Source organism: Macaca fascicularis, chromosome 6, assembly GCF_037993035.2.
Source record: "Macaca fascicularis isolate 582-1 chromosome 6, T2T-MFA8v1.1".
NCBI classification, from domain to species: domain Eukaryota; kingdom Metazoa; phylum Chordata; class Mammalia; order Primates; family Cercopithecidae; genus Macaca; species Macaca fascicularis.
In genome coordinates, this window is record NC_088380.1 from 105,382,411 (window position 1) to 105,526,589 (window position 144,179).

Consider the following 144,179-nt stretch of genomic DNA (forward strand, 5'->3'; position numbering starts at 1 on the left):
TATATCCGTGTAACAAATTGGCACTTGTGCTGGGCCAGTGGCTCACACCTGTAGTCCCAGCACTTTGGGAGGCCAAGGTGTGAGGATCCCTTGAGCCCAGGGGTTCAAGACCTGCTGGGCAACATAGGGAGACCCAGTCTCTCGAAATTTTTTTTTTTTTTTAAACAATTAGCTGTGTGTGGTGATCCCACCTACTCAAGAGGTCCCACCTTGTGGTCTCACCTACTCAAGAGGCCAAGGTGAGAAGATTGCTTGAACCTGGGAGCTCGAAGTTACTGTGAGCTGTGCACTCCAGCACTGCACTCCAGCCTGGCAACAGGCAAGATCCTGTCTCAAAAAAACCAACCAACCAAAGAAACGAACAAAAATTCACTTGTACTCTAAGTCTATAAAAATTTAAAATAATAATAATAGTAAAAGGAAAATTGATCTGTGAAAAACCAATCTTATAAGTATTAAATTAATAAAAGTCATTTGATAGCATTAATGTAAACCTTAAGTTGAATACCAAATTTAATATTGCTCCTCATCTTTTGATTTCTAAGCTGTGTTGAGATATTAGAGAGACAAATGAATAATTACTATCTCAGCTCTACAGGTTTCCTAGTAGAATTGGAGTCTGCTGAAGTCATCTGCATTGCACATTCATTAGATATTTTATATATTTGATTTTTTAAAAAATTATTTTTATTTGGAGGCAGGGTCTCTCTATGTTGCCCAGGTTGGACTTGAATTTCTGGGCTCAAAGAATTCTACCACCTCAGCCTCCCAAGTAGCTGGGACTACTGATACATGCCACCTGAGTAGCTGGGATTACAGGCATGCGCCACCATGCCCGGCTAATTTTTGTATTTTCAGTAGAAACAGGGTTTCACCATATTGGCCAGGCTGGTCTCAGACTCCTGGCCTCAAGTGATCTGCCTGGGTGTGGAGATATATTAGTATATTGAGTATTAAATAAAATTGTACAGTTCTTAGCAGAAGAAACTTTGCACACTTTCCTAATTTCTACCTATCATTCTGTTTTGTTTGTTTTTCTTGAGACAGAGTCTTGCTCTGTTGCAGAGGCTGGAGTACAGTGGCACGATCTTGGCTCACTGCAACCTCCATCTCCTGGGTTCAAGTGATTCTCCTGCCTCAGCCTCCCGAGTAGCTGGGATTACAGGCACACACCACCACACCTGGCTAATTTTTGTATTCTTAGTAGAGATGGGATTTCACCATGTTGGCCAGGCTGGTCTTAAACTCTTGACCTCGTGATCTGCCCACCTCGGTCTCCCAAAGTGCTGGAATTACAGGCGTGAGCCACCGTGCCCGGCCCTCCACCTGTCATTCTTGACCATTTTCTCATAAACCCAGACACTAGTTTGGGCTCTTAATGACTTAGAGATGGTAAAAGATTGGCATTGTGGAAGACAGTGTGGTGATTCCTCAAAGACAGAAATACCATTAGACCTAGCAATCCCATTATTGGGTATATACCCAAAGGAATATAAATCGTTCTGTTATAAAGACACATGCATGTGTATGTTCATTGCAGCACTGTTCACAGTAGCAAAGAAGTGGACTCAACCTAAATTCCCATCAATGATAGACTGGATAAAGAAAGTGTGGTACATATATGCCATGGAAAACTAGGCAGCCATACAAATGAATGAGGTCATGTCCTTTGCAGGGACATGTTTGGAGGTGGAAGCCATTATCCTTAGCAAACTAACTCAGGAACAGAAAATTCATACTGCACATTCTCACTTATAAGTGGGAGCTAAATTATGAGAACATGTGTACACACATAGGGGACCAACACACATTGGGGCCTGAGAGGGTGGAGGGTGGGAGGAGGCACAGGATCAGGAAAAATAACTAATGGGTACTAGGCTTAGTTCCTGAGTGATAAAATAATCTGTTCAACAAATCTCTGTGACATGAGTTTAGCTGTGTAACAAACCTGCACATGTACCCCCAAACTTAAAATAAAAGTTTTAAGAAAAAAGAGAACTGGGGGACAAGGGGAGGGAGTGCATTAGGACAAATACCTAATGCATGTGGGGCTTAAAACCAGGTGATGGGTTGATGGGTTCAGCAAACCACTATGGCACACGTATACCTATGTAACAAACCTGCACATTCTGCACATGTATCCCAGAACTTAAAACAAACAAACAAACAAAAAACAAAGAACTGTCACAAGCAAAAGTATATCACAAGCGAAAATATGTTTTTCTTGAAGACCAACAAGTTCAAATAGATCTCTTTGAATTCTTTCTGAAGTGAACTTTTAAAAAGGGAAGGTTTAGGAATGGAAGAGAAAAAAGAAAAGGAGACACCACTTTCTCAATTAGGAGGAACCCTAAGGCCATCTACTACTTACCCATAAAGAAAGCAAGGTTTATAGAAAAAAAACTGAGTGAGGAAAAGCCAGGTGCAATACCACATGCATTCAAGGAACTTTAAAGAGTGCTTCTCAAAGAAAAGGGTCAGAGTGTGCCTTTGGGGCAGGTAGGAGGATGAAAGAATTTCATCCCAGTCACTGCAGGCTGTGGCATAAACTGAAAAAGGTTGAGAAAGTACTGCTTTAACCTTTTCACTAGTGACATAAAAAACTCCAGCCCCCAGCATTGTTGCTTACTTCTGTTATCAGTAGGTATCCTCTTTTGGAGGCAAAGTGAGGCAAGAAACACCTTGAGTTCCCTCAAGTGTACAGCCAGTAGCTTTTATTTTGTCCTCCTGTTAACCCACATGAATTTAATACTCCAACCATGGGATGTTGCTGTTTCATTCAAATGAGATCAGAGTATTAGAAATACCCTAACTGGGCCAGGCACAGTGGCTCATGCCTGTAATCCCCAGCACTTTGAGGGGCCAAGACAGGTAGATTGCCTGATCTCACGGGTTCAAGACCAAACTGGGCAAAGTGGGGAAACTCTGTCACTAGAAAATATATAAGAATTAGCCAGACATGGTGGTGCACACCTATAATCTCAGCTACTTAGGGGGCTGAGGTGTGAGGATCACTTGAGCCCAGGAGGTGGAGGTTGCAGTCATCCATTCAGTTCACACCATTCAGTTCACACCATTGAAGTCCAGCCTGGGCGACAAAGCGAGACCCTGTCTCAAAGAAAAAAAAAAATTTCCTAACTGTTTATAATCCTTACCACAGCTCCTTTGCATCATCCAGAGATGGGCTATATAGCCCACTCAAGGCCTGGTGTTTCCCCTAGACACATCAGAAACAGGATAGGACAATATTTTAACTGAAATGACATATGACAACTCAAAACTATGTATGTGGCCAACTGGGAGCTAGCCTCTTAGAATGATCCAAAAACTGTTTAATTTGGTTAGCACTTTTGATAATTAAATACTGAATGTGAATGCCCTGAGGCAATAGACATGCTTACTCTGATTTGCAAAAGCCAAATACCTCTTCTAGATTCTACGTTTCGCTACTTTATTTTCCTGTCTCTAAACTCCCCAATACACCTTGTAATGTTTACTTTTAGGTGTCAACTTGACTGGATTACTGAATACATAGAAACCTGGTAAAGCATGATTTTGGGGTGTGTCTGTGAGGGTGTTTACAGAAGAGATTAGCATGTGAGTGTGAGTGGACTAGGTGAGGAAGACCCTCCCTCAACATGGGCAGGCACCATCCAATTTGCCAGGGCTGGAGAACAAAAACAGAGGAAAGACAAATATGTCCATCTATTTCCTAGAGCTGGGCTTCATTCTTCCTCTCCTATCCTTGGATATCAGAACTCCAGGACCTCTCCTATCCTTGGATATCAGAACTCCAGGCTCCGGCCTTTGGACTCCAGGACTTAACACCAGCAGCTCCCAGATTCTCAGGCATTCAGCCTCCAACTGAGAGTTACACCATTGGCTTTCCTGATTTTGATGCCTTCAGACTTGGTTTAAGCCATGCTACCAGCATCCCAGAGCCTCCAGTTTGCAGATGGCCCGTTGGGAGACTTCCCACCCTCCATAATTATGTGAGCCAATTCCCTTAATAAATCCCTTCATATGTCTATGTACATATCCTATTATATCTGTCTTTCTGATGACTCTGACTAATACACATTGTCTACATATATTTGTGCAAGTTACCTGTCCCCTACAAGTATGTGGGCTTGCTATTTCCTTTGTAGCCTGCATTAGGCAAAGCAGTCTCCTTCTATTCCTATCCTTGTTTTATTTTGCTTTTTCTTTTTTTAAATTTTTTACTCTTTCTGGCATGTGCCTCTAGATGTGATTCTTTCCATATTTTAAAGTATGCTCAGGCCAGGCACAGTGGCACACACCTGTAATCCCAGCACTTTGGGAGGCCGAGGTGGGTGGATCACCTGAGGTCAGGAGTTCAAAACCAGCCTGACCAACATAGTGAAACATCATCTGTACTAAAAGTACAAAACTAACTGGACGTGGTGGCACATGCCTGTAATCCCAGCTACTTGGGAGGCTGAGGCAGGAGAATCGCTTGAACCCAGGAGGCAGAGATTGTAGTGAGCCAAGATCATGCCATTTCAGTCCAGCCTGGGTGACAAGAGTGAAACTCCATCTCAAAAATAAATAAATAAATAAATAAAAATAAAGTATGCTCAGCTATTAATTGCCCAACAAACTTACCACACTATAATACAGTGATTATAGCTAACATTTTTACAGCTAGTATGTGCTAAACACAATTCTATGTTTTCTACATATGTCAGTGCATGTAATCCTCACAACTAATTTATGGGTAGGTATAATTATTTTTTCTACTTTTTTTTTTTTTTTTTTTTTTTTGAGACGGAGTCTCGCTCTGTCACCCAGGCTGGAGTGCAGTGGCCGGATCTCAGCTCACTGCAAGCTCCGCCTCCCGGGTTCACGCCATTCTCCTGCCTCAGCCTCCCGAGTAGCTGGGACTACAGGCGCCCGCCACCTCGCCCGGCTAGTTTTTTTGTAGTTTTAGTAGAGACGGGGTTTCACTGTGTTCACCAGGATGGTCTCGATCTCCTGACCTCGTGATCCACCCGTCTCGGCCTCCCAAAGTGCTGGGATTACAGGCTTGAGCCACCGCGCCCGGCTATTTTTTCTACTTTTAAGAGAAGAAAAGAGGTTAAGAGACTTGCCCATAGAGAAAGTAGTATTAAAACCCAGATGGTCTGACTCCAAAATCCACCTCTCAATCACTATAGTATATACTGAGCCCTTGATGTCTGCACCACATAATGTCAGTTATTTTCTGTATATACCTTATACATTTTAACAGTACAAATCTTTTCCCAATATCAAGCCAATTCTCTGTTCCCACAGATAAATCAAAGCTCTAATATCAGATTCAGTGTCTCAGGCCCTCTTGCATATCTCCCTCCTGTTTGCCTGCAACCATGCACATTTTCTTTTAAATCCATGCAGTCCCACTGTTGGGACTAACCCAGGGCATGTTTCAGCCTAAGTCTTTTCCTCTTAGGTATATTCTAGGCCATCTTCCACTAAATATGAGTTCAGTAACATGTGAACGGAGGCCACTATGAGCTACTTTAATCCCAGCAGAACCCTAGCTTTCTTTGCTCCAAGTTCTTCCAGCACTGTGCATACAGGGGCTCGTTGAGAAGGATGTTATCTCTGCGGAGTCTCATTCCCTAAATCTCACCTTTCTTCAGTGTTGAAATCACTAAACCTTGGTTAAAGTTGTTCTTCTCAGGCTGATGCAGGCATTCTTTTCTGCAACCCATTTTCCTGTTCCAGGAGGAATTTGCCTATTTTCTCTAGCATTGAATATTACTCCTTCAACCCTGGCTGAGGAATAGGATGAAGAAGAAAATTGACCTTGGAGTGGAGAACACAGAGCAATCCAGCAGTACTTGGTATTTTTAAGTCAGAAGTTTACATGCTGAGGCTCTGTCTTGAGGTCAGCCAGACACCCTAGAACTGAATCCTCGTCTTCACCAAGACAATGGTCTACTTACTGGATCCCATACTTGTGCATTAGCCTTTCTCTTCTTGTGGGGATTTATCCATAAATAGGACAACAGTCCTTAAAGTTTAAGATTCTTTAGTGATCTTACCTCCTAAACCTTAGCTGTGTATGCACTTTGATCAGTTTAACTACACGAGATGTTGGTGATCAGAATTCCAAATTCGGCTTCTTAAAAATTTTTTAAATTTTTTGAGACAAGGTTTTGCTCTGTTGTCCACGCTGGAGTGCAGTGGTGCAATGATCTGGGCTCAAGTGATCCTCCCATCTCTGCCTCCCAAGTAGCTGGGGCTATAGGCACATACCAGCACACTGGACTAATTTTTTATTTTTGTAGAGACAGGGTCTCACTATGTTGCTCAAGCTGGTCTTGAACTCCTGGACTCAACAATCCCACTTCAGCCTCTCAAAACTGCTGGGATTCCAGGCATGAGCCACCGCACCTGGCTAGAATTCCAACTTCTGAGTCATACACTACTAGGTTGGGCTTTGGACTCCAATCCCAATGTACTCTACTCGTGATTCAATCAGGACTTTGTGGGCCCCCAAGGATTTCTCTTATTTATGTCAGAGGCAGACTGAAAGAGTGTTCACCAAGAACTACACCCTAAATTGAGATCTGGAAATCCTATGACTTGAATGGAGTGAGGGGAAAGTAAAGATGAATACAAAGAAAAATGAATCATAGGCATGAAAGGCATTTCTTAAAGAGGCCTAAATCTGAACTCATGTAAAACATAATCTCCTACACTTTCCTAGGGCTGTAGTTGTGTTTTTGGAGTTAGTTTGGGGCACGAAAGCTGTATCAGAAGGATACACAGCATCCAAGCACTATGTCCATCTTACAACATTAGACATATTGGAGACTGGCACTCTAAAAATGCAGACTTGACTGGGTGCGGTGGCTTACGCCTGTAATCCCAGAACTTTTGGAAGCTGGGGCAGGTGTATCACCCGAGGTCAGGAGTTTGAGACTAGCCTGACCAACATGGTGAAACCCCGTCTCTATTAAAAATACAAAAATTAGCTGGGCATGGTGGTATGTGCCTATAGTCCCAGCTAATCAGGAGGCTGAGGCAGGAGAATTGCCTGAACCCGGGAGGCAGAGGTTGCAGTGAGCTGAGATTGCGCCACTGCACTTCAGCATGGGTGACAGAGTGAGATTCCATCTCAAAAAAAAAAAGAAAAGAAAAAAGAAAGAAAGAAAAATGCAGACTTAAGGGATGCTAGGCCACTGCTGACGCTTTAAAGTTGGTCAGACACCCCAAAAGTGTCGCAGTGTCTCCTAGCAAAGAAAAAATTAGGAAGAAGTCCAGGATAACTTCTGAATGCCTTGTAAGATGGGGGTACCAAAACCCCAGACAAACAATATAAGAGAGAAAGTGATGATTTCAGTTTTGGATTGTAGCTGTCTGTAATATTCAGGAATAGATGTCTCGCAGGCGGTTGGATATACTGGTCTGAAATCAAATTACAGAGAGTTCTGGATAGGGATAAAGATTTGTGAGGCAGAAGCAAAAAAGGTAGTAACTGAAAGCTTGAGCTGATCTTTAGATCTTCTGCAACCCTATTACTCTATAATTATTGCTTTTCATGTTGATGACAAATTTTTGCCTACCAGTTTAGTGCATGATGTTTTAAATGCAGAAAAAAGTGCCACTGTTCCTTTGTATCTTCTGTGACATAATGCATTGATTCTGTATTTAACTGTTCTATGTAAGGACACTCTTTTAAAGAATGTTGGCCGGGCGCGGTGGCTCAAGCCTGTAATCCCAGCACTTTGAGAGGCCGAGGCCGGTGGATCACGAGGTCAGGAGATCGAGACCATCCTGGCTAACATGGTGAAACCCCGTCTCTACTAAAAATACAAAAAACTAGCCGGGCGTGGTGGCGGGCGCCTGTAGTCCCAGCTACTCGGAGGCTGAGGCAGGAGAATGGCGTGAACCTGGGAGGCGGAGCTTGCAGTGAGCCGAGATCGCGCCACTGCACTCCAGCCTGGGTGACACAGCGCGAGACTCCATCTCAAAAAAAAAAAAAAAGAATGTTAATTGGTGCAGAAAAGGAAAAGGAGTGGAGTACTGTTATGAAGATTCTGATGTGAAGCTGCTCAGCAGCACCTCTCATTTTCAGGCAGATTTTTTACTTGGACTTTTAATGTCTTTGGTTAGGAATATTTTTCCTAATGGAATTGAGAATATATTCCTCGTAATATTTGAAGTGCCTGTTGAAAAATTAAAATTTCTTAATCCCTTTCAGAGCTACTGTCTTATAATATCTCAAACTAACATTTGAGACTCTCTGGCTTGATAACTATGATTCCACTGAAGATGACTATTGAGGTAATCAACTTTGTAGCAATTCTCAAACTTTAGTATATAAGTCAGTCAGCTGGGTACTTACTAAAAATAGGGATTCACAGCTATTCTCCAGCCCTAGTTTTGATTTAGTAAGTCTAGGAAAAGGCCAACATACTTGCATTTTAATAAACACTTGTATCTGTGATTACCTGATTACACATTGAGAAATATTTATTTCTTAGTATTACCCTAGAAATTCTAGGATAAGTATAGAATAGGGTTTCTTGTAACCTGAGATCCAAATATCCCAAAAGAACCTATGAATAAAATCTAAAGGGTTCACGAACTTGGGTGGGGTAAAATACATCTTTATTTTCAGTAACTCCTAATTAAACCTAACATTAGAAAAATTGTAAATGTAGACAACGTAGCACAGTATTAAGAATAATTCCCCTAACTTTGTCATCAGTAGAAAACACAGAATTTTTTATATTGCATTGGAGTTGCTGCAAATATCTCAAAGTGTTGTTTATAATCATCACTCCTTTAAAATTATGGTAGTTACCAGACTGAGATTTCATTTAATTTAATAAAGAAGCATACATATTACTCTAAAATTACATTTGAAAACATTTTGAAAACTGTGTCTTGATAAAATTGGTTTCTTTCGTAATCCTGCATATTTCTAAAACCATTTACAAATGATTACAAGAATAGTCCATAGGCTTTGCTAAAATATTTAAAGGCTCCATGGCACTAAAAGGTTAAGAATCTTAGTGTAGGAAAGACTAGTTCCTATTGAGACATTAGGGAGGTATATTACTTAATTCCATGGGAAAAAATCATAAATACTTATAGATCAGTTGAGATTTTTGACTCAGTCTCCATTTCCGCTTTCCTGACTAATTTTTCACTCTTCAATATCTCTTCTCATGGACTACACATCTTCTCCGATTTGTTTACTCCTCCTCAACAGTTGAATGGCTCTGTTTTCCATCAATGATGACAGCTTTTAATCATAGATCTCAAGCCCATTATGCACATTAATTAATGTCTGACATCGCTTAATGAGGTAGGTAAAAACTATTACTGTTTCATAGATGGGAAAATCAGGTTGAGGCAAGTTTGGTGACTTGTTCTTAGGTCACCCAAGAAATTGTGGCTTATTTCCAAAATCAATGCTTATTCTCCTTACAGACAAATGATGTGGGTTTTTTGTTTGTTTGTTTATTTGTTTGTTTGTTTTTCACAGTATACCAATCTGTTGCAAAGACAACCTATTTTCCAAAAAAAAAAGATTATTGATACAGGCATGGAAATAATCTTTCTTAAGGCAGAAACATTTGATGGTATCAGTATTTATACTGCTTCAACCTAACAATGTATTGGTTGGGTTTTCTCTGAAAAATAATAGATGTCTTGGTTGGAGGGAAAAAGCCTCAGCTCAAATAAACCATTTAAACCACTATCCATTGTTTTGAATACAATAAAAGTTGATTAAAAAAAAAAGAGAAAAAAACCCACTACCCATTTTGAAATAAAGCAGTTAATTTCTTCTTGTATATAGAAACTCTACCCAGTAAGGGTCGGAGAGGAACAAAGTGAACATTAGTTATCAAAATGCATTGACTTACCTTTTGATCTTAAGACACCACACACAGTCAGTAAGCACTTTTGTCTTTTTGTGGTAACTTTGTTTTCTATGGACTCATGTTGCTTTGATCAATGGTATTTGTGTGCCTCATCTTAATCTAACTTTTTTGTTGTTTGACCAGTTCATCCGGTTTGACAGGCTAATGTGAAAAATTTGAAAATTCTTTGTGATTTGTCTTTTTAAACGGTATTTGCTCTTCTTTTGTTGTTTTGCTAAATCCTCACTTGCCTGGCAAATAAGGCGAACAGAAGGAATATGATTTGGAATAGTTGAATAAATATTTGAGAGAGAAAGGAAAGTTTATTTTTTATAGAAAAATCCAATTAATATATGAGAAAAGAATGAGGAAACTTTAAAATTTCCATTAGACAAACACGATTGTTGCAGGTAAAATATGTGGAAGGATTCCAAAATCAGTGGACAAAAGTTTGAGGAAAAATAAGATATTTGTATAGTCTCAAATTATTTCCCCTAACGTACTTATTAATAATGGGAAAAGAGGGATAATTACATGGAGAAATTTGGCAGATACCACCATGTCTCCCGGTATTTAAAATTAGTAGGCCTTAAATAAATGTATTAACTTTTTTCTCAAGCCATCTCTTCCTGCCTATATTCGATTTTCATTTAAATTATTAACAATTAGCCAATTTCTTGAGCTAAAATTCTCAGAATAACCTTTGACCTTTCCTTCAAGACCTACTGTCCCTTCCTCCTTCCCATAACTATTTGCCAGATTCTCTGTTAGTCACTGAGAGTACTATTGTGAAACAGCAGACACGGCCACTTAATACTCATGGAGTTTACAACTCCGTGGGGAATATACATAAGAAACATAATACATGAATAAAATAATTACAACGTGTAAGAGGTGCCATAAAGAAAATATAGAGGGTAGCATGGTAGACATTTAGTGAGATAAAAATATTGAAGAAGGCTAATTCAGCTAAGCCTTCTGAAGCTGAGACCTGAAAGGTGAGTATGTCAAATGCTGCTGAAAAGTCCAACAATTAACATTAAAATCTTTTGCTCTGAAAAAGACACTGGTGGAAAATGAAGACAAACCTACAGACTGGGAGAAAACATTTAAAGTCACATTTCTGACCAAAAAAACCACCACCACCACCACCAACAAAAACTTGTGTTCAGAATATATAAAGAATGCTCAAAATTCAACAATTAAAAAAGCAAAAAATATACACAAATCAACTCAAAAAGATATGTTGATGGTAAATAAACATATGAAAAGATATGGCACTCATTATGGAAATGCAAAGTATGATCACAGTGAAATGCCCAAAATACCTATGAGAATAGGGAAAAATTCCTGATATTACCAAATGTTGGTGAGGATGTAGATCAACTGGAATCCTAATATTTTGCTGTCACAGCCACTTTGAAAAACAGTTTGACAACCTTGTTGACTTAAGCAGGTTTAATCATTTAAACATTTATGATTTGCCATCATATATTCTATCATATAAGAACATGCTTTTCATAATGCAGCAGTCTGACTCTCAGATATTTACCCAAGATTTATGCAAGGTTATGTTCACATAGAAATCTGTACATGAATGTTCATTGCAGCTTTATTAGTAATTGTCAAAACCTGGAAACAACTCAAACTTGAATAAATGAATTAGCAATTTGTGGTGTATCTATACATTGGAATTCTTAGCAATAAAAGTTGGGAAATATGGATTCATGTAGCAACATGAATGAATCTCAAATATATTTTGTGAAAGTGAAAGAAGATAGAAGCAAAACATTTATATTGTATGATTTCACTTATTTAACATTCTAGAGAAGGCAAAAATATTAAGATGGGAGACAAATCAGTGGTTGCCAGGAGTAGGGTAGAGATGGAGGCTCACCATAAAGAGGCAGCAGGAAGGAATTTGGGGAGTGATGAAACTTTTTTTTTTTTTTTTGAGATGGAGTCTTGCTCTGTTTCCTAGGCTGGAGTACAGCAGCATGATCTCAGTTCGCTGCAACCTCTGCCCTCCTGGATTCAAGCGATTCTCCTGTCTCAGCCTCCTGAGCAGCTGGGATTACAGGTGCAGGCCACCACTCCCAGCTAATTTTTGTAGACATGGGGTTTCACCAAGTTGGCCAGGCTGGTCTTGAACTTCAGACCTTAGGTGATCTGCCCGTCTTGGCCTCCTAAAGTGCTGGGATTACAGGTGAGAGCCACTGTGCCTAGCCTGATGAAACTGTTTTGTATATGACTGTGATGATGTTCTATGAATGTGTCAAAATACATAGAAATATAAATTATAATAAGTGAATTTATGAAAATTTTAAATCTGTAAATTTTTTTTAAAGTTAAGCAAAATAAGAATTGAGAAAAGATTTTTTGAGTTTTTCGTTATGCATTTCATTGGTGACTGAGCAGTTTTGATGAAGTGGGGCTCATTGAATCCAAATTGCATTATGTTTAAGAGGAAGTTAAGTGAGTAAATGGAAACATGTAGTGTGGACTTTTCTAGAAGTTTGACTATAAAGGGGAGAAGGGAGTAGATGGATGAGAATGTGAGCTTATAATAAACCTTAATTTTTGGGGATGAGACCAATTAGAAATAAAACTAATAAAAATGTGCAAGACCTCTACTGAGAACATTACAAAATTTAATAGAAGATATAAAATTTCCAAATAAGTAGGTGCATCATGTTCACTGATGAGATGACTTAGTGCTACAAAAATCTAAGTGTTCCCTTAATTAATTTATAAATCCAAACAAACAATCTCAATAAAAATGCTAATAGGATTTGTGTGTGTGTATGTGTGTGTGTGTGTACTTTGCCAAATGGAGTCCAAAATTCATTAGGACAAGCAAATGTATAAGAATGGCCAAAATAATCTTTGACAATATTAGCAATTACTTCATCAGTTTTGAAGACACATTATAAAGCTATATTAATAGAAACACTGTGGAACTGGTGCAGGAATAGACATCCGATTTTGAGATATGAGCAAGGTCGTCTCCTTGAGGAGCAATTCTACAGTTCTACCAGTAGAGTATACTGTTAATTTTCCACTTTGCCTTCCTGAAAGTCACTAGAGGCTGTTTGATAGGTTATCTGTGTACTGGAAAGAGGGCAACATCCAGATTTTTCTGGGATTACTGGGACAGACTTAGAGTTGATGCTAATTCCTGGATAACTCAAATGCTCTTTGGCCAAATAGAGTGGAAATTTATAGACATTAGATGTTATATGGAGCTTTGGTCTAATTTCTTCTCACAGTGGGCCAAGTGGGTCCACACAAAGAACCCTATGGTAATTCTCTTTATTTCTGAATTTGTAGTTCCCAAGAAAACACTTGAAAACTAACAGACTCTTCAAACTGGCTCCATTGCCTGTAGAATGATGGCTAATGTGAAAAGGGCCAAGTAGAAACCACTAGAATTACTCTGACCAACCGAAATGTTAAATCAAAAGCAATAGTGCATCTGTGAGGTCTGTGGAGATTAATGTCACCATGAAAGTCTTGAGGGATGCAAGAGTGTAGATTTAGCTTGTGATGATGGTAGTAGGCTTTTGGAGAGTGATAGAGGGTTTTCATAAAGTTTTTTTTTTTTTTTTTAGATGGAGCCTTGCCCTGTTGCCCAGGCTGGAGTGCCATGGCTTGATATTGGCTGTCTGCAACCTCCGCCTCCCGGGTTCAAGTGATTCTCCTGCCTCAGCCTCCCAAGTAGCTTGGATTACAGGTGAGTGCCACCACACCTGGCTAATTTTTGTATTTTTAGTAGAGATGGGATTTCACCATGTTGGCCAGGCTGGTCTTGAACTCCTGACCTCAAGTGACCCACCTGCCTTGGCCTCCCAAAGTGCTGGGTTTACAGGCATGAGCCACCGTGCCCAGCCAATTTTCATAAACTTAATCAGGTGGTGACAGGAAATGCTGCTGCTTTTATATATGTAGTCTCTTTACTGGATCAAAACAACAAAATCTCTGATACCTAGTATGCAGCTATTGCTCTGGCAAATGCTTTATTCTCTCTATTCCAACCAAGAAGCAATTTGCTGTTGCATTATTAAGACAAAAAAAAAAAAAAAAAATTCACTGTTGCTTTCAGCTCTGTGGCTGTCTGTCATAATCTAGGCTACATAATATATGAAATCATGCTTATAGATCTATTGCAAAACTTTATTAAGACACATTTGTGCTGGGGGAGGAGATAAATCCCATGAAAATGTATTGGGTTCCCAAGGTCCTGGGGTTCGGGATATACTGAGATCTCTCCTCCAAAGTAAAAGTTAACTTGATGTATCTTCCACCCACTAGCATTAAACAAGTGGTTATTTTGTGGACCTCCTTTGGATTTGGAGCCAACATATATCTAATTTGTGTGATTTGCTTTGCCCATTTACTGAGTTTTGAATGGAGCTCAGAGCAAAAGAAGACTCTGAAGCTGGTCCAGGTTACAGTACAAGTTATTTTACCATTTAGGCCATATGAATCAGCAGGTCTGTGACTTTTAGGGCTGTTCCATGGAGCTTCTGGCAAATCCCCATACAAGAATGATAATACATGCTTGTAAGATTTTAAAACAAAGCTATGTAGATATTCATTCACCTTTTTAGAAATGGCATCTTTCTTGCCACTCAGTGCTGGTAGAGATTAAATATCTGACCATGGGACATCAAATGACCAGGCAATCTGAGATGAGTATCATGAACTGGATGTATCTGATCCCAAAAGCTCTAAAGTTGGACATCAACAGCGAAACCCCATTATAAAGTGATAGTGGTAGGAGACTGAGCTCAAAGAGATACTGAATATGTGATTTGCATGAATTGAGGTTTAGGCTCTCATGAAATGTACTGTTATTGCGTTGCTGCCTGTCCTTCAACTCATACTTCTGACCTCATCAGGCGTTCCCCCTGACTGAGGAAGAAAAAAATTCAGGCCTGGTTTACATACGATTCTGAGTGATATGCTGACACAGATGGAAGTGAATTGATGCATAATTATGGCCCAACTCAGAGGTGGTCTGAGATGACAGTAAGGAAATGAAATACTTCTACTGAGCAGGACTTCAAGCAGTATATTGGTCTGCTTGCCCACTCTGCCTGGAAGGAGAGATGGCCAAAAATATGGATCATATTGACAGTCACTAGTGATTGTCACTGGAAATTCAATGACTTGAAAGATACACAATTGGAGGAATGAAGATAAGGAGATCTGGGCAAAAGGTATTTGTGTGTACCTCCAGAATAAGAACAGAATATGAGGATTTGTCTCATGTGAATTCCTACCAAAAGTCACTGACTGAAGAGTCTTGCAGTTACCAGCTAGACAAGAAGACCCATTGTATGCATAACATCCAGCTTCTAGCTTCATCAACAAGTGCTTCATCAAGGGCTTATGAACAAAGTGGCCTTGACAACAGGAATGGAGATTACACATGGGTTCAACAACATGAACTCTCATCAAGGCTAATCAGATTAATGTCACTGCTGAGTGCTTGCCTGGCCAGTAGCCTAGCTGAGCCTCTGAAAGAGCAGGATTCTCCTGGGAGACCAGTTACCAATCTGGTGGCAGGTTGATTTTCTTGACTATACTGTCACTTTGGATAAATTTGGCTTTAAAATTTGTGTTACTTGTCTGAAATGTCTGTCAGCATCACCATCAATTAACCTACGAATATTTCACTCACTATCATGGTATCACACATAATAGTGTTTCTCCAAGTATGACCCATGAAACCATAGGGATCTCCAAGACCCTTTCAGGGGATCTATAAGGCCAGAACAATTTTTAAAACAGAACTAAGACATTACTTGCCATTTTTTGTGTTTACATTTATACTGATAATGCAAAAGCAATGCTGGGTCAAACCTCTGTCTCCTTAGCACAAATCAAGGCAGGGGCACCAAACTGTACTGAGTTCTAAGATTCTTTGCCACTGGGGACTCAGAAAAAAATGTAGTTTCACATCAAGAATATACTGACGAGGTAGTAAAAATGATTACTTACTAATTTTTTTTTTGAGATGGAATCTTGCTGTGTTACCCGGGCTGGACCCGAATTCCTGGGCTCAAGGAATCCTCCTGTCTCAGCTTCCCAAGTAGCTGGGACTACAAGTAAATGCTGCCATGCCCAACTAATTTGATTAAATATTAACTCTTTAGTACATGGCTTCTAAATATGCTGTGTGGCAAATAAGTCATTCATATAGCACTTTTGCTGCATACAAAAATACAGTATTTGTCTTGTGTGATGAAGTTGTGAGCCAAACTAGCTGATTTTTTTCATGGGGCACTATTTTTACTTGAAAGAACAATTGACAGACAAATTAGGATTATTCAGACTTGGATATTTGGCAGACATTTTCTCAAAAATGAATGAAGTAAGCCTGTCATCTCAAGGAAAACAACTGACAGTATTTTGTTATCAATTAAAAAAAAAAATTAAGCTTTCAACTAAAAGTTAGTGTTTTGGAAAACTATCCAGTACTCTGAGCATGAAAACTTCAGAATTAAGATGCTAAAAATATTGTTAGTGTGATATTAGTGATTGTCATTTTATTTTATCGTATCATGAAATGTGTCACTACTTGGAAGGTTTGAATAATTCAGTAATGCAGTATTTTCCAAATGTTCAAAGCATGATGTTACAAAATCATGAATGGTAAAAGGTTCATTTAAAGTGCAAGTTAGGCTAATAGTTTTAATGTAACACAGTATATTGAATAACAAATTTAAATAAAAGGCAAAAGACAAATTGAGAAAACTATTTCAACACATATTAACACTGTCAGAAATAGCACTTTAAATTATTTTAATAAGTATAATAGATCATTAAGTTATTTCTACTTGTTTGGGTATAGAAATGAAATCTTTTTTTTTTAACTATTGTTTGAAAATGTACTGTGTCAAAATTTCTTTTTCATCCCTTAGCACACTCTTGGGCAGATTCCAAAATCTTCTGGTTTTTTATTTTATTTTATTTTATTTTTTGAGTTGGAGTTTCACTCTTGTTTCCCAGGCTGGAGTACAGTGGCAAGATCTGGGCTCACTACAACCTCCACCTTCCAGTTTCAAGCAATTCTCCTGCCTCAGCCTCCTGAGTAGCTAGGATTACAGGCACCTGCCACCATGCCCAGCTAATTTTTGTATTTTTAGTAGAGACGGGGTTTCACCATGTTGGCCAGGCTGGTCTTGAACTCTTGTCCTTGTAATCCCCCCGCCTCGGCCTCCCAAAGTGCTGGGATTACAGGCGTGAGCCACTGCGCCCGGGCTGGTTATTTTTTTAATTAATTGTGCCCTGCATAGTTTCAAACCACCAGGTCATGTCTCCATTCCTAGTACCACCAAAAGCTGAGTTTCTGGCTACTAGGAGTGACTTCAAGAAATGGGTATAGGGATTAGAAAAATGCTACAAAAATAGTTCCTGAATTGCCAAAATAACTAGTCTCTGAATTGTATTATTCTTACTTCTTAACCCTGTACTTTGTATGGAGTGGCAGATGGGGGTGGGAAGAGGCTATAGGGCTATTTTTGTAAACCTTGAGGGTAAGGAAAACTCTCTGTTCACAAATTTGATGGTATTTTTATGTCTTTCTTTAGCATGTAGGTTACTTGGAACCTCTGGACTTCAGCTTTAAGTCTAAACCTAGATTGAAGAGAGTAGAAAAGTCTACCTAACACCCTATTCTGTAAGAAAAATACTAATACAACAATGGAAAAATGACAAAAGATCCTAAGCAGAAAATCCACAAAAATACAAATCACTAATAAACATTTGCCATCTTAGGAAATCCAAAATATTGTTGGACCAGTTGATATGGTTTGACTGTGTCCCCACCCAAATCTCATCTTGAATTCCCACATGTTGTGGGAGGGACCTGGTGGGAGGTAACTGAATCAAGAGTGCAGGTCTTTCCTGTGCTATTCTTGTGATAGTGAGTAAGTCTCATGAGATCTGATGGTTATTATAAGGGGGGGCAGGGTTCCTGCACAAGCTTTCTTTGCCTGCTTCCATCCATGTAAGACGTGACTTGCTACCCCTTGCCTTCCACCATGATTTTGAGGCCTCCCCAGCCACATGGAACTGTGAGCCCAATAAACTTCTTTCTTTTGTAAATTGAGCAGTATTTGGTATGCCTTTATCAGCAGCACGAAAACAGACAAATACACCAGTATAACAATTTTATATGTCATACTGCCATTAAAATTTATAATACCAAGGCCAGGTGTTGTGGCTGACACCTGTAATCCCAGCACTTTGGGAGGCCAAGGTGGCAGATCAACTGAGGTCAGGAGTTCAAGATCAGCCTGGCCAACATGGTGAAATCCCATCTCTACTAAAAATACAAAAATTAGCTGGGTGTGGTGGTGTGCGCCTGTAGTTTCAGTTACCTGGGAGGCTGAGGTGGGAGAATAATTTGAACCTAGGAGGTGGAGGTTGCAGTGAGCTGAGATCATGCATTGCATTCCAGCCTGGGTGACAGAGCAAGAGCCTGTCTCAAAAAAAAAAAAAAAAAGAAAAAAAAAAGAAAGAAAATGTAATATCAAAATGTTTCAAGCTTATGAGTGATAGGTACTTTTCATACACTGCTGATGGATTTCAAATAAGAATAACCAGTTGTGAGGAACAATTTGGGGACCCATATCAAGAACCTGTGTCAATATAAATATATTCATGCTCTTTGACCTACTAATTCCTTTCCCAAAAATTGACTGAAGAAAATAATCTTAGATACTGTATTAGTCAGTTTTGCATTGCTATTAAAAAACCCTGAGATTGGGTAATTTATAAAGAGAAGAGGTTTAATTGATTCACAGTTCTTCAGACCATACAAGAAGCATGATACAAGCATCTGCTTTTGGTGAGCCTCAGGTAGCTTACAATCATGACTGAAGGTGAAGGGGTGGCCACCATCTCACATGGTGACAGTGGGAGCAAGAAAGTAGGAGAGGTACCACATGCTTTTAAACAACCAAATATAAAATTAACTGAACATGGTGGCACATGCCTGTAGTCCCATCTACTTGGGAGGCTGAAACACAAGAATCGCTTGAACCGGAGAGGTGGAGGCTGCAGTGAGTCAAGATTGTGCTACTGCACTCCAGCCTGGGTGACTCCATCTCAGAAACAAACAAACAAAAAACCAGCAATAGTCAAATCTCACGAGAACTCATTCACTATTGTGAGGACAGCACAAAGCTATAAAAGATTAACAACCATGACCCAAACAACTCCATCCAGGCCTGATCTCCAACACTGGGGATTAAATTTTAACCCTCTCGGTGGTGCAAGCCATAAGTCTTGGCAGCCTCCATGTGGTGGACCGAGCTGTATTTGGGGCCCTTTGAGCAGAGATTGGAGCTGGAGTTGCCTAGATGCAGGGAGCAGTGTCCCCAGGCTGCACAGTGTCCCTGTGGCCTGTGGTGGGAGAAGCTGCCTTGAAGGTCTCTGAAATGCCTTCAAGGCCTTTTTTCCATTGTCTTGCAGATTAGCACTTGACTCCCTTTCAGTCTTAGTAATCTCTCTAACAAGTGGTTGCTCGCAGCCACTTGGATTCTTGCCCTGAAAATGGGTTTTTTTTTTTTTCCTACTACATGGTTAGGCTACAAATTTTCCAAACTTTTATGCTCTGCTTCCCCTTCATATTAATATAATTCCCAACTTTAATCCATTTCTTTGCTCCTGCATCTGAACATAGGTTGGTAGAAGCAGTCAGGCCACACTGTGAATGCTTTGTTACTTAGAAATTTTATCTCATGCGTCCATGTGAAGAGACCTCCAAACAGGTTTTGTGTGAACAACAAGGCTGTTTATTTTACCTGGGTGCAGGCAGGCTGAGTCCAAAAAGAGAGTCAGCGAAGGGTGGTGGATTATCATTAGTTCTTGTAAGTTTTGGGATAGGCAGTGGAGTTAGGAGCAATGTTTTGCGGGCTGGGGGTGGATCTCACAAAGTACATTCTCAAGGGTGGAGAGAATTACAAAGAACCTTCTTAAGGGTGGGGGAGATGACAAAGTACATTGATCAGTTAGGGTGGGGAAGAAACCAATCACAATGGTGGAATGTCATCAATTAAGGCTATTTTCACTTCTTTTGTGTATCTTCAGTTGCTTCAGGCCATCTGGATATATGCATGCAGGTCACAAGGGATATGATGGCTTAGCTTGGGCTCAGAGGCATGACATTCCTGTCTTCTTATATTAATAAGAAAAATAAAACAAAATAGTGGTAAAGCATTGGGATGGTGAAAATTGTGGGGGGTTGTATGGAGAGGTAACAGGCAATGTTTCTCAGCGCTGCTTTAAGAGGGATTAGGGGCGATGTGGGAACCTAGAGTGGAAGAGATTAAGCTGAAGGAAGATTTTGGGTTAAGGGGTGATATTGTGAGGTTGTCAGTGTTATGCCCAGACCGTTTATTCCCCGAAGAAGACCACCAGAGTCCAGAGTCAAAGCTAAGCAGCAAGGATCTTTATTACAAGTTCGAACCTGGAACTCTCCCTCGCTCGTGAAACGAGACGGGCAGGAGAGCTCCCCCACTCAGCTCCGAACAATGTTATATAGTCTAAGAAAAGTGGGCATAGAGTTATTATACAAATCAGATATATGATTGGCTAGTGTTTGAACAAGGCGATTTGGCTAACTATGATTGGTTCCTGCCATTTCTGATATTTTGGTTCAAACTTTGAGGCGGGAGAGCAGGTTTATGGCAGCAAGAGTTTATCTTACTTAAACACGTCTTGTGACCTTGCCTCAGAACTTACAAAATCTCTGGTATGTGCAAAACAAAATCTCTGGTACGTGCAGAAAACCAGGTACTCACAGAACTTACGAAATCTCTGGTATGTGCAAAGATTAGAGAGCAGAACAAGGGTGTAGCGGGTGGGGGGTGGGTACACATCTATCTTTGTGTCCTTTCATTTCCCCCTTCTCATAAGCAACTGGATGTCCAATCTTGGATTTCCAGAGTCTTATAATATAGCCTAACTTTCTGGGTGCAGGAGAGGCTGGTGATGGCTACGGAGGACCATTAGTTGGATGGTATCAAACCTTTCTCTGACAAATTGTAAAATTTTATTTACCACACAGGGGCCTATAGTGAATAGAAGTAGTAAAGACATTAGGGGGCCTAAAAGGGGTGCCAGAAGGGAAAACATTGAAGAGCTCCACCAATTGTTAGCGGCTGTAGTGAATTGTTGCTTTTTCATTTCTAAGCTTAGTTCGTGTAGGCGTTGGACTCTTTCCTCAACTAACCCTGACTCATTTATATAGAAACAGCATTCTTCTTTGAGGAACATACAGGTACCTCCTTTCTCAGCCGTGAGTAAGTCTAAGGCTCTGCGGTTTTGAAGGGTGACCTGTGCTAGGGAGGTGAGCTGCCGCTGAAGGGAGGCTAGGGAATAGGCGGAGTCTTCCATAGCAACAGAGAATTGTTGTAACAGCTTGTCGTTTTCTATCATGGAGTGTTGTAGGGCCCCTCCTGCTAACCCCGCTGCGACGACAGAGGTGGTTAAGGATATTCCGGCAATTAGTGGTAGAAAAACTGCTCGTCTATGTCGCGCAGTTTTAGTTGGGGCGGTCCCTGCCCAGCCTATGAACTCTGCCGGGGTTAGCAGTGTCAGTCGGGGAACTAGGGTAACAGGGATACACAACTGTCCGTCAGAGATGCTTTTGGACAGAGTTTTTAACAGAGTCATATTACACCAGAAGAACACACCAGGGGGAGCATATATGGGACTATTAGGGTATGTAGCCGATTGGTTACAGAGGCTGTTGCTAAATGCCGAATAACAATAGGGGTATTTCTCTTGGTATGGGTCACGGTACAGGGCCACATCGGGTATCGTGACTATCGATGAATTAAAACCTGTATAGTTTGTGGGAGGGGAGGATAGAGGAACAGCCGTTAATGGTGGTCTTCCTAGGGTTGCACACATAAAGCAAGAGGACAGGTCGCCTAAACCAGTGAGGTTGGCGAATGCTAGCCCTTCCCGTAATAGAGTTAGCCAGGAGAAGGGCTGCAAGTCTTGTGATAGCTTGGTTTCCTGCCTGTGGATTTGTGTGTGGATTAAGGGTTGAATCTGGACTAGACTTCTCCACAGATATAAATGGCTACTGGGCCAGGTACTAGTTGATGAGTAATATACTCCCCCATGTTGTGGGGTTGTCCACCGAGAGTCCCATGGGTCTCTAATTATCCAAGTGTAAGTGACGGGAGACTCAGTTTTGTAAAAATACCACCCTTGTCGTTCTCTCCAGTATCGGACAGAGTGCGTCTTACAGTAGCTATATGGGCAACCTGCACTCTGGTGCCACCAATAATTTTTACAATTATATTCAGTTTGATCATATTCAAAACAGATCATGGGTATTGCTGGTTGGGCAATCTGGAACCTAGTGAAATTGAGGTAAACTATAGTATTACACCCTGAGGGGGGGCAGTCTGTGCTAGCTAGCAGTTTACCCGCTTGGGGGGTTTCCCCGGGATGAGTTTTGTTCTCATAGAGCCAGAACCTCCAGACATAGGGATTAGATGGCGCAGCAGTGAGGAGAGTCAGATGCATAAGGCATAAAAGCATAGGTAAGCTAGACATGGTTACGGCTATGGGGATGACGGCGCAGGGTTAGCTTTAAGGGATTGTTCTTAGCTTTGTCTATAGTCCATGTAACCGGTGCTCCAGACGGCTCGAGAAGGTCGGATGTTGGGTCCACTGGTTTGACGTGTGTGTAGTGGATCCACGAAGCGATGCCTTCTACTTTGAGAGCGGTGGGAGTAGTCAGGAGTACTTGCAGTGGTCCTTTCCACCTGGGTTGAAGAGTTTCTTGCCGGTGGCGCTTGACTAGGACCCAGTCTCCCGGCTGGAACGGATGAGGCGTCGGCGGAGGTCCTGCCTCGTACAGTTCTCGTAGTCTGGGCCAAATTTCCTGGTGAATTTTCTGTAAGGCTTGTAAGGAGAACAGGAGCTCAGAGACATTTTCAGTTTCAGGTTTGAGTAAGTCATCTTTTAGACTGGGGACCAGGGGTGGGGGTCTGCCATACATGATTTCATATGGTGTGAGGCCTAGTCTGTAAGGGGTATTTCGGGCCCGGAATAGGGGAGCGTAGGGGAGAAGTACTACCCAATTAGCGCCAGTCTCCATGGTCAATTTAGTTAAGGTCTCCTTCAGAGTCCGATTCATCCTTTCTACCTGTCCTGAGCTTTGGGGCCTATAAGCACAATGTAATTTCCAATTTGCCCCCAGAATGGAAGCCAAATCCTGACTTACCTTAGCAACGAAGGCTGGTCCATTGTCTGACCCTATTTGGACGGGAAAGCCATACCTGGGGAGGATTTCTTCCAAAATTTTCTTTGCTACAACCTGAGCAGTTTCTCTCTTAGTTGGGAATGCTTCTGTCCATCCTGAAAAAGTATCTACAAAGACAAGTAAGTACTGATACCCATATTTTCCAGGCTTTATCTCAGTAAAGTCTATTTCCCAATAGATACCAGGCCTAGTTCCTCTACACCTAATTCCTGCGGTGGTCTGGGTTTGGGGGCAAGCGTTGTTTAGTTGGCAGGCTTTGCAATTTGTTGTGACATCGCTGGCCAGTTCAGCTATGCGCCTGATTCTAAACTTGGCGTGCCTGATTAAGTCCATCATTCGCCGGGCACCCAGGTGGGTTGTCCGGTGGATGTGTTCCAACACCTGCCGTCCTAATTTTTCTGGTAGGATGGTTTGGTCATTTATATCAGTCCACCACCCATTTTTAACCTGTTTTAGGGGAAGCGTGTTCATCCATTCACGATCCTGTTCGGTATAGTCGGGAAAACATGGCAAATTTCGCGGGCCAGGATGGGGGAGCTGGAGCGCGAGGAGGTGACTGGGAGCTTTTGCTATGCTCCTTGCGGTTTGGTCGGCTAAGAAGTTGCCTCGAGCAATTGGCGTAGTTGGTTTCTGATGCCCAGGGCAATGTACGATAGCCAATTTCTTTGGTTTCCACAAAGCAGTTAATAGAGCTAGGATCTCTTGCTTGTTTTTTATTTCTTTGCCTTCGGCTGTTAATAGTCCCCTTTCTCTGTAGATGGCCCCATGTATGTGCGCAGTAGCGAAAGCATAGCGGCTATCCGTGTATACTGTTAGTTTTTTCTCTGCCCCTAGGGTGAGGGCCTGTGTAAGGGCTATCAGTTCGGCTCTTTGGGCCGATGTCCCTGGAGGCAAGGGTTCCGCCCAGATTACCTCAGTCTCTGACGTTACAGCCGCTCCTGCATACCGCTGGCCTTGGTGGACGTAGCTGCTGCCATCAGTGAACCAGGTGAGTTCTGTGTCGGGGAGCGGACGATCTTGCAGGTCCTCCCGCACCCCATGCACCTGAGCCAGTATCTCAGTGCACTCATGGGACGGGGCGTCCAAGTCTGGATTTGGCAGCAGTGAAGCAGGGTTTAAAGAGGTTGGGGGCAGAAAAGTTATTCTGAGGGGGTTTAACAGCAGTCCTTGATAGTGGGTGAGCCGGGCATTACTCATCCATCGGTCCGGCGGCTGCCGGAGGACGCCTTCAATGGCATGCGGGGTTATAACGCGCAACTCTTGCCCCATGATAAGTTTATCAGCGTCTCGGACCATTAGGGCGGTCGCCGCGATTATCCGGAGGCAGGGTGGCCAGCCAGCAGCCACTGAATCTAATTTTTTTGACAAATAAGCAACTGGCCTCTGCCAGGGGCCTAGGTACTGTGTTAACACGGCTTTTGCAACACCCTTACTTTTATCCACGTATAAGTGGAAGGGCTTGGAGACATCAGGGAGCCCCAGCGCGGGGGCTGATAACAAGGCAGTTTTGATTTGCTGAAAGGCCAGCTCAGCCTCTTCCGTCCAATTGAAGGGCTGCCGTTCCTTTGTTGCCTGGTATAGGGGCTTGGCTAACTCAGCAAATCCGGGTATCCATAACCTACAGAACCCTGACGACCCCAGGAATTCTCTCACTTGCCGTGTTGACTGGGGTCTAGGGATGCGTAGGACTGTTTCCTTTCGGGCTTTGGTTAGCCAGCGTTGCCCCCCTTTTAATAGGTACCCCAGATAAGTTACCTCCGACTTGCAGATCTGAGCCTTTGTTGCTGAGGCTCGGTAGCCTAGCTCCCCCAGAGTCTTCAGGAGGTCCTCAGTCCCTTGAACACAAGTTTCCGGGGACCTGGCCGCTATTAAGAGATCATCAACATATTGCAAAAGAGTTATTTCAGGGTGTTGCCGCCGGTACTCACCCAGATGTTCATGAAGGGCTTCATCGAACAGGGTTGGCGAGTTCTTGAACCCTTGTGGCAGTCTGGTCCATGTTAGCTGACCGTTGATGCCCCTCTCAGGATCCTTCCATTGAAACGCAAAGAGTTCTTGACTTTTGGGAGCCAGAGGAAGGCTGAAGAAAGCGTCTTTTAGATCAAGAACGGTATACCACTGTTTTTTGGGATGTAAGGCACTCAGAAGGGTGTATGGATTGGGCACAGTGGGATGTATGTCCATGACCCTTTTATTAACTTCTCTTAAATCCTGTACTGGCCTGTAGTCCGTACTGTTGGGTTTACGAACAGGTAACAGTGGAGTATTCCAGGATGAGTGGCAAGCCCGTAGGACTCCCTGGTCTAGGAGTCGGCGGATATGGGGCGTAATTCCTTCTCTTGCCTCCAGGGGCATAGGATATTGCCGAACCCGAACCGGGTCCGTCCCTGGCTTAACTTCCACAAATATGGCAGGTCGATGTTTAGCTAGACCCAAGCCCCCAGTTTCTGCCCATGCTTCAGGGAAACGCTGGAGCCAAGAGTCAATTCCCTGATCGGGGGGCTTTTGCTCTTGATGGAGTCGGTACTCGTCTTCTAAGGTGACAGTCAGGATAGATATTGGCCTGTTTTGGGAATCAGTTATCTTGGGACCTTCTGGCTCAAAGTGGATTTGGGCCCCCATCTTTGTCAGCAAGTCCCTCCCTAGTAGAGGGCAGGGGCTCTCTGGGATGACTAGGAAGGAATGGGAGACTTTTCCCGTTCCTAAGTCTACAGTCCTCTGGGTTGTCCAGGGGTATTTTTTGATGCCTGTGGCCCCGTGCACCCAGGATGTTTTCTTAGACATTTTTCCAATTGGTTTGGTTAGGACTGAGCGTTCCGCCCCAGTATCGACCAAGAAGCGAACTGGGGACCCCTCCACTTGCAAAGTTACCCTGGGTTTGGGGAGGGGGTCCGAACCCCGTCCTCCCTAGTCAGAGTCCTGGGTAACGAGTACGGAGGTAGGGTTAGCTGGTCTCCGTTTCTTTGGGCAGTCCTTAATCCAGTGGCCACGTTCCTTGCAATAAGCACACTGATCTTTTTCTAATCCTTGCCTAGGGCCTTGCTTTTTCTGCTTTCTGTTTTGGCCATTTCCTGCCTGGGGGAAAGCTGCTACTAAGACTTTGGTCATTTCTTTGGTTGCCTTGAACTGTTTTTCTTCTGGAGTATCCCTATTATTATAAACTCGCTGGGCCATCTGAAGGAGGTCCTGAATCTGCTTTCCCTCTAAACCTTCTAATTTCTGGAGTTTTCTTTTAATATCTGGTGTTGCCTGGTTTACAAAGGACATTACTACCGCTGCCTGATTTTCCAGTGCTTCCGGGTCCATAGGGGTAAACTGTCTGAAGGCTTCCATTAATCTCTCTAAATACACAGCGGGGCTTTCTGTCTTACCTTGTAACACAGAATATACTTTAGCCAAATTGGTGGGCTTGCGAGCTGCAGCCCGGAGACCCGCCATTAGAGTCTGGCGATAAATGAGCAGTCGTCCCCTACCTTCTGCCGTGTTGTAGTCCCATCTGGGCCGGGTCAAAGGGAAAGCCGCATTAATGAGGTCAGGATTTGCAGTTGGCTGGCCGTCATCTCCTGGAACCAGTTTTCTTGCCTCAACTTGGATTCTTTCCCGCTCCTCCGTTGTGAACAGGATTCGGAGGAGCTGTTGACAGTCATCCCAGGTCGGCTGGTGAGTAAACATGACACTGTCTAACAACGAGGTTAGATCTTTGGGATTATCTGAGAACCGAGCATTTTGGGACTTCCAATTGTATAAATCACTGGTGGAAAAAGGCCAATACATGAGACGGGAGAGCCCGGTATCATCGAGCGATCCTATTTTTCTGAGAGGCAGGGCTACAGTGGAGTCAGGGAGTCGGGAAGCTTGGTCCCGCTGTACGTGGCCTCGTGTTCGGCCGGCCGGCCCCCCCAGGTTACTTTCGCTCTCGGCTGCTTCCGCTTCTCGGTTTCCCTCTACGGAAGCACCACCCTGGGGGACTGGGTCCTGCGGGATAAGGTGCGGATATGGTGGGGGAAATGTGGGTTCTAACGTTAGGGGGTCCTGGCTGTCCGGCAGCACAGGGGCCGAGGGAGCAGAGGGAGTCTTTTGTCTTGTAGGTCGCGTTACTAGGACTTTGCAGGGCTCAGGGATGAATGGAGTTATCCAGGGTGGTGGGTTTTCCACAAGATCCTGCCACACTAGAATATAAGGAATTTGATCAGGATGTCCTGACTGCCCTGGCAGGAAAATCTTAGTTTTTACCTTAGTAATAATAGAGAGACAGAAAGTTCCTTCGGAGGGCCACCCTACGCCGAAAGAGGGCCACTCCGAACGGCAGAAAGTAACTAGCTTTCCCTTCTTTAGTTCTACGCTTAAGTTACGCCCCCGAGCCTTCACATCCTTAAAATTGGTAACAAGGAGTGAGAGCGGCGTGCTCTGGTTGTTGCCCATCTTTGGACTGCTCCTACAAAGAGAAGGGGGAACGAAAATGAGTGTGAAGCAGAGGGGAGTATCCGACAGGTCCGGTCCTGGAAGGGGAAGAAAAGGTTTTATGTTTCGTTTTGGGCTTACACTTAACACTTAACAATAACGGACAGACAGTAATAACGATGAGCATTCGCGAGTGCGTGTCGGACTTCCAACCTGAGTCAGACGGGGCAACCAAGGATGGAGGCCCCCAGATGGGCACTGGGGAACGTCTCCCACCAGTCCCGAGTGGCTGTCTTCTAGCGCGTCCGCCAAGACCGTGCCACTTACAGAACAGACCAATACAGATTACAGATTACGGATTTCGCGAAATTTCAGGGAGACAGACAGAGACAAAGACAGTGACAGTGACAAAGCCGGCTTACCTACAGATTAAGATCCATTGACTTGGGGGTCTGGTGGGCTTGGGGGAAATCCCGGACGAGCCCCCATTTGTTATGCCCAGACCGTTTATTCCCTGAAGAAGACCACCAGAGTCCAGAGTCAAAGCTAAGCAGCAAGGATCTTTATTACAGGTTCGAACCTGGAACTCTCCCTCGCTCGTGAAACGAGACGGGCAGGAGAGCTCCCCCACTCAGCTCCGAACAATGTTATATAGTCTAAGAAAAGTGGGCATAGAGTTATTATACAAATCAGATATATGATTGGCTAGTGTTTGAACAAGGCGATTTGGCTAACTATGATTGGTTCCTGCCATTTCTGATATTTTGGTTCAAACTTTGAGGCGGGAGAGCAGGTTTATGGCAGCAAGAGTTTATCTTACTTAAACACGTCTTGTGACCTTGCCTCAGAACTTACAAAATCTCTGGTATGTGCAAAACAAAATCTCTGGTACGTGCAGAAAACCAGGTACTCACAGAACTTACGAAATCTCTGGTATGTGCAAAGATTAGAGAGCAGAACAAGGGTGTAGCGGGTGGGGGGTGGGTACACATCTATCTTTGTGTCCTTTCATTAGAAGAAGCATTTGTCATATAGAATTATTGGTGACAGCCTGGATGCAGTTTTGTATGAATTGAGAAACTAAATGAAAGACACAAGGTCTGAATAAAAGAAGCAGAAAAAATAGATATTAAAGGACTAAGAATTGGGAATACCCAGGACATCCAATTAGAGAGTGTCCAGGGGGGTTCAACGTTATTGTTTGCTTGGTTGTCAAGTTTTTGGGCTCTATCCTTGAGTTTTTTTATGTTGTCATATAGCAGGCCAGATTGATTTAGGTAAAGACAACACTCTTCATTTTTTTTTTTTTTTTTTTTTTTTTTTGAGACGGAGTCTCGCTTTGTCGCCCAGGCTGGAGTGCAGTGGCCGGATCTCAGCTCACTGCAAGCTCTGCCTCCCGGGTTTACGCCATTCTCCTGCCTCAGCCTCCCGAGTAGCTGGGACTACAGGCGCCCACCACCTCGCCCGGCTAGTTTTTTGTATTTTTTTTTTAGTAGAGACGGGGTTTCACCATATTAGCCAGGATGGTCTCGATCTCCTGACCTCGTGATCCGCCCGTCTCGGCCTCCCAAAGTGCTGGGATTACAGGCTTGAGCCACCGCGCCCGGCCAAGACAACACTCTTCATTTAAAAATATACAGAGTCCTCTTTTTTTTAGCAGTGAGTAGGTCGAGGCCTTGGTGATTTTGTAGGAAAGAGAAATGCAAAGCCAGGAACTATTTGTTAAAGAAGGATTAGAAACGGCTAGGAGACAGTGAGATTGATAGTGTGGTGGAGATAGCTGGGGAGAAGTAGAGAGTGGCATAAGAACGAGAACCAGAATAAGAGTGAGTATAAAAGTAAAGAATAGGACTTCATCAGGGTGAAAATATCGGAGGGTACCTTGCCACTGAAGATCTTCCATCCACTTCAGGAGAGACTTAAGTGTGGCGATTTGAGGTAAAACCAGGAGCCACTAAATACCAAGAGCCTGAGAAACTGCTTGGGTGATTTGACTAATAAAGGCTGGTCCATTATCAGATTGTATAGAGGTGGGAAGGCCAAACTGAGGAATTATGTCTGACAGAAGGGAAGAAATGACCACGGTGGCCTTCTCAGACCCTGTGGAAAAGGCCTCTACCTATCCAGTGAAAGTGTCTACCCAGACCAAGAGGTATTTTAGTTTCCTGACTCGAGGCATAAAGTCAATTTGCCAGTCCTGGGTGGGAGCAAATCCCTGAGCTTAATGTGTAGGGAAGGGGCCTGTACAATCCCTGAGGAGTAGTAGAATAGCAGATAGAACAACTGAGAAGTGATTTCCTTGAGGATAGATTTCCACGATGGAAAGAAAATGAGAGGTTCTAAGGGGCGGGCTAGCGACTTGTAACCTACATGGAAGAGGTTATGAAATGAAAACAGAATAGAAAGGGCCTATGAGACTGGAAGGAGATATTTTCCTTGGTCCAAGAACCATTTTCCTTGTGTGGGAAGAGACTGATAGGTGGATGTTTCAGTGCGGAGGAGGTGGGAGTGGCCAGATGAGAAGGAGAAAAACTGCCATGAGGGATAGAAGTTGGAATGCTAGCTGCTTTTTGGCTGGCTTATCAGCACAAGCGTTGCTCTGAGCAATGGGATCTGATGCCTTTTGATGGCCCTTGCAGCGAATGACTCCAGCTTCCTTTGGAAGTAAAGCGGCCTTGAGAAGAGTTTTTATTAAAGGGGCATTAATGATGGAAGACCCTTGCATAGTGAGGACATTTCTTTCTGCTCATATAACAGCATGGTGGTGCAGGATATGGAAGGCATATTTAGAGTCAGTATAAATATTGGCACATAATTCCTTTGCAAGAGTGAAGGCTCAAGTTGAGGCAATGAGTTCGGCTTGCTGAGAGGTAGTGGAGGGGGGCAGAGTGGTAACCTGAATGATAGATGTGGGAGATACTATATCATAGCCTGCCTTTGCTGGTGTGTGGCAATTAGGCCTGGTGGAACTGCCATCAATAAACCAAGTGTGATCAGGGTGAGGAACATGAAAGAAGGAAATACAGGGAAATGGAGTGAATGTCAGGTGGATCAGAGAGATACAGTCATGGGGGTGGAGGCCAGCCTAAAACAGTAGGTCAAGTTGTTGGGACAGAAAGGCTACAGGGCACGGTCCTGGCTCTTGTGTAAGAATTTTGACCGCACAGCCCTGTTCTTTGGCTGTGTAATGAAAAGGGTTGGGATGAGTTAGAGAGAGCCAGCATGGGGGCAGCTTCTAGGGCTGTTTTTAAGGAACAGAAAGAGGAGTGGCAAAAGGGTTTAGGATCTATGGGGTCAGCTAGGTTTGCTTTTGTGAGTTTACATAATGGTTTAGTCAGGATGGTAAAACTAGGTATCCAAAGGCGGAAGTATCTAACCCTGACTAGGAAGGAAAGGAGTTGTTGTTTTGTAGAAGGGATTGGGGTTTGGGAGATTAGCTGGACACAATCAGCAAGGAGAGCATGTGTGTTTTCATGAGAATTATGCCGAGATAGGTAACAGATGAGGAAGAAATTTGGGCTTGACCTAAGTAATGGGGGCTGTCTGTGAAGCCTTGCATCAGTACAGCCCAGGTAATTTGCTGAGCTTGATGGGTGTCAGGGTCAGTTCAAGTGAAAGCGAAGAGAGACTGGGATGAAGGTTGCAAAGGAATAGTGAAGAAAGCATGTTTGAGATCCAGAACAGAACAATGGGTTGTGGAGGGAGGTACTGAGGACAGGAAAGTATATGGGTTTGGCACCACAGGGTGGACAGGCAAAACGATTTGGTTGATAAGGCGCAGATCCTGAACTAAGCTGTAAGACTTGTCCGGTTTTCGAACAGGTAAAATGGGGGAATTGTAAGGAGAGTTTATAGACTTTAAAAGGTCATGCTGTAACAGGCAAGTGATAACAGGCTTTAATCCTTTTAAAGTGTGCTGTGGGATGGGCTATTGGCATTGAGCGGGGTAAGGGTGATTAGGTTTTAATGGGATGGTAAGGGGTGCATCATTTGTCGCCAAAGAGGGAGTAGAGGTATCCTATACTTGTGGGTTAAGGTGGGGGGATATGAGAGGAGGATGCGAAGGAGGCTTTGAACTGGGGCAAAAGGCGGCAATGAGATGTGGCTGTAGCCCAGGAATATTTAGTTAAAATGTCTTGACCTGATAAGGGAGCTGAGCAGGTGGGGATAACTAAAAAAGAGTGCATAAAAGAATGTTGTCCAAATTGGCACCAGAGTGGGGGAGTTTTTAAGAGGTTTAGAAGCCTGGCCATCAATACCCAGAACAGTTATGGGGGCAAGGGAAACAGGTCCTTGAAAAGAAGGTAATGAGGAGTGGGTAGCCACCGTATTGATTAAGAAGGGGATGGACTTACCCTTCACTGTAAGAGTTACCCAAAGCTCGGCATCCGTGATGGTCCAGGGGGCTTCTGAGGCGATGGGGCAGCATCAGTCTTTAACCACTAAGCTGAGTAGATCTGAGAAGGAGTCAGTCAGAGAGCTTTGGGCCAGAGCTCCAGGGGCTCTGGGAGTGGCTGCTAGGTGAGTTGAACAGTCCGATTTCTAGTGGGGTCCCGCACAGATGGGACGTGGCTTAGGAGGAATCCTGGGCTGCAGACATTCCTTGACCCAGTGGCCAGATTTCTGGCACTTGTAGCAAGCTCCTGGGGGAAGAGGTCCTGGAGGAACGCCTGGCAGCTGTGGTTCAGGTGTTTCGAGTTCTTGTGTGCTAGAGATGTGGCTGGGGTTTGTCTCGCAGGGGAGGCAAGGAATTGCAACTCAGAAATACATTGCTACTTGGCTGCCTCTACTCTATTACTGTACACCTTGAAGGCGAGGTTAATTAAGTCCTGTTGTGGGGTTTGAGGGCCAGAATCTAATTTTTTGGAGCTTTTTCTAATGTCAGAAGCAGACTGGATGATAAAATGCATATTGAGAATAAGATGGCCTTCCTCTAGGGTCTAGGACAGTAAAGCGTGTAAGGGTTGTTGCCAAACGGGCCATGAACTGAGCGGGTTTGTATATTTAATGAAAAAGAGCCTAAATGCTCACTGATTTGGGAGAGGTCAGATTAAGAAAAAAGGAGCATTAACCTTGACTATGCCTTTAGCTCCAGCCACCTCTTTAAGAGGAAATTGTTGGGCAGGTGTGGGAGGGCTAGTCGCGGAATGAAACTGTAAGCCAGACCGGGTGTAGAGAGGGGAGATAATAGAAGGGTTATAGGGTGGGGGAGCAGAGGCTGAAGAAGAGTTGGAGCCTGATTCAGCCTGGCGGAAAGCGACCTGAAGAAGAGCAGTCTGGGGAGGAGGTGAGAAGTCAAATAGGTCCATAGAAAAGGAAGATTCACAAGACTCAGAGCTTGGGGCGGAGACTGAAGGAACAGACAGGAGAGAAAGAAGAAAGATTTGGGACGAGTTGCATTGGGAGCAGAGACTAGGGAGGGACCAATGTGTAAAAGAATGCCTGGACGTCAGGCACCTCAGACCATTTGCCTATTTTTTGACAAAAATGATCTAGATCTTGTAAGATGGAGAAATCAAAAGTGCTGTTTTCTGGCCATTTAGAACCATTATCAAGTTTGTATTGGGGCCAAGTGGTATTGCAGAAGAAAATAAGGCGTTTAAGTTTTGGGTCAGGCGAGAGTTGAAGAGGTTTTAAGTTCTTGAGAATACAGGATAAGGGAGAAGAAGGGGCAATGGAGGGTGGAAGGTTGCATATAATGAAGGAGGTAAGTTTAAAGAGAAGGGTAGAGACACGGAGAGAAGGGATGGGGATATGGAGAGAAAGGGTGGGGGGGTACTTGCCCTCCAGGAAAGTGGAGAAGGGGTAGAGACACGGGGAGAAGGGATGGAGATATGGAGAGAAAGGGTGGGGGGTGCTTGCCCCCCAGGAAAGTGGAGAAGGGGTAGAGACATGGGGAGAAGGGGTCGGGGGTGCTTGCCCCGCAGAAAAGCAGTGCTTACTTCTAAGGGTGAAAGACCAAGACAGGCATCCCCGGTGGTCAGACACCTCTGAAACATGAGTGAATAATCAGGCAGGCGTCCCCACAATGATTAAACACCTAGGGAAAGCTGCCTTCCTGAGTGCATGACCGGCTCTGGAGTTTTGGGTCCATGGATAAAATGTGTCTCCTTTGTCTCTACCAGAAAATGAAAGGAATTGAAATTAAGAGAAGGGGGAGATTGAAGGGTGGCTCCATGATTGAAAGGAGAAAGTGGTTGAAGGATAGTGAGACAGGTTGGAGAAGAGAGTAAAAAGAGGCCGCTTACCTGATTTAAAATCAGTGTGATGTTCCTTGGGCTGGTTGGTCTGAGGACTCCAGATCGTAGGTGGATCTCTTCACGGAGGGAGGGTGAGGACAGGGGCTGGTCTCCCGAAAGAGTCCCACTGACCCGGGTCTTCGGCACCAAATGTCTCACACATCCATGTGAAGAGACCGCCAAACATGTTTTGTGTGAGCAACAAGGCTGTTTATTTCACCTGGGTGCAGGCAGGCTGAGTCCGAAAAGAGAGTCAGCAAAGGGTGGTGGATTATTATTAGTTCTTACAGGTTTTGGGATAGGCAGTGGAGTTAGGAGCAATGTTTTGCGGGCAGGGGTGGATCTCACGAAGTTCATTCTCAAGGGTTGGGAGAATTACAAAGAACCTTCTTAAGGGTGGGGGAGATGACAAAGTACATTGATCAGTTAGGGTGGGGAAGAAACCAATCACAATGGTGGAATGTCATCAGTTAAGGCTATTTTCACTTCTTTTGTGGTTCTTCAGTTGCTTCAGGCCATCTGGATGTATGCATGCAGGTCACAAGGGATACGATGGCTTAGCTTGGGCTCAGAGGCCTGACAAATTTCTTCTGCCAGATACCCTAAGTCATCACTCTTAAGTTCAAACTTCCATAGATCCCTAGGGCATGAACACAATGCAGCAAAGTTCTTTGTTAAGGAGTAACATGGGTTACCTTTATTCCAGTTCCAAATAAATTCCTTATTTTCATCTGAGGCCTCGTTAGCTTAGTCTTCACTGTTTATATTTCTATCAGCACTTTGGTCATAACTACTGTACAAGTCTCTAAGAAGTTCCAAACTTTCGCTTGTCTTCTTGTCTTCTTCTGAGATCTTCAACCTCTGCCTGTTACCCAGTTCCAAAGCTGCTTTAACATTTTCAGGTATCTTTAAAGCAACATCATACTTTTTTTGTTGTTTTTTTGAGACAGAGTCTCAATCTGTTACCCAGGCTGGAGTGCAGTGGCACGATCTCAGCTCACTGCAACCTCTGCCTCCCGGTCTCAAGCAATCCTCCTGCTTTAGCTTCCCGAGTAGCTGGGATTACAGGTACCTACCACCACACCTGGCTAATTTTTGTATTTTTGGTAGAGATGGGGTTTCACCATGTTGGTCAGGCTGGTCTTGAACTGCTGACCTCAGGTGATCCACCTGCCTCAGCCTCCCAAAGTGTTGGAATTACAGTTGTGAGCCACTGCACCCAGCCAACACCCTACTTTTGATACCAATTTTATTAGTTTTGTATTGCTATAAAAATTTACCTGAGACTGGGTAATTTATAAAGAAAAGAAGTTTAATTGGTTCACTGTACACTACAGACCATACAAGAAGCATGGTGCTAATATCTGCTTCTGGTGAGGTCCACAGGAAACTTACAATCATTGTGGAAGGCAAAGGGGTGCTGGCATCTCACATGGTGAGAGTGGGAGCAAGAAAGAGGTTGGGGAGGTGCCACATACTTTTAAACAACCGTATTTCACTAGAATTCACTTAATATCATAAGTACAGTACATGGCATGACGGGTCCACCCCCATGACCCAAACACATCTCACCAGGCCCCACCTCTAACATTGGGGATTATATTTCAACATGACATTTGGAGGGACAAATATCCAAACTATATCAGATACTATCAAGGATATATGAGCAAAGATAATATTTATGAAATTATAAGAGTAAATATTACAACCATTTAAATGACCATAAAGAGAACTGTTAAATAAATTATGGTGTACCTATATGAATAAAATGTTATATAACCAATAAAATGATGCTTTTGAATAACTGGTTAATATATAACTTTCTCAGAATACAATATTAAATGAATAAAGTGGAACAAGATAGTGAATGCATATTATGATTTCAGTATTGTTTATTAAACAACTCATAAACATACAAAAGTAGAAAAAATATTTCTATGGTCATATATTAAATCAATAAAGTGGGCCGGGCGCAGTGGCTCAAGCCAGTAATCCCAGCACTTTGGGAGGCCGAGACGGGCAGATCACGAGGTCAGGAGATTGAGACCATCCTTGCTAACCCGGTGAAACCCCGTCTCTACTAAAAAATACAAAAAAACTAGCCGGGCGAGGTGGCGGGCGCCTGTAGTCCCAGCTGCTCGGGAGGCTGAGGCAGGAGAATGGCATGAACCCGGGAGGCGGAGCTTGCAGTGAGCTGAGATCCAGCCACTGCACTCCAGCCTGGGCTACAGAGCGAGACTCCGTCTCAAAATAAATAAATAAATAAAGTGGAATATGAAATTGAATGAATAGATTAAGTTTGCTTTTTAAACCTCATAACATATAAAGATGATTGAGAGAAAAATGCTGTACCATCATATATATTATTTATATAATTAAGATTAATTAAAATTAGATCATCTTTCTAATAATGAAAGTCATTATTGTTTTTTATTTTAAATTATTCAAGTGTATTTATCAATTAGGAGATAACAGTATAATGTCACTAAAAATATTTATTGAGTACTTATATCTACATCATTGCTAACCTATTAAATATCAACAGATAAGACATATTCTTATTTAAAGCCTAGATTGAGGAAGAGAATATATACATACAAGGATATGTATTGCTTTTTAAACCTCATAACCCACAGAATATAACAAATTATTGATACTAAGAATACAAAAATGATATAGGAGTTCAAATTTCAAGGAATAATTATTTTTACTTTTTATTATTATTTTTTAAGATGGAGTCTCACTCTGTTGCCTAGGCTGAAGTGTAGTGGCTAGATCTCTGCTCACTGCTGCAACCTCTGCCTCCGGGGTTCAAGCGATTCTCCTGCCTCAGCCTCCTGAGTAGCTGGAATTACAGGTGCCCATGACCACTCCCAGCTAATTTTTTTTTTTTTTTTTGTATTTTTCAGTAGAGACAAGGTTTCACCATGTTGACCAGGCTGTTCTGGAATTCCTGACCTCAAGTGATCTGCCCATCTCAGCCTCCCAAAGTGCTGGGATTACAGGTGTGAGCCACCATGCCTGGCCCAGTTTTTAAAAGAGACGGTAGCAACAGAGGAAAGTAAGATGTGACTGGGCTTCTAAAAATGAATAGAATTTTTTTTTAAAGAGCAAAAAGGGGAGAAATAGAAGCAGAAGAAATAACATCAACAGAAGCTTAAAATGTGGCAGTTGTATTAGTTTCCTAAGTTTGCTGTAACAACAAAAAGTACTGGAGAGCTGGGTGGTTTAAAACAGTAGAAGAGTATTGTCTCACAGTTTAGAAATCAGAAATCAAGGTGTTGGCCCGGCCGTGCTTCCTCTGAAGGCTTCAGAAGAATCCTTCCTTGCCTCTTCCTACCTTCTGGGTTTGCTGGCAATCTGTGGCATTCCTTTGCTTGCAGATGAATCTCTTCAGTCCTCCTTCTTCACATGATATTCTTCCTACCTTTACATCATCTTCCTTCTGTTCGTGTCTGTCTCTGTGTCCAAATTTCCACCTTAATGACCTCATTTTAACTTGGTTACCTCCGTGAAAACTCTATTTCCAAACATGGGAAGATTCTGAGGTACTAGGGGTTAGGACTTCAACATATGTTTATTGAAGAATACAATTGAACCCATAACATTTTATTTTTATTTTTTTTAGAGATGGGATTTTATTATATTGGCCAGGCTGGTCTCGAACTCCTGGCCTGAAGTGAACAGCCTGCCTTGGCTTCCCAAAGTGCTGGGATTATAGGCGTGAACCACTGCACCTGGCCAGCAACTTCTTATATAACAATGATTTGAGAGTAGTAGGAGTAAGTTTGGAGTGAGCTCCTAGGATGGGGCATAAAGAACTTTGAATACTAGGCTGAGGAAATTAATTTTAAAAAATACAGGTAAGTGATGAAGAGCCACTGAAAATGTTCAAGAAGTAGGACTGAACTCATGCAACTCCCTTACTCTCTTGGCAAGCTCTCACTGAAATAACTGGAAAGCTTTATCTTTTGGTTTTGTTTTAAAACTTCACTTTTAAACAGGTAAGATATGAGGAATACATGGGAGGTAGAAAGCAAATGGTGTCAAAAAGATAGAAAAAGAACAGAGGAAGCAGCAACATGGGATGGTGGAGGGAAGCCCTGCTCTCTCTGGGAGAATTCTGGAGAAGCTCTGGGCTGAATCCATACAAAACAAAACAACAACAAAAAACTGGGTCATGGAGAAATCTGCAATGTTTTATGTATAAAAGGTGCCAAAAATTTCCCTGAACTGGAAAGTCTATTCGAAATTTACACTGAAGATATTGTCCAGTGACTGTAACTGTGGTGACTCATCACATAAAACCTATAATGAACTTCATTTTCATAGACCACATGTTGGACACTTGTCCTTGATATATGGCTTTAGTATGACATCATTCTCACTTAAGAACAACTTTATTTCTGGAAAACTGTTCTCTGTACAAATTATCTGTTGCCATTTTGCATGAAATCAGTGCAAAAGCCTCTCATCATAATACTAAATGCCTTCTGAAAGTTTCTGTCAGGGGCCAGGCATGGTGGCATCTGCCTGTAGTCATAGCTACTGGGGAGGCTGAGGTGAGAGGATCACTTGAGCCCAGGAGTTCCAGGCAGCAGTGAGCTATGATCATGCCACTCCACTGCAGCCTGCACAACAGAACGAGACCCTGTTTCTATAAAGAAAAACAAAGACAAAACAAAACTCTATCAGTGCAAATCCAACCTAATTGCTTAATTGTATTTCCAAAGTTTGAATTCTGGAGGCAAGCACACACTTGACAGGGCAAGGTACAGAGCTTTTATAGAGGCTTGACCCTTCTCCCACATGAAACAGTCAGGATTCCTGCTCTCTACATTCATCTCTTAAACAGTCACAGGGGGGACTTTGGCAAGTCAACTCGTTTTGTTACTAAAACTCATTTAGATGTAGAACTTTATATATTTTTAGTCACTGGAAACACCTTATTTTTGTCTAAAAAATTTCAGAGTGTTATTATTAAGTATTTAGAAACAGGGTCTTGCTATATTGTCAAAACTGTATTCAAACTCCTGGTCTCAAGCCATCCTTACTCCTCAGCCCCCCCAGATAGGTGGGATTATAGGTGCATGGTAAGACACTCTGCTAAACATTTCAGATTTATTAGAAAAGTTACAAAATATTGAAAGAAACAGACAATGAGCAAATTTTCTGATTGTGATGAAATACTGAGATCTTATATAGGCAGGAAAACTGCTTCATATGTCTCTATTCTTTGCAATGGTACTTATTTCCCTCTAGCTAAGTTTATTACAAGAAAGAAAGACATATTCAGATACATATTTGTTTGGCCGTGTGTCAGTAGGGGAATAAGGTAAATCTGTATGAATGATGATTTAGTCTAACTTTCGTATCTGCTTTCAAATTTAATTGAATCTGAATCTGACTGTCCTCTCTCACCTCCTCCATCCTTCCCTTCAACTGAAAGCTTGAGAATAATAAATATAACTCTCTTTGTACTCCAAAGAGATCATTTCAGATTCATGGAGGAAATGGGTTAAATGACAGGTCAACATTGAAGAGATTAGTACATGGCTAATACCCTATGATGGTGGGATTCAGATCCAGACCAGACGTATTTCTGTAAGTAATTGTGTAGAAAAAGATCTCAGAGACATTTTAATAGTTGGGTTCGTTTATGGAATTTAATTATTATCTAGTTTGGCCTGGTTAATCTAGGAGCAAATCTCTTATATGGTTCAATCTAGAGTAGATCTAATTGCCCTTTATTTAAAAACTGTTTCTTTTATTTTTTAGTAGAGATGAGGTCTTGCTATGTTGCCCAGGCTGGTCACTGCTAGCCCAAATGATCCTCCATCCTCAGCCTCCCAAAGTGCTGGGATTACAGGCATGAGCCACCATACCTGGCTTTCTAATCTCCTCTTAAATGGCAGAATTTGCAGAACTTTCCCTCTTAAGTAGCAGACTAAATGTTATTAAGAAAACAAAATCTAAAGCGGCGTTTTTTCCCTACTGTTAATTGAAAAGGGAAGAGTAAAGCATCTCCTTTCCCCAAACAAGAGAGGAATGGCCAGCAATTTGTTTTTAAAGGCCTGAGTTAGAACTTCTCTTTCCACCTCTGCTTAGACAGGAGAAAAGTAAACTGGATTATCTCAGAGGAGGAAAGGACCAAAACTGGATTTTGGAGTTGAACAGATAAATGTGGCTTATCTTCACCAGGTAGCTTCCCAGTGGTGTGGTGACTGAGGGTGCACATTACCCCTTGTGGAGCCAAGGGTGTAGGTAGGGGGACTCTTCCAGAAAGCGCATGGATGCTGTCGCTTTGAGAATCATGGTGAAAGCTTCCAGTGCCCATAACCGCCATGAAGGGAATGAGCTGCTGGTCTTCTATGAACATCACAGGTTTAGAAGATGATAGAGCACAGACTAGAGTTCTTCTCCAAGTTATCAGGGCAGCATTCATCTATCCCAGGGAGACCCTTCTCTCTTGCCTCCCCATGATAACTAATATCTACTGTTTTAATTCCATAGTGAGTGTGGGCATAACTCCAAATTTAATTTGATATAAGGAAATAAAGGAATGTGATGCTTTCTTTACCTGAATATATGGAAGGTATTTGCCTTCTAGAAGGTCAGGGCCAAGGTCATTGCTAAAATTAGATTCACAACCAGAGTCGTCCTCAAGATTCTCAAGACATTACTCTGGCATGTTTGTGCCAGAGACATAAAGTTATTCAAAGTTGTATTAAGTTTGTGGATATAACTTGATAAATTCCAAGAGGATGGGAGACCAGAAGAACCTTAAATTTGTTACTCATGAACTATGTTAACATATCTTTCTTTCATATTCACTCACTATTCTATCTATTCTACTTCTTTTTCATTTGTTTTCTCTTTTATTATTAATTTCTCTTCAGACTGGCTGAAAATTCAAATATCTGAAGCGAGTAAGGTAATATAGATTAGTAAATGGGGCTGCATTGGAAAATGATGAATAACAACTGGCTCTTGGCTTCAGTGTCAGGATGAATATGGAATTGTGTGTGTGTGGAGGAAGGACAATATTGACTGCATATACCTTGCCTAAGGAAGGTAGTCACTATTCAGCAGTGGAAAGTGGATTCAGAGTTGCTACATTTCAGATTTTTCAAGAGAAGTTGGAAATCCTTTTCTTTAAATGAAATACTCTGTATTTGAAATATTGGCAATTCAAATAAAAACTGTAGAAACACTGTATTCCACCTACAGAATGGCTAAATTCAAATGGTGTTGCGTGGGGAAATAGAAACTCTCATATATTGCTGCTGGGAATGTGAGTTGGGAATACCTCTATGGAGAGCATTTTGGCAATGCATGTCAAAATTAAATATATACATATGTACATATTCTTCATCTCAGCAATTCCACATCTCTACATTTACCCTATAAATAGGCTTGCACTTGCAAAATCATATGTGCACAAGGATAGTCATTGCAACACATATCTAATCCTAAAATATTGTAAACAACCTAAATGTCCATGAAAAAGGAACTGTTTAAATAACCTATGGTACATCAGTACAATGGAATGTTATGTAGACATTGGGATGACTGAGATAGTGCTATATTTACTAACATAACAAATGTTAAGAAGAAAAGCAAGATGTAGAATAAACAGCTTATATTGTATGCTACCATTTCTCTTTTTAGTTTTATATTTAGAGATGGGGTCTTGCTATGTTGCCCAGGCTGGAGTATGATAGCTATTCACAGGCATGATCATAGTATGCAACAGCCTCAGCCTCAAACTACTGGCCTCAAATGATCCCTTTTCCTCAGCTTCCCTAATAGTGGGGTCTACAGGCTAATGCCAATGTGTCCAGCTTGTTGTCTATATTTTTTAAAGAACATCTATGTATTTTATCTTAAATAGCAAATATATATTAAGTATTAACATATATTTATATATACACACACAAATATTTTTATATTTATATATGTATATACACAAAGATGTATATATTAATATATACATACACACATATTTGTGCCAGGATTTAGTAGTGTCTTCTTTTAAGTACTCAATAAATGTTCTTAACTGAGTAGATGTACTTTTCCTCATGTTTTGCTACTCTCATTCCATTTTAATTAATTTATTAATTAATTTTAGAGACAGGATCCCACTCTGTCACCCATGTTGGAGTACAGTGGCCCGATCACAGCTCACTGAAGCCTTGAACTCCTGGGCTCAAGCAATCCTCCCATGTCGGCCTCCTGAGTAGCTTGGATTACAGGTGCTACCATGCCCAACTAAGTTTCTAAATTTTTTGTAGAGACAGAGCCTCACTATGTTGCCCAGGCTGGCCTCATACTTTTCGCCTCAAGTGATCCTCCCATCTGGACCTCCCCGAGCTCTGGGATCATAGGCATGGCCACTATGCCTGGCCACAGTTTTCTTTTATTCTTGTGTTTCCTCTACCACGCCCCAGTCTTCTCCTGGGTCTCTGGTTCTCAGCCATCTACTGTCTTCCTGCTACCATCTAGAATAAGAACCTGCATATGTCATTTTGAATCCAGGCAAAATTGTGACCCCTGCTTTGGCATCTGATAGACACAAATGAGTTTAGTTTCTGGCTGTCACTTACAGGTGGTGTAAACTTTTCACAACTTCTGAACCTCAGTTTTCTCTTTCATAAGATAGAGATAAGAATGCCTACTTGGGCTGGGCATGGTGGCTCACACCTATAATCCCAGCACTTTGGGAAGCCAAGGCGGGCTGATCACCTGAGGTCAGGAGTTCAAGACCAGCCTGGTCAACATGGTGAAACCCTGTCTCTATGAAAAATACAAAAATTAGCTAGGTGTGGTGGCACACACCTGTAATCCCAGCTACTCGGGAGGCTGAGGTAGGAGAATCACTGGAACCCGGGAGAAGGAGGTTGCAGTGAGCAGAGATGGTGCTGCTGCACTCCAGCCTGGGAGACAGAGCCAGACTCCATTTCCAAAAAAGAATGCCTACTTGGTAGAATTATTGTGAGACTTAAAAACACATACATACATACATATGTGTATATATGTATATATTTATATATGTATATATAAAGTCTCACAATAAGTGCCTTAAAATATTAAGTGTCTTAAAAAATGTATCCAGTCCAGAGCTTATACATGTAAATGAGCAATGAGCAATAATAGTTAATTTATTCTCAAAGAGATCAATACAGTTAATTCACTCTCAGAGGCTTAAGCAGTCACCTATCAAAATTGTTTGAATTCTTCCATCACAGTAGAGCATAAATAATTAATAATAGTACAAAGAGCATTTTTATTTTAGCAGAAGTTAAAGCATTAGGGTCAATGGAATAAAGCTCAAATGAACAGAGTTTAAATATTAACTAAAAGAATTTGTTTGTTTTGGGGGATGGAGCAGTTCAAGAGTGGCTTGGTCAGGGACTTGGAAACAGGAAGTAGCTCAGGAGTTCCCTTGGTTGTAGCACTATGAGACTGTTTAAGTTAAATATTGTTAATTAAGGCCTTGCACCCCAACGGAGAAAAGACAATGTGGATTATAAGTGGCTGTGTGTTAGCAAAACTACCTTTTGAGAATTTCTAAAATCTCTTAGGGTTTCAGAATCTATCCTGAGGTTAGAATCTTGAGAACTTCATATTTTGGGAAATCTCCCTTACTGCCTCTCCTGACTGCTAGCTGCTATCATTTTATATTTATTTATTACTGACTGATTGATTGAGACAGGGTCTCACTCTGTTGCCCCGGCTAGAGTGAGTGGTGCAAACACAGCAGCCTCTACCCCTTGGGCTCAGGTGATCCTTCCACTTCAGCTTCCTGAGTAGCTGGGACCACAGGCTTATGCCACCACTCTCGGCTAATTTTTTAAATTGCTATAGAGATGGGGTCTTATCATGTTGTCCAGGCTGGTCTTAAACTCCTGAACTCAGTTGATACTCTCACCTTGGCCTCCCAAAGTGTTGGAATTATAAGCTTGAGCCACTGTGCCCATCCTGCTATCTTATTTATTTATTTATTTATTTTGAGACAGTCTCCCTTTGTTACCCAGGCTGGACTGCAGTGGTGCAGTCTTGGCTCTCTGAAACCTCCTCCTCCCAGATTCAAGTGATTCTTGTGCCACAGCCTCCCAAATAGCTGGGATTACAAGGGCCTGCCATCACACTTGACTAATTTTTGTGTTTTTATTACAGGTGAGATTTCACCACGTTGGCCAGGCTGGTTTCGAACTCCTAACCGCAAGTGATCTGCCTGCAGTGGCCTCCCAAACTGTTGGGATTACAGGCGTAAGCCACCGCACCCAGCCCCATCCTGCTATCTTTTAAATTATAGGCAAAGTACCTTTAAAATGCATATCAAATGCAGCCCTGAGAGGGACAGAATATTCCAGAAGAGCCAGAGATGGCCTAAACTAACTGAGGGAGATATTACCCAGTACACATTGCATTGGTGAAGAGAGCTGAAGAGATGGAAGAATTTGTCACTGTGTATAATAAAACACTTATTTTAGCATAAATGGTAGACATAGGCTACAGAGCTAAAATTGTTCTAACAAGTTGCATTTTGTTGACCTTTCAAACTAAATGCCCAGGGTACCCATCTTAATTCACTGCATCATACAAATGATTCTTGATTCATATATTGCAGAGTTGGAGCAGGTTACTTCTAACAATACCTCCCAAGTCTGTGATTTGTAGAGTGCATAATTTTCTTCTAAGGTGATTAGAGCACTTTTTAGACATTGCCTAATAGAAGTCTTTGTACCAGTTTGAAAAGTCAGCAGTACTACAATTTTAGTTTTCCAGGTGTGAAATATGAAGATTAAACTATTGGGCCTGGGTCAGTGGCTCATGCCTGTAATCCCAGCACTTTGGGAGACTGACGGTGGGTAGATCACTTGAGTGCAGGAGTTTGAGACCAGCCTGGCCAATATGGTGAAAACCCGTCTCCGCTAAAAATACAAAAATTAGCTGGGCATGGTAGTGCATGCCTGTAGTCCCAGCTACTTGGAACTTGGAAGGCTGAGACAGGAAAATCGCTTGAACCCACAAGGCAGAGGTTGAAATGAGCCAAGATCCTACCACTGCACTCCAGCCTGGGTGACACAGAGAGACTCTGTCTCAAACAAAACAAAACAAAAAAACAAAACAAAACAAAACAAAAAACGGTTTAGGCTATTGAAGCCTGAGTATGGATTATTCTAGCTTCCAGATTCCAATAAGAATCTTGTAAAGATGAAGATCTCTAAATACAGAGAATGCAAGCAGTGTGCCTAACTTTGCTTAGAAAGTGCTGACAGGAGCGAGGAGTTTCACTAGCATTTCCTGTCTCAAAAACAAGTTCTCCATTTCATATTCAATGACAGTAAAACAAGGATGAGAAACTGTTACAGTTTGTTCAAAAGCAGAAGCTAGAATCATTTCAAAGAAAGACAGGACAAAATTAAAACTGAAACTCCACTTCTACCTCTCTGTAGAAGCAGTGGAGTGTATCTCCTTGAGGCTTCTACTCCCTTGCTGCAAGTGAAATTTATTAACCGCAGAAGTGTCTTTCACTTGTGTCTTAAATGAAGGTGTATCTTACTGTTTTTGATACTAACCAAGTCATCTTCTGGGAACCAAAAATAGTTTTTGTGGCTTTATGAAAAGTCTGGCCTTTCCACGGCATGTGTATCCATTGACCTCACTTCTGAGAGCTTTAGGCTAATTTGGTAATTAGACTAATTTGCACCATTAATTAAACTGCTCTATGAAATAACCCAAATCCCAATGCAAAGAAGAACAGCGTGGTATACAGATGTTTGTTTTTTTTTTAATTTAAAAACATTTAATAGTCTTCTTGGGTTCCAGAATCAGATTTTAAAAAATTAACCATCCCTAAAAAAACTCACAAAACCCACTTTTATCAGGAGGTTCCATTCATTCTTCATGACTGTGGTGGACCATCCATTATTTTAATACACTATAAAATTTCAAAGTTGGTGACAAAACAAGAAATAAAAATGGAGGGAATTCTCATGGCTTCATGGGTATTTAGTTAGGAAGGGTAATGTGGGGAAGCTGTCACACAGGAGGCAAAAAATTGCAGAGACTAAATATGTAAGGTATATTTATAGCTTCCTCAGCCATTCTCTTTGCCTAAAATGCCCTTTTCTTTTTTCTTTTTTAGACAGTCTCACTCTGTTGCCCAAGCTACAATGCAGTGGCACGATCTTGGCTCACTGCAACCTTCGCCACTGGGATTCAAGATTCTCGTACCTCAGCCTCCTGAGTAGCTGGGACTACAGGTGCACACCACCATGCATGGCTAATCTTTTTTTATTGTTAGTAGCGATGGGATTTCCCCATATTGGCCAGGCTGGTCTTAAAATCCTGACCTCAGGTGATCTGCCCGCTTCAACCTCCCAAAGTGCTGGGATTACAGGTGTGAGCCACTGCACCCGGTCCTCCTTTTCTTATTTCTAAGTGATATTCTCATTCATCAAGGCTCAATTCAAATATTACTTCCTGTCAGAAATTCTTTTGTCTCTATCCTCAAACCTCACATTTGCTGCTTTCTTACTTTTGTTTCTGTAGTCATTTCTTAACAGATCATATTATTGATTTTTAGTTTTGTAGTTTTATCCCCTAATAAGCTCTAATTTCCTTGAGAATATGAATCATTCATCCTTACAATTCTTACAATATACATATTGTCTAGTATACAGTAGATAAAGTTTGTTAAAGGGTACCAGTTTGGAATAAGGAGTTAGTAGCTGAAAATGACCTAAAATGCTCTCTGCTTTCAAGTTATAAACCCACACATTCCTCTGTTTCTCTGTATGTGTCTGTCACTGCTTAGATGATACATGGTCTAACACCCCATCTATTAAGACATCTTCAAATGTCAGACTCCCATTTCTAACAGTACTACACAATTGTGTGTAATTTTAAACCTTTCAAACGTCTTTTGCATCAATCACTTTATTTAGCTCTTACAGTAATTCTATAAAGTTTGTGGATGAGAAAACAGAAACAACAAGCATCAATGACTTTGGACTACAGCTCAGGTCTTTTGAACCCTCGCTATAATTCCCTTTGGTCCAGAGCTTACAGTTTTTAAACTTTTTACTTTCAAATACTTTCAAACTTACAGAAAAGTTGCAAGAATAGTGCAAAGATCACCCATATACTTCACACAGATTCACTATTGTTAACATTTTACCACATTTGATTTCTTTCTCCCACCCTGCCCACATATATACAGGACCATTTGAAAGTGAGCTGCAGATGTCATGCTGCTTTACTCCTAAATACATCAGTGTGTATTTCTTAAGAACAAGCATATTCATCTATGTACTGTAGTAAAATGATCAAACCTAGGAAATTTGACATTGATATAATATTTTAATCAATACACCTAATACAAGTTTGCAAATTTTTCTAATTGTGTCTTTTATGAATTATGACTTTTTTGCTGATTCAGAATTGAACAGAATCACACATAGCATTTACTTCTTATATCTTTTTAGTCTCCTTTAATCTGGAAGTGTCCATTACTCTTTTTATTTTGTGATACTGATATTTTTAAGAGTTCAGGGCATTTATTTTGTAGAAAGGAAATTAATTTGGGTTTGTTTAATGCTTTTGTATGACTCAATCCAGGTTATGCAAGTTAGCATGTAAAAATACCATGTAAGAATAATACTGTTTTCTTCTTAATACATCACGTTAGGAGGCATGTGATGTCAGTTTGTCCCAACACTGGTGATGTCCACCAGATTTCTCCACTATAAAGTTATTACTTTTCCATTTTTAGTGATGTTCAGAGTTTTTATTTAAAAAGAAAATCTAGGGCTAATTGTTGTGTAGGCACCTGGTGTGCCCCAACTCGTAGATTCTTGGACCTAATTTTACACCAATCATCACTGAGACCACTGTTCTTGGCTAGGTAAAAATCAACATCACTATTGACATTGATATAATATTTTAATCAATACACCTAATACAAGTTTGTAAATTTTTCTAATCATGTCTTTTATGAATTGTGACTCTTTTACTGGTTCAGAATTGAACAGGATCACACATAGCATTTTACTTCTTATATCTTTTTAGTCTCCTTTAATCTGGAAGTGTCCATTATTCAGCCTACACTTGCCTTTTCTTTTCTTTTTTTCTCTTTTCTTAATTCTTCTTTCTTTTCCTTTTTTTTTTTTTTTTTTTTGAGGTGGAGTCTTGCTGTGCTGCCCATGCTAGAGTGCACTCAGCCTCATGGGTTCAACTGATTCTCCCGCCTTAGCCTCCCAAGTAGCTGGGATTACAGGTACCTGCCATCAAGCCCAGCTAATTTTTTATTTTTAATAGAGACAGGGGTTTCACCATGTTGGCCAGGCTAGTGTCAAACTCCTGACCTCACGTGATCAGCCTGCCTCGGCCGCCCAAAATGCTGGGATTATAGATGTAAGCCACTGTGCCAGGCCACACTTGGCTTTTCTTAATTTCTGCCCCATTGCTAACTCTAGAGGGCAACTGGGGTGTCTGTGGTAGGTAACAGATCTGCCTCACACATTGTATACGAGAGGTTAATATCATTAAGGCAAATCATGACCTATCAGGGACAGACCCCAGTGGATAAATGCCACCTTCTTCTGTACCTTGTTTGCAGAATTTTGAGGCTCATTCTATATGGATCTTTAGAGGATTTTCAATGGATCATGATCTGTGGTCATGTTCAGCTTGAGACCTTCTTCCCCTGATACTGCTTGCCTTTCTTCCCTATTTTACTCTCTCCAGTCCATTCACTCCTTAAAACTTAGGATCATTTCCCAAAATAATCCCTTGCACATAAGCCCTTGTTTCATCTTTTTAAAAAGAGATCTATACTAATACAATTATACCTACTGTTAATAGAGTTAGTGGGTCCACAGTTAGTGGGTCAGGTAGGGGACAGATTAGAAGTTAGCAGTACAAATAGAGGAATGCATCTTTCTTAGATGCTGACCTAAGTAGACCTTCCTTCTTAACCCCCAAACAAAGACACAGTACTGGCCACATTAATGCCTCTGTAGGCTCTGATAATGACATTGACACTTCTCTCCAGTCGATGTTTCTTACCTTCCCTTTCCTTCTCCTCTTTTCTCTTCTCCTTTTTTCCCCTCCTTTCCCTTCCCTTCCCTTCTCTTCCCTTTCCTTTCCTTTCCTTTCCTTTCCTTTCCTTTCCTTTCCTTTCCTTTCCTTTCCTTTCCTTTCCTTTCCTTTCCTTTCCTTTCCTTTCCTTTCCTTTCCTTTCCTTTCCTTTCCTTTCCTTTCCTTTTCTTTCTCTTTTTGAGACAGGGTCTCACTCTGTTGTCCAGGCTGAAGTGTAGTGGTGCAGTCATGACTCACTGCAGCCTCAACTTACTGGGCTCAAGTGATTTTTCCACTTCAGCCTTCTGAGAAGCTGGGACTACAGGCATGTGCCACCATGCCTGGCTAATTTTTAAAGTTTTTTGTAGAGAAAGGGTCTTGCTATGTTGCCAGGGTCAGTTTCAGACTCCTCGGTTCAAGTGATCCTCCCACCTTGGCCTCCCAAAGTGCTGGGATTATAGGAATGAGTCACTGTGCCCGACCCATGTTTCTTCTCAGCCTACTTCCACACCAGTGCAGTGCCTTCCAATCTGTAATCCCTGAGAGTATTGCAAGAGAATGGAAAGGGCTTAGTGAAAGGGATTGCTCTGCTTAAACTGCATGTATCTCTTCCCCCTGTTTCTCATCATCCTGCCCTTTAGCGCTCCTTTTTCTTTCCACTAATGATTTCCCTTTTGTCCTTGCCCATTTCTCTCTGATAGACAACTCATTTCCCTTTTGTCCTCTCTGATAGAAAATTTGACTCTGTGTATGTATGTTTCCTAGAAGAAAGCAGAACCATGATTAAACACCCAGTGAATAATTTGGGATGCTGATGAAATCAAGGAAGACTGGAAAAGCAACCTGCTGGGTGTGCTGTGGAGAGATTTCCTATACTGGGCAGAAGGTTAGATAAAAGATTCTCTGTGGTGTCTTCTATCTCTGGGAGTTTATGCTAGAAATGTCAACTTAATTAAATTGCAGCGCCTGTCAACAATCCAAGGGCAAAAGTTTGCTCCAGATCTACAATTCAGCCTCATTATCTTAGGGGGAATGTGACCGAGTATCATATAACACCACCAGTATGAAAAGAACGAAATCCACACAGCCTGCATAATTATAGGTGCAGAGAAGAAGAAATTGATGACACAATATTAAGGTTTATTTTTGCCACCTATAAACATGTCAACATCGTATTATCTCATTATCTCAGATTTTTATTCAATTCTATGACAGCTAAAGGTAACCACTACATCTGTCAATTAAAAAAAGATAAACTGGCGGGGCGTGGTGGCTCAAGCCTGTAATCCCAGCACTTTGGGAGGCCGAGACGGGTGGATCACAAGGTCAGGAGATCGAGACCATCCTGACAAACACGGTGAAACCCGTCTCTACTAAAAAAAATACAAAAAACTAGCCAGGCGAGGTGGCGGGCGCCTGCAGTCCCAGCTACTCGGGAGGCTGAGGCAGGAGAATGGCGTAAACCCGGGAGGCAGAGCTTGCAGTGAGCTGAGATCCGGCCACTGCACTCCAGCCTGGGTGACAGAGCGAGACTCCGTCTCAAAAAAAAAAAAAAAAAAAAAGAAAAGAAACTGCTTATTGAAATTTTAAAATTTGATCTATGACATGGAGTTGAACTGTAAGCACCTGCCAGTCTTCCTGAGCCTCCAGATAGTATTTTGCTGCAAATTAATTAATCTAACTACATCTTCTTGATTTTCTCACGCTGCATTAGAAAGTGTGTGCTCTTGGTCATAAACCATGATGAAACTATAATAACCATGTAATGAAACCTTATGGTTTGACTTGTCTGGCTAGTCATAGAGATGAATATAGTATAATTAAGCCACAGTCTCTCCTAGCAGTAATGAAGGCACTATTTTGGGGACTATGCCCAGGACAGGAGATAAGTTGTCTATGGCACTGGAACAGTCTACACTATCCAAGTAAGGTAACCAGCTAAGGCACTTTCAAAGTAAAACCAAACAGGAAGTCACGGCAGATAATGCCACTTTCATCACTGGTAATTACTGACTTTAGAGTTGTAATGAATGGCTGCTACAGAATAAAAGGTAGGTGGCAATTTATGCAACAGATCATTGTTCATCATCAGCAGTATGGGTGGCACTAAGCAATATGCAGAATTTTTTTAAACCTGTGAGGTAAAATAGATTAAAGGTATTATTAATAGGCTAGGCCTAAAGGAGCAGTGTCTTAATTATGGTCTCTTTTTCCGATCCTTTCTTAAAGATATTATATTTCTACAACTGATGAAGGACTAGATTAAGCTTAGGCTAGTAATAGAGGGAAGACTCATTGCTGCATTAAGATCAAAGAAACTTCCAAAATCTTGGTTGCTCCAAGCACCAGAAGTCAGTTGTCATTGTATTGGAAGCAACAGGGAAAGGGTAGCTCACAATTTTTTTTTTTTTAAAGTATTTCTCAATCAGTCCACCATTTATTGGACCGGGCTAAAGTAAACTGCATAATTTTACAGAATCTCAAGTTTTTCAGGATATCTTGTTAACCAATGGGCTGACATTCTCTTTGCAGGAGCTCCACCAAGTGGTCATCCAGCTTGTGGGCGAAAGTCAGAAAAACAGATTAGGAATCCTTAGAAAGTCTGACTGTTAGCTGAGTAGAGCAGTCGGAAGGCAGATAAACGTGAACCCTCCATTCACAGAGAGATTCAGATACAGGCTTGATGTTTAGGCAAGACATCTGCTTTTCCCCACCATTTATTTTTGGTAACTTTCTTGTCCTTGTTTGAACTATGTCTGCCCTTTGACCTCATGACCCCATATGCTTTGAGCCCTCCATTTTCTCCTAATCAATTAGTCTCCTTCTGTCTTCCCATTTTCCCTGTTCAGCCCCACACACTGGTGTCCACTACTTAAATTATGCTATCAATATTACTTTCAACTCTTAATCCAGCCATCCTGTTTCTCTGACTCTGGAACTGAGCAGCTGAGAGTTCCTGGAGAAAAATCACACAGCCATACCAATTGATGTCACTGTATGTTGTTGCTTTTTGACCAAGGCTGAGTCCTCAGTTATGGTGAAGGTGCTTCTGATCAACTGACAGTGGGTATTCAAAACATTTCCCTTACTGTCAAAACCTCCAACTCTTCTTACACTCAGCAGATGATGATTCTGTCCATTTCATTGTGAAAAGCCAAGGGCACAAAGTGAAAACTGCACCTTCCTCTCCCTCTTACTTACATGCTTATTTATTGGCATTTGTACTTTTCCTTCCTGATGGAAAACGTGCCTATCTAACTCGAGGCTCATTTCTCAACCTGTAGATTGGATTCCATCCTCTTCTGTATACTCAATGACTTCATTATATCAATCATCTGCCTCTTTCCTGTTTTACTTCAGAAAATAAACAGAACAGTAGTTTGTCTTATTGAAAAATGAAAGCAAAAGTAAAATTACTTTGGCAGTTTTGGGTCTCTAATTAAAAGCCAAAGAAACAAATTGAGAACAACTTATGGAAAAAAATGGTATTCGTTGGAAATATACTGGTATAATGCAGAATAGAAGAAAATGCTAAACAGTCAAGCTTCCTGAGGGCAGAAAGCACAGGATCACTGAAATGAAACCGTGGACATCCATAATCATGTATGTTTACTAAGGTTCAACTACCTTTCCTCCTTGTGTCACCACTTAAGATTCAGCTCCTAGGAAGGAAACATTTGATTGGCCAAGCCCACCAGAAACATGTGCAGAGGAGTTGCTCCTGATACCTGCACCACTGAATTCCATATGGCACAGTTCAGAGAACTTTGCTTTGTCCTTGTTTTGTTTGATGTATCTGTAGCAGTTCTTCTCCTTTTGGAGTCCTCCTTTGTTTTCTGTGGCATTATTCTTTCCTTAAAAAGAAAAAAGATAATTCTTTTTAGTCTCCATTGTAGGTCTCTTTTTTTCTGCTTAAACATTAAGTGTTATCTTCCTCATGGCTTCAACTTCGATCACTGTTACATTACAAACTTCCTCCTGACAAATCTTCCTTTTGAGTTTGCGATGGAACCTACAATTGAGTTTCCAATAAAATTCAGTATATCTAAAATTGAACTTATGCATTTCAAACCTGCGCTTTACTTGAATGGCACATTTTCATAAATGGCATATCTCATATCCAGTCACCCAATCCACTTCCCTGGGAGTCTTCCTAGGTCACTCTCACTTATACTCAATCAATCCCTAACCCCCGTGGCTTCTAATTCCTTGGTATCTCTTGTTCTCCTCTTTCCTAAACTCATAACCATTTTTTAAATTAAGGTCTCAATGACTTCTCACCTAGATTGCCGCATTAGCTTCCTCAAAAGCAGGTTTCCTTACACGTCATACTCCCGTTTCTTACAGAGTGATCCTTCTAAAATGCTAATCTGCTCTGCAAACTTGGATTCAGTCCTTTATCTTTCAGGATAAACTTCAAGGCTTAACCCACGCATTCTGTCTTTGGCCACTTTCCAAGCTTCAGTGATGGCTACTTCCTTACTGCTGTATTGTAAAACAAGCAGGTTTCCAGTTGGAGGGACTTAGAATTTTTTTTAACCTTGACTGAATGTAAGAATTTCTTGGGACATAATTAAACATGCAGATTCTTGGCCTGACCCTAAACATATTAAATTGGAATCTCTAGGAGTGGGGCTTATTTTTCTACTGACTTTTTTAATGTCTCTACTGATTTTTTTTTTTTCCTTTTGAGACAGAGTTTTGCTCTTGTTGCCCAGGCTGGCGTGCAGTGGCATGATTTCGGCTCACTGCAACCTCCACCTCCTGGGTTCAAGTGATTCTCCTGTCTCAGCCTCCTGAGTAGCTGGGATTACAGGTGCCCACCACTACGCCCGGGTAATTTTTTTTATTTTTAGTTGAGATGGAGTTTCATCTTGTTGGCCAGGCTGGTATCAAACTCCTGACCTCAGGTGATCCACCTGCCTCGGTCTCCCAAAGTTCAGGGATTACAGGTGTGAGCCACTGCGCCTGCCAGTCTCTACTGATTTTTATGATCAAGCCAATTTGTGAATTAATGCTTGACTGTTTCTAGGACTCCTTGTACTTATGCTGTTTGTACTGCAATTTCCATCCCCCTTGTCCTTCAAAAGTTTACTTAGTGTCACTTAACAGGTAACTCCCATTCTTACTTAGAGGCCTCTTCTCTGTGTTCCTGTACCGTGTAGGCCTATCTCTGTCATAGTATCCAACACATAATATTTGACTAACCTACCTATAACTGCTCTAAAAACTTATCTTTGTTTTCCTAGTACATAAAAGACAAATAGTAGGCATTTGGCAAAAATTGCTTTGATATGTAAAAACAAATGAAAAGCTCAATACACTTTTGCTGCTATGGATTCTTTCTGTTGCTTTATCTCTAAGGAGGTACTCATAAGATGAATATTGTTCAATTACTTAAAAACACCATTATTACTATGATTCCTTTAAAATCATATTATAGAAGAATATTTTTTGATATGTGAAAATATTATAATATACTACTAAGGGAAAATAGGCTAAAATTTATATAATATGACTTTTTTGGTAAAAATTTTAAAACAAATTAAAAGCATATATAAAAACATATTGAGAAGACATGCAATGTAATTTTCTTACTCTTTGATTATGAAATAATGGGTGATTTTTGTATCTACTTTCTATCAGAAGTAGGTACATCTAAAACATTTTTTTATTTGCATAAATTTAAGGGCTACAAGTGCAGTGTTGCTACATGGATATTTTGGATAATGGTGGTGAAGTCTGGGGCTTTTTCTGTGACCATCTTCTGAATAACGTACATTGCACCTATTAAGCCACTTTTCATCCTTCACTCCCCTCCCACCTTCCCATCCTTCTGAGTCTCCAGTGTCTGTTACTCCACACTCTATGTCCAAGTGTACATGTTACCTCGCTACCATTTGTTAAGTGAGAACATGTGGTATTTGACTTTCTGTTTCTGAGTTATTTCACTTAATATAATGGCCTCCAGTTCAAGGCAAATACTGGGTGGGGACTTGAGGCTCCTGAGGATTATAAACCAGTTAAATACAAGATGGTGCTTAAAGCAGTTTAGGCAAGAGTGCAGTTAACACCATCAGCTGCCAGAAGGAAGAAGTCTTGTTGAAATAGATTAAAATAGGAAGAAGGAAGTGCCTAAAAAAATTTAAATTGATCACAAAGTCTGTTATCTACCTTGAAGCTGGTGATCTTGAAAGACTTTGTCCAGTTACAGACTAAATATTTGTGTCCCCTAAAGTTCCTGTGTTGAAATCCTAACCCCCAAAGTGGTGGTATTAAAAGTTGGGGTGTTTTAGAAAATGATTAAGTCTTGAGCACCGAGCCCTCATGAAGGGAAGCAGGCCCTCACCAGATACCAAATCTGCCAGCACCTTAATCTTGAACCTTCCAGCCTCCAGAACTGTGCGAAGTAAGTGTTTGTTATTTATACGTTATCCTATTTGTTTATTTTGAGACCGAATCTTGCTCTGTTGCCCAAGTTGGTGTGCGGTGTTGCCATTTCGGCTCACTGCAACCTCCACCACCTGGGTTCAAGCGATTCTCCTGCCTCAGCCTCCCAAGTAGCTGGGACTATAGGCATGCACCACCATGCCTAGCTAATTTTTGTATTTTTAGAAGAGACAGAGTTTCACCATGTTGGCCAGGCTGGTCTTGAACTCCTGACCTCAGGTGATCGGCCTGCCTCGGCCTCCCAAAGTGCTGGGATTACAGGTTGGAGCCACTGTGCCTGGCCTAAAGTTATCCACTTTATAATATTTTGTTATAGCAGCTCAGACAGACTAAGATACTCTCTTTTCTGTGTTTCTTGAAAGAGTGCTTCATATTTAATTTTTCCTACATGTTTCTGCAAATGTTAGTAAATAGAGTATACTCTGTAGGGAAACATTTTTTTAATAGAACTGGAATAACTGGGTGGCATGTGAGCCACTTCTGCTCTTTCTCAGCTCTGGAGGAAAGCTTGGCGACATGGTAAGGTCTCAAAGCACCACCCTTCACTGGTGGAAGCACACCAATGACAGTGATATTGTCCTAGAGGAAATATATCAACTTTTCTTCAGCTGGCCTTAATCCTAACTTTGCAAATGTCCTAAGAAGAAATAAAACAATGGTTCATTTATAAATGTGACTCAAGCCTTTATATATGAAATGTCAATAAATTTAAATTTCCACTTGTTTAGCTGGAATAATGAGACTTAAAATCTATGTGTCACCTTATTTAGACACATAGATTTAGGCACACATGAAAGAAATGCAAATATAAAGTTGCTGTCCAAAAGCACCCACAACTTAGCATAAATTACTTTTGCTGTTACATAAAGAATTTTTTCCATTGTATATTGTAGATGCTATTATTTTAAGTAAGGACTCCTGGTGAAGTTAAAATATATACTCCACAAATATTTAATGTTTGGATAATTTGTCAGGAGTAGCCTTATTACATAAAATGGGGGCAAATTTGTATTTAAATATCATGTAATTAGTTCCAAATTAAAACAGCATCAAATATAAATTGTTTATTTGTATAAATTACTTCACGCATAAAGGCTTAGTAGTAGGAAATATTGAAAGCCAGATGCTCTAACAAATTGTGACTAGGGAATCTTAAAACAGGTCATCACTTGGCCAGGAAGATTTGACATCTGACCTGTGATTTTTTTGAAATATGTTGCTTACTCAGCAAGAATGTCAAGCCCTGAATAATCTAATATTAAGGAGCTTCTTTCTCCTTTTGTGCTTCTACAAAGCTGGTAGTTACTGTGACAAGATTCAATACGAGGAATACTTTTTTGAACAAAGAACCTGAGATTTTTTTTTCTTGCCCTTATTCAGAATTAGCATGTAAATGGAAAGCAATGATATATGATCAATTAATAAGATGGAACCCAAAGTCCTATGAAACATCCTTTGTTTTTTCACTTTGTGGGACTTGTAGGTCTAAAATGTTTTAGGATTAGCTTCAAAGAACTAACATAAATATACTTTTGATGTTAAAAAGATAGTAAAAATCTATTTTAAGGAGTGTGATACTGTTGTGGAGAAAATAAAAAGGCAAGGAATTGGGAATTAAACTGGTTAAAGTTTAACTAAGCACTAAATTTTGGTTTGAAAATAGATATCCAGATGTTACTTTTATTTTACATAATGTAAACTCTTTGAGAACAATTTCCTGTTTAGCTAACACAGTGAGTTTTTGCTTTCAACACAGTGTTTACAGGAGTGCCCGAAGTTACCTCTCTTGCAGTTTGTTAGACTCTAACTCAAACTGGCATTAACTACATTGCTTGTTCACAATCAGGTTCCTTTGGTAGTTATATAGTTAACTACTTCTAATAGTTAGATGTAGGTAGACTCTATATATCTCTTTTCCCACAACGTAGGTATGAGTGGCATATTTATTTATTTATTTAAAAATAATTTTCACTTTTATTTTAGATGCAGGGGGTGCATATGGAGGTTTGGTGACTGGAAATAGAGATAATTGAAGCTACTCTTGAAGGGCTTTTGAATAGTCTTCCAAATGCTAATTATCCTTAGTATAAGTATTCTGCTTATAGTTTGCAGATTAAAGCCTATGCTTATGTATATATTGCATTGCCTATGATGACCTATTTTGTGTAAAATAAACATTTCCCCCAATATAACAATATGCTTCCTTGAAAACACCTTACGTAGCCAAAATGACATGATCTCACCTAACAAAGTTATTAGTTTGTTAGTATCATGTAATACTCACTCTATATTTAAATTTCTCCTATTTTTCCCTTTTCAAGTGGTTTAATCTGAATCAAGATCCAGTCTGAGTACATTCTGTTAAATCCCATGAGTCTCTTCTATTCTTTGAAAGTACCTTTTATAATGATACTCTGACTTGCTGAAGTCCTCCCAGTTGTCCTTTAGAAGATCTTATGCTGTTTGATCCCTTTCTTGTGGTGATGTTTTATTTGTTTCTTCATCTCCAGTAATCTCTGTAATCTGGCAGTCAAATCTAAAGGTTGCATTAAATTCAAGTTAAACATTTTTGTCAAAGTTAAAATCATAGGTGATGTTGTACACTTAACATTGCATCACATTGACGGTCATAAATGTCTGATTGTCCCACCAGTGGTGATATTAAATTGGGCCACAGGATCAAGGGAATATAAGTCTGATTCTTCTATTGCAAAATTACGTTTCTCAGATTGTGATCAAATTTTTTTGTCTAGAACTGTATGAATTTTCAGGTCACCAACAGCCATTTATGTTATTTTATTTTAACACCAACTGATAAGAGTTGGCTGCATCAATAATCTAATCAGGGCAAATAGTTATATCTATGATTCTTATCATTTATTTCACACTTATTAGTTAGCTTTCTTCGTCACGTAGACTGTTTTTTCTTCAACTGGGTCTATTTAATTTTCTAAATCACAATTCCTTCTAAAAAGTTGGAATAAATGTTAATTCTTTCTTTTGTTTCTACAATTTGGAGGCGCTGAGCAGATATCTGTCTTCAGAACTCTAATTGACCTGTCCAATGTGGGTGCTTTATAATACATATTCTATTAATTTTTTAAAATAATTCCCATTGTGCTTGTGCCAAAATGGCTATCCAGGAACAACTGTTATAGTGTATTGCATTTCTTATTTGTTTCTTGTTGTTATGTAAAATCCCCTAAGCATTTGTAAATATACTAATCATTGTTCTTTTTTTATTCATTGTATTTCCATGTAAGGGTGTATTTGATTCATTTACTGTAAGCTTTTCCTTCCAGACTTTTCCCATGATATTCCAGAATTTCCATTTCATCTTGATGATTTCATCTATAATATTTATTTGGTGCTGAGAAGGTTCCCACAAATTAGTCAGATTCCAATGCTGATATCCTGTTACTTTCCACCTGCTACCACTAACCCTCTCCTTGGGTATCCAGACAGATTATGGCACTGTCTTGTAGCTGCTCCCAGAAACAATTTATATGGCCAATATTTGTTACAGAATAAATACTGAGGATCTAGGACATCTGGCATGACATAATCTTTAGACAATTTTGATTAGTTGTAAGACTGTCTTAGATTTGGCATTACCCGGATTTGTCATTATGGGGTCCGCCTAGTTTGTCTTCTGGTGTTGTGCTGGAAACTGAAATAATCTGATGCATTAATTAGGCCAGTGTAACACATGAAATAGAGTGTGGTTGGACAGACAAGGGCCTCTGTGGAAGATTAGGCCAGTATAACACATGAAATAGAGTGTGGTTTGACAGACAAAGGCCTCTGTGGAAGAATATTACCTTGCCATCCATGTTGAAGAATTTTATAATAAATTACAAATAATATATAACAAAACATTTATGAAAGTAGGGACTAGTACTGAATCTCCAGAGTGAAGCCTCACATGTAACAGACTCTGAACAAATGCTGGTTGAATGAATTAATTTCAACTTACTCATCTGTAGGAATTAGAGATCCTTCAAAGAAATCCACAGATGAGAGTTGAAAAAATTGTCTTGTTGAAGCCTCCTCTTCTTTTTTTGAGACAGAGTCTCACTCTGTCCCTCAGGCTGGAGTGAGTGCAGTGGTATGATCTCTGCTCACTGCAACCTCCACCTCCCTAGTTCAAGCAATTCTCCTACCTCAGCCTCCTGAATAGCTGGGATTACAGGCGCCTGCCACAGCGCTTGGCTAGTTTTTGTTCTTAGTAGACAGGATTTCATCATGTTGGCCAAACTGGTCTCCAACTCCTGACCTCAAGTGATCCTCCCACCTTGGCCTCCGAAAGTGCTGGGATTACAGGCATGAGCCACACGCCCGGCTGAAACCTCTCGTAACTAAGAGTCTATATTGTCTTTTATTGGAAAGTGTGTCAAAGTTCTTTTGCCTTTCCTGAAGATGTTTATAACATAAAATGCTATCTGTTTTGTATCCTCTGACGTCAGTTTCTTACTGTTATTATTACTACATTTCAAGGTCACTTCAGAAATATTTGGTAGTAAAATAAAGGCTCTAATTAAAAAAAAAGTATTATGTTATTGATCATATCTTTGTTCTGTTGCCAATGTTTGCATGTCTAAAAACTCAGAAACACAATTTTTCCTAGTTGACTAGACATATTTAACCATGTATACTTACTAAAACAGGAGAAAATAGATGTATCAATCAGAATGTCAATAAAAATTTGTCTGCCAAGTAGAGCATATTGAGTACTCAGCATAGTTCTCCTCCCTTATGCCTACCCAAATCTATTGAGTTGTCTTCATGAACAGAGACTCAGAAGAATTTAATAACTTGTGTCACTAGAGTTGGCACTTGGCATACTCATTTTCTTTTTTTAAATTTTTTTTGAGACAGTCTCACTGTGTCGCCCAGGCTGAAGTACAGTGGCTCAATATCGGCTCACTGCAACCTCCGCTTCCTGGGTTCAAGCAATTCTTGTGCCTCAGCCACTGAAGTAGCTGGGACTACAGGCGCCCGCCGCCATGGCTGGCTAATTTTTGTGTTTTTTGTAGGGACATGGGTTAACCATGTTGGCTAGGCTGGCCTTGAACTCCTGACCTCAAGTGATGTGTCCTCGTCAGCCTCTCAAAGTGCTGGATTACAGGCGTGAGTCACCGCGCTTGACCTGGCATACTCAGTTTCATAATGATGGTTTAACTGTCAAATTAATAAAAAGTCCTACGCCCTGTCCTCCAGAAAGTGCTAGAAACCCAGCACCACTCAAATTAGGCTCTCCAAATTCTTCTTTCATAGATAACAAGAAGACCACTCCATGTTTGTCTATATATATATATGTATATTTTAAAAAATAGAAATAGCTAACATCAATAAATTGATTGAATGTAAGCTTTCCAATTATGACATATGAATTTCCATATATCTTTTATTTAGTTACCAGTTATTAATAGTTTGACAAACTAGCTTTATCTCCTCTCTCTCATTTTTCTTTCTTTCCTTGTTAACACTTTGAATAATGAAGAAATTTTAATGCATTATAATTCATTATGATGATTATTATTTTGATGTCATATTATCCCAAATTTGGCCAGAAGGAGCTTCTTCAGACCTGCTCTTTTATGTTTTTGCCATGATCATATTCATCCATTACATTGAATTCCTCTTGACTTCATGTCTTGGAAGATTTAAGCTTTAGATTTGTTACTGTTTTGATATTTCCCACATGCATTTCCACACAGATATAAATGACTTAGTCATTTGAAACAATTACTTGGTCTCCTCTATATCTTCAGGACAAGATGTTTTGAAAAGACAAAATTTAATGTTTTTATATACCATGGTAAAGTATGTCATTATTGTTATATTTTTAGGTAGAGTCTTGCTCTCTCACCCAGTCTGGAGTATAGTGGTGTAATCACAGCTCACTGTAGCCTCAATCTTGATCCTCCCACCTCAGCCTCCCAACAGAATTCTGAATCCAGTTGAATGTTTAAAAACAAATTAAAATGCCATAGGAACTTTCAGATGAACAATCCAGCCTTGTTCAGAAATGCTAAATTACAGGACCTTTTCAAATAATTTTCCTGGTGAAAAAGTACTTTAATATTCACACAATGCCCAATGCGTGCCTTTTTCATAGAATGGCTTGATATGTGTTACTTCTTAAGGAAGCTATTACTTCTTTATAGTCCTTTCAGAATATTTTCTATACTTGTCACTAATGTTTTCACTTTGAAATGGAGAAAAATACATATTTCCAGAACTCAGTTATTCTCATGTCATATTTGAAATTTAAAAATTTTTCATCCCATGGGATATTGTTTATGTCATAAAGCAAGATTTATCTAAAATATGCACAGTTATCCTTGAAGGCTTAATTATAATTTCCCAATATATGTAGGTAGTCTTTTGCTCCACAATGATCCTGAGGGATAAGAAAGTTTTATTTTTAGTCCCAGATCTTTCATTAACCAGCTCTATTATTACCTTAGGTAAATTAGTTGACTAATAATTTAGTCAATTTTTTTGATAAAAAAGTATCTGAAAATGTACAATATATGGGAGAGTCAATTCTTTGGGTTTACTTTTTCTATATGCAAAACAGGAAAGTTTGACTAGGTAATTTCAAAATCTTTCCTAATTTTAAATTGTTGTGACTCTGATAACAGATTTAAAATTTTATTATCTGAAGAGAGTATTCAGAGAAGAAGCACTTTCTTTTATCTGCAAATTCATCTTTTGCTAGAGGTGGAGATAAGTAGCTGGAATTACAGGATGGATATAATGTACTTCTGCTAGCTCTTTCCTTGCACATATTTTACAAATACAAAGTATCGCATATGAATAACATTTCTGTACTGAACGGTACATCCTCTGCTTTACATGTAGAGAGGTGGATGGACGGGAGATGAGGCAATAGTTCTTTTTTTCCCTTTCTGAAATTTTAAAATGTGTTAATGCTGGCTCACACCATTCTTTCACATGAGAAGATACTAGGACAAACATGTTCATCTGAGAGACGTTGCTGCTTCTGTAGCTCGAAATATCTCTCCAGTCCTAGCTCTCTACCCCTTGGGTTTAACCACATCCAATTATTTTCTAAGACTCCATAAAGGATTCACTGCGCTCATAACAATAGGCTATCTCCTTGGGGCACTGGTTCATCTGCTTTCAAATACGTTATTGAAGAAAATTCATTCGTTTCAAAGATCCAGTATTTCTTACAAACTTTCTGGAAAATATTCCACCAAATGTTCTAACTTAGATATCCTCTTACTGCTGGCTTAATGATCAAAAGGAGTTAGAGAGCATGAAGCATTTTGAAGCTGAAGTGATTTAAATGCCTGTTCTGCCATATCCCTTGTTCTTGAATGTGTTCACTCACTTGCTGAATTTATAGAACCAATTTAGGAGAAGAACAATGTTTCTGCGTCCCCTAAGAAATTCCTCAAATTCCTCACAGTGACAATCAAAAGAAAATCTGATTTGCTCTTTGTGAGAGCATTTCTTATATACTCTCAGTAGCAGTAAAAGTTTTGATTTCTCTGGTTTCAAAAAGAAAATTACAAAATTTTTAAATTTCTTCTCCCTTTAAAAGCGTAGCTTAGCGCTCTGCAGTATATAAAAACACAATTAACTGCAGACAGAGTACCTTAAGGTGTGAACTTTGTAATCAGACAGACGTCGATTGAAATGTTAGCTCAGACATTTGCTAGCTCTGTGATTGTAGGTATTGCTTTTAAGAAATCTGACTCTCAGTTTTTCATCTGTAAAATGAGACCCAATGTTTAATGTTGTAAGTTTTAAATGAGATAATACATGCAATATACTTACAACAGTCCTTGGAGCATATGACATGCTCAGTAAACAATAGATGTCTGCTAACCTTTTAATTTTAGCTATTATTAACTAGCTCTTAACCTTTTAATTTTATCTCTAAAATTTGATGACTATTTAAAAAATATGACTAAAATATTAGTATTGCTCTTCAAAAAAAACGACCCATGATTTCTTGCTATCATTAAATATTCAGTGTTCCTATTCCCACACTAGGTTGATTCAAAGTAGGATCTAAACAAGGGCCACACATTAAAGTTGATTGACATTTGTCTTAACAGTTGTTCATCAGTAGGTTTATTTCTTTTTTCTTTTTTGAAAATTGGTTTCCATTTGTTTAAAAAATACATAACTAATTCTGTAACATTTCTCACATTCTTGTTTGTCTGGTTGTAACTGCCACAGTGTTATTGAAAATGTTAACTTAAAGAAATAAGAATTTAAAATTTAAATGAGGTAGTAATTTAGCAAGATCCAACCAGACTTTAAATTCTATGAGATCATGCTTTTTTCTTCTTTGCATCCTATGGGGTGTGAGGATATAGTGCTAGGCAAATAAGAAATACTTGTTGCTTGATTAATTATTCCTATAGTTTGAATATTTGTCCCCTCCAAAACTCATGTTGAAATGTAATCTCCAATGTGCAATATTGGAGAGGTGGGGCCTTTAAGAGGTGATGGGGTGATGAGGGCCCTGCCCTCATGAATGGACTAATTCATTCATGGATTAATGGGTTAATGGATTAATGGGTTGTCATGGCAGTGGGACTGGTGGCTTTCTAAGAGGAAGAAGAGAGAACGAGCACCTCAGCACACTCAGCTCCTGTCCATGCGATGCCCCTCACTGCCTCAAGACTCGTCGGAGAGTCCCCATCAGCAGGAAGGCTCTCTCCAGATGTTGCCTCTCAACCTGGGACTTCTCAGCCTCCGTAACTTTAAGAAATGCATTTATTTTCTTTATAAATTACCCAATTTCAGGTACTCTGTTATAAGCAACAGAAAACAGACTAATACAATTATTGAGAGAAATACCCCTGCATTTAACTAAAATATATTAACGTTTATATTAGAGATAAAGTAAGAATTAAGAGTTTCAAGGCCAGGCACGGTGGCTCACACCTGTAATCCCAGCACTTTGGGAGGCCGAGGATTAGCCAGGCGTGGTGGTGGGCACCTGTAGTCCCATCATGCCGAGATCATTCCACTGCACTCCAGTCTGGATGACAGAGCAAGACTCTGTCTCAAAAAAAAAAAAAAAAAAAAAAAAAATTAAGAGATTCAAAATTTGGTCTTGTTTTTGCCATCATTTTGCTAGTTTCACTCTGAAAAAAAATGATTAAATATTTCTAAGCTCAAGCTTGCCTTTTTTTTTTTTTTTTTTTTTTGGTCTCATTGATTTGCCATGAGAATGAGAAAATATATGAATGGTAATATAAATGCTAGTTAAATAGTAACTGTTATTCTTGTTGAATTAAAAATGCCTAAATACTTATATTTAATTTTTGACATCAGCAGTTAGATAAAAGACTCGATGGCCTTGCTGGTTGAAAAGACACCCTTATATTTTACAAATGGAAAATGATTTTTCCTACTTAGCTTCCAGGTCTATGTTTGCCATTATTGTGCAGTTTTATATGCCACATTATAATTGGAGAATGAACATTTTCCTGATTTTCTCACCAAGTGAGGATTCAGTTGCAATAATGATGATTGACTTGTATGGCAAAATGAGACCATAGACTTTGCCTTATGTACCCAGAACTCTTGATCAGGCCAGCTTCAGAGATCTTCTGAAAGAAGGGAGGACTCATCTCCATCCAAATAAAGCAATTGAGGAAGTATCAACAACTTTTTATCAAAGACTGAATTAATGAAATATTTACAGAAATAAATATACATGCATTTAAATACAAATGTCATTCCAAAAAATGTCATTCCAATGAATATGAAATACATTTGTAATAAGGGTCATTTGAAGTAAAAACAAGACCCTAATTTCAGTTTTAGCAAAGGCTCAATGAATGTGTAGTGTCTAGGCACCTAATATGTTTAATGGTTTAAAAAACAGCTTTTAAATTCCATTTAGGACTCATTTAGATTCACAATTAAGATATGTGTTATAATACTCGGAAAACTACAGCGAATGACCAGGAACAGTGTAGTTGCAGAATTACAGGAATGTTGAACACACAAGGCAGACTCTGCATGAAGGTATAGCTGGAGGTTTGCATCTACCTAATCTTTAGGTTTGGACATAAGGTCTTATTAATAAAGGAATAACAAGGCATACCTGCATATACAAATGAACCAGAGCAGTGATTCTCATCCTAGGGAGACGATTTAAAAAATACTAATATTCAGTTTTCGCCCAAGATGCATTACAACTCAGAATTTCTGGAGATATGGCCTAACATTTATTACTGTTAGTAAAAATGTTGGAATTCTTTCCCTTCAATTTTATCCTCAGTTCAAAATGGAGATGCTGACAAAATTAATTTTCAAAATATATATAACACTTGTAAATTACAATAGGTCAGGAAGGAAGCAAAATGAGGTAGCGGTTATTTTTGTGCCCTCTGTGAGCGCAGTTACAAACTCCAGACCAAACCATTGTTTGGGGTTTCAGCTCCTTGAAATGGCTTCTTTTCTCATCCAGAGATTACCTCCTTTCCAAGATTAGTGAAATTTAAAGACTATGTAGACAAGTTAGGTTTTCTAACAAGGGTGTTTTTTTTTTTTTTTCTTGAGACCTCTTTTATATGGAAAATATCTTAGGAAAGTCATTTAGTCAATAAAAAAATATTAAGGAAAGAATTTTTCATGATTCATCATAATGAGCAGAGTAAAAATAGGTAAAAATAATCTGGTACAAAATATCAATGTTTTTGACATTTTTTTCCTCAAGAATTGTTGAGAGAGTTTTAGATGTGTAAACCTGCTAGAAACAAAAGAGGTCTTTAGAAAATCTGTTTTTTTTTAAAGAATGGTTTATATCTGTGAACAGAAGAAAAATAAATGTTCTTTGTCTAACTTATTTCAAACTCTTGAGTTGTGGTTTATGGAAGTTAGAATATTTCACCATGTATCCTACAGCTTTGACTATTTTGAGTTATTTATTGTTACTGCCAGTATTAAAGTAAAAAGATGAATCAGTTAATAAGAAAAATTTTTAAAGTTGTAAATTTTCAGAGTTACGAGTTTTTGAAAAAACATGCAAATATCCTATTAGTTTTTTCTTTTCTTATTAAGTCATGATTCAATTACTCTTTGAAAACAATCATCATTTTTCCTTTATATTTCATTTACATTGTGTGCCCAATTATTTTTCATTATTGGTCAGACTTAACACATTCTTTTGAAAGGAGAATAGATAGATACTTCTCAAGGTCCTTCCAGACTTATATTTTAATAAATTTATGACTAAAATTAATCTTCTCCACACATTGGTGAGTTAATTCTCTTGATCTGCATGGCAGAAGGATAAGCACAACTTTGTCAGTTTCAAACTACTAAAGGCAGCTATAAAAGCGTAAGCATTTATTGAATGATCTGGATTCCATAGTATATAATCAGAAAATAGCTTTATTTTTCCACCACTATATATCACTGCTGATTTTTGGACTTCTCCTTTTCCACTATTTGACAGCATTTTTTTTTTAACAGATCTCTTAGTTTGTCAGTCATTAACAGTGTTTATTTATTTATCTATCTATCTATCTATTTATTTATTTATTTATTTATTTATTTATTTATTTTTGAGACGGAGTCTCGCTCTGTCGCCCGGGCTGGAGTGCAGTGGCCGGATCTCAGCTCACTGCAAGCTCCGCCTCCCGGGTTTACGCCATTCTCCTGCCTCAGCCTCCCGAGTAGCTGGGACTACAGGCGACCCTCACCTCGCCCGGCTAGTTTTTTGTATTTTTTTAGTAGAGACGGGGTTTCACCGGGTTTGCCAGGGTGGTCTCGATCTCCTGACCTCGTGATCCGCCCGTCTCGGCCTCCCAAAGTGCTGGGATTACAGGCTTGAGCCACCGAGCCCGGCCTTATTTATTTATTTTTTGAGATGGAATCTTGCTCTATTGCCCACGCTGGAGTCTGGTGGCAGGATCTCGGCTCACTGCAACGTCCGCCTCCCGGGTTCAAAGAGATTCTCCTGCCTCAGCCTCCTGAGTAGCTGGGACTACAGGCATGCACCACCATGCCCAGCCAACTTTTTGTATTTTTAGTAGAGATGCACTTTCACCATGTTGGCCAGGCTGGTCTCAAACGCCTGACCTCAGGTGATCCACCCACCTTAGCCTCCACAAATGCTGGGATTACAGGCGTAAGCCACGGCGCCCGGCCACCAAGTGTTTAAAAGTCCATTCTAAACCAGCATTCTAATCTTGCCTCCAGTTTAAAAATTTTTCCCTTTAGGCTTAGCATGGACTCTGTTTTTTTTTTTTTTTTTTTGAGATTGAATCTCGCTCTGTCGCCCAGGCTGGAGTGCAGTGCTGTGATCTCACTCACTGCAACCTCCACTTCTCGGGTTCATGCATTCTCCTGCCTCAGCCTCCAGCTGGACGCTGTTTCAGGAATTAGTGATGTGGGTGGGGACAGGTGAGGTGTTAACTCTTTTTTCTGTCTCCTTATTTCACATCCTCTTTCAGTTCCAGCTCACTACGCTGTTCTTGGCTCTTCCAGCGTCCAGGTCGGGGGCAGGGGTGTGATGAGAGGTAAAGAGGTTAAAAAGGAGGCAGTAAAAAGGGGTTAAGATCATGAACTCTTGAGTGAGAGACTTGGGGTCGGAGCCCCTACCACCCACTAGCTTGGTCACCTTGGTTATGTGTCTCCACAGTGTCCCTTCCTCACAATCCCAATAATGACTTTTTAAATAATGACTTATAGTCCTGAGAATCATATAAATTGATTTATGTAAAGCATTTACTCAGTAATTGTTAGGTGTTACTGGATATTTTATGGGATTCATTATTATTCTTTTTTTTCTGGGTCTTTCTTTCTTTCTTTCTTTCTTTCTTTCTTTCTTTCTTTCTTTCTTTCTTTCTTTCTTTCTTTCTTTCTTTTTCTTTCTTTCTCTCCTTCCTTCCTTCCTTCTTTTTCTTTCTTTCTTTCCTTCTCTCTCTGTTTCCCTCCCTCCCTCCCTCCCTTCCTTCTTTCCTTCCTTTCTTCCTTCCTTTTTTTTTTTTTTTTTTTGAGATGAACTCTTATTCTGTTGCCCAGGCTGGAGTGCAGTGGCATAATCTTGTCTCACTGCAACCTCTGCCTCCTGGGTTCAAGCGATTCTTCTGCCTCAACCTCCCGAGTAGCTGGTATTACGGGCATGTGCCACCATGCCTGGCTAAGTTTTTGTATTTTTAGTACAGACGGGGCTTCACCAGGTTGGCCAGGTTGGTCTCGAACTCCTGACCTCAAGTGACCCACCTACCTCGGCCTCCCAAAGTGCTGGGATTACAGGCATAAGCCGCTGTGTCTGGCCTGGGGCTGTTTTACCAATGCCGATTACCTTGGCAGGTGTTCATCACTAGTTCTCTTTTGTGGGATGGTTTTCTGTGTTCTCTGCCTTCCTCTCCGCCCACAGGGATCTTTGCACTGTAGTTTCCTGGTGTTTGTAATGCTCTTACTGGCTGACCTCAGTTCTTACCCTGCTAGACTCATGCAGTTTCCTTCCCAGAGCAGGCAAAATGATGGAAAATGGGAAAATTCATGCATCTAGGGCCAGCTAAATGCTGGAGGTGTAGGCCATTTTGCCTGTAAGTGTCTGTTCTTGCTCTACCATTATGGGCTGTTCCAGTGGTCTCCTGCTTACAGATTCCTTTAGAGTGCCTTCATTTCTTCATGCATGGAGAAATACCTGGAGACATGTCAGAGCTTCCCCAAATACTCTCATCAATTTGCCTACAGAGTGTTGCCACTCAGCAAACTTCCACCTAAGGAGTGAACTATCTCTTGGAGAAAACTTTCATCTCTGAGTGGTCCTCTTAGGGTCCCCTTTCCTTGGCTTGCTTTTAGGGAAACACACCCCTGTCCTCTCATGTAGGTGAAGGGAGACACCATGGTATTCTCTTCCTTTAATTCATTTCAAAAACTCCCCCTCTTCAGTGAATCTCTAATCTTCTCCTAAGTAATCACTGTGTACATTTGCAAGCTTATATTTTACTAGACAAGATGTATACCAAAGGAATAATCTACACGTAATTTGTGGATTGCAATTGTTGTGTGGCATATGGATTTCTGACTCCCCTCCCCTCATCTCCCCACCACATGTCTCATGTGAAGACTGACTCTTATTGAGAGCCAGAATACAAGGCTGTGGCAAATTTGATTCAAAAAGGAGACAGATATTCTTTAGTACAATAAAGTGCAAACAATATACTAATATGTGGTAGTATGAAGAAGCTAATGGCCTTATACCGAAAATGTAAAAGACCGACCTTAATGAAGATTTTTTTCTCTTCTCTCTTCTGCCTTCAGCAACTGAAAATCTCTGCAACAACTTGGCAATGGAATGTGAAGGAGCCGAACAAGGAAGGACCAGACGACTGACTCATGGGGTTTGGTTGAAGGAGATGAGGGCAAGGAGAAAAGGGATATGAAGAGGGTTGTAGAGGCTGTGGGAGGAAGGAGATAGAAAAGGCCTTCGGCAAAGATGCTTTTCTGCCTACATCTATGTTGGCCATATGGGGATGCCATAAATACCTTGAACACTGGAGGAGCTAGGTGTGGCACCAGACATCAAGATGGCCCTTAAGGATTCTAGCCTCCTGGTATTCATGTTCTTATATAGTCTCCTCCAACATTGAAAAGGGCTGACCTGTGTAACCAATAGGATATTGTGGGAATGATGGAGTTTGTCTTTTGAGGCTAGATCATGAAAGACATGTGGTTCTTGGACCACTTAATCATGGAGAAGACGGCTGCCATGTTGTGAAGACTCTCAAGCAGCTCTGTGGAGAGGTCCATAGGTGAGGAACTGAGACCCCCCTCCAAGTGAGCAATCTTGGAGGTGGATCCTTTCCTCTCATTCAGGCCTTCAGATGACTACAGCCTGGGCTGGTATCTTGACTACAACCTTATGGGGAACCCTAAGGCAACACCAGCTAAGATTCTCCTGAATTCCTCACCCGAAGAAACTATGAGATAATAAATCTGTGTTGGTTTAAGCCACTGTGTATTGAGATAACTAATTATGTGGCAATAGAAAACTAATACGCTAAGAGATGAATTAGAGAATCTACTCCAAGATTCCACTGTCCATTTGTTTATTCTTTTAAATTCTGTGTCTGCCTGACTGGCCCACAAGACTCTAGGATTATCAAGTATACTACCCTACCCTTACATAATAAAGCGTGTAGGCTGGGTGAGGTGGCTTATGCTGGTAATCCTAGTGCTTTGGAAGGCTGAGGTGGGAGGATTACTTGAGGCCACGAGATCAAGATCAGCCTGGGCAACATCGTGAGGCCAGGAGATCAAGACCAGCCTGGGTGACGGAGTCAGACTCTGTCTCTGGAAGTAAGCAAACAGATAGTTAAATAAATAAATAAAATAAAGGGTGTGGTGTTTTGGTTACAATTTTAAGTGCCGAAAGGAGAAATATAAGATACAATGAAATGATATAACTCATTAACACTCTTATTATTTACGTGTAAAAGTAACTAAATACAGTTGTGAGATACTGAATAATATGAGTAAAATTATATGGTGTGCACCTGTCATACAGTCATCAGTTCCACATGCTCCTGCTGAAAATAGCTGAGCCCTTAGTTCCTCGGTACCATTGACCTTTTCTTTAAAAAAAAAAAAAACATTAAATCTATTTCTACTGTAATTTGCTATCACATATTGTCTCCTCTCCCTTTTAAAAACAACGTTATTTCTCTCTCTTTTTATAATAGAGTATTCTGAAATCTTCTGTTTGTATTCTACATTGCAGCTTCATTTCAAATCCAAATCCTTACAATTGGCATTGCTTAGCAAATTAACAATGATATACTTCGGTAGATATCTTGTTATGATTGCTATTGTTTTATGTAACAATTTGGCAATTGCATAAAAAGACATGTATCAATGATTCTAATAATTGAAATGCCATTTCCAGTTCCCCTTTAAGTGGAGGAAAACCTATTCAAATTAATTCATTTTAAAAAACCCCACTGTTGCAAGGCAATTTTAACAGAATGATACCACTATCTCCCTTGCTCAGAGGTTGCTATTTACATATTTAACATCCTGAATCTCTAAAGGGAGTTCAATATCATGTAAGCATTAGCATAAGGCAAGCATGTGAACCAGATACATCTACCTATCGCTTTTTACTTGGTGTTTTTCCTCCTTTAACTTTGTCATCAAACTCAGAAACCGTCAGCTTCTGGCGCCCTCTTGTGGACAAATGCTCCTACTGTTTTTGGCAGCTCCCTTGTTTAGGGAAGTTTGAAAAAACGAATCATTTTCCTATTTATTTACGCAAAATAATTTGGATTTCTGAAATAGTGTGGCATTTGTTGCTCAGTTACAGAATTGGGGAACTGAGAGAAATTTCTGTTAAAGCAAGCATAAAACACTGAAAAAAAAACCACTCCCGATAAAGCAATGAAATTCCTACTACATTTTTGATTTGTTAGATGGGATTGTTGGTTCTAACTTGTATTGATAATAATTAATTGCAAGAATACCAATCATGTCTGCTTCCTTCCTTCTCAATTTAGGACTTGACTAACGGGGAGGCTTCCATTCAGCATTTGTTTTCCCAGCTCCAGGGTCAGGACTCACCGTGATCACTGGAGCCCCGGCGGTCTGCTACTGCAGGATGGGTCCTCCAACACAATTCCATAACCCATCCTACTGCCATTCCTTTCCTAGCGTCTCCTACAACAGTGTTCTCCTTTGGCCCATCCTCCTCATCCTGTCCTCCACTGACACATTAATTTTCCTTCTTGTGTTCAGGAAAGCTTAATTGAGCATCAGTGGGCATTTAAGATGAGCTGGAGTCTGAGTAACTAACAGTAGAGGGATTAGCACAGTGCTAATGTGATAATAGGGCTTAATGAGTCAGGGTATAACCCATGCCCAGACCATACAAAGCTAGGAAAAAAATTAGGCTCATAGCAGTGGTCATGTAAATTATTTCTTTGACTGTATACCTGCCTTTGTGAGATCTCCAGCCGCTTCCAGGTGTCCCTATCTCAACTATTTCTGGGAGTTCCTGTAAATTCCCATAGGTGTTCAAACAGTTTTCTTGGCCACCACACAAACACTTTCCTTTCTTTAGCTGGACTCTAGGAGATGCAGGCTGCCACGTGTTGCTTGTTTGTGTATATGTAGGTGTCTCATGAATGTGTTGCCCTGAGGTGGCTGCTCTTGCCTTGTTAAGGCCAGCTGAGGTCACTGGGGCAATGCTCTGTGTTGAGACATGTCTTGGTCACTGCTGATGTGCTAGTGCTCTAGGTATGTCAAGGCTTCGCCAAGTTTTTTGACTTTTTAGATCTGTATTGGCTTCATTTCCAAATGCGAAAAAATCCCACTCTTGTTCTATAGTCTTCCAAAGTTCAAAAGTAGTGCTGTTTTGTGTGCTCAGTATCTCTCAGACCTTTGAGCTAGGCAGCTGTCTTATATTTCTGCCAAAGGCTCCTCCCCTCGGGTTCCCGGAGAGACAGAAGGAAGAGAGAGCCTATGAGGAAGAGAGGAAGTCACAGAACGAGATGAGACACACTCGCTTTATATCACTCCTCGCACTCTTTTACTCAGGGCATTTTTATTAGATGAAACAGTAAACATCACTTCTCTTTCTTTGCTCTAAGGCTATTTTTAATTTTCTCAAACTGATTCCTTGTGGCTCTGATTCATCCATTCTCCAGAAATGCTCAGGCACGTCTGCATCTAGGAAGAATGCAACTTAGGTGTGTGTGGGATTCTCTCCATATTAGTTAATGGTGACAAAGGCGATAGTGGACAGTGGTGACCAGGTTATGAGGAGGGAAGGAACCTCTTTAGAGGAAAAATATTGGCAGCCCTCATATTTCTAAAATATTGCAGAAATTGCTCTTTTGGGGGGAGTACATCCATGAAAACTTTCAGTACAGTTTCAAAAGTGCTTGAATGTATCATGAGAGCATAATACTAAAAATCTCACACTCTTCTGTCTTATAAAGTACTCCCACTTTGTGATGTGTTCAGCAAACATGCCAAATTATTATTAAGCTCATCGTTTACAAATACTAAAGTTATAAGACACCTAATGGCCAAACAAATGCATATATAAGTAAATAGGCATTACCTAAAGGCATTATCTGTTATTAGAATCATCGGTACATATCCTTTTATGCAATTGCCAAATTGCCAGATTATTACATAAAACAATAGAAAGCATAACAAGGTATGCTAATTTGACTGCTTAGCTAGAAATTTGCATAAAGACATTTTTGTTTCTTCTATTTTGCAAGGTAATTATATTAAAATGCTCCCACCTCCCCATTTCTGCTGCTCACATTTTATGGCCCAAAAATACAAAAACAGATTCTCCTGATATTTACAGTATTGCGAAGTGGAGGCAACCTATTTAGTTTTGAACTCAGATGCCCCAATTTTCTAGCTGAATCGCCTAGGACGAGTTCTCTCAATAGTCTGAGCCTCAATTTCCTGATGTTAGGACATTGGATAAATAACACTAGTGGTACCTACCTTATAGGTGGCAAGACTTAACTGAGTTCATCAATAAAACGAAGGACAGTTACTAAGGCAAAATAAAACTTTTCTCCCTATATAAAAGTAAGTTTTTGTATGTCAGTTATTCCTCAATAAAGCTGTTAACTAAAATGAGAGACGTTTTTAAAATGAAAGTTGTCTTACTGGAAGAAAATGTTAAGTTCGACTCCTGAAAAATCTTAGCTTTCTTTCAAAGAAGGTAAAGTTCTGAGAAAGACAGGAGGGCTGTGCTTCCTGCTGCATAGTGTGGAATGCAGGAAGAGTATTCCTGGAATGAGTATCTGGGGGCAACATGAGTGGGGACCATAAAGCGTCCCTTCTGATGAATTTGTATCATCACTTTACTCTTTCACTTGAGCCAGCACTGACCAATACAGTAGCCACTGGCCACACATGGCTATTGAGCACTTGTAATGTGTCTAAGCTGAATTGAGATGTAGTGTCAGTATAAAATGCACACCAGATTTTGAAGACTTTATATTAAAAAAGAATGTGAAATAGTTTATTAAAAGTTTAAAAACATTGATTACATGTTAAATCGGTAATATTTTATATACCTATTTTTAAAAAGAAATATGTTATAAGTTATTTTTGCCTGTTTCTTTTTACTTTTTAAATTGTGACTGCTAGGAAACTTAAAATTATATATGTATTTTGAATTAGATTTTTATCAAACAGTGCTGTGAGCCACATACATTTTCACCTTTCCTTGATGACCCGAAGATACACAGAGAGGGCATACTTTCTGGAAGACTGGATTTAGACCTTATGACTTTAAATCTGGACACCATCAATAAATAGCTGTATGATCATGGACAGGCATGTTAATGTCAGAATCTCAGGATTTTGTATTTTTTATTTTTTCCAGAAGCAGAAGGGTGATATTATTATGTGAGTCCACAAATAGAGTTGTGCAAGAAATACAGGTTTATTTTTTCATAACTGGAGTTAATTTCTATTATGAATGTCTAATTTATCTATTAAGGAAAACAATCTCAGTTAATTCAGGTTCACTTAGCCCATATACACAAAATCTTCCCTCTTCCTTGAATAGCCCTAAGGTAAGGAGGCAAAGAGTATTTGATCCTGGGTGTTGTCATCTATCTCTCCTAGGGACATTCTCTTGACTGCCTGGGGTTTAGTCATCATCACTGCTGTTTCTTTCTCATTCCCACTGCAAGGCCTCATTAGGAATCCTAGTTCTCTTTTCCATAACAGATCCAATGTGGGATTTATGGAAAACAGTCCCCAAGCTACAGAACATACTTCATAGGTGTATTAAGAAGAATAAACAAGGTGATCCTTCTGAAGTGCTTAGTACAATGCCTGATATAAATGAAGCCTCTAATAAAAGTAGTTAATATTACTAATGCTGTTGATGCAGATGTTCTGGCTTTCAGGCAGTGCACTTTGAGTTTCTAGAAATTTAGCTGCCAGAAAAGAGGTGAGTAAGGGTGTCATTTTCTGTTGCTTCTTTTTCAGTAGTTCTGAGCTAGGAGAGCAAATGTATACACTGAGGGGAACAGTGCAGTGTTGAGGGGGTTGAGGTTTGGGGACAAAACAAAACATTAGTCTACAATTACTCCCTGGTTTTGATCAAGAGTTTAGCAGCTAGGATTGGTGCTGGGAAGACACCATCACATGTGGGTGGTGGTAGTTGGGTGAAGACTGGTAGACCTTCTAACATTGGAGGGTACCATGGCAGAAATAACAATACCACAAACATCTACTAAGTGTCTCTGACATGTCAATAATGTGATAGGTGGTGTGGAGGATACACAAGAAGTGGAAGTCATAGTCCATGTATTTGAATAACTTACAACTGGATAAACACAAAATCCACATTGCATTTCTAGAATGAGTGATGAGGATAAGTTGGAAGGCTGACTGTTTCTGCATGATCTTGTGTGATGGCGATGCTTTGGTGGAGATGTCAAAGCTCAGGATTAATACTAAAATGTTGGCTGGGCGCAGTGGCTCGCGCCTGTAATCCCAGCACTTTGGGAGGCTGAGGCGGGCGGATCACCTGAAGTTGGGAGTTTGAGACTAGCCTGACCAACATGGAGTAACCCCCCATCTCTACTAAAAATACAAAGTTAGCTGGGCATGGTGGCACTTGGGAGGCTGAGGCAGGAGAATTGCTTGAACTTGGGAGGCGGAGGTTGCAGTGAGCCAAGATCGTGCCATTGCATTCCAGCCTGGGCAACAAGAGCAAAACTCCATCTCAAAGACAAACAAACAAACAAACAACCTAAAATGTCAGATATAGAAACTCAATTTGTTAGTGCTCTTTGAGCCAATATGGCTACCAGCAACTTATTCTCTGGGCAATATGATGGATAATCAGAATATTGATGTATTTACAGTGAAGGATATTCCTTTCAAGAGAGGAGAATGCTTGCACAAAATTTAGTGACAGCTAATACCCACCAGAAGATAAAATAAATAAGTTCTTTAATTTTCATTAATATTCATTTATTGACATTCATTTTATCATCTGGTGAATTCTAGCTGATACTAAAAATTAATTTAAGTTTATAGAACAAATTCTTTAGCATCAAAAATTTTATCGACTAATTACATTAAAAATATGCAGATTGGGGAAAGACTACCGATATTAAAATGTTAGCAGTTACATTCTCTCATATTAAGAAATCTTATATCAGTTTGAGGAAAGGCAGTGTTTTGCAAAAGCATGGTTTGAAAACCACTGCTACAAATATTGAATGATTTAACACTGTCTTGATGATTCTCTGTTTTGCACTCATATTTATTAAGGGGTTAAGACATGATCTGACCTTTGAATGAGGTATTAGATTTGGATTAGAATTAAGAAATAGGACCTATAAGCCAGAGAATGAATAAAGTGTAGGTGAAAGGAGATGCGCAGACAGGCTTTTAGTAGAACGCAGAGAGGAATCAAATTAGAGACTAACAGGAGGGAATGTTGTCTGGAGGCTGATTTGATAGACGATGTATCATATAGACAATTTGATAGATGATGTATCATATTAAATTGCAAAGTGGCATGAAGAGAATGATGCTTGTCAGAAGAAACCTGAGCTAAAAGTTTTTCACCTCATGAGTTCCGTTTCCAAAATGTTAAAGTCTCAGATCATAAAGAGCGGTTATTTTGGCCAGGCACGGTGGCTCAAGCCTGTAATCCCAGCACTTTGGGAGGCCGAGACTGGCGGATCACGAGGTCAGGAGATCGAGACCATCCTGGCTAACACGGTGAAACCCCGTCTCTACTAAAAAATACAAAATACTAGCTGGGCGAGGTGAGGGGCGCCTGTAGTCCCGGCTACTTGGGAGGCTGAGGCAGGAGAATGGTGTAAACCCGGGAGGCAGAGCTTGCAGTGAGCTGAGATCCAGCCACTGCACTCCAGCCTGGGCGACAGAGCGAGACTCAGTCTCAAAAAAAAAAAAAAAAAAAAAAAAAAGAGTGGTTATTTTGTGTTTAACTTCTCAAGCACTTCTTAGGAGTCACCTTAAAAGCAGTTTTTTAAAACATTGTTTAGAGAATCAGCTATTTTGAGTTATTATACAAGCTATAAATGTCTGATTTTAAAACCCCCTTTGCCTCTCAAAGCTGTCGTTTTTAGATAATTTTTTAATAGGCTCTGAGGTAGAAGGTAGCATATGCTGCTAACACACCTAATCTAGAGTTATTACCCAATCTTCTGGTTTCAATAGTTCCTCCCGATCTCTTCTAAATTTCATTTCATAAAATCAAATTGAGTTATAGGATATTAAAACTGCAAGGGATCTTCATTCACATGGTTATATCTTTGTGGTTTTTATTTTTTTGTTTTGAATTCTTGAAAGGATTAAAAGAAATACAATACAAAGTAATCTTTGTTTTTCTAGGTGTTTCCTAGGGACTACAGCAACATTATAATCTGGTCAAATTTCAACATTCTTCTTATGCGCTGTATCTAGAGTTAGAACTTGTGTACTTTTCTGGCATCTGGATAAAGATTGCTTTATCCAGTCCTTTACTTACTAATTTTGCACTCGATTGTATAGAGTCCATCCTCCAGACAAATGAACAGAATATGGGATATATATTTTCATGTCATAATTTTGGTCAATGTAGCAATACTGCTTCTCTGCCTTCACTGTGTATTCTTCAGTGCCAACTTGGCTAGGCCACAGGACCCGAATATTTGGTCAAACACTAGTCTAGATGTTGCTGTGAAGGTATTTTTTAGATAGAATGAACATTTAAATCAGTGGACTTTGAGTACAGTAGATTACCCTCCATAATGTGGGTGGACCTCCCTCTATCAGGTTAAGGCCTGAAGAGCAAAAATACCGACTCCATGAGGAAGAGGAAGAGGAAGTTCTGCCTGCCACCTGCCTTCAGATTTGAGCTGCAACACCAACTCTTCTTGGTGCCCAGCCTGCTAGCATACCCTGCAGATTTGGGACTTGCCAGCCTACACAATTGCATGAGCCAATTTCTTAAAATAAATCTCTCTTTCCATATATATATTTCCTATTTGTTCTCTTTCTCTGGAGAGCCCTGGCTAGTACAATCAGTCAAGTATGATTAATGATCTACCTCTGGCCAAAATTCATCACTATTCCTACAGGTTAGAGTTTAATGTAAAAGTATGAGACTAAAGTCACATTTCATAGTTGCAGAAATCAGTCTTCATGAATAAAGAGAATAAAAATGGAAACCCCAAAACGAGAAGAGAATTTACTCTACATGATCTTATTATTGCTCAAGAACTCACCCCTTCAAGTAAGAGAATATTTCTCAGTATCAGGGGTTAGTTACCGTTGGAAGCAGATTCAGGTTTTGCCTGCACAGTTTGGGGACCTTTCTTTAAGAAGTTAATACAAAAGTACTAAAATGAAATTAGGTATGAAGTGAATATTTATATAGATTGAGAAAAAGAATCATAACAATTTACAAAATTTTAAAAGCTGAAAAATACTGTAAACACAACAAAATCCAGAAAGGAAATGCATACTTTTAATTAATATATATACTTAGTATATATCAATATGTATAATTAATATATACTTTTAATTGCCTAATCGATGTTTATTACTCTCTCCTCCTCCAGTTTTTGGTGTATATTTTTGGTTGCCCCTTCAGAATAGAAAGGCAATTTAGTTCATACATTTCAAACTATGTTTCTCCTCCATTACCAGTAAACTTCTGCATTAGTCCAGTCTCACATTGCTAGAAAAAAATACCTGAGACTGGGTAATTAATAAAGAAAAGCAGGAGGAAGAGAGAAAGAGTGGGGAGTTGCTATACACTTTTTAACAACAAGATCTTGTGAGAACTCTATCACGAGAACAGCACCAAAGGGGGAAATCCGCCCCCCTGATCCAGTCACCTCCCTCCAGGCCCCACCTCCAACACTGGGAGTTACAATTCCACATGAATTTGGGCAGGGCCACAGATCCAAACCATATCAACTTCCATGCCAGATACTGTAAGACACACTCACATGGAGATAGGACCTCCGGTCTGAGCCTTTATGTGACCACATTGTATGAATGTGTGCAGCGTTTCCAGGAAAGATGTATTTTTGAAAGCCTTTTCTGTATGACTGGCAGTAACTTAACTATATATTGAAGCAGCTGCAAACCACATAAATATATGCCACATGACCTTAAATGTAGCCTTAAGCAGATCCTAAAAATGCCATGGCCACGTCAATACCACTCTACCTGAGGAGACAGGCAATGGGAGGAAACTCACAGTGGAAAGAGACAGAGGTCATCCTAAGAGAAAGTATCTCCATTTGGTAAATTTACAGAACCTTATGATTATGTGAATGTGGCCTTGGAAAGGACCTGGGGAAATGAGAGATCCCAAAGCTTCAGCACTGGCTACTGTAGATACATCACACCCGTCTCTTTTCACACTTCAAGATAATTTTTTAAAGACTCATTTAATAATATATATTCCTGCTACTGGAATTATTGTGTGAAATTTTCCGTAATTAACTGTAAATATTTATACTGTGAGTATGGGAACTCCACGTGAATAGAAATGAAATATCTTTAAATCACACATTTGCAATGAATATTTCAGAGCAGTGTAATTGAATCTTGTGTGTAATTATGACAGACATACAAAAATAGTTCTCTCTTTAAAGAATGTCTTTTTGTTTTTTGTCCTAGAAGGGCACAGGAAAGGAGCAAGAAAAAAGTTAAACAGGTTTTGTCAGGGGAGGTTGACTTTAGAACAAAATACGTAGTGAAGCCATTCATAGTTAGAAATTATTTCAAAAGAAAATTGCCGTTGGCTTTCAAATGGAAATTTCAGGAAGAAAATGTTAATAAAAATGTAATGGTTATAATGGCAACCCTAATGATGGTGATGTTATGTGTGTGTTATTATATGAATGATTATCATAATCTATGACACCTATTTTAGTACATTAAGAGCTGGAATGGAGTGGTGCTTATGAGGTCATGATTTATTCTCTCTTCCTTAGCTCTTTGAAATGACTTTGCTATTATTTCTAAATTCTCATTCTATAATAGGGCCATGCACATCTGACACAAAGAATCAGATTGAAAGGAACATTAAGTCAGCTTCAATTCCTCTTTCATTATTCACAGGACTAAAGACTCTTCCAGTTAAAATCAGTTCTTTGGCATCTTCTTATTGATTCTGAAAAAGGCTTATATATAAATTTATATAGGAATCTGTGGCAGCCCGGTGCTTTGATTTCCCTCTTTCCAAACTCTTCCTTTCGACACTAATGTCCTTATATAGCCCCCCACCACTAGGACTCTGGGTTTGGTCATGTAACTTGCTGTGGTTATCAGTGGACATCAGCCAGTGTGACACAAGCAAGGCTTGTTGAGGGCTTTCACATTCAAGTTGTCTTCTTAGAAAACTCCATCTTGGAACCCAGATATTGTGCTGTAAGAAAGTACAGGCTATATCACTAAAGAGAAACACCATGTGGAATATCCCTGCACGTCCTCACTCAAATCTCATGTCGAATTGTAATTCCCCTTGTGTTGGCCGAGGGACCTGTTGGAAGGTGATTGAATCATGGGGGCAGTTTCCCCTTGCTGTTCTTGTGATAGTGAGTGAGTTCTCAAGAGATCTGGTTGTTTGAAAGTGTGTAGCACTTCCGCCTTTGCACGTGCTCTGTCTTTCCTGTTGCCATGTGAAGATGTGCTTGCTTCCCCTTCATATTCTGTCACGATTATAAGTTTCTTGAGTCCTCCCCAGCCATGCTTCCTGTACAGCCTGTGAAACTGTGAGTCGATTAAATCTCTTTTCTTCATAAACTAGCCAGTCGCATGTAGTTCTTTATAGCAGTGTGAGAACAGACTAATATAGGTCCCCAAGGGTGAGACAACACACGAAGAGAGAGACTATTTGAACGAAAACCAAAGTGCCCCAGCCAAGTTTCCAGTTGAGTGTAGTCATGTTAGAGACCTCAGTTATCAATACATGGAACAGAACAACCCAGTGAACACAGAGAAATGTGAAAAATAATATAGCATTGTGCTTTTAAACCAGTAGAATCCCCAGGGAATGCTTATGTTTCATAAATCCACCCCTAAGTATTACCTTTGGATTACTTACCAATTTCAGGACTTCTCTGAAAATGTGCAAAGATTTTTGTCATTGCCACTTAACTAAAAAATACTTAACAGGACATCTCTTCAGGACACAGCAAACATTTCCTCCAACAAATTTCATGTTTACTTAGTCTATAAAAGTTGCTTAAAATTACCAAAAATTCAGATTTTCTAGTTTTAACAAATTGGCACAGTGACTGTATGTATTTCTGTTGTTTTCCCTTCAAATGTTATGCATTTTGGAATGAACACAGTCTCTATAATGGATGGAAATTAAGATAGAGATCTATGATTCAAAATGAAAGATGCTCATACTTTTGAAATTTGAAGGGATCTTAGAGATTATTTTAAAATGTTGGGATTACAGACCTACTTGAGAATCTGAAGTAATGGATATTTTTCCCAGAAAAATGCATATGCTCTGGTGTGTTCACAATACATACCCAGAATCACAGAATCTTAGTGTTTTTAGATCTCTTGAAGCCCATCAGTATACTCCAGTCTAATAGGGGGAAAACCTGGATCTGGTCTGTCCATTTCTCTTCACTTTATTCATAAAGTTATCAAGCCAAGGTGACATATTGAACTAGTAGTAGATCTAGGATTATAAGTAACAACTTTTACCTTAATAAGCTACTGTTCCCTATGTCTTCTCTGATTTCTTTCTTTCTCCCATACCACCATCATAAAACAGATAACTTACTAGTTTCCAAGTCTCATTAACAGGAATAGTTTTGGATAGACCATACAGTGTAATGGTCAAAAGCATAGACTTTGGAGTCGAGTCCTGGCTTTGTTTCAAACTTTAGTTATAGTTCAGTCTTTCTTTCTTTTTTATTTTGTGATAATTTTTATTGTGTATAATCAAGGTATACAACATGATATTATGGGATACATATAGATGGTGAAATGGTTACTATAGTAAAGTAAATTGGCATATCCATTGCCTTACATTGTTACCCATTTGTGTGTGTGTGTGTGTGTGAGTGAGGAGTAGCTGAGTCTACTCATTTAGCATGAATCCCATATACAGTACAATTTTATTACCTATAGTCCTCATGTTGTACCTTGGATCTCTAGACTTGTTCATCCTACATATCTGCTACTTTACATTCTCTTACCTATACCTCCAATTCTCTCTCCACCCTCACAGGGGTAACTTCTGTTTTGTTTTCTTTGTATATTTGATTTTTTTTTATTTCACATACTAGTGAAATCATGCTATATTTTTCTTTCTGTGTCTAGCTTATTTCACTTAGAATAATGTCCTCCAAGCCTATCCATGTTGTGATAAATGACAATATTTCATTCCTTTTTTTGGGCTGTATAATATTCCATTAACATACGTACCACCAATTATCCATCTGTTCGTCAATGGACACCTAGGTTGTTTCTATAACTTGGTTATTGTGAATAATGCTGCAATGAACAAGGGAGTGTGCAGATATCTTTACAAGGTAGTGATTTAATTTCCTTTGAGTATATGTGCAGAAGAGAGATTGCTGGTCTGTTTTTAATTTCTTTAGAAACCTCCATACTATTTTCATAATGGGTGTACCAATCTACATTCCTACCAACAGAGTACAAGAGTTCCCTTTTCTCCACACCCTAGTCAACTTTTGTTATCTTTTGACTTTTTTTTCTCCTCCTTCTTTCTCCCCTCTTTTGACTTTTTGATAATAGCCATCCTAACAGATGTCACATAGTGTCTCATAATAATTTGATTTGCATTTCCTTGATAATTAATGATGTTGAACACCTTTTCCTATACCTGTTGGCCATTTTTATATCTTCTTTGGAGAAATGTCTCTTCAAGTCCCTTGTCCATCTTTTAATCAACTTATTTTATTTTATTTTAATTAAGAGACAGAATCTCACTCTGTCATCCAGGCTGGAGTATGGTGGTGTGATCTTGGCTCACTGCAGCCTTGATTTCCTGGGCCCAAGTGGTTCTCCCAGCTCAGCCTCCCTAGTGGCTGGGATTTCAGACTCACACCACCATGCCCAGCTTTTTACAAGTATTTTGGAGAGACAGGGTCTTTCTACATTGCCTAGAGGTGTCTCAAACCCCTGACCTCAGGTGATCCTACCCTCTTTGGCCTCCCAAAGTGTTGGGATTACAGGCATGAGCCACCAAACCTGGCCTAAGTAGGTTATTTGGTTTTCCACTATTGAGTTGTATACATTTTGGATACTAACTTCTTATCATATATATTGCTTGCAAATATTTTTTCCCATTCCATAGGCTGCCATTTCATTTTGCTGACCATTCCCTTTGTTGTGCAGAAGCTTTTAGTTTTATGTAGTCTCATTTATTTATTTTCGCTTTTGTGTCCTGAGCTTTTGGTGTGATACAAAAAAAAAAAAAAAAAAAAAATCATTTCCAAAACCAGTGTCCAGGAGATTTTTCTCTACATTATCTTCTAGCAGTTCTACACTTTCTTGACTTATATTTAATTCTTTAATCTACTTTGAGGTAATTTTTGTATAAGGTACTTAAGGGTCCAGTTTCATTCTTTTTTACATGAAAATTCTGTTTTCCCAGCACCATTTATTAAAGAGACCATCCTTTCCCTATTGTGTCCTCTTGGTGCCCTTGTCAAAAATTAGTTGATTGTAAATGTTTGAATTTATTTCTGGGGTCTCTATTTTATTCTCCTGGTCGATGTGTCTGTTTTTATGCTAGCACTATACTCTTGATTACCACAAATTTGTAACATAATTTAAAAACAGGAAGTGTGATGCCACTAACTTTTTCTTTCCCAGAATTCTTTTGGCTCTTTTGGGTATTTTGTGGTTCCATATGAATTTAAGAAAAATTCATATGGAATTTGAAGAATGCAATTGGGGTTTGATAGGAATAATGTTAAACCTCTATATTGCTTTGCTCAGTATGTAATTCTAACAATATGAATTTTCTGATCCATGAGCACAGGATATATTTCCATTTATTTGTGTCTTTTGTTCATCAATGTTTTATAGTTTTCAGCATATATATATATAAATAAAATATCTAAATATATATATATATATATATATATATATATATATTTTTTTTTTTTTTTTTTTTGAGTCAGAGTCTCACTCTGTCACCCAGACTGGAGTGCAGTGGCATGATCTCAGCTCACAGCAACTCCTGCTTCCCAGGTTCAAGTGATTCTACCTGACCCTCCCTAGTAGCTGGGATTACAAGCATGTGCCATCACTCCAGGCTAATTTTTATATTTTGGTAGAGATGGGGTTTCGCCATGTTGGCCAGGCTGGTCTCGAACCCCTGACTTCAAGTGATCTGCCCACTTAGGCCTCCCAAAGTGTTAAGATTACAGGCATGAGCCACTGTGCCCAGGCAGTATACAGATCTTTTACCTCCTTGGTTAAATTTATTCCCAGGTATTGTTTTGATGCTATCACAAATGGAATTGATTTCTTGATTTTGTTTGCAATTTTTTTTTCTTTTTTTTTGAGATGGAGCCTCGCTCTGTTGCCCAGGCCGGAGTGCAGTGGGGCGATCTCGGCTCACTGCAAGCTCCACCTCCTGGGTTGCTTTTTGTGTATAAACGTGCTACTGATTTTCATATGTCGATTTTGTATCCTGCAACTTTACTAAATTCATTTTTAGTAACAGTTCTAACAGTTTTTCTTTTTGGTGTGGAGTCTTTTTTTTTTTTAACTTATGAGATTTTGTCATCTGCAAATAGAGATAATTTCACTTCTTCCTTTCAGATTTGGATGTCCTTCCTTCCTTCCTTCCTTCCTTCCTTCCTTCCTTTCTTTCTTTCTTTCTTTCTTTCTTTCTTTCTTTCTTTCTTTCTTTCTTTCTTTCTTTCTTTCTTTCTTTCTTTCTTTCTTTCTTTCTTTCTCTTTCTTTCTTTCTTTCTTTCTTTCTTTCTTTCTTTCTTTCTTTCTTTCTTTCTTTCTTTCTTTCTATTTTTTGTCTGATTGCTCTTGCTAGTACTTACAGTACTCTGTTAAACAGAAGTAATGAAAGTGTGTATCTTTGTCTTGTGCCATATCTTAGTGGAAAAATTGATTACAATGTCAGCTGAGGTTTTTGCAGAAGTGGTCTTTATTATGTTGAGGAACTTTCCTTTTTTTATCATTACACTTTAAGTTCTAGGTTACATGTGCACAACGTGCAGGTTTGTTACATATGTATACATGTGACACGTTGGTGTGCTGCACCCATTAACTCATCATTTACATTAGGTATATCTCCTAATGCTATCCCTTCCCGCTCCTCCCACCCCACCACAGGCCCCAGTGTGTGATGTTCCCTACCCTGTGTCCAAGTGTTCTTATTGTTCAATTCCCAACTATGAGTGAGAACATGCGATGTTTGGTTTTCTGTCCTTGCGATAGTTTGCTGAGAATGATGGTTTCCAGCCTCATCCATGTCCCTACAAATGACATGAACTCAAGAGGAACTTTCCTTCTAATGCCTAAGCTCTTCAACCATTCTAAGCTTCAATATTATTATTGTAATATGATGAAAATAATGGAATTAAAGAACTGTTGTAAAGATGAAATGAGATAATATATACAAAATACTTGGTACAATGCCTAGCACATAATAAACATTAAACAAACGTTAGTTATTATTATTATTATCACTATAGTTCTTGAAAACTAGATGGAGACACTAGGCTCAAAGTAATCAGGTGGGATGTAACATTCTGTTTCCTCCTTTTTTTTATAAGGTGAGCCATTTGAAGTGCTTTGCAGCTGGAGTTAAGACCAGAAAAAAAGTCAATTCAAGGTCAGCGTTCTGGCCAGTCTTTATGTTGCCTAGCTCTATTTTAAAATGATGCAGGTATGATACAATTTTGTTTTAAAATTGCTTATAGGTAAATAAAGTTTTAATTGAGTTATAATTAACATACGATGAAATGCTCAGATCTTAAGTATTTCATATGATGAACTTTACAATTATGTGCATTCCTGTAACTATTACCCAAAGCAAGATATTGTTTCTCATTGTGTAGAAAGTCCTTTGTGTTTCTTTCCAGTCAATTTTTACTCCATTCCATATCACAGCCAAAAATTGATTCTATTATTATAGATTAGATTTATTTGTTTTTGTATTTCATGTAAATTGCATCATGCAATATGTACACTTTTGGGTTTGGCCTCATTGGTTTAACAAAAGTTTTTGAGATCCAGGCTGGGTGTGGTAGCTCATGCCTGCACTTTGGGAGGCCAAGGCAGGCAGATCACTTTAGACCAGGAGTTCAAGTCCAGCCTGGCCAACATGGCAAAAACTCATCTCTACTAAAAATACAAAAATTAGCTAGGCATGGTAGCACGTGCCAGTAGTCCCTGCTACTTGGGTGGCTGAGACATGAGAATCGCTTGAACCCCAGAGGCGGTGGTTGCAGTGAGCAACTGCACTCCAGCCTAGAAGACAAAGCAAGACTCTGTCTCAAAAAACAAAAACAACAAAAAAACTTTTTTGAGATTTATGTATCCTGGTGTGTGTATTAGTAGGTTGCTGTTTTTTGTTTTTAATTGTTAAACAGTATCCCCTTACATAAACATACCATCTTTTATCTCCTATCTTAGACATTTGGGTTGTTTCCAGGTTTTGGCTATTTTTAATAAGGTTGATAAAAATTTTTTTTGTGGAAGCCTATTTTCTCTTTGTTCCCACCCCCCCAACCCCCCCCCCCTTTTTTTTAAAAAGACACAGTGGTCTCACTATGTTGCTCAGGCTGGCCTTGAACTCCTGGCATCATGTGATCCTCCCACCTTAGTCTCCTGAATAGCTGAGACTACAGGAGCCACACCTGGCTCCTTCACTTTTGAAGGATAATTTTGCAGGACACAGAGTTCTAGGTTGGTGTCTTTTCCTCTCTCGGTTTACTTCACTCCATTTTCTTCTTGCTTCCTTGGGTTCCGAGGAAACCGGTTGTAATCTTTATCTTTGCTCTTCTACTGTTAAGGGTTTTTCCCCTACCAGCGCTCTCTGGCTTACTTCAAGATTTTTTCTCTATCTTCGATTTTCTGCAGTTTAAATATGATATGCCTAGGCACAATTTGTTTTGTCAGTTTTCTTTTCTTTTTGGGGGGGGATTTATCCTGCTTGGTGTTTCTTTGAGCTTGCTAGATCTTTGTTTGACATTAATTTGGGAGAAATCTGTAGTCGTTATTTCTTCAGACATTTCTTTTTTTCCTTTCTCATTCTTCTTTGGTATTCTCATTACTTATATGTTACACTTCTTAAAACTGTCCCATAGTTCTTGGATATTCTTTTCTGTTTTCTTTTGTTTTAGTTTCCTTATCTCTGCCTTTCAGTTTCAGAAGTTTCTATTGACACATCCTCAAGCTCAGTGGTTCTCTTTTCAGCTGTGTCTAGTCTACTAGTGAGCACATCCAAAGCATCCTTCATTTCTACTATAGAGTTTTAAAATCTCTAGCTAGCATTTTTTTTAATTCTTTTGTAGAACTTCTGTCTCTCTGCTTACATCATTCATTGATTTTTTCATGTTGCCCACTTTTTCCATTAGATTACCTACCATATTAATTATAGTTAATTTAAAGTCCTGGCCTGATATTTGTAAGATTCTTGCCATATCCGCTTCTGCTTTTGGTACTTTCTCATTTTCTTCAAACTGTGCTTTTTTGGCATTTTAGTATGCTTGTAATTTTTTTGTTAAAAGCAGAGTAGGATGTACTAGGTAAAAGGAATTGAGTAAATAGACCTTAGCAATGTGGTGGTAAGGGGCAGGGCGTGGGGGAAGCTTTCCATAGTCCCATGATTAGGTCCCAGTGAGCTTCTGTCCATGGACTATAAACCTCAGAAATGCTTCTTATATTTTTTTACTTCCTTGGGTGAGACGTGATATCTAGAGGGTTTGGAGAGTTGGGTATTTCCCTTGCCATAGTTTAATTAGGCTCTGATAAAACCCCAACAGGTTAGGCTTTGGTAAAATAATTTCTCCTGAGGGCAGGTCTTATTAAGAACAAAATGCCCTGACTTATTTCAAAATGACTGCTTTTATCCTCCCGCAGCCAGAAGAAGGAAGGTGTCTATACTGTGAGATTTTACTAGAGCTCTTAGAGGTAAGTCAGAAAATGTGGGTTCTTCCCCATGACGGCTCCCCCACCCCGAGGTCTTAACTCTCAGAGCTGCCCACACTGAGCCTCCAGCAACTCATCAATTACAGTTCAGGTTTTCCTACTCCAGCAGTGGTTCCCACAGAGGCTTTTGCTCTGATAAGTTGTCATTCTCTGTATCTGCCTATCTCTCTCTTTAATTTTTGGAGCAGCAGTTTGCCTTGAGACTTCACTTCTCTGATAGATCTAAGAATAGGTGCTGATTTTTAGTCTGTTCAGCTCCTTACTTGTTGATGGAGTGACACCTGCCAAGTTCTTTACATGTTGGACTGGAAACTGGAAGCTCTGTACAAATCTTTTTGTGGACATGTTTTTATTTCTTTTGGCTAAAGACTTAGAAGTGGAATTGCTATAATGAAGATTTGTAGTGTTCCTTTTGTTGGCAATGCAGATTTACGACTACATTTAAGTACTGATGTCTTAGGTTACTCAGGCTGCCCTAACAAAATACCATGGACTAAATGACTTAAACATTTGTTTCTCACAGTATTGGAGGCTGGGGGTCCAAGGTCAAGGTGCAGGCCAATTCTGTTCCTGTTGAGGGCCCTCTTCCTGGCTTGTAGATGGTTGCTTTCTCCCTGAGTCCTCACATGTTGGGTCCTCACATGTTGGAAGAGAGATGCAGAGAGAGGGAAAAGAGGAGTGGATGGTGAGGGGGAGGGGGAGAGAGAGGGAGGGAAGGAGAGAGAGAGAAAGTGCACACACTCTGGTCTCTCTTTCTCTTCTTAGAAGGATGCTAATCCCATCACAAGGACCCCACTCTCAGGACCTAATCTAACTCTAGTTACTCTCCTAAGGCTCCATCTTCAAATGTCATCACATGGAGGGCTAGGGCTCTAACATAAGAATTTCGAGGGGATACAGAACTTCAGTCCATAACAAGCATACTTTTAAGTTTTTCTTGAAATCTACCAAGTAAATGTAAACGTATATTTGGGCAATGTTTCTTAAAAAATATACATTATCATAACATCATTGTTTTGCTACCAGCTATGAGATGTGCTGCTAAAAATGTATTAATTCAGAGTGTAAGTGTCATCAAATAAACTTTACCAATGAATTTCCTTATTTTATGCTTTATCAAGAAGCCCCTTGTTAAGGAGTGAATGTTTCTGTTTTCCTCCCCCACCCCCAATTCATATAATGAAACTTAGTCCCCAGTGTGATAGTATTTGGAGGTGGTGCCTTTGGGACGTGATTAGGTCATAAGAGTCAAGCCCCCATAAATGAAGTGAGTGCCATTATAAAACACATCCCAGACAGTTCCCTCCTTACTTCCAGCATGTGAGGGCACAGTGAAAAAATGACTGTCTGTGCCCGAGGAAGTGGGCCCTACCCAGACCCCAAGTCTGCCTACATCTTGATCTTGGAGTTCCCAGCCTTCAGGATGGTAAGGGATACATCTCTATTGTTTATAAGCCACCCAGACTATGGTATTCTATTATAGCAGCCCAAATGGACTAAGACACCCTCTTTTCTGTTCTTGGGTGATAGGTTAATTACCAGTGACGGTTGCAAGGTATTCCTGTTCTATGTGCCCCAACACATCTATCCTTCCAAAGAAGGTAGAAGTCCTGGGTTTCTAAGGTCTGAGCATTGATTGTGGGGTGTCAAAGCGTTATTGAAAGCAGAGACTGGACTCACCTAGTACCTCACCTTGGAGCTGATGACCAGGTGAGGGCACCCCACCACATGGATATGAGTGCAGCATCTTGCCTAAACATCCACTGTGGGGATATTCCTGGGTCCTTGGTAAATCTCTATGGCATAACTGAAAAGTGATGGGGGTGGAGGAGGGCTGTTTGATTTAGGAATAAGGTTGGAGCCTGTCTATATCTTTGCATCCCAAGCTGGTGACAAAGGGGAATTATGTCTTTTTTGTAACTAATAATTGTTACTGAAACAAATGTAGCAAATCATTCACATTAATACATTAACTGTACATTAAAATAATTCAAGTTATCCTCTTAATATCACTTTTACTTGCTTTTGTTCTACTGTTTTAATGAGAAGAGGTGCAGATCTAAGTGTCTGTGGGGATAATTTTGTATATTTATTAATGAAAACTTATATTTTGCAGTTTCATTTGCAAAATGATCTACAATTTTAATATAAGCAAAAATAAATATATTCTAGATCATCTGGTTGAACAGTTATAACTGAGAATGACCCAAAGGTCCCTGTGGAGTCTGCATTTATGATTATGACTTATGCTTCACCCAGTAAAGGATAAACGACAGCATAAGGTGCTGCATGGATTAAGTTTTCAGAGTAAATTGAGAAAAGTGAGTGAAGAATCGAGTCTTCTTATGGCATCAGGTAGCACCATACTAATATTACAAAAGGTCATCTTATAAAAATCTCACACTTTTACCCATCCCCACCCACCCCCAAATTTAATAATTCTCTTAGTTCTGAGAACAGTTGGCCTCCACATCTGTGGTTCTGCATCTGAGGATTAACTAACTGAAGATAAAAAATATTTGGGTTAAAAAACTGATAAAAAGTAACAATACCAGGCTGGGCACTGTGCTCATGCGTGTAATGCCAACACTTTGAGAAATCTCTTGAGGCCAAGAGTTCAAGACCAGCCTGGGCAAAATAACAAGACCCATCTCTACAAAAGAAAAAAATAATACAAAAAAATTAGCTGGGTGGGTGGCACGTGCCTGTAGTCCCAGCTACTTGGGAGGCCAAGGTGGAAGAATTTTTTAAGCCCAACAGGAGGAGGTTGCATTAATCTGTGATTGTGCCACTGCACTCCAGCCTTGACAACAAAGTAAAATCCTGCCTCAAAAAAAAAAAAAAAAAAAAAAAAAAAAAAAAAAAAAGTAGCAATACAAAAGTAAAAAAAAAACCAAACAAATAAAATAACATAGTATAATCACTATTTCATAGCATTTACATTGTATTATATATTATAAATCATCTAGAGATGCTTTAAAGTATACAAGAGGATGTGCACAGGTTATGTGCAAATACTATGCCATTTTATATAAAGAACTTGATGGAGGAAGAATCTGCTTCCTTGCTCACTCAAGTTGCTCACAGTATTCACTTACTTGTTGCTATAGGAACCATAGCAAATTGCTTCCTCAAAGCTGGCAGTGGCGAGTCTCTAGCAGAATGGAATCCTATAGGATGCACTGTAATTATGAATGTGACATCCCATCACCCATATTCTATTGGTTAGAAGCAAGACACAGATCCTACTTACACTCAAGGAGAGGAGATTATGCAAGGGTGTGAATACCATGAGACAGGGATCAGGAGGCCACCCACAAGTTTGTCCAACTCACAATAAATGAAGTATAAAATTTGCAAATAATCTTCTGCTATTAACCCTAACCGTTGCCATTCATGTTCAGCAAAACAGCATCATCTATCACATAAAATTAATGTAATTAATAATGAAAATAGTTTCACATTGATAGTATGTGATAATTTTTCGTCTTCAAAAAGAATTGTATGTTAACTCAACTTAACTTGAAGAAAACACTGGTTTATAGACTGTTTTCAGGATGGTTAATATAGTTATTCTTTAAGTTAGCATCGAAATAAAAGTCCCAATACTCCTGTATTAGTTTCCTAGGGCTCCTGTACAAAGTCTGACAAACCTGAGTGGCTAAAAACAACAGAAACTTATTCTCTAAAGGCTCTGGAGGCTAGAAATACAAAAGCAAGCTCTCAGCAGGGCCATACTCCCTTAGAAGGCGCCAAGGTAGAATCATTTACCTCTTCTTAGCTTCTGGTAGTTGCTGAAAATCCTAGGAGTTCCTTGGCTTGAGAATGCATCTCTCCGGCCTCTACCTCAATTACTCCATCACATTCCCTTGTGTGTCTCCTTTTCTTATAAGGACACCAGTCACTGGAGTAAAGGCACGCTCCACTGCAGTATGACTTAAGTTTAAATTAACTATTTCATCTGCAACAACCTTATTTCCAAACAAGGTCACATTTTAAGGATCTGGGAAAGCTGTGAATTTTAGGGGGACACTTTTCAACCCAGACAACCTGCCGAGTTTAGTAGTAGTAGCTCCATATGGTCGGCAGTTTCTGAAATAACTCTCAATGATCTCCACATCCTGGTAGTCACACTCTTTTGTGTGGATCTAGTGACTTTTCTTCTGGTAAATAGAGTAGACAAAAGCGATGAGATACCACTTTGAGATTATGTTGTACAAGTTTGTGACTTCTGTCTTGCCTGCAGACTCTCTGGCTCTTCTCACTTGTTTGCGCTGATGATGCAAGTTGTCATGTTGTGAGTTACCAATAAGACACCTACACGGTAAAGAACCAAAGGTGACATCCAGTCCACAGTCAGTGAGGAACTGAGGCTCTCACTCCAACAGCCTGCAAGGAACTGAATCCTGCCAACAGCCATTGTAGTGTAGAAGTCGTTCCACTACCAGTCATGTTTCAAGATGCTTCAGACTGACAGCTTGATTTCAGCCTTCTGAGATGATCCCTGTGAGATATCCAAAGCCAGAGGATCCAGCTAAGCTGCACCTGAATTCCTGACTTGCAGAAAGACTGAGATCATACTATTGTGCTATAGTGCTAAGTTTTGGGGTAATTAATGCCACTTCAATAGATGTTAGTTAATACACCCCATTTAAATTTTTCTTCTGTATCATTCTCAACAAATATAAACTTGGGGATGTTTTTACATTTTCTTCCACTTAAAAAAATCAAGTACAGTCTAGTGTAGCTTAATATAGCATAACACTAATAGTATCACTGTAAGCTTTCTGTGAATGATTTAATAATACCGGGTGAACTTACTGCCCATTATAAACTGAAGAAAATCTCAGAGATTTGATCATTAAGGTTTAATAAGGGTTGATGGGATTAATTATTATAGCCACATCAACAACATAACTATGCTGTGTGTTTGCTTTTAACTGAAGTGCTGTTGCTTTTGTTCTGGGCATTTGAAATAAATATAAATTTGTTTTGGTTTGCTAGTTTATATTAGTTGATGAGTTTGTTACTATCCTCTGAAGGCTAGGGTTTACAATAAAAAAATGATTAGTCATTTGACATACCACTCTCTGTTCTACTTCTGTTTATTCTAAAAGAACTAGAAAGGTTAATTTTTTTTTTTTTAACCAAGAAAATCTTTTATTTCCAGTTTCAACCCAGAGGCTATATAAACCTCCAGGGAAAAGCCTTGGGAAAAAAATAATAGGATATAAATGAGGTCCCATTTTCTTTTCTTTACAACTTTTATTTTAGGTTCCGCTGGGACATGTGCTGGTTTGTTACATGCGTAAATTGCATGTCTTGGGGGTTTGGTGCACAGAATATTATGTCACCCAGGTAAAAAGCCTAGTACCTGATAGGTAGTTTTTCAATCCTTACTCGTCTCCCATGCTTCACTCTTAAGTAGGCCCCAGTGTCTATTGTTGTCTTCTTTGTGTCTACGTGTACTGAAAGTTTAGCTACCACTTATAAGAGAGAATATTTGGTATTTGGTTTTCTGTTCCTGTGCTAATTCACTTAGGAAAACGGCCTCCAGCTCCATCCATGTTGCTGCAAAGAACACGATCTTATTCTTTTTTATGGCTGCATAGTATTCCACGGTGTATGTGTCCCACATTTTCTTTTTTTAAAATTTATTTTTTATTATTTTAAAAACATTTTTGTGGGTACATAGTAAGTGTATATACTTATATGGTACATGAGATGTTTTGATATAGGCATGCATTGTGAAATAAGCACATCATGGAGAATGGGATATCCATTCCCTGAAGCATTCATCCTTTGAATTATAAACAATCCAATTATATTCTTTATTTTAAAATATACAATAAAGTTATTATTGACTATAATCACCTTGTTGTGCTATCAAATAGTAGATTTTGTTCATTCTTTCTATTATTTTTGTACCCATTAACCATCCCCCTGACCCCCAACCCGCAACTACCCTTCCCAGCCTCTGTTAACCATCCTTCTACTCTTTATGTCCATGAGTTCAATTTATTTGATTTTTAAATCCCACAAATAAGTGAGAACATGTGATGTTTGTCTTCTGTGCCTGGCTTGTGTCACTTAACACAGTGATCTCCAGTTTTATCCATGTTGTTGCTAATGATTGGATCTCATTCTTTTTTATGACTGAATAGTGCTCCATTGCGCGTATGGACCACATTTTTTTTTATTGATTCATCTGCTGATGAACACTTAGGTTGCTTCAAAATCTTAGTTATTATAAACTGTGCTGCAACAAACATAGGAGTGCAGGTATCTTTTCGATAGATACATTTCCTTTCTTTTGGGTATATACTCAGCAGTGGGATTGCTGGATCAAATGGTAGCTCAATTTTTAGTTTTTTTGAGGAAACTTCAAACCGTTCTCCTCAGTGGTTGTGTTAATATGCATTCCCACAAACAGCGTACAAGGTTCCCCTTTGCTTCACATCCTGATCAGCATTTGTTATTGCCGGTCTTTTGGATATAAGCCATTTTTAATGAGGTAAGATGATAATTCATTGTAGTATTGATTTGCATTTCTCTGATGATGAGTGATGTTGAGCACCTCTTCATATGCCTGTTTGCCATTTGTATGTCTTCTTTTGAGAAATGTCTATTCAAATCTTTTGCTGATTTTTGATTGGATTATTAGATTTGTTTTCCCATAGACTTGTTTGAGCTCCTTATATACTCTGGTTATTGATCTGTTGTCAGAAAGGTAGTTTGCAAATATTTTCTTCCAGGCTGGAATGCAGTGGTGCCATTTCAGCTTACTGCAACCTCTGCCTCCCGAGTTCAAGCAATTCTCATACCTCAGCCTCCTGAGTAGCTGAGATTACAGGTGAGCACCATAATGCCTGGCTAATTTCTATATTTTTAGTAGAGACAGGGTCTCACCATGTTGGCCAGGCTGGTCTCGAATTCCTGGCCTCAAGTGATCTGTCTGTCTTGGCTTCTCAAAGTGCTGGGATTACAGATGTGAGCCAATGTGCCCAACCATGTGCAGACGTTTTTGTTTTAACTTGATGTGATCCCATTTGACCATGTTTGCTTTGGGTTGCCTGTGCTTGTGAGGTATTGCTTAAGAAGTCTTTGCCTAGACCAATGTGCTGGAGATGTTCCCCAATGGAGTGTCCAGCTGTTATTGCATCAAAACCTGTCTCTCTCTTTATCTCTAATAATATTTCCTCTCTATATCTGGATGCTCTAGTGTTGGGTGCATATGTATTTTAAATTGTTATATCTTGACTCCTTTATCATTATATAGTTACCTTCTTTGTCTCTTCTTATAGTTTTTGTCTTGAAATCCATTTTGTCTGATAAAGTATAGCAACTTCTGCTCTTTCTTGGTTTCCGTTGGCATGGAAAATCTTTTTCCGTTCCTTTATTTTTATTCTTTGTGTGTCTTTATAAGTGAAGTGTGTTTCATGTAGTCAACAGATCAATGGGTCTTGTGTTTTCATCTATTCAGCCAGTCTATGTCTTTTGATTGGATAGTTTAGTCTACTTACATTTAACACTATTACCGATAAGTAAGAACTTACTCATACCATTTATAATGTGTTTTCTGGTTGTTTCGTGGTTTTCTCTTTCTTCTTTCCTTCCTTCTTGTCTTCCTCTATTGAGCAATTTTCTCTGGTGATATGATTTAGTTTCTCGCTTTATATTTTTTGTGTTTCCATTGTATGTTTTTTTGGGTTTGAAGTTATCATGAGGCTTGCAAATACAATCTTATAACCCGTTATTTTAGCCTGATAACAACTTAATACTATTTGCATAAACAAACAAAGGAAAACTAATAAAACTCTACACCATAACTTCATCTCCCTGATTTTTAACTTTTTGTTGTTTCTATTTATATCTTATTGTATTGATGATGCCTTGAAAAGTTGTAGTTATTATTTTTGATAGGTTCATGGTTTAGTCTTTCTACTTAGGACAAGTGTAGTTTTACATACCACAGTTAGAGTGCTATAATATTCTGTGTATTCAGGAGAAAGCAGGAAAGATCTAAAATCAACACCCAACGTTACAATTAAAAGAACTAGAGAAGCAAGAGCAGAAAAATTTGAAAGTTAGCAGAAGACAAGCAATAACTAATATGAAAGCAGACTTGAAGGAAATAGAGACACAAAAACCCTTCAAAAAATCAATGAATCCAGGAGCTTGTTTTTGGTAAAGATTAACAAAACAGGTAGACTGCTAGCCAGGCTAATAAAGAAAAGAAATAAGAATAAAATAGATACAATAAAAAATGATAAAGGGGAGATCACCACTGATCCCACAGAAATACAAACTACCATCAGAGAATACTATAAACACCTCTAAGCAAATAAAATAGAAAATTTAGAAGAAATGGATAAATTCCTGAACACACACACCCTCTCAAGACTAAACCAGGAAGAAATCGAATCCCTGAATATACCAATAACAAGTTCTGAAAATAAGGCAGTAATTAATAGCCTACCAACCAAAAAAGCCTAGGACCAGACAGATTCACAGCCCAATTCTACCAGAGGTACAGAGAGGAGCTAAACCATTCCTTCTGAAACCATTCCAAACAAAAGAAAAAGAGGGACTCCTCCCTAACTCATTTTATGAGGCCAGCATCATCCTGATACCAAAACCTGGCAGAGACACAATGAAAAAAGAAAATTTCAGGCCAATATCTCTGATGAACATCGATGTGAAAATCCTCAATGAAATACTGGCAAATAAAATTCAGCAGCATGTTAAAAAGCTCTTAAACCATGATCAAGTCAGCTTCATCCCTGAGATGCAAGTCTGGTTCAACATATGCAAATCAATAAATGTAATCCATCACATAAACAGAACCAATGACAAAAACCACATGATTATCTCAATAGATGCAGAAAAGGTCTTTGGTTAAATTCAACAACTCCTTCATGCTAAAAACATTCAATAAACTAGGTATTGATGGGATGTATCTCAAAATAATAAGGGTTATTTATGACAAACTCACAGCCAATATCATACTGAATGGGCAAAAACTGGAAACATTCCCTTTTAAAACTGGCACAAGACAAGGATGCGCTCTCTCACTGCTCCTCTTCAACATGGTATTGGAAGTTCTGGCCAGGGCAGCCATGCAAGAGAAAGAAATAAAGCGTATTCAAATAGGAAGAGAGGAAGTCAAATTATCTCTGTTTGCAAATGACATGATTTTATGTTTAGAAAACCCCATCATCTCAGTCCAAAAACTCCTTAAGCTGATAGGCAATTTCAGCAAAGTCTCAGGATACAAAATAAATATGTAAAAATCAAGCATTTCTATATATCAATAATAGACAAATAGCCAAATCATTAGCAAATTCCCATTCACAATTGCTTCAAAGAGAATAAAATAGCTAGGAATAAACTTACAAGGGATGTGAAGGACCTCTTCAAGGAGAACTGCAAATCACTGCTCAAGGAAATAAGAGAGAACACAAACAAATGAAAAAACATTCCATGCTCATGGATAGGAAGAATCAATATCGTGAAATTGGCCATACTGCCCAAAGTAATTTATAAATTCAATGCTATTCACATCAAGCTACCATTGAATTTCTTCATAGAATTAGGAAAAACTACTTTAAATTTCATATGGAACCAAAAAAGGGTCCGTATAGCCAAGACAATCCTAAGCAAACAGAACAAAGCTGGAGGCATCATGCTACCTGACTTCAAACTGTATTACAAGGCTACAGTAACCAAAACAGCATGGTACTGATACCAAAACCAATATATAGACCAATGGAACAGAACAGAGGCCTCAGAAATAACACCACACATCTACAACCATCTGATCTTTGACAAACCTGACAAAAACAAGAATGGGAAAAGGATTCCCTATTTAATAAATGGTGTTGGGAAAACTGGCCAGCCATATGCAGAAAACTGAAACTGGATGCCTTCCTTAAACCTTACACAAAAATTAACTCAAGATGGATTAAAGACTTAAACATAAGACCTAAAATCATAAAAACCCTAGAAGAAAACCTAGGCAATACCATTCAGCACATAGGCATGGGCAAGGACTTCATGACTAAAACACCAAAAGCAATGGCAACAAAAACCAAAATTGACAAATGCGATCTAATTAAACTAAAGAGCTTCTGCACAGCAAAAGAAACTGCCATCAGAGTGAACAGGCAACCTACAGAATGGGAGAAAATTTTTGCAATCTATCCATCTGACAAAGGGCTAATATCCAGAATCTACAAAGAACTGAAACAAATTTACAAGAAAAAATGAACAATCCCATCAAAAAGTGGGCGAAGGATATGAACAGACACTTCTCAAAAGAAGACACTTATGCAGCCAACAAATATATGAAAAAAAGCTCATCTTTACTAGTCATTAGAGAAATGCAAATTAAAACCACAATGAGATACCATCTCATGGCAGTTAGAATGGCAGTCATTAAAAAGTCAGGAAACAACAGATGCTGGAGAGAATGTGGGGAAATAGGAACACCTTTACACTATTGGTGGGAGTGTAAATTAGTTTAACCCATGTGGAAGACAGCATGGTGATTCCTCAAGGATCTAGAACTAGAAATATCATTTGACCCAGCAATCCCATTACTGGGTATGTACCCAAAGGATTATAAATCATTCTACTATAGAGATACATGCACATATATGTTTATTGCAGTACTACTCACAATAGCAAAGACTTGTAACCAACCCAAATACCCATCAATGTTAGACTGGATAAAGAAAATGTGGCACATAAACACCGTGGAATACTATGCAGACACAAAAAAGGATGAGTTCATGTCCTTTGCAGAGACATAGATGAAATTGGAAACCATCATTCTCAGCAAACTAACACAGGAACAGAAAACCCAACATTGCATGTTCTCACTCATAAGTGAGAGCTGAACAATGAAAACATATGGGCGCAGGGAGGGGAATATCACACTCTGGGGTCTGCCAGGGGGTTGGGGGCAAGGGGATGAATAACATTAGGAGAAATACCTAATGTAGATGATGTGTTGATGGGTGCAGCACACCACCATGGCACGTGTATACCTATGTAACAAACCTGCACCTTCTACACATGTATCCCAGAACTTAAAGTATAATTTAAAAAAAATTCTGTGTGTTTCTGTGTTCTTGTTATTACCATTGAGTTTTGTACCTTCAAGTGGTTATTTGTTGCTCATTAATGTCCTTTTCTTTCTGATTGAAGTGCTTCATTTAGCATTTCTTGTAGGACAGGTCTGGTAGGACAGGTATGGTAAGACAGATCTGGTAGGACAGGTCTGGTATTGATTAAATCTTTCAACATTTTTTTTTGTCTGGAAAAGTCTTTATTTTTCTTTCATGTTTGAAGGATGTTTTTGCTGGATATACTATTCTAGGGTAAATGCTTTTTCCTTTGGCACTTTAAATATGCTATGCTGCTCTTTCTTGGCCTGTAATATTTCCACTAGAAAGTCTGCTGCCTTATGAACTGGACTGGAGCCCCATTGTATATTGTTTGTTTCTTTTCTGTTGCTGCTTTTAGAATCCTTTCTTTATCCTTGACCTTTGGGAGTTTGGTTATTATTAGTCTTTGGATTAAATCTACTTTGTATTCTACAATCTTCTTGTACTTGGATATTGATATCTTTCTTTAGGTTTTGGAAGTTCTCTGCTGTTATCCCTTTAAATAAATTTTCTACCCCTATCCCTTTCTCTACCTCTAATTTAAGGACAAAAACTCTTAGATTTGCCACTTTGAGGCTATTTTCTAGTACTTCATTGTTTTTTATTCTTTCTTTTTTTTGATGGAATCTTGCTCTGTTGCCAGGCTGGAGTGCAGTGGCACTATCTCAGCTCACTGCAACCTCCCCCTCCTGGGTTCAAGTGATTCTCCTGCCTCAGCCTCCCGACTAGCTGGGACTACAGGCACACACCACTATGCCCAGCTAATTTTTGTATTTTTAGTAGAGATGGGATCTCATCATGTTGGCCAGGATGGTCGCGATCTCTTGATCTTGTGATTTGCCCACCTTGGCCTCCGAAAGTGCTGGGATTACAGACGTGAGCCACTGTGCCTGGCCTCTTTTTTCTTTTGTCTCCTCTGCCTATGTAGTTTCAAATAGCCTGTCTTAGAGCTCACTCTTTCTTCTACTTGGTCAGTTGTGCTATTAAAGGACTGTGATGCATTCTTCAGTATGTCAACTGCATTTTTCAGCTCCAGAATTCCTCCTTGATTCTTTTTAATTATTTCAGTATTGTTGTTACATTTATCTGATAGAAATTTGAATTCCTGGCGGGTGCAGTGGCTCATGCATGTAATCCCAGCACTTTGGGAGGCCAAGGCAGGCAGATCACTTGAAGTCAGGAGTTCAAGATCAGCCCGTCCAGCATGGCAAAACCCTGTCTCTACTAAAAAATACAAAAGTTATCTGGGCGTGGTGGCATGCACTTGTAATCCCAGCTACTTGGGAGGCTGAGGCAGGAAAATCATTTGAACCTGGGAGGTGGAGATTGCAGTGAGCTGAGATCATGCCACTGTACTCCAGCCTGGGTGACAGAGCAGGACTCTGTCTCAAAAAATTTTGTTTTTTGAGTTCTTTCTCTGTGTTATCTTGAATTTCTTTGAATTTCCTTAATACTGATATTTTGGAAATGTTACCTATTTCTGTTTCTCCGAGATGGGTCCCTGGTGCCTTTTTCAGTTCGTTTGGTGAGGTCATGTTTTCCTGAATGGTGTTGATGCTAGTAGATGTTCCTCAGTGTCTGAGCATTGAAGGGTTAGGACTCTATTTTTGTGTTCACTGTCTTGGTTTATTTATAGCCATCCTTCTTTGGAAAGCTTTTCAGATTTTTGAAAGGACTTGGATGTTGTGATATCAGCTGTAGGGCACACCTCAAGTCCAATAACACTGTGGTTATTGCAGACTCGTAGAGATGCCATCTGGATGGTCTTGAACGAGATCTGGGAGAATATTCTGGATTACCAGGCAGTCTCTTTCTCTCTTTCCTTACTTTCTCCCAAACATACAGAGTCTCTCTCTCTGTTCTGAGCCACCTAAAGCTGGGTGCAGCATGACACAAGCATTCCTGTAGCCACCACCACTATGACTGCACTGCCTGAGAACTGAAGCCAGCACAGCGCTGTTTTCCCCAAGGTCTGCTGTAACCACTCCCTTGCTACTGCCTATATATGCTTAATGCCCTGGGGCTCTTCAGTCAGCAGGTGGTGAAGCCATCCAGGCCGATGTCCTTTCTTTCAGGGCAGTGAGGTCCCCAAGTCCCAGGTGAACCCTGAAGTGGCATTTAGGAGTCAGCATCTAGAGTCAAAAACTTTAGAAGTTTACTTGGTGTTCTATTGCATAGTGGCTTAGCTGGAACTTAAAAGCACTTGATACAGCCCTTTCCACTCTTCCCTCCCCTTTCCGAAGGCAGAGGAGCCTCACCCCAGAGCCACTGCCAGCCCAGGTCATGAGGAATACTGCCAGACTACCACTAATGGTCTATTAAGGCCGAAGGTCCTTTAAGTTAGCTTGTCATGAATGCTGCCTGGCCTAGGACTCACTCTTCAGGGCAATGGGTTCCCCTCTGGCCAAGGGCAAGTTCAGAAATGTCATCCAAGAGTCAAGTCCAGAAATTGAGTACCCCTAGAGCCCACTTGGTACTCTACCCTTCTGCAACTGTGGTTATCTAAGGTGCAAAACAAAGTCCCTTTGCTTTTCCCTCTGCTTTCCTCAAGGAGAAGGAGTTTTTGGTCCTAGCGACCACAGCTGGTTATGTGCTGAGTCTCACCTGAAGCCCATCCAGTCTCAGAGGTTCACCCAAGGTCCTCGATGTAGCACCTGGGTATCGCTGCTGATTATTCAGGGCTCACGGGCATTTCAGTTAGTAGGTGATGAATACTGGTAGGACTGAATCCTTCCTTCAAGGCAGCAGGTTCCCATTTGGCCCAGAGTGTGTCTAGAAATGTCTGGGAGCTAGGGCCTGAAACAAGGACCTCATAACTCTGGCCAGGGCTCTATCCTGCAGTGGCTGGGCTGGTACCCTAGATATAAGACGTATTCTTCCCTACTCTTGCCTCTCTTCTTCTCATGTAGAAGAAAGAGGGGTCTTTTTTGGAGCCATGAGCTGTGCAGCCTGGGGTTAGAGGAGGGGTGACACCAGGAATCCCTTGACTTCCCCAGCTAATGTCTCAGTATGTCATATGAGCCCCCAGTCCACTGTCTCTGGGCCTAATTCAGCAGTAGGACTTGCCTAATAGTTGCATGTACTTATGGCCTGCACTGTCTTTCAAGTTTCCTCAGAAACAAATAATGCTGTAGACCTCAGGGGTGAGGTTTGCAGCTACTCAAATTCAGACCACCGGGATGGATGATTTCCCTATGGCTAGGGCTGGTTTAAATGCTCCATCTGTGGGTGGGCATCAGCTGAGTTTGGTCGGTTTTCCTTTCTACTATAACAAGACAGCACTGAGTTCAATTCCTCATGATTGCTGTGTTCTCTTTCCCCTAGTACCCAGAGATGCTCTTCACACCCTCTGCTGCTGTGGGTGCTTGGTGGTGGTCGGTGATTAGTGCTGCTTTTTGATCTCCACAGTGCCCCTTTCAGAAACATGAAGTTACAACTAGATTCTGTGAGTGCTCACTTGATATTTAGTTGTTTGAATGTGTTTTTCTGCGTAGATTGTTGTTAACTTGATGTCCTTGCAGGGAACATGATCAACGAAGCTTTCTACTCCACTATTTTGCTTTGCCTTTTTATGTACCAAATATTTTTTATCCAGTCCATCGCTGATCGACATTTAGGTTGGTTCCATGACTTTGTTATTGTGAATAGTGCTGCAGTTAACGCCCTGGGGCTTATTGTGTGCATGTGTCTTTATGGTAGAATGATTTACATTCCTTTGGGTATGTATCCAGTAATGGGATTGCTGGGTCAAATGGTAGTTCTACGTTCTTTGAGAAATCTCCAAACTGCCTTCCACAGCGATTGAACTGATTTACATTTTCACCAGCTGTGTATAAGTGTTCCCTTTTCTCTGCAACCTCACCAGCATCTGTTATTTTTTGACTTTTTATTAATAGCCATTCTGAGTGGTATGAGATGGTATCTCACTGTGGTTTTTATTTGCATTTCTCTGATGTTAGTGATGTTTAGCATCTTTTCGTGTGCTTGTTGACCACATGTATGTCTTCTTTTGAGAAGTGTCTATTTATGTCCTTTGCCCATTTTTAATGGGATTGTCTATTGCTTATTGATTTGCTTAAGTTTCTTAGAGATTCTAGTATTAGACCTTTGCCAGACACATAGTTTGCAAATATTTTCTTCTATTCCATAGGTTGTCTGTTTACTCTGCTAATAATTTCTTTTGCTGTGCAGAAGCTCTTATGTTTAATAGGTCCCATGTGTTAATTTTTGTTTTTGTTGCAATAGCTTTTGAAGTCTTTGTCATGAAATCTTTGCCAGGGTTTATGTCCAGAATGATATTTCCTATGTTTTCTTCTAGGGTTTTTATAGTTTTAGGTTTTACATTTAAATCTTTAATCCATCTTGAGTTGATTTTTGTATATGGTGAAAGGAAGGGGTCTACTTTCAATCTTCTGCGTGTGGCTAGCCAGTTATCCCAGCACCATTTATTGAATAGGGGGTCCTTTCGCCATTGCTTGTTTTTGTTGACTTTGTCAAAGATCAGATAGTTATAGGTGTGCAGTCTTATTCCTGGAATGTCTATTCTGTTCCATTGGTTTATGTGTCTGTTCTTGCACCAATATCATGCTGTTTTGGTTACTGCAGCCCCATAGTATAGTAATTTGAATTCAGGTAGTGTGATGCCTCCAGCTTTGTTCTTTTTCCTTAGCTTTGCTTCAGCTATTCAGGCTCTTTTTTGGTTCTATATGAATTTTAGAATAATTTTTTCTAATTCTGTGAAAAATGTCATTGGTAGTTTGATAGGAATAGCACTGAATCTGTAAATTGCTTCAGGTAGCCTGGCCATTTTAACAACATTGATTCTTCTTATCAATGAGCACGGAATGTTTTTCCATCTGTTTGTGTCATATCTGAGTTCTTCGAGCTGCGTTTTTATTTACCATTGTAGAGATCTTTCACCTCCCTGGCTGGCTGCATTCCTAGGTATTTTATTTTTGTGTGTGACTATTGTGAATGGGATTGTGTTCTTGATTTGGCTGTCAGCTTGGACGTTGCTGGGGTATAGAAATGCTAATGATTTTTGTACATTGATTTTGTATTCTGACACTTTGCTGAAGTTGTTTATCAGATCTAAGAGGTTTTGGGCAGAAACTATGGGGTTTATAGGTATCAAATAATATCATCTGCAAAGAGATAGTTGGAATTCCTATTTTAATTGTTTAACTGCTCCCTTAATATTAATATTTTTTAAAGTAATGACAAAAAAAGCGCGATGACAATGTTAATAAATCTGGTGGTATACCAGGATTTTGCAAACAAGTCTATAGAAATTTTGTTATAATTTGTCATTAATTGAATCATTAAAGCTAATATTATGCTATCAAATTTTCCTTTGAGTAAAAAAGAATTGATCATTTAATTTTGAAAACGTTTAAACATTTATTTGGCCAATTAACTCAGATTTTTGTTAGTTGTTTATTCTGAACATCTCCTTTAGTGTCTCTATTAGTCAAACTACCTGGCCTAATAAAACCTTGAATAGATTCTCAGTCTATGGATTGGGGTCCAAACGTAAATGGACTTAGGAGAAGTCCTGTAGAATTGGGAGGAGAACACAGAGAATAATTATTTGAATTTAAATCATGATTTTTAAAAATTCAAAGCATTTTTTCACTTTATTAAAGATAGGAATTAGCATATAACTGCTTTATTGTTACAGCTAATGGATATAAGAACTGAAACTATACTGCTGACATTACCCAGCCCAAAGTTGGCTGTGCCCATCATGGCAATTATCACATTTTATCATCATGGTAATTGTCAACCTATGAGAATCTTCCCAAGAGCTTCCATGACCTTCTCTGTCACATGTCAATTATGCACCCCTTACAATAAAATAAATACAATGTTGTTCTGTTACTATTTATGTCTTTTCTTAAGAATGAACTTACTAGATGTTTTAATGTAATAAGATGGAAATTTCAGAGAGATCAAGGTATAGAAATAAGCCAATATTACATAATTCTTTATTTTCTATTAAGTGTAATGTCCAAATAATACTTAGTTCTTACCTGCATTGCTTCTGTGACCAAAGTTAGGAAACTTCTATTTGTGTAGGAGTTGGTGGGCCCCTGAATGGTGTGCTTGGTGCTGGGTAAATGACTGGTGTGTGTGTACATGTGTCTGGTGTACACGACCTCCAGCTGAACCTTTTCAGAGAATATCTGGGCTACCAGTCCAGTGAGGAAAGAAGTGTAATTTTTTCATGTTACTCTCACCTAAGGTAGCAGTTTTAGGTCCATGCTAAATTAAAGTAAAACATCAGCTCGTGATGTAATCAGACCTGAATATGTGAATGATGGGACCATATATTCAATAGGGTGAGCCAGCTGGATCTCTAAACAAAAGATATTTGTAGTAAAGGATTAACATAAGTTACTGTAATCGGCCTCCGAGATGGCCCCTGTGACCGTCAGCTGGGATGTATCCGTTGTATCACCTCTTTCCATATTGATTCAGAGCTGGTCTGTGTGACCAATAGAAGGCAGTGGAAGTGACTGTGTGTGACTTCCAAATATAGGTCATAAAAGCTTTTGAAGTCATTGAAGCTTTTGCCTTTGACTTTTGGATCTCTTGCTCCAGAGAAAGCCAGCTCTCAGAACACACACAGGCAGCCCTGAGAGGATGTTCATATGGAGAGCCACAAAAGCCCTGCTGATAGCCAGCACCAACTTGCAGACAATTGAGTGAGCTACCTTGAAAGTGGTCCTGCAGTCCTAGTCAAGACTTCTAATGATTGTAGCACCAGCCAATATCTGCCTGCATTTCAAATGAAAGCTCCTGAGAGAGAACCAACCACCCAATGAAACTGCTCTGAAATTCCTGACCTACCGAAACCATAAGAAATAAGTTGGTCTTCCTTTCAGTCTCTAAGTTTTAGGATGATTTGTTACAAAACAATAAATGGTTACTACAGTTACTATTCTCTATCAATATGATGATGCAAATTTATGACATGAGATGATGACCTTTGGTATATCTAGCTTACAGTAGGTACTGAAAAATATTAATTGAATGAATTAATGAATACATAAATGGAAGCAGTTGAAAACATGGCATTGAAAGTTTCTAAGATTTCAGAAATGAATTAACATCCTAATGAGCAGAGAAATAATTTTATAATGTTAAAAACATTTAGCTTTGTGCTGTGAGAGGAGACACATAGAATATGTGCAGCAATAGGACATGACAGTAATCTCCCACCATACAGCACAGCTACTTATATCTACAGCAATATTAAAGCAAAAAAAAAAAAAAAAGTGGAAAAGAAGGGCATTTCATTTGGGGCAGAGTTAGTTAGATGGTTAACTTTATGTGTCTACTTGGCTAGGCTATAGTTTACAGTTTTTAATCAAACACAAATCAAGGTGCTGCTGTGAAGGTATTTTGTAGATATGCTTAATATCTACAACCATTGACTTTAAGTAATTTTAGTTGGTCTCATTTAATCAACTGAGGCCTTAAGAGTGAAAACTAAGGTTTTCCAAAGAAGATTCTCTGTTTCAAGACCGCAGTATTGACTCATGCCTGAGTTTCCAACCTGCTGGTCTATGGATTTCAGATTTACCAGCCACCATAGTCATGTCAGTCAATTCCTTAAAATAAATACCTGTGTGTGTGTGTGTGGTGTGGGTGTGTATAAGACTTATTGGTTCTTTTTCTCTGGCGACTCAGACTGATACAGATTGCTGCTGCCCAGTGAGTACGGATGTGCTTCCCTCCATTTTCCCAAACTTCCTTGGAGTTAGTTTAATGCCAAGTGACCAGACTGGACAATGGGCTGTGAGCCGTAGTGATCTGTGTCATGTTTTTTTTTTTTTTTTTTTGATATGAATTATTGCTTTGTCACCTGGACTGGAGTGTAGCAGCTTGATCTTGGCTCCCTGCAACCTCTGCCTCCTGGGTTCAAGTGATTCTCCTGCCTCAGCCTGCTGAGTAGCTGGGATTATAGGCATGCACCACCATACCCGGCTAATTATGTATTTTTTGTAGAGACAGGGTCTCCCCGTATTGTCCAGGCTGGTCTTGAACTCCTGGCCTCAAGTGATCTGCATGCCTTGGCCTCCCAAAGTGCTGGGATTACAGGCATGAGCCACCACGCCCGGCCTTAAAATGTATTTATTTTACCATAATTTATACTGTGTGGATGAATTTCTAATTTTATTTATTTCACCGGAGTTTATCCCATATGAATCAAGGGTCTTTTGCAAGTGAATGAAAATCCCTCTCAATTTATTTGTTTACAAAGAAAGGGAATTGAATGGCTTATATAATTGAAAAATCCAAGAGTGGATTTTTCAGATTTAGGCACAGCTGAATCCAAAGAATCAAAACAGGTCAGCAGGATTTGCATCCAACTTGTAGTCTAAGTTACACTTTTATTTACTTATTTTTTTCAGACCAACAAAGTCTAAGGAATGATTCTGATTCACTCAACTGGGTTATGTTACTAACCCCGAACCATTCACTGTGCCTGGGTCATGGACCAAACTCACTGATCAGGTTTATTCACATGCTTATTCTTAGAGGGGGTGATTGAAGGACTGCTAAGATCAACACCACCCATATCACAGGGACTGAAAATGGACGAGGCGAGATTCTTGAATGGAAAGTTGGGCTGTGGTGACCTCACATGGAAAGGAAGTCAGGCAGGCAAAAGCAATAGACTGGCACTGCAGTGGATGGAAGTTTATATGCCTGGTATCTCAGGAGAAAGGAAGCTGAGTTACATGTATAGAAACACCAGTGTATTCACTGAACATGCTTTTTAAAACCAAAGTGTTGTGGTAAATGAGTGGCAAGCCAGCTATGCAACTGACAACTGGGAGAGTAACTGTTGCAATGTGATAATTCATTTTAATCAAAGATAAAAGAGATACTTTGTCACATCAAGACCAGGAATATCAATAATACATCTATCAATGTACAGAAGATGTCACATCTGATCGAAAGCAATTGAAGTGATATTTCATCTCTCAAGAAATAAAAGCCAAGGGCAGGTTATTCCATATTGAAATCACACCCACACTTATTCATTATTTAGATAATAATGACACATTTAGAACTTGTTCAGAGAGTAATTAACAAGTTGACTATTCAGTCGCATCCTAATCTATTTTTCATAATGTGAATAAAACTAGTCTGATAGAAAAAAAGGTATTCAAACAGAAATCTGCTTGTGACTGGACATAGTGGCTCACGCCTGTAATCCCAGCAATTTGGGAGGCTGAGGCAGGAGGATAGCCTGAGTCCAGGAGTTCAAGACCAGCCAGGGCAATATGGCTAAACACCGTTTCTATAAAAAATACAAAAAAAAAAAAAAAAAAAAGAAAAGAAAAGAAAAAAAATTAGCTGGCTGTAGTGGCGCACAGCTGTGGTGGCAGCTACATGGGAGGTTGAGGTGGGAGAATCACTTGAGCTCAGGAGGCAGAGGTTCCAGGGAGCCGAGATGGCACCACTGCACTCCACGGGTGATAGAGCAAGATACCCTGTCTCAATAAAAAAAAAAAAGGCTCCTGGTTTCTCAGATATGTAATAGTATTAATATGTAATAAGTTGCTGTATGAGTTATGGAAATTATTGATTTATACAGATTATAAGATGTGTGTCTATATATACATACATATCGATTATTGATTCATCTTGTGGTATATATTTTCCATAATTAATAAATATAAATACCATATATGAACACAATTATAAATCTTTTGTATATGTAACAACACACTGAACATTTGCTAAAAATATTTAAAATTTTATAAGAAATCATTGAAGAGATCTAGGAGCAGTTTGAGCAAAATTAGGATTGTTTGGCTGCTGTGAAGAAGAAAAAATATTCAAAGCCCCTTTTCTTTTGCTTTTTCCTTTACTTTTTTAAAAGCAAAAATATTGACTGCATATATAGAAAGCAAATATATATATTATGCACATAAATTTAAATATAATACATATCTTTTAAAGGAAGTCTAATCAAAGACTGGGAGAACAATACAATTTGGCATATGTTAATTTCCTGCCAAGTTTTGGAATTATGTTTCTGACTTTTAATAGGCATGACAAAACTGGAGTTGGTAGGAATTACATTCTCACAGAAATTTGAAAATCAACAGAATTTCAGTAAATATTGCAATATATAGCAAAATATAGATATATAAAGAGATTATAAATACAATTTTACAAGTGTCTATTTCCAAAACAAGCCACAAAGCAAAGCTATAAAAAACCTGCACCAGTAGATAATTTATTTATTGAACCTCTTTCTTCAAGAAGCTTTCTGTGATATTTTGATCTGTTGTGGCAGATATTTTTTTTTTCTCTTTCTTCATCATGCTCACTGCACGGCTCACTATTCAAAGTATGTTAGTATAGTATCTACCATGTCCTGAGCACATTACATGCTTTTTTTTTTTTTAGACAGAGTCTCACTCTGTTGCCCAGGCTGGAGTGCAGTGGCGCAATCTTGGCTCGCTGCAACCCCCACCTCCCAGGTTCAAGCGACTCTCCTGCCTCAGCCTTCCAAGTAGCTGGAACTACAGGCGTGCACCACCACAGCCAGCTTATATAATTTTTTTTTTTTTTTAAGTAGAAACAGGATTTCAGCATATTGGCCAGGCTGGTCTCGAACTCCTGATCTCGTGATCCGCCTGCCTTGGCCTCCCAAAGTGCTGGGATTACATGCATGAGCCACCGTGTCAAGCCATTACATGCATTTTCTAAGCTCAGAGAGTGTAGAAACTTTTCTCACAGAAGTGAGAATAATTTAGATTTTCCCGATTCCACATTTCTTCTACAGTTTCTCAATCTGCTCCAATGATATGCCCTTCACATACCCAGGTGTTATGGTGTTTCACCCTGTTCCTGAAGATGCTCCGTTCACTCCCTCATATGCATGGGGGCTCCAGAGACAGCTTTACATACCGATCCCTAGTCCCCTACATAGTTCCAAGCGCTACAACATAAATCATGCTTCTGAATCCTGAGTGACCTTGGGTCTTTTAGTCTTACAGGAATCAGAAGATCCATGTTAGTATTCCAGCTCTCTCATACTTGCTATGTGATCTCGGTCAGGTGGTTTAAACTATCAGTGCCTTGATCCTCATTCTTTATCCCTCTCATTTGCCCAAGAGATCCTCTGACCCCTGCTTCCAGCTTCATGGAACTTCTAGTGACGCCACTGAATTTGCACATATTTTAAATTAATCTTGTATTATTTTAGTTTTAATTTTTGGTGTTAGGTATAATTTTGCTATGCAATATTCGGGGGACCATATAGAATTTTTTTTTTTCATCTTGAATGTGGATTTTAGCTCTCTACTTTTATCCTAATCATTTTTCTAAGGGGAAGAGGGGACTAGATGACTACTTATCCTAGGGCTGTGCAAACATTCAAGCTCATGGAAAATGGAAGAAGATCCTAGTCCTTGGTCCATTGTCCGTTGTGTTGTTTGCCGTTACTATTGTTTCTCTTATCAAGGGACACTGCTGTGAAGAGCTGCTTCTCTACCATTATTCAGGGACTGCTGCTCCAGAATGACTCAGATATTTTTACAATATTTCTCTGTACTGACCACAGGCTCTGTCACACAGTGACCTGTATTTTCTAGGTCTCAGGACTTAGAGGCCAGATTCCAAAGAGGTCCAAAAGCTTCATCTTCCCTAGTCTCTGGCATTGGGAGAAAAGTCTGAGAATGTGCACCAGATAAGAATACTAGATAGTCCTCTTGTCCCTTCACTAGTCTTCCAGAAGCTACCTTTTCTTCCCAAAATGACTCATTTTCCAAAATGACTGCAAGCACAGCCTCTAGCCCCTCCTCCCTCTGGGACTACCCAGCCTAATTAATGAAAGTTACTTTGATTCCCAAGCAAAAGCCCAAGTCCTCTTGCTACCAGACAACCTCTGTTCCTGACTCTGAAACTCAAAGCTTTTTACAAGCCCTATAAGAGCTTATTTTAACAAGCCCTTAAAATAAAGAAAATGAATACAATGCTGGACATTCCTATTTCTAAGGGTCTGGGTAACTGCAATGCAATTACATTTGCATTTCTTCTGAGAGTCTCACATAGAAGAATAAGACAGAAATTATTATCACAATAAATTATCCTGCAATATTGCTCTTCATGTATATTTTAAAAGGGTATCAGCTTAAAAATCTGGAGAAGAGATAGAAAATGCTTGACTTTTGTAGCTACTGCTTTCTTCCTCATTCATGGCAGATATAGCTAATTGATCACTCTATCAAATGGCCCATACCTGTTCATGCTAAACTTAGTGTGTGAGACAGCCAGTAATAATGAATTAGAATCAGAAATTGAGATTAAGCCATGCTTACTATCTGTTCCCTAACACATTGTATAATGTGGAACATTCTGAAATGTACTACTATTACCAATGAGATGAGATGAAGTGAAAAGATGAGGGGTAGGAAAGAAGGAGAAAAGAGGAAGGTTGATTGATTGAAGTTCTATGTTTCAGAGAGAACATGTGGAGCAGGTCCTCATGTGAGCGCACCTGGAATCTAACTCTGTTTTTCAGCCTTTGTACTGAGGACCTTTCTATTGTCATCTATCTGGAACAATCAGGCTTTGAGAAACAAATGTATCCTAAAGAAATGGATGTATTAATCTTGCAAATTACTTGGTGAAAAATGAAATCTCTAGATAGAAAGTTTCTGGAAAATACATATTTAGTGGTCTAAATATTCTTCTACCAGTGACAAAACATTCCCATGAGACCAAATTAATATCTGAAAGTTAATAAAGCAATTCAATGATAAAAAAGAGCTAGATGTTCTTAAAGCATAATGCCTTCAAGATAAGATAGCATCATGGGGCCATCTATAAAACAGGTATATATGCAGTAAGCAGACTAGCAAACTAACATTGTGGATGGCCTTGTGTATTAATTAGAGTTTTCCAGAGAAACAGAACCAATAAGAGATATTTATATATTTGTTTATTATAGTTGCTTGGCTTACATGGTACTATGAAGACTGACACCTTTCAAGATCTGCAGGATGAGTCAGCAAGCTGATAACCCAGGAGACCCTATCATGTCATTTTAGTCTGCAGGCCGGCAGGCTCAAGACCCAGGAAGATGTGATGTTCCAGTTTGTGTGAAAAGGCAGGAAAAAATGGATTCCTAGTTCAAAAGCTGACAGGTAGGAGGAATACCCTCCCCTTGAGGGTTTTTTTTCTATTCAGGCCTTCAACTGATGGAATGAGCCCACTCATATGACGGAGGGAAATCTGCTTTATTTAGTCAACTGATTTAAATGTTAATATTATCCAAAAAATTCCCTCATGGACATACCACAGTGTCTGACCAAATATCTGGGCACCTTGTGGCCCAGTCCATTTGACACATGAAATTAACTATCAAACCTGGGAACTCTTTCTTTTGAAAGGATGAATTGGAGGCAAATGGATTTTACCCTTTGGACTTAGTTTTTTAAAAGAAGTCATGAGAGTGACCATTTATTTTGTATTAGCTATATTTATTATTGTGTTTTCCTGAAAGGATTTTAGTATATTATCCAGATTTACCAGCATAACAATTACAAATGTTATTTCAGGGTGTTACTTTCCCAGACCGCTAATACTCATTTAGAAAAGGCATAATCGATTTCATTTCGGAGATGACATTATCTAAACTTTTCTTATAATTCCAACAGGAAAACCTATTCAATCATAAAATCACCATTGCATTAATCATATGTGTCAGAAATTTATTTACTGTAAGATCTCCTGTACATCTAATTTATGTTATTTAATGCACATGTGTATCACAGAAGTCTATGCAGACATACCTGTATACATTTAATTCATGCAATAAATTTTAAAATAAATTTTCAAATAAAAGTTTTTTGTAGAATTTCTGTATACCTGTATTATTCTTTACCCCAATTTGTTTGAATAACATTTGAAAACTACCTTCAGATGCTCGGTAAGCATTCCTGAGATTTTTGGATTTTTTTTTTCCTTTATTTTCTGATGTGGAATATAAACTGAGAGAAAACAGAACCAAATTTGATTGGCCATGATGCAAATTTTACCTATTTATATTTCATAGCTATCAAACTTACTTTAAAAACTATTAATGATCTTAGCCACAATCTATATTTTTATCAGAAAAATGTGTAAACTCTGAAATCAAAACTAATTATACCAAGAGAGTTAAATCTAGTTTAGTAGGCATATGAATTTGTAAGATAACAAAATCACAAGATAATCATCACTTTTTCCAGTTCATTTCTGGAAAATGCATCATAAACACATTGCATTTTCCCACAGGAACTTATATAGGTGATTGCATTCTTGTTCAGTTACTCACCATCAAATAAGCTGTGGTTGTCACAGCAACATATTACAAAAACACAGATAAAATGATAAATCTTCATTATAAACTTAATAATAAAATTAGAAAAATGTTTTCTAATTAGAAAAATGTTTTCTCTGTATTTGTTGAGAGCCTAGTTAGTGTATTCTAATGTTCATGTATTTATTCAAATATATTTATTCAAATGTATTTATTCAAATGTATTTATCTAATAGCTGTTCTGTTTTTTGAACTACGGGCAATATAATGCAAAGGCATGTTTGCTGTCATTCAGAAATGGAAAGAACTTAAAAACTGTAGTGAAAATGGCATATGTTAGACATAGCTAAAATCAAGATGCTACCTACGATAATTTAGACAAGTTTGGGGACTGATAGGAATGAGCCAGACAGTTTAAAAACTGTCCAGAGAAATTTTACTGATGATTTGTGTTTGTTCAGCTTCTTTGTAGCAAGCCGAAATATTTTAAATTATGCTGTTAACCTTACTGCATGCTCAAATTTATTTTTGTCCTTTGAAAATTTAGACATTGCAGCATTTAAATATTTAAAGGCATCATTAAATACTTCAGTCATGATAGATTGAAGAGAATTTCCTTTTTACTCATCTTTTCTTTGTTCTATCTTTAGTCTTCTTCCTCGCTAAAACCACTTTAAACTTAATGGGCTGCTTTGAAAGGGAAAAATTGAAGGAAGATTTGTTCAAAGAAACAGGCAGGCTCCTTAAGTCAAATACAAACTATTGGAAAACACAGGTCTTTCTTTTGCATTAGCTGGGAGGTCTAACTCCTTCTTTTCCTTCCCTTTCAAGCCTACAGAAGGTTCATTAGACCAACTGCCTATGGGAACTATAGAATAAGCACGTGTAAGTCAGAAGACATGAAGTTTAGGTGTCAATTAGGCAGACTTGAATGAGCAAAGATACAAAATGTACCGGGCAAACAAGAAAATTGTGCCTTGTGCTAGTTCCTGATGACAAAACTATAGTTTAAATTTTCCATTATGGACTTCAACTATTGTGTGCTTTTAACAAGAGAAATTTTTCTTTTTCTATTTTTTTTGAGACAAAGTCTCGCTTTGTCACCCAGGCTGGAGTGCAGTGGCACGATCTCGGCTCACTGCAACCTCCGCCTCCTGGGTTCAAGCAATTCTCTGCCTCTGTCTCCCAGGTAGCTAGGAGGACAGGCACCTGCCACCATGCCCAGCTAATTTTTGTATTTTTAATAGAGACAGGGTTTCACTATCTTGGCCAAACTCATCTTGAACTCATGACTTCGTGATCCACCTGCCTCAGCCCCCAAAAGTGCTAGGATTATAGGCGTAAGCCACCAGACCAGACCTCTTTTTCTACTTTTAACAGGCTTTTCTATTATAATATACTGTACTTTATAATTACTGAGTTTGTACTACTGTCTGCTCATGTGTTGATTTTAGATAAACATAGACACACAACAATTGTATTTTTTAAGATAAATGACTAATAATTCCATTTATTTTTTGGATATTTGAGAAACATCTAGTTTTTCTGATACAATCTTAGAACATGAATAAAGCGCATGCCATATCTTATAATATATCGATAATATTAAGGTGTCCTCATTAAGCTAAATTTTTCTCTGTCTGGTATTATTAAATAATATGACAGTGATTTCAATCCTGGCCTTGCCACTTGCCAGATGTATGCCCTTAGGCCAATTACTAAACCTTAATTCATCTCAGTTTCTTCAATTGGAAATGAGGATATAATAATAATTTCTCATAAATTTGTTACAAGAATCAAATCAGTTAACTTTATAAAACATTTTAATAGTGCCAGACACATAGTGTGATATGTATTTGTTAAAAAATAAAATACTTTTTCTTGTTCTTTTTTCTAAATTTTTAACTTTTTTTCACATTTCTGCTGGCAAGAATCTTGTTCTAAATGTATATGCAAATCTCCATCTCCAGACTTCTATCCAACAAATAGACTAATTTGCCTTCTTTTCCTTGCCTTTATTTCTCTTCTTCTACCCTCTACTCTCATAGTAGGCTTCAGAAGGAGGACAAAATGAGAAATTACCTGGAAAAATTGGCCTGTGCATGCCACCTTTTCAAACCTGACATTATAGATTATATCAGTTAGCATAGATTTGGAATCAAGTAACAAAATTTATTTCAATCCCATTGGTTTAAATTGGCTGACAAAGTATAGTAGAATGGCAGGATGGATTTCAGGGCTGGCTTCACTCAGTGAGCACAGCTCCTTTTCTTCAGCATTGTTGCTTTAAGTGTGATGTCCTTTTCCTTAGACTGAGTTGCCTCATGCTGGCAAAATGCCATTAGAAGTTCTAGGTTCTATATAATGGAATATGTAGAAGATGAGAGGGAGTCCATTTTGCTTTTAAATATGAAAAAGTTTCTTACCAGAAACACCCAGAAAGCCCTCCTTTATGACTCACTGGCTCAGATTAAGTTACAAGCTAATTCTGAAAAATTGAGCTAGGAGAGTATTAAGAGCTAACTGGATTAGCTGAACCAATCTCTCTAGTATGATGGATGGGATTACCCTCAGATAAATGAGGCCCACTCCGGTGCTAGAGTCTGTCAACTTACTTTTAAAAACATTGGTAATGGTGGAAGGCATAGATGCCTGAACCATAGTGGAATTGTGTCAGAAGAGAAGAAGGGGGAATGGATACAGTGTAGCAACTACTGATGACTACATAGGCTATGTTATCTGTAGGAGGAGATTTAGAAATTCATCAGTGTCAGTAATAGCTATCTCTGAATGAGGAACAAGTTGCAGCTAAGCGGACCTTTAAATTCCATAAATTCCATAAAGTGATCTTTTAGATTATGTACATCATTTTTGGGGTTTGTTTGGTTATAAAAACCAGGCATAATCAAATCGGCATAATCAGTCTTGTCTGTCCGTGGTGCTAACACTGGCACCAGGGCTACACAATTTGAACTGTAGTTTCTGGGCTTATTTAAAAAAAAAATTAATCATAGTATCTTTTTCTATTTTGAAGTATTGTTAAACTTGCAGATTTGCAAGAATTGTACAAAGGCCTTTTTTGTTTTTTTTCTTGGATCAATTTGAAAGTAAATTACTGATATGATGCCCCATTATAGCCTGATATTTAATGTATCAAAAGCAAGAAAATGCTCCTACCAAAACACCATGTAATCATTAAAATCAGGAAATTTTATTTTTTTTTCCAGATAGGGTTTCACGGTGTCCCCTAGGCTGAAGTATAGTGGTACCATCATAGTTCACTGCAGCCTCCAACCCCTGAGCTCAAATGATCTTTCTGCCTTGGTCTCCCAGAATGCTGGGATCACAGGCATGAGACACCACACCTGGCCAAAATCAGGAAACTAATTCTCTACATTAGTTCCATTTAGTTGCAGACTCCACTCATGTTTTGCCAATTATCCCAATGTTTCATAGCAAGAAGGTCCAGTTGAGGATCACATGTTGAGTTTGTTATTTCTTTTTATCTCCCTTAATCTTGAATCTCAGTCTTCTTTGACTTTCATGATCTTTACAGACAAATTACGAGGCAGAATACCCTTCACTTGGGGTTTGTGTGGTTTCCTCATTATTATATTCAGATTATGTATATGTGACAGGAATATCATAGAAACATAGAAGTGATGGTGCATTCCTTTCGTTGTATCCTATTAGGTGGTCTACAACTTTAATTTGTTCCATTATTGGTGATGTTCACTTTGAATCCTTAATTGAAGTGCTGTCTGTTAAGCTTTTCCACTGTAAAATTACTCAATTTTCTTTACAATTAATAAGTATGTGGAGAGAGTTTCTATACAGAGGTAAATTGGACTTCAGGGTTACTCAATGCGTTTTTAAAAATTTTGCAATTTCCTTAGTTCTGTTAATATGTAAAGATGTAAATTATTCGATCTTTATTAAATTTTCACCTACTAGTTTTGATATTCATTGATATATTTTGACTGAATCAGTTATGATGATGACGATAGTTACTATATATTTGATTTTTCTAATTTAGGCATTCATTCTATATTTATTAGATGCTATTCTAGTGTGAAAGTTCTCTTCTTCCTGTTTGTTTATATTAATATGGGCTCATGAATTCCTAGTTTATAAAATGGGTTATAATTTTTTCTTATTATTTATTTTGATACCCACATTGTTCTTGATTTGGTCAGTAAGGATTCTTTCAGACTAGCTGCTATGTCAGTCTGACCTGTCCTTTTCATTCACTGAGCACTGTGTTACTTTATGGCGCAAAAGGATGTCCCAGACTAATCTTGTACTTCCCCAATTCCATACCAGAATCAGACAATTCCCCAACGGGTTCTGCTTCTTTCTGGTGGAAACCAGTATTTAGATTTGGGTGCTAGATATACTTATTGTTGTTGGGGTGTCAGTGTTGCCCAGTAGTCTCAGTAGTCAGAAGTAGGGAAAATACTTAAGTTCAAACTGATACCATCAATCCCAACCCCAATCCAACACCAAAGGCTATCAGAATAGATCAGAATAGATTACAGCGAAGAGAAGTTGGAAGAAGACCTGGAGTTTCTTCTTCAATCTTGCTGCTTTGATAGAGGACAGAATTCTGTTTTACAATTCAGCATACCCATATCTATTTTTAACTTTGCTAGAGAGGTAATTCTCTTAATAATGTAAAGGATCCTGGGTAACAAAAAAAAAATGCTTTCATGAAATGTGCAACTACATTAGTTTCCTATGGCTGCTATAAAAATTACCAGAAATCTGATGGTTTAAAATAAGACAAATCTTTCAGTTCTGGAGGTAAATTGGACTTCTGAGAAATCTGAAATCAGTTTCAGTGGGCTGAAGTCAAGGGCTGATTCCTTCTGGTGGCAGTAGGGGAGAATCTGTTTTTCAGCTATAGCACCCACTTGTATTTCTTGGTTTGTGGCCCCTTTCTCCATCTTCAAAGCTCACCGCTCTAATCTCTGCTTCCCTCACCCACTTTCCGTAACTGGTCTTCTCACTTTCTGACTCTAATTCCTCCTGCTTTCCTCTGTAAGAAGGAACATCCTTGTGTTTACATTGGGCCTAACTGGGTGATCCAAAACAATTGCCTCAAAATCCTTCATTTAATCACATTGCAAAGTCCCTTTACCATGTAAGGTAATATATTTATAAATTCTGGAGATGAGGATATAAACACTTAGAAGCCATCATTCAGCTACCACACCAAGACTCAGCTAATTTGTTTCAAGTTTTTATTTTTGTAGAATCAATTTTACTTTTGAGTTGCATTAATCAGAACTGTCATTTCCAAGTTTTAGAACAAAAACGATTCAATTTGGCTTTGGCAAGGAAAAGGGTCTTTATTAGCTCCCATAAATTAAAGTTGTAGAGCTCTAATCGATATGCTCTATTGAGTCCAAGGGGTCAAATATGTTGATAGGAAACTTTCTCTTCATCTTTTAACTCTGTTTTCTTTTGGGTTTATTCTGGGCTCGGCTTTCCTCTCCTATTGGCGAGATGGCCACCAGTAGCTCCAGCATTCTTCTATCTTGGAACCCCAGGACATAGAAAGATTCTGTTTCTCCCTATAATGTCAATAAAACCCAGTTAATGTAGCTGGGCATGGTGGATCATGCCTATAATCCCAGTGACTTGGGAGGTTGAGGTGAGAGGATGGTTTGAGGCCAGGAGTTTAAGACACACCTGGGAAACATAGGGAGATGTCATCTCTACAAAAATATTAAAAAATTATCAGGGCACGGTGGCACATGGCACATGCCTGTAGTCTCAGATGTTTGGGAGACTGAGGCAGGAGGATCCCTTGAACCCAGGAGGTGGAAGCTACAGTGAGCTATGATTGCACTACTGTATTCCAGCAGCGAGACCCTGTCTTAAAAAGAAAAAAAATCTAGTTAATGATTTTCGTTGATCCAAATTTAGTGGGATTCTGTAAATCAAAATGTTTGCTGCTTCTACTGAAATTGCAACCACTTGATGTATTATTCATTAATTTACTACCTAAAGGTTTTCCTCAACTTCCCCTCTTTTCCTCTATCTCCCTCTTTTCTTTTTTAAACACTTCTCATTTAAAAAATAATTAGAATATTATATCTATATGATTTTTAATTTAAATATCTTATTTAATATTAAAAAATTTGGAGAGAAAATAATTTAGCAAGAAAATATGAGCTGAAGGTTTACTGTGGTTGAGATTATTTTTGTCATAATAATTTTTATAATAATGTATTTAAGCAAATAGTTTGAGAAGTTCATCCCTGATTATGTGCTAGAGAATCCTGATGTGAGACTAAAATGCATGGTTATTAAAGACATGTAGACATAGAAAATATGAAAAATACATTTATGTTAAATATATAAATCTTATAAAAGCTTCACATACTGTTAGCAGTCTCTGTGGTCTTGATTTTCTTGGTATTTATGTTACTGCTTTCTTTTGTTTCTGTAACTGAAATATTTATGAAGTATAAATAGATTTGGGCCACCTGCTGATATTTGGATAGATAAGGTATGGTATGTTTACTGTTAAGCTTTTTTCAGAATTTGTTAATTTCAAGCATCCTGTTTATTTTCAGGAATGAGCATATGTCAAGTTCAAACAGAACCAAGCTTAATTGAATACTAAAACATTTAAAATATTCAACTTTTTATAAAGCAGTCTTTATTAACCTCTTCTAATATTTTTATTTTTTAAATTTAATTTCAAAACTTACACTTTTAGTTTGAACCAGACTGTATAAGTATTTCAATGCCTTTTAAATTAGGACTTAAATGCCTTTGCAGAGAGAAAAAGAGAAATAGACACGTAGAAAGAGCTCAGTCAATACCTTTGAATTGATTGGTATTCACATTATAAAATTCAAGTCTGTTAACAATGCCTTTTTAATTGAAGAACTGTAATAAGTACTTGCCTTTTTTACATTGTGAATATCCAATTGCTATTTGACAGACTATGCATGTCAAATACTTGTATGCATTGTATAGATGCTATTATATTTTGCATAATAAAACTGATTTTTTGGTTTAGTGTACAATTATTATATTGAAGGAGTAGGACACAGAGAGATAGTACAATCATGAAGCAACTTAATTTTCCCTCATTATTCTTTAACATTTTTTCTGCTGGAACAATTCTCCTCTTGCCCCATGGGTAAAATTAAGACCAATCTTGACTTTTCAAGTTACTTCTAGGTGTCCTAGACAATCTCGGGTCACTAGCTAAAATATCATTTTCATAAAATAGAAATTTAAAGTTCATTGAAGTTACAGACTTCCCCCTTTGTTAGGATGGGCCATCAACTATGGAAAAGGGCCTGTTAGCCTCTTCCTTAATTCCCCAGAGAGTTCTGCTTCTTCTTCTCCACTTTTTAGGGGCCTCTCACTCCTCTAGAGTTGAAAGAGGTGTGGCAGGGCAGATATATTCATTGACACTACTCATTTGACACTGATTTGTGTTAGTTTCCTCTGGCCATGATAGATGTGTAAGGTCAACTTTTACTGGCTAACCTGCTGATACGGTTTGACTCTGTGTCCCCACCCAAATCTGGAATTGTAATCCCCAGGTGTCGAAGGAGGAACTGGTGAGAGGTGACAGGATCACGAGGGCAGTTTCCTCCATGCTGTTCTCGTGATAGTGAGTGAGTGGACATGAGATCTGATTATTCGAAAGTGTTTGGCAGTTCCCCGCTTTGCTCTCTCTCTCTCTCTTGCAGACTTGTGAAGAAGATCCCTGATTCCTCCACTTCGACCATGATTGTAAGCTTCCTGATATCTCTGCAGCCATGCAGAACTGTGAGTCAATTAAGCCTCTTTTTTTTTTTTTTATAAACCACCCAGTCTCAGGTATTCTTTATAGCAGTGTGAAAATGGACTAATACACACGCCATTGTTGGAGATCTTGCACCTGCATTTTCTTGATGTCAGTGAATACATTTTCTGGATGTTTATAGCTCCTCCTTCACCTCTTAGGAATCTAGAAAGTTTACTCCCTGCTGGGTCATCTCATGCATTCAGGCAATCTTCTTGGTCAGGACAACACCCAGGCCAATTTTCTCAAGCCACGACCACATCAAGTCCAGTGGAACAATCTCTCTTGACTCTGCCTTCAGAGAGATTGGCCAGGCAGATTTATCATGTGTGAGTTTTATGTTAGGGAGCTGTGATCCCCAAACTCCAGAGGACTTATGTCCAGCTTTCTGACTAGGCATCAACATATCTTTCCATAGGCTTCTGGGTGGTGCTACTATGCGCTTATTGGTCCGTAACAACCTTCCTCTTCCTAATCTCTTCTAATTGTCACCTTTCCTTTTCTTCCTGCTTTAATCTCTCAGCTAAGGGTCTGTGTGGCCCCACAATGAGCCCGGGGTGGGGGATCAACACAGTTTCAGGCACCTCATTTGCAAGTCCTGCTTTGGTAGTCTCAAATCTCTCCTTGGAATTTGAGACTGATTGCTACCTCTTGTCCAAGGGCCTAAACCAAATCTAAGATATAGAGTTTTATTTTAGATCCTGTCACAAGCGAAGAATCACTAATTAGTTCAGGAAATGATCATTTCCTATTCAAGGACCATTTATTTGATAGCTATGAAGTGGGAAAATCTAAGTTATGATACTTTTCTTTTTCTGGTAATTTTACCACTGACTATTACATTTTTGTCACACCAGTTTCTTCATAATATTCCTACTTGTCTCATAATGAGGTTGTGATAATAATAGTATAAAGTGCCTGGAACTTGTGTGTGGAGAATTTAGTAATTATCTAATGTACATCACATTATTTTTCTGCCAGGCAGCTATTATTTAAGTGCCAATAGAGAAATTGAGACAAAAATCAACACTTTTTGAATAAAAGTGTATTGAACTTTGAATACAACTTACCTTCCAAAGTAACTATAAAAGTTCTATGGGAGAGGGAAAGAACAGTTTCACCCTCCTTGAGTAAGTATTTTCTCTATCAATGACTCTGTTCAAGTTTTAAGGCAGGTGCAAAATAAATCATTGATCCTGTCACCTCTCACCAGTTCCTCCTTCGACACCTGGGGATTACAATTCCAGATTTGAGTGGGGACACAGAGCCAAACCATATCAGCATGTTAGCCAGTAAAAGTTGACCTTACACATCTATCATGGCCAGAGGAAACTAACACAAATCAGTGCCAAAAGAGTAGCATCAATAAATATATCTGCCCTGCCACACCTCTTTCAACTCTAGAGGAGTGAGAGGCCCCTAAAAAGTGGGGAAGAAGAAGCAGAAGAACTCTCTGGGGAATTAAGGAAGAGGCTAACAGGCCCTTTTCCATACCTTTTTCATTCTACTCAACAATTAGCCACTATAGGTATTGTAGTTTTATTTATCAACAGTTTGTAAATAACAACAGCTGATTTATAAACATGATGAAAGTCATATAAAATGCTCACTTGTTACCAATATTTTGTTAATAGGCTACGAAGAAGTTGGAAAGAAATACTGTCATTTTAACAGTTATGTAAATGGAAAGGTGAGTTACAAATATTATAGGCATACAAGTGTTCATATATACTTGACTCCAAGATCAAGATTAAAAAAATATGTAATAGGTAGTTTAGTGTGCTATGTGATTTGTACACTATTTCTAGAATTTGATATTTTGTATCAAACAATTACATGTGCACACCTTTTAAGCCAGCCATTGTACCTGTAGAAATTTATTAAAAATAATCAGATAAGTGCAATGTGTGTGTTTGTATTATGGCACAATTTTTGAGTATAAAAAATCAGAAAATCCTAGATGACTACAGGCGGAGATTAGTTAAATAAATCAGGATATGTCTATATAAGGCAACATTATAAAACCACTAATAATTGTTAAATATCTCTACTTAATTACAATTAACTAATTTCCCAATATATTGCTAAATGGGAAATGTAATCTACAAATGGATATTGATAATATTATTCTATTACTGTAAAAAAGACTATAAATATTTTAATATATACCTTGAAAATTCTGGAAGGATACACAGAAACATGTTCAGAGTGGTTGCTTCTGAGTGGTGATATTCCTTTAATCAATAAATACTCACCAGTCCAGTGCAGTAAGAACCATTTGGTCTAGTTAATAAACGGAAGTGTAAGGAAGTGAGACAATATTTCATATTTGACTCCTGCCTTTTTCTGAAGTGAAAACTTGTATGGCCACCTGACATTCTGTAGGCCCACTTTTATCCTGTAGATTGTTGTTCATCTGTTTAATCAATAGTCTTCTATTTGTCTTCAGGAAACACATGATAATCAAATCAAAGGAACTTCCACTTTGCTTCATTCTCCCTCCTAACTGAAACCTTAGCCCATGTTTACAGGTAGTGGAACACACTTGTTCACCTCTGCAAATGAAACAGTGATATTTTTCAAGATTGTTCTACAACATTTTTACACCTTTTTTCTTTTTTTCTTCTTCTTCTTCTTCTTTTTTTTTTTTTTTGAGATGTAGTCTCGCTCTGTCGCCCAGGCTGGAGTGCAGTGGCGCGATCTCGGCTCACTGCAAGCTCCGCCTCCCGGGTTCACGCCATTCTCCTGCCTCAGCCTCCCGAGTAGCTGGGACTACAGGCGCCCACCACCACGCCCGGCTAATTTTTTGCATTTTTTAGTAGAGACGAGGTTTCACTGTGTTAGCCAGGATGGTCTCGATCTCCTGACCTTGTGATCCGCCCGCCTCGGCCTCCCAAAGTGCTGGGATTACAGGCGTGAGCCACCGCACCCGGCCACCTTTTTTCTTGTACAGTTTTTTTACCAACGCCTATTACTAAAGTTACAATAATATTTTGATACATAATGAGATGGAATTAAATATGTTTAAGGAAGTACTGTTCATCTAAGTAATAAGAGAGTTTGGAATTGGCAGCAAGAATGGACCAAATATAGAATGATGTTCAGAACTGAAAAGGAGGTGAAAGGGGATATATATATATGAAATTGGGGGCTAGGAGAATTGAGATTTGTAAAGACAAGCACAGCATGGAAATAGAGTAAAAAGTTGTAAAGAATGTGAGCCTTGAGACAAATAGGCCTTGTTCTGGTATTCTTTTCTGCCACTTACCTGGGTAATCTTATTAACTGCCCTTGATCTTAGTCTCCGCAGCCATAAAATGGAGATATTTCCATCAGTGTTGTAAAAAGTAAATTACATGAATACAAACTTAAAGTTCTTGTAACAAAGTGGACAGTCAAACACTAGGGTGGTGGCCAGTCTCTGAGATGACACTCAATGACCCCACCTCCTAGTATTTATACCCCTGTGTGTAGTTCCTTCCCATGTAGTATCTGAGCTGGTCTGTGACAATAAAATACAGCAGAAGTGTCACTTTTGAGGTTAGGTGATAGAAAGATTGCAATTTCCGTTTGGGGTTCTTTCTTTCTTACTCATATCACTTGCTGTTGGGGAAGTTATGTTGTATGAGGAACATGGCATGGCTCATGTGGTGAGGAGCTAAAGTTTCCTGCTAATAACTCTGTGCTTGAGCTTGGAGGCAGATCCTTCAGACTTAATCAAGCCTCAGATAACTGCAGCCCCAGCTGACACTTTGATTGCAGCCTTGTGAAACATCTTAAGCCAGAACTACTGAGCTAAGCTGCTCCTAAATTCTTGGCCCACCCAAACTGTGGGATAATAAATACTTCTCCTTTAAGTGCCTAAGCTTGGATTAATCTGTTATGCAGCAATCAATAACTAATACATGTAGCTATCATTTTGAAGATTTGGGAGGTGATGGTTTAAATCTACAGTAAGTGGGGGCTAGTAGTAGGTGGTAAGAATTTTAAGTGGATCTAGCGGTGGGAAGGAAAGTTAAGCACTAGTATCCTAGGCCAGTTTATTGATTGATTGGTTGATTGATTGAGACAGAGTTGAGCTCTGTCCCTGAGGCTGGAGTCCTGTGGCCCGATCTCAGTTCACTGCAACCTCTGCCTCCAGGGTTCATGAGATTCTCGTGCCTCAGCCACCCAAGTAGCTGGGATTACAGACATGAGCCACCACGCATGGCTAATTTTTGTTAGAGATGGGATTTCACCGAGTTGGCCAGGCTGGTCTGGAGCTCCTGGCTCAAGTGATCTACCCTTCTGGCCTCCCAAAGTGCTGGGATTACATGTGTGAGCCACTGTGTGCAGCCGAAAGGTCAATTTATACTTTATTTATTGGAGGACTCTGAGCCAGGGCTTCTCAACTGGTAAGCTAGGAATTTGGCGTAGATGTTTTTAGATATTGATTCCTCTCCACTCTTTGGGAGGTTTGGTGAGGTCTGGGAGGCTGAATTCTTGGAGTTAGTCACCTCTGGACTTGCAAAGGCTCCCCTTTTTATGCCCATGTGCCATACAATATGATTTTCTATGTGTGCTATCGTGTGAGAACACTTGGACGGTACTGGCATTTACAAGGCCAGCATCTTTGCTCTGGGTACAGGGGTATGAGACAAATAACTTCATATAAACTGTGAACTGTGAAGGTTAGACTAAGGAAGAATTTCAAAATCTAGTGTTCTGTGTTCCCTTAAGGGCTATAAAGGGGGATTCAAATATTCAATCTTTGTGCCTCAGTTTCCTCAATTATACTAGCAATCATGCCAATTTCACAGGCTTGCTATGGTTGTTACATGAGCTATCCAATATCAAGTGCTTAGAACTGTGCCTGTCTGGCATATGTTTAGTGCTCAATAATGTCAGTTACAATTATCATTGCTCCTAGACCCTGGCTCCAAACTTCTTCCTACCAGCTTGAATTCTTGGAATCAGGCTTATATTAGGTCTTCCTATATTCATAACAAGGGTAGGTTATTGTGGCCCAGGGCTTCAAATCTGCTCTTCCTTTCTCCTGATTGAGGCAATATCCCTATGGAACATGAGATGTTTTTGGGAGTTATTTGTTCATTTCACCCTGACTTGGCAAGAAAAGGCAGAGGCTGCTGTTCACCTCCTTAAGTCTCAGATATTTTACTTGTAAAATAAAAGGGTTAGACTTATAAGGCCTCTTTCAGTCATAACAATCTATGAATTTATAAATAATCAAATTAATGCACAGGTGGGTAATAGTGGTGAAGTAGAGTGAAAGGTGATCAGCGCAATTGCAGTTTCAAGCTTTACATAATTGTACAGGACATTTAGATAAAACCTGGGTTCCAAAGCTATCTAGGTATACATTACATATGAAAAAACTCTAGTTTCTGAAAAGTGAGAAATATCTGTGGTTATTCTCATAACATCTTATTGGATTTTATACTAAATTCTATGTTCTATACTGTGAGGATGTGTCTATATATCTACACGTAAACCAGTATCTATCTATCATCTATCTATCAATCTATATGCAGCTATCAATTTAAAGAAAAATTAAGGCATTATTCATGAACAAATTTAATTTGCTTTAAAACAATAAGATTAATGATATTTTCATTCAATAATATTAACTTTCATGTATCATTTTCCAAAAGGTAAAGCAACTGTTGTGGAAATTAAAGACTCAGATTTCTACAACGAGACTGAACCAATGAACAAGGTTTTTGGATGGCAATTAAAGGATTCTCAGTAAAAAGGAATATTTAGATTAAATAGGATAACTTCATCACAGTTAAAAAGAAAAAAAAAAAATCACTTCACAAAACAGCCAGCAGAGGTCCTCAGTCCCATAGTTTATCAATTCTATTACTGTCCTGAAAAATCTCTCCCTATTGAATAAGGAACTGGTTCCAGGGACTCGTTTGCTTACTTCAGATAATTAATCACAATGCATCGCCTCCAAGTTTAAACTGAGATGGAAAAGAACATATTTAAATCAAAAATACAATTAATTCTCATAGATTTTTTTTAAATACAATTAATATGTGCAACAATGTATAATGTGTTGAAATAAATACAGATACAAAAGAATGAGGGAGTAAAAGGGCAAGTTACATGTTTTAAATGAGTTTTCAGAAAAATTCAACAGATAAAGGTGAAGAATGTTGAGGAGAAGACAAAGCCATTGCATATGAGTGTCATTTCTGATCTTTTCAGTTTTCTTTCTCAGTTTGAGCTATTGTTTTACTTCTAGGAGAAAAATAAAAAGAAAGGATTCATATAGGACATTCTTTAGGTAAAAATCCTAAATACTGTGTTTTTTCATTAAATATAAATTTTAAAAAGGATTTAATAGAATCAGAAATAGAAATAACTAATGAGGTTGTTGCTGAGATAATCAGAAAATATTTCTGAGTTGCCAATCTTTCTCTTCCTTTTTCTTTTTGTCTCAACACTGAGACAGCATTGAAACTTCTCTTAAAAGGAAATACTCATTGGATAACCACCAGAGAAACTTAGGCATCTCTCTTGATAGAGCTTACTGGTTTATTGGTGTTGTGTTAGGGTTAATTGACAATATGTGCTAGATATAAAAAACCTAATATTTGCTCAAAAAAAGAAGTAAACATTTAAGACAATGGCCAAAGCTCAATCTCTTTGGGTCTTAGCTTCCTAATCTAAGTAATACTTTGAGATTATTGTGTTTGTGGAGGAATGTGTCAGGGAGGGCACCCCAAGGGATATAATTTAATGACCTGACATAGATGTATATACTAGGAAGATTAACTAGACATCATCTCATGGCCCAAAATAAATATAATGGAAATTAGATGACAAGGAAGGAAAGATTCTGAGTAAAGTTGAGATAAATAATCTCAGAGTAAAAGAAAAAGGAAGGGTCATTTAGGAAATTATCTTCTCATTCTTTTTTTTGTTTTCTTTCTTTATTTTTTATTATACTTTAAGTTCTATGGTACATGTGCACAAAGTGTACGTTTGTTACATATATATACATGTGCCATGTTGGTGTGCTGCACCCGTTAATTCGTCATTTACATTAGGTATATCTCCTAATGCTATCCCTCCCCACTCCTCCCATCCCACAATAGACCCCAGTGTGTGATGTGCCCCTTCCTGTGTCCAAGTGTTCTCATTGTTCAATTCCCACCTATGAGTGAGAACATGCGATGTTTGGTTTTCTGTTTTTGCGATAGTTTGCTGAGAATAATGGTTTCCAGCTGCATCCGTGTCCCTACAAAGGACATCAACTCATCCTTTTTTATGGCTGCATAGTATTCCATGGTGTATATGTGCCACATTTTCTTAATCCAGTCTATCACTGATGGACATTTGGGTTGGTTTGTGAATAGTGCCACAATAAACATACATGTGCATGTGTCTTTATAGCAGCATGATTTATAATCCTTTGGGCATATACCCAGTAATGGGATGGCTGGGTCAAATGGTATTTCTAGTTCTAGATCCTTGAGGAATCGCCACACTGTTTTCCACAATGATTGAAGTAGTTTACAGTCCCACCAACAGTGTAAAAATGTTCCTATTTCTCCACATTCTCTCCAGCACCTGTTGTTTCCTGACTTTTTAATGATTGCCATTCTGACTGGTGTGAGATGGTATCTCAATGTGGTTTTGATTTGCATTTCTCTGATGGCCAGTGATGATGGGCATTTTTTCATGTGTCTGTTGGCTGCATAAATGTCTTCTTTTAAGAAGTGTCTGTTCATATCCTTTGCCCACTTTTTGATGGGGTTGTTTGTTTATTTCTTGTAAATTTGTTTGAGTTCTTTGTAGATTCCGGATATTAGCCCTTTGTCAGATGAATAGATTGCAAAAACTTTCTCCCATTCTGTAGGTTGCCTGTTCACTCTGATGGTAGTTTCTTTTGCTGTACAGAAGCTCTTCAGTTTAATTAGATCCCATTTGTCAATATCAGCTTTTGTTACCATTGCTTTTGGTGTTTTAGACATGAAGTCCTTGCCCATGCCTATGTCCTGAATGGTATTGCCTAGATTTTCTTCTAAGGTTTTTATGGTTTTAGGTCTAACATTTTAAGTCTGTAATCCAACTTGAATTAATTTTCGTATAAGGTGTAAGGAAGGGATCCTGTTTCAGCTTTCTACATATAGCTAGCCAGATTTCCCAGCACCATTTATTAAATAGGGAATCCTTTCTCCATTTCTTGTTTTTGTCAGGTTTGTCAAAGATCAGATGGCTGTAGATGTGTGGTATTATTTCTGAGGGCTCTGTTCTGTTCCATTAATCTATATCTCTGTTTTGGTACAGGTACCATGCTGTTTTGGTTACTGTAGCCTTGTAATATAGTTTGAAGTCAGGTAGCGTGATGCCTCCAGCTTTGTTCTTTTGGCTTAGGATTGTCTTGGCAATGCAGGCTCTTTCTTGGTTCCATATGAACTTTAAAGTAATTTTTTCCAATTCTGTGAAGAAAGTCATTGGTAGCTTAATGGTGATGGCATAGAATCTGTAAATTACCTTGGGCAGTATGGTCATTTTCACGATATTGATTCTTCCTATCCATGAGCATTCAATGTTCTTCCATTTGTTTGTGTCTTCTTTTATTTCGTTGAGCAGTGGTTTGTAGTTCTCCTTGAAAACGTCCTTCACATCCCTTGTAAGTTGAATTCCTAGGTATTTTATTCTCTTTGAAGCAATTGTGAATGGGAGTTCCCTCACAATTTGGCTCTCTGTTTGTCTGTTATTGGTGTATAGGAATGCTTGTGATTTTTGCACATTGATTTGTATCTTGAGAATTTGCTGAAGTTGCTTATCAGCTTAAGGAGATTTTGGGCTGAGACGATGGGGTTTTCTAAATATACAATCATGTCATCTGCAAACAGTGACATTTTGACTTCCTCTTTTCCTAATTGAATACCCTTTATTTATTTCTCCTGTCTGATTGCCCTGGCCAGAACTTCGAACACTATGTTGAATAGGAGTGGTGAGAGAGGGCATCCCTGTCTTATGACAGTTTTCAAAGGGAATGCTTCCAGTTTTTGCCCATTCAGTATGATATTGGCTGTCAGTTTGTCATAAATAGCTCTTATTATTTTGAGACACTTTCCATCAATGCAGAATTTATTGAGAGTTTTTATCATGAAGGGCTGTTGAGTTTTGTCAAAGGCCTTTTCTGCATCTATTGAGATAATCATGTGGTTTTTGTCTTTGTTTCTGTTTATATGCTGGATTACATTTATTGATTTGCATATGTTGAACCAGCCTTGCATCCCAGGGATAAAGCCTCCTTGACTATGGTGGACAAGCTTTTTGATATGCTGCTGGATTCAGTTTGCCGGTATTTTATTGAGGATTTTTGCATCAATGTTCATCAGGGATATTGGTCTAAAATTCTTATTTTTTGTTGTGTCTCTGCCAGGCTTTGGTATCATGATGATGTAGGCCTCATAAAATGAGTTAAGGAGGATTCCCTCTTTTCCTATTGATTTCAATAATTTCAGAAGGAAAGGTACCAGCCCTTCCTTGTACCTCTGGCAGAATTCGGCTGTGAATCCCTCTGGTCTTGAACTTTTTTTGGTTGGTAGGCTATTAATTATTACCTCAATTTCAGAGCCTGTTATTGGTCTATTCAGGGATTCCACTTTTTCCTGGTTTAGTCTTGGGAGAGTGTATGTCTCCAGGAATGTATCCATTTCTTCTAGGTTTTCTAGTTTATTTGCGTAGAGGTGTTTATAGTATTCTCTGATGGTAGTTTGTATTTCTGTGGGGTCGGTGGTGATATCCCCTTTATCATTTTTTATTCAGTCTATTTGATTCTTCTCTCTTTTCTCCTTTATTAGTCTTGCTAGCGGTCTATCAATTTTGTTGATCTTTTCAAAAAATCAGCTCCTGGATCCATTGATTTTTTGAAGGGTTTTTTGTGTCTCTATCTCCTTCAGTTCTGCTCTGATCTTAGTTATTTCTTGCCTCCTGCTAGCTTTTGAATGTGTTTGCTCTAGCTTCTCTAGTTCTTTTATTTGTGATGTCTGGGTATCAATTTTAGATCTTTCCTGCTTTCTCTTGTGGGCATCTCGTGCTATAAATTTCCCTCTATGCACTGCTTTAAATGCGTCCCAGAGATTCTGGTATGTTGTGTCTTTATTCTCATTGGTTTGAAAGCACATCTTTATTTCTGCCTTCATTTCGTTATGTACCCAGTAGTCATTCAGAAGCAGGTTGTTCAGTTTCCATGTAGTTGAGCAGTTTTGTGTGAGTTTCTTAGTCCTGCGTTCTAATTTGATTGCACTGTGGTCTGAGAGACAGTTTGTTATAATTTCTGTTCTTTTACATTTGCTGAGGAGTGCTTTACTTCCAACTATGTGGTCAATTTTGGAATAAGTGCGATGTGGTGCTGAGAAGAATGTACATTCTGTTGATTTGGGCTGGAGAGCTCTGTAGATATCTATTAGTTCTGCTTGGTGCAGAGCTGAGTTCAATTCCTGGATATCCTTGTCAACTTTCTGTCTTGTTGATCTGTCTAATGTTGACAGTGGGGTGTTAAAGTCTCCTATTATTATTGTCTGGGAGTCTAAGTCTCTTTGTAAATCTCTAAGAATTTGCTTTATGAATTCGGGTGCTCCTGTATTGGGTACATATATATTTAGGAGAGTTCGCTCTAGTTGTTGAATTGATCCCTTTACCATTACATAATGGCCTTCTTTGTCTCTTTTGATCTTTGTTGGTTTAAAGTCTGTTCTATCAGAGAAGAGGGTTGCAACCCCTGTCATTTTTTGTTTTCCATTTCCTTGGTAGATCTTCCTCCATCCCTTTATTTTGAGCCTATGTGTGTCTCTGCATGTGAGATGGGTCTCCTGAATACAGCACACTGATGGGTCTTGACTCTTTATCCAATTTGCCAATCTGTATCTTTTAAATGGAGCATTTAGCCCATTTACATTTAAGGTTAATATTGTTATGTGTGAATTTGGTCCTGTCATTATGATGTTAGGTGGTTATTTTGATTGTTAGTTGATGTAGTTTCTTCCTAGCATTGATGGTCTTTACATTTTGGCATGTTTTTGCAGTAGCTGGTACCGGTTGTTCCTTTCCATGTTTACTCCTTCCTCCAGGAGCTCTTGTAGGGCAGGCCTGGTGGTGACAAAATCTCTCAGCATTTGATTATCTGTAAAGGATTTTATTTCTCCTTCACTTATGAAATTTAAGTGGATATGAAATTCTGGGTTGAAGATTCTTTTCTTTAAGAATGTTGAATATTGACCCTCACTCTCTTCTGGCTTGTAGAGTTTCTGCCAGGAGATCCACTGTTAGTCTGATGGGCTTCCCTTTGTGGTAACCCGACCTTTCTCTCTGATTGCCCTTAACATTTTTTCCTTAATTTCAACTTTGGTGAATCTGACAATTATACGTCTTGGAGTTGCTCTTCTGAAGGAGTATCTTTGTGGCGTTCTCTGTATTTCCTGAATTTGAATGTTGGCCCACTTTACTAGGTTGGGGAAGTTCTCCTGGATGATATCCTGCAGAGTGTTTTCCAACTTGGTTTCATTCTCCCTGTCACTTTCAGGTACACCCATCTGACGTAGATTTTGTCTTTTCACATAGTCCCATACTTCTTAGAGGGTTTGTTTGTTTCTTTTTACTCTTCTTTCTCTAAACGGCTCTTCTCACTTCATTTCATTCATTTGATCTTCGATCACTGATACCCTTTCTTCCAGTTGATCGAATCAGTTACTGAAGCTGGTGCATTTGTCACGTAGTTCTCATGCCATGGTTTATAGCTCTATCAGGTCATTTAAGGACTTGTCTGCTTTGGTTATTCTAGTTAGCCATTCGTCTAATCTTTTTTCAAGGTTTTTAGTTTCTTTGCGATAGGTTCGAACTTCTTTCTTTAGCTCGGAGAAGTTTGATCATCTTAAGCCTTCTTCTCTCAACTCGTCAAAGTCATTCTATGTCCAGTTATGTTCCATTGCTGGCGAGGAGGTGCATTCCTTTGGAGGGGGAGAGGCGCTCTGCTTTTTAGAATTTTCAGCTTTTCTGCTCTGTTTTTTACCCATCTTTGTGGTTTTCTCTCCCTTTGGTCTTTGATAATGGTGACGTACAGATGGAGTTTTGGTGTAGATGTCCTTTCTGTTTGTTAGTTTTCCTTCTATCAGTCAGGACCCTTAGCTGCAGGTCTCTTGGACTTTGCTGGAGATCCACCCCAGACCCTGTTTGACTGGGTATCAGCAGTGGAGGCTGCAGAAGAGTGAATATTGCTGAACAGCAAATGTTGCTGCCTGATCGTTCCTCTGGAAACTTTGTCTCAGAGGGGTACCTGGCCGTGTGAGGTGTCAGTCTGCCCCTACTTGGGGGTGCCTCCTGGTTAGGCTACTCGGGGGTCAGGGACCCACTTGAGGAGGCAGTCTGTCCATTTTCATATCTCAAACTCCATGCTGGGAGAACCACTACTCTCTTCAAAGCATCAGACAGGGACATTTAAATCTGTAGAGGTTTCTGCTGCCTTTTGTTTGGCTATGCCCTGTCCCCAGAGGTGGAGTCTACAGAGGCAGGCATGCCTCCTTGAGCTGCAGTGGGATCCCCCAAGTTTGAGCTTCCAGGCCACTTTGTGTGCCTACCCAAGCCTCAGCAATGGTGGGTGCCCCTCCCCCAGCCTCGCTACTGCCTTGCAGTTAAATCTTAGACTTCTGTGCTAGCAATGAGGGAGGCTCTGTGGGCATGGGACCCTCTGAGCCAGGTGCAGGATATAATCTCCTGGTGTGCCGTTTGCTAAGACCCTTGTAAAAGCGCAGTATTAGGGTGGGAGTGACCTGATTTTCCAGGTGTTGTGTGTCACGGTTTCCTTTGGGTAAGAAAGGTAATTCCCTTACCCTTTGCCCTTCCTGGGTGAGATGATGTCTCACCCTGGTTTGGCTCTCGCTCGGCGGGCTGCACCCACTGTCCTGCACCCACTGTCCGACATGCCCCAGTGAGATGAACCCGGTACCTCAGTTGGAAATGCAGGAATCACCCATCTTCTGTGTCGCTCATGCTGGGAGCTGTAGCCTGCAGCTGTTCCTGTTTGGCCTTCTTGGAACTGCCCCTCCTTCTCATGCTTTTTAATTCTTCTTGAGGTTGGTTGCTTTTTTTTTTCTTCCTAATATTCTCCGCTGTCTCTCTCTTTGGTGGTGGCAGGCTGCCTTGAAAATTAGAGAGTCTTTAGAATTCAAACACAGACAAACCAATAATGGGAGTGTGGGAGACATTCTTGGCGTTTCTCAAAGGTAGATCTAGGACACTCTAAAAATCTATAAAAGCTAAACAGCTTTTTAAGGTTTTTTAAAAAAAGTGGTCAGAAAATTGGTAGGTGGCATGTAATTAAATTCATGATAGCTTCTAGAGCAAGTGAACACCTTTGGAAAATGACTTGTTTATCTTACTTCCCTTCATACCATACCCAGCAAGAATGAACTGAGTGAGAAAGACCTATAGTAATGGAGATAAAGAATAACCAAAAGGAACTCTGTTGTTATCTATAATCTTCTTGCTTGAGTGTGCCTATTTTCTTTCTAAAAAACAGGCTTTCAGATATTCTCAGTGCTAAATAATATGAGTAACTAATTTTCACTTACAGAAAGATATAATATGCATAGGTATGCATAAATGTCTTCAGGGCTAGTTATCACAGGCTTTGGTTTTACATAATGATGTTTGGGGTATATGCAGTGTTTTATTAATTCTAAAGTTGCACGTCCACAGCACAGTATCTTTCCAGTGCATTAAATATGTTTTTCAGGTATATATAATTTATTAATTTATGTCTTTTTTTAGTCATCAAGCTCTGTATTTGCTACTATTTATTTGATGCATTCCATTATGCCCAACATTTCAATGAACATTATTTAGACCTCTGGATAGTAATAAATGTGTCTAAATATATTTGTTGCCAAAGTGAAAACTATAATAGGATAAAATTATTATGAAACATATTGCAAATAAACACATTTGTTTTATATACAAATTAGATCTTATTATATATGATATAACCATATTATAAAACACTTAAAATAACATTTCATTAGATTTGGAAGTGCTGCTGCATTATTTTGCAGTTATCCTCATGTGTATTCTTAAATTCTCTCCATATAGGATATAAATCTAGAAATTTAATGATTTACATCAGGAGATTACACTTTTTTCTAGTATGGTTTGGTGTTTTTCTGTGGCTTGGTAAAGTTGAAGGGGTTGGATTTTATTGTCCTCATTGTCCTCTCTTTAAGCAAAAATATGGATTAAACAAATTTCATCCCTTACTTGCTAAGTAAACTTGAGTAATATAATTCAGACGACCCAGTTATAAATCAAATCTGAGGCACTCATTGCTCAAGAGTCATGGATGCTACTTCTTTTCTTCTGTATTTCTAATTAGTGGGGCTTCTAATCTAACATGGCATCTACTATTTTTCATTAACGTTAAAGAGATGCCAGAGGGAGCTGACCAGTGTCCGTAAAGACTGGCATTGAAAACACACTAAACATTGGCCAGAGTGTGGCAGGAGTCACTTGTATCTCCTTCCTTACACATCTAAATGTTGCAAGACATACCCAATAACTGAATGTTAGTTGTAAGAACACTGAAAATTAGTTATAAGAGATGGGATTAGAAGCGTTATTTTCTTTTAAATATATTTTTCTTGAAAATATATCCATGGACTATGGACATTTGTTTTCATGTATTTCAGTCATTTTGTCCTCAATTTACTCCTGTTTAGTTCCTAGGTTATGAGTTACTCATAATGCCCCAATTTTTCTTTTATTAGATTTTAGTCTTGCACATCGAATATCTCAATCATGACCACTTCTTTTTTATAGAGAAATTGCCAGGGTTCTCAGGCTAAGTAATGGAGGAGAAAAGTTGAAGAGCAAAGGATATAGAGGGAAAGCTAACAGACAACTTTTTCCCCAAGGCCACCAAACTGGCAAAGAGATGGACTGGTTCCTAAGTTCCCACATTAGGGTTGGACCTCAGTGTCCAAAGATAATGTGATTGATGGTGTTAAGAAAACTTTATCTTCTAGTTATATTAAAAATAGAAATAAATTTTTAAAATTAAATTTGAGTTTTTAATTTTCACTTTAACATTTTATCACTGATTTTCATTACATTAAGTGGACAAGATGCATTATTCTGAAACCAAACCAAACAGAAAACACACACAAAAACCTTACAACATTTTGTGATTGTGTTGAGATTTTTACACTGAGATGGAGACAAATATCTTTGGCCAGTCTCAAGTATAGATGTTGATGATGATTTTATCATATATTCATATTATTCTGTCAGTAATTCCACACAGGTATGTCTGTGAATAAAGAGACGGTGTGGTTCTTTAGATAAAGGGACAATTTATAAATCTCCTGCTGCCAAAATTACTTTTTCCATTTGAATATTTATTATTTCTGTTTTGTGATTAAAAATAAGACCCATAATCTCTTTTCAATGCCATACTAATTTTATTAAGATGGAAAAAGGGTTAAATCAAAGAAGACATTTGTTAAATAAATATCAAATTCGATATAGCATAGGAAATGAGCTGCTGGTAGGTATGTCTAGCCCGTTGCTTCTGTTTTTATTCAGACCTTGTTCCTAATACATGCCAAATAATGATGGTTAAGACTAGATCTCCTTTCAGCGTTTGTGTGTGTGTGTGTGGGGAAACTGCGAGGAGGTGGGTCTATCTACTTTATGATGTTGGCTGTGATGCAAAGAAAACCTCAAGAAAAGCAAGGTTCTAGTAGTGGTGAAAGATGGGAAACTCATGTATTATCAATCCATATATTTGTCCTTCTCCGTAGTTTTGCTCTTCCACCTTTATCTAAAATAAATAAGGAATTACCTGAGGCAGAATATTGATGGATCTATTTTTTAAACTGATTATTTTTCAATGCTAAGGCTTAAAAATAATTAGAGTTTACAAGGGGCTCAAGGAAAAGACTTATTTGTTTATAAGCTTCTTGTTAACCTTCCCCATTCTTTGCATTTTTGAAAATGTGAGAATAGATATTTCCTCCACACTTAATTTTTCTTGTCATTTAAATGTTGTCATTATTAATATACAAAAATATTTTATTTGGAATTTGATTATGTATCTACGTCAGTTTGAATACAGGCTTAACAGATATGTACCTTTATATTTTCAAAGAAAAAATACTAAGAAATTAACAGTGAGTGTAATTTCAATTGTGCATCTACCTAATTAGATAAATGAATTGTTTTCAGCCAGCTTAGAAACACTCCAAATGTAATATAGTGTAATTGCTATTTATAAACACATAAATTCAATTTCAGGTTCTTCAATAATTTAATTAAAAAGTATTCCTGTATATTCATTATAGCAGGACTTTAATGTTGGATAACTTGGTTAATGTATACAACTGGAATAATAATGCTATACACCTAAAATTTGTTATATTTATAATGAGATATATATTAACGGCAATTTTTTATTAGATACTTTTTTTTTACAATTAATACAACTTGATAAAGTTTTACAGCATTAGTTTTTGCAAAGGACAGAAAAGGACAAAGAAGAGTTTGAAACAGTTAAGAAATAAATATATTGTTTCATAAGCTTCTTAGAGTCAGATTACTTTAGAAGTTACTGCTACATGCTGAAGTATAATTTTGTCAAAAGATTAAAAAAACATAAAGATTACAATATTGACTATGTAAGCATTGTAAAGTAATTATTGGAAGTATGTGTACTTTAATTACTTTTAATAGAAAACACTGTACAGTAAAAAAATAGTATCAACAGTGTAGTAATACAAAAATGGTAAAATAGTACAAAAAAGCATTAATTTACCTTGTGGCTTTAGTTGAGTTACTAGACTTCTCTGAGTCTCAGTTTCCTAATTTGGACTGAATGATCTGTAGGATTTAAAATTCAAAAATGGCCTATATCTATAATATTGCTATCACACAACTTCAAAGAACTTCAGTATCATGCAGTGTTGATGTAATCATGTATTTACTTAAAGCAGCAAGACTTTTAGAATATGAGTTTATACGTACGTTTAGCTTATTAGATCAAAGCATTTCATTTTTGAGGCAACTACCAAGCTTATATGATTATTATCATTCAAGACAAAGCTACTTTATTCCCTGGCATACAATGTTATCTGGAATTTTCATTTTGTTGTTGGCATTCACATTTTAGGGATACCTAAGGAAACCAAACTGGTTTTTACTATTATTGGTCATAGTTGGTATTGATGGTACTGAAAAATGTCATCAGTTATTTGGAGTGAGATGTTCAGTACTTTCCTTTCTACATGTAACACTTTAAAAACCTTATTTGGAAGAGAAGTTTATTTTTCATACAGGAGCTGGTGATCCTTTTGAAGTGGAATTAGGTTCTTGTCGTCATGGCAACACAAGATTCCACACTCCTGCTTTTCTCACTGTATGTTTTTCTGAGTCAGGGTGTTTATAAGTGTTTTATTCATTGATGATAGTGCGTGGTTATTGGCATTGAGTAAATAGATCAGCCAGATGACATCTATGGTGCCTGTCAACTTTGAATTTCTAAGATATTGAATATTCCAAAAGAAGTGATTGTATTGTCTCTTTTAGGATGGAGTTGGGATACTAACTTTCACTTTTTTAAATACTTTGATCAGTCTATTTAATGCAAATGGCTGTAACAAGCAACACTCATATATGTCGGTGGCTTAGCACAACAAATTATATTTTGTCTTGATTATATCAGGTGGTTGACAGGGCATAGCTGTACCAGAGGGTGACTTGTCTCTGTTGACCCTCAGAGGCCACTAGGAGTCTTCCACTGGATCTCCTTCATCTGCCTGGCTAAGAAGCCAAGAAGGAAAGCATGCAGAATCACACAGGTTGTTCATGGCTAGTTCTGGAAGTTGCACTCATCAATTCTGTATACATTGCAGGACCCAATGAAGTAGCCCTAACTAACTTCAAAGGAAGCAGGGATATGTAGTCTTCTTGAGTGCTAGAAAGAGAAAATGGAATTGGCAAACAGTCTGTCTCTGCCACAGTGCCTTTTTGTTTACAAATGTTCTATGTGTAATTGGCATATCTTTGGGGAAATTAGATCTCTCTATTTAAAATTCACTTTGAATGATGAACAGGTGGTAGCTGATGTATTAATTTAAATTTATCCTTGTTGCTTTTTCATAAAAGACTTGTTCATTATTTCTTTCCTTACAATTTAGGGTATTCTGACTTTAACCATTAAGTTTTTATTTTTTATATTTATTGTTACCTTAGGATCTTACTTTAATTATTAAGCTTTTGGTTCTGTTAAAGAGAACTTCATTACTTACAAAATAATAATCATAACAGGACTTTAAAAATTCCTCAGAGGCAAGATGAACTTCATTTGAAGTAATTGAAAGTCAATTACTTTGTTCTAAAGTATCACTTTTACTTTAATTACCTGTTATTACAAGGAAAGTTTCTTAATAATCTTTTTGCTGTTCCTTACATCTGCAGTAAGTATGTAGCCGTGTGTGACCAATTAAAGATGTCCATAAATACTTTGACACTTCTCCATTGTTAAGTGAAGGCTATAGTCCCTCCTTTGAATCTGGGTGACCACTGTGACTGCTTTGAAACTAGAATAAGGCAGAGATGATGCAGTGCAAGTATTCAGGTTTATATCTTTTTTTTTTTTTTTGAGACGGAGTCTTGCTTTGTCGCCCAGGCTGGAGTGCAGTGGCGCGATCTCGGCTCACTGCACGCTCCGCCTCGCCATTATCCTGCCTCAGCTTCCCAAGTAGCTGGCACTACAGGCGCCCGCCACTACGCCCAGCTAATTTTTTGTATTTTTAGTAGAGACGGGGTTTCACCGTGTTAGCAAGGATGGTCTCGATCTCCTGACCTCGTGATCCACCCTCCCCGGCCTCCCAACAAGTTTATATCTTAAGGCAATGGCAGCTTTTCCTCTTGTCTTCTGGAATTGATACTCTTGGAATGAAACCACCGTCCTGTATGGCTTAAAGCCCCATGGGAGCCATGTGTAGAAGACTTGGATAACAGCTCCAGTGAATGCCCCATCCTGCAGTCAGTATCAATTGTCGGTCATATGAGTGAGTCATCTTGGATGTTAGTCCAACAGAGACTTCAGAGGATTTCATTGAGCTCCAGGTTCTTTCTGAATGCAATCAGCCAGAGATTCCAAAAAAGCTGTCTGGCTGTTCAGGTCAAGTTAGAAATGTGAGAGATCATAATAATACCTGTTTATGTCACAATAAAAACCTAGAACACTGTATTTTTCCTTATTAAGATTTTATTCCTAAAAGTCTTCTAACACCATCATAACAAGGTGTTTTTTTAAAACCAACATTTGAATATGGTTGAACAATTACGGGATTTAGAGAAATGAATATGAATTACATCTCTTGTTTTTATTTATGTATGTATCAAACTATGTGTCTATCTACATACCTATACCTACCTATCTGTTTGTATTAGTTGCAACCTAGCTGCCAGCTGAGACAAGTTTGTGGGTTAATATTTGAGTCTGAGTGACATTGCCAAGGACTGGGTTCAATGAGATATATGTTTCAAGGTTGCCAGCAGGCAATATTCTTATAATTTTCTGGGTCATTGCCATAAACTAGAATTCTAAGACCATAATCATTTCATCTAAGGAAGCATCAAACTCAACAGTTTGTCCTGGGTGGCAATGTCAATGTACGGTATAACTGGTGGGCAAACTTAGTCACTAGAGAGAACTGCGCATGTGAAGTTGTTCAAGAAACAGGGAATACAAACATTGTTGTTAAATGATGTGAATTCAGGCAGGTCAGGCCATGTGTGGATTATAATGAGCTATATCCTTATATTCTATTACTTGGAAGATCCATAAAGGATCAGATTACCTTAAGTTCTTGTTTCATATAGAGGTCTGGATCCTAAAATGATACCACTACCGATTCAGTTTTTTTTTTGTCTCCAGAATGTCTATTAAAGGTGAATATTCTCTTGGAGACTAGTACTTGGAATAAACTTACTCAGATGTTAGAGATTTTCATATATATTGGTTTTTTTCTAAGAAGAGAGGAGCCTTTAAAGATAATTGATGTTATTCTTGGGAAGATACTGAATGTTGAAATAGGGAAAAAAGAGAGATGTCATATATTGCATACTTTATAATTTCATCTGAGCTAATGCTAAATGCACTGTGTAAGAATTATAAATGCATTTATAATTCTGTTTGCTGCATTCTGCTGGTGTCCTCAGAAGTCATATGAGCTTTGAGGCAGGCCCATATATTTTATAAAGTAGTAATATAATAAATCAATAACATTTATTAAAACTCATTAATTGATAAACATTCCTTTTACTAGTCTTCTTCCAGGGCATACGTAAAATGTTGGAAACTGACAATGTGAATTCTGAACAGAACACGATAGTGCTTTCTTCAACAGGCATAGGCTTACGATTAGAAGCCTTTTGGTAGTTCCCTAATGTGTTATGTACAAAGGGAATAAAAATCTAAGACATTAGCTTCTACAGATAGCACAGCTAAAGTAACTTGATTGGCAGATGATTTTTTTGCTCCCAATTTCCTTCTACTGTTCTCTCTCTCTCTCTCTCTCTCTGTTGGAGCATATGGCCACAAAACTAGAAACTACATTTCTTGGGACTCTTGGTCAAGGGTGCTGGTGCTCACCAACTAAGTTATCACCAGTGGAGTGGAAATAGAAGTGATTTGGACAATTTTTGTCTTATTTTCTTAAAAACAAAAACTACCCTGGGTTTTGTGTATTTTTTTCCTTCTTGTAAATAGAACATAATGTTCTTGTGACCCAACTTCAAACATGCAGATGAAAATAACACCTTAGGGGAAGTGGTAAAGCAATAAGGTGAAAGGCACCTATGAGCCCGAAGGACCTTGTGGATCAAGGCCACTTCAGCAACCTTGAACACTCCCCTTGGGATCATTACATGAAAGAGAAATAAATTATATCTTATATAGGCCAGTAATTTTTCTCACTTTTTAAAAGTAGCTTAGCCTTTATTGTAACTATTACGCTTCACCTTTTATGATTAAGGTAAATATTCTCTTCTATGAAAGAGTTCAGCAGATAGCCTCGTGTATGTGATAGTTAATTGGCTTAATAACTCGATGATGTTTAAAAAATTCTGAAAATGACGCAGTGGGTTGAATGCTGTCATAAATGTAATCATAAAATATTATGTAAGTGACCCAATGAACATATCTAACTTAGACTGTAAACCCAGTGGGAAGGCATCAAATTTTTTCCTGTCAAAATATTCCCTATTTTTGTTTTCCACTTATTTCTTTTAAACTTAGACCTCTATAGCTACTTGATGAGTATCTTTTTCATTCACTTACTGTATCCTTACTTTGTTGTAGGTACTAGAGAAATCAAAGAAGCATTGACTCTGATTGGAAGGAGCTCATGTTCTTGTCTGTTTTGATAAACATGGTCTCCCAGAATTCAGAACAGTGCCTACCATGTGAAGTACTTGGTGAATATTTGAAGATTAAATGAATACAGTTGATGAGAAAAGATACATACAAAAAGTTTAATAATATGAAGAAGTATTGGAGTGACAAGTGGCCATTAAAACAAGAGGTATGGAGTTTAGAATAGTGAGAGTCAACATGAGTATGCAAGCGCTGAAGTATGTGTGCAATTTAGCTGGAGAGGGTTTGCATTGGTTCCTGGGTATAATAACAAACAGTACGCACAAAGATAAAGGCTGTATAGATCAGCTCTGTGCACTAGAACTTACTGTGATGATGGGAGTGTTCACATCTGTACTGTCTAGTACGGTACCAACTAGCCACATGTGGCAATTGATCACTTGAAATGAAGCAAATATGACTGAGGAACTGACATTTAAATTTTATATAATTTTAGTTAATTAAAATTTAAATAACCACATGTGGCTAATGTCTATCATATTGGAAACACAGGAATAGATAATTCAAGTAGTAGAAATGTATACACAAATATTTAGATATGAATGATCCAGGTAAGTTTTGAGGTTAGTGAGCTAACTCAGGTGCTGGCAGTGGAAGTTTATGCTTAGGAGTACTGAACTCAGTATTAATCTAAAGGAAGGCTGTGGAAAGGTGTCTTCAAACCTTATTCAGAAACTGCCAAGTTTGCATTGGCTTTTCCATGGTACTGTTTCAGTTGTACACACACACACACACACACACACACACACACACACAACCTTGAAATGAGAACTACGTATTGAAAGATATTGAGAAAACTAAAAAGGTCAGTCAAGATTTTTTAAGCTGTAGCCCATATTTTCTTCTCTTTGTAGTTTACTAGCTT

General features: G+C 39.0%; 1 protein-coding gene and 2 long non-coding RNA genes across 6 annotated transcripts; 2 read left to right on the top strand and 1 right to left on the bottom strand.

Moving 5' to 3' along the window:
* The first annotated feature begins 3,716 nt into the window (after positions 1–3,716).
* Positions 3,717–70,729, top strand: LOC102121657 (uncharacterized). 4 transcript variants are annotated; one of them, XR_012413988.1, is made up of 8 exons: positions 3,872–3,992; positions 8,216–8,298; positions 9,233–9,328; positions 13,499–13,620; positions 44,007–44,099; positions 45,982–46,099; positions 49,683–49,803; positions 69,654–70,729. It is a non-coding gene; the product is annotated as an uncharacterized lncRNA (long non-coding RNA). The 4 variants fall into 4 exon arrangements; XR_012413987.1 differs by lacking the exon at positions 44,007–44,099 and having other exon boundaries at positions 3,717–3,992; XR_012413990.1 differs by lacking the exon at positions 44,007–44,099 and having other exon boundaries at positions 3,717–3,992; positions 49,686–49,803.
* LOC135971391 (uncharacterized) lies at positions 23,972–27,711 on the bottom strand. The gene is made up of 3 exons (XM_065546585.2): positions 26,661–27,711; positions 24,943–25,052; positions 23,972–24,275 (listed from the first exon to the last, which is right to left on the bottom strand). The coding sequence occupies exons 1-3, from the start codon at positions 27,607–27,609 to the stop codon at positions 24,114–24,116; spliced, it is 1,221 nt and encodes a 406-aa protein (XP_065402657.1). The 5' UTR covers positions 27,610–27,711; the 3' UTR covers positions 23,972–24,113.
* Positions 70,730–86,153: 15,424 nt separating the features above from the next.
* Positions 86,154–93,543, top strand: LOC135971130 (uncharacterized). The gene is made up of 3 exons (XR_010587209.2): positions 86,154–86,268; positions 88,467–88,517; positions 92,782–93,543. It is a non-coding gene; the product is annotated as an uncharacterized lncRNA (long non-coding RNA).
* Positions 93,544–144,179: the final 50,636 nt, after the last annotated feature.

What these genes read in the sequence shown, in the direction of transcription:
- LOC135971391 (XM_065546585.2), bottom strand. Translation starts at nt 27,609, where the DNA reads ATGGGCAACAACCAGAGCACGCCGCTCTCACTCCTTGTTACCAATTTT. An exon ending in GGACTACAACACGGCAGAAG is followed by an intron (nt 25,053 to 26,660) that starts GTAGGGGACGAC and finishes ATCTCTTAATAG; the next exon opens with CGGCCAGGTCCCCGGAAACT. An exon ending in CTCAGATCTGCAAGTCGGAG is followed by an intron (nt 24,276 to 24,942) that starts GTAACTTATCTG and finishes TGCCAAATCCAG; the next exon opens with ACTTGGACGCCCCGTCCCAT.